The 138,802-nt window shown below is 49.1% G+C and overlaps 2 protein-coding genes and 1 non-coding gene across 10 annotated transcripts; 1 reads left to right on the top strand and 2 right to left on the bottom strand.

Moving 5' to 3' along the window:
* Nucleotides 1–62,707: 62,707 nt before the first annotated feature.
* ETV4 (ETS variant transcription factor 4) lies at nucleotides 62,708–77,382 on the top strand. Of its 7 annotated transcripts, none has more exons than XM_032320563.1 (14): nucleotides 62,708–62,866; nucleotides 63,395–63,505; nucleotides 63,674–63,767; nucleotides 64,000–64,047; nucleotides 71,117–71,170; nucleotides 72,397–72,523; nucleotides 72,939–73,100; nucleotides 73,254–73,522; nucleotides 75,530–75,604; nucleotides 75,759–75,827; nucleotides 76,003–76,175; nucleotides 76,444–76,545; nucleotides 76,858–76,968; nucleotides 77,162–77,382. In XM_032320563.1, exons 2-14 carry the CDS (start codon nucleotides 63,446–63,448, stop codon nucleotides 77,279–77,281), a joined length of 1,464 nt encoding a protein of 487 aa, XP_032176454.1. In that variant the 5' UTR covers nucleotides 62,708–62,866; nucleotides 63,395–63,445; the 3' UTR covers nucleotides 77,282–77,382. The 7 variants fall into 7 exon arrangements, with proteins under 7 accessions (XP_032176454.1, XP_032176458.1, XP_032176457.1 ...); XM_032320567.1 differs by having other exon boundaries at nucleotides 62,708–63,263; nucleotides 72,957–73,100; XM_032320566.1 differs by having other exon boundaries at nucleotides 62,708–63,263; nucleotides 75,530–75,589.
* Nucleotides 77,383–80,653: 3,271 nt separating this feature from the next.
* DHX8 (DEAH-box helicase 8) lies at nucleotides 80,654–113,092 on the bottom strand. Of its 2 annotated transcripts, XM_032320560.1 has the most exons (23): nucleotides 112,873–113,020; nucleotides 107,377–107,462; nucleotides 106,354–106,426; nucleotides 105,835–105,920; nucleotides 104,869–104,978; nucleotides 104,115–104,480; nucleotides 103,491–103,635; nucleotides 103,191–103,394; nucleotides 102,468–102,555; nucleotides 99,976–100,073; nucleotides 98,957–99,104; nucleotides 97,609–97,790; nucleotides 95,217–95,411; nucleotides 94,719–94,904; nucleotides 94,389–94,599; nucleotides 93,551–93,732; nucleotides 90,684–90,824; nucleotides 86,923–87,078; nucleotides 84,089–84,226; nucleotides 83,078–83,206; nucleotides 82,702–82,898; nucleotides 82,078–82,257; nucleotides 80,654–81,355 (listed from the first exon to the last, which is right to left on the bottom strand). In XM_032320560.1, exons 1-23 carry the CDS (start codon nucleotides 113,018–113,020, stop codon nucleotides 81,136–81,138), a joined length of 3,669 nt encoding a protein of 1,222 aa, XP_032176451.1. In that variant the 3' UTR covers nucleotides 80,654–81,135. The 2 variants fall into 2 exon arrangements, with proteins under 2 accessions (XP_032176451.1, XP_032176452.1); XM_032320561.1 differs by lacking the exon at nucleotides 86,923–87,078 and having other exon boundaries at nucleotides 112,873–113,092.
* A 4,122-nt stretch (nucleotides 113,093–117,214) lies between these two features.
* Nucleotides 117,215–117,287, bottom strand: TRNAK-UUU. Its single transcript has one exon. It is a non-coding gene; the product is annotated as a tRNA-Lys (tRNA).
* Between the last annotated feature and the right edge of the window lie 21,515 nt (nucleotides 117,288–138,802).

The raw sequence follows: 138,802 nt of genomic DNA, 5'->3' as shown, positions 1-138,802 counted from the left end.
GTGGCCTGGGGAGATGACCTGCTCCCATCAGTTGGAGGTCAGGAGAGGGAGAGCTGGACCGGAGACGGCAGCCAAAGCTCTGGGCTCCCCCTGCTTCAGTCCAGGACCCAATGTCCTCTCGACAGGTCAGATCTGCCAGCAGAAGCCAGCTGGCCAGCCCTGGAGGTCCCTATCTGTCTAGACTGCTTGTTGGCCCATCCCACCAAGAAACTCCACTCAAGGGGGCCGGGACGGGCAAGATGGCCTCGGAGGTCCCCGACAGCTCCGGAAGTCTGCACAGAGAGTCTCTGGAAGACTGAGAGGTGTTGTCTCTGCAGAAAAGCCGTCGGACATTTCCATGTGACGGTGACACAAACCATTCCTTCCTCCATAATCACCCTTCCTGCAGCGCTGGCCCAGGGCAGACAGCCTGCCGTGCATGGGCTTTATTTTCAAATCCCTCTTGCTCTTTCTTTTCTCTTTTTTCTTTCTTTCTTTTTTTTAATATCCCTGCAAATGCCTGAACGCCCAGGCAGAGGAAAGCACTCAGATCTGTCCTTGAGTGTGCTGGCGGTGATGTGATGGCTCAGATGGGACCCTCCGAGCTCTGTGGCAGAAACAAACTCCCTGCTGATGTCATTTAAAAGAATAACCCCCCAATTTTCTCATCTCCCTTCGCTGGATACACCTTATCAAATGACAGAAGAAGCCAATGTTTGGTTAAATGGTTCAGAGGTTAATACTCAACAGATGGGAGATTTTTTTTTTTCCTTCCTTCCCTGCCCCACCCCCCTCCAGGAGATCTTGTCTGCTGTCCTTGCTGGATATATGAGGTTAGGGGAACCAAGGGCAATCTTCCCATCATGCCCTTCGAGGGAGCCCAAGTCCCCTCCAGCTGCCACTGGCCCTCACGGATGTCTCAGGCTGTGTCCACAGCCTCCATGGGATCTCACTGCCAGCCAGGCAGGACTGTCTACAAGGCAAGCTACCTTCGTGGGGCACAGGCAGCAAACAAACACTGTTCTCCTGGTTTAGAAAATATTTTGTCCGGTGTAGGTGCAAGCAGGAAGAGAGAACACTTACCTTCTGCACGTGGTTGGGCCACAAGCCTGCTAGGGGACAGTCAGCAACTCTCAGGCCCTCTGTGCACCCCAGCACTCCTTCTAAAGAAAAAGAGACTTTTCTTCCCGGCCTCCCTGAAGCAGCGGGAGGATAAAAGAGCCTCCACACCCCCTGTTTGGGGCCACATCCTTGCAGAAGCAGTCCCTGGAACAAGTCTTCAAGGGCACGTGGTTTATTGAGGGGAGGAAATGGCCAGGAAACGCCAGTAGGGACGTGGGGACTGGGGCAGGGAAGGAAAAGAGGTCAGTGAAGGGGTTGTCATAGCTAGTTACCTGCACTGGGTAATCAGGACATAGGGAGCTAGGAGAGACACAACGCGGTCCAGTCTGGTCCCATTGGCCACGTGGTGACTCCTGGGTGTTTGAACCGTGCCTAAGTCTGCATCAGGATGCACTCACTGTGTGTTGGGGGCCTAGGGGGCTCAGTTGGTTAAGCATCTGCCTTCAGCTTGGGTCATGGTCCCAGGGTCCTGGGATCGAGGCTCCCTGTTTGGCAAGAAGCCTGTTTCTCCCTCTCCCACTCCCCCTGCTTGTGTTCCTTCTCTTCGCTGTGTCTCTCTCTGTCAAATAAATAAATAAAATCTAAAAAAAAAAAGAAAAAGAAAGAAAGAAAAGCTGTGTGAAATACACACTTACTCAAAGATTTAATATGAAAACAGGAACAAGGATTTAATATGAAAACAAGGAAAAAAGATTTAATATGAAAACAATACCTAATCACTGAGTCTGTTTTACTGTTTACACATCAAAACGATAATATTTTAGATATATTGGGTTCAATAAAATAAATTATGAAAGTTAATTTTACCAGTTCAGCTTTGCCTTTTTTTAACATGACTATTAGACGGTTTAGAATTATGCATGGCTCTACTTCTAGTGCTCAGAGCTGGTACAGACCATGCCACAAGGCTATCCCCCATGAACTCCCATTCAGAGCTGTTTCTAAAAATAGTAATAAATCTAATAAGAAGAATGTCAAAACGCATATGATAACTGTAGTTAACACTATTGTATGGTGTATTTGAAAGGTGCTAAGAGAGTAGGTCCTAGAAGTTCTCGTCACAAGGAAAAAAAGTTTTTTTAAAAGATTTCTTGGGGCACCTGGGTGGCTCAGTGGGTTAAAGCCTCTGCCTTCGGCTCAGGTCATGATCCCAGGGTCCTGGGATGGAGGCCCATATCGGGCTCTCTGCTCAGCGGGGAGTCTGCTTCCTCCTCTCTCTCTGCCTGCCTCTCTGCCTATTTGTGATCTCTGTCTGTCAAATACATTAAAAAATAATAATAATAGGGGCGCCTGGGTGGCTCAGCTCAGGTCATGAACTCAGAGTCCTGGGATCGAGCCCCACATCGGGCTCTCTGCTCAGCAGGGAGCCTGCTTCCTCCTCTCTCTCTGCCTGACTCTCTGCCTGCCTGTGATCTCTCTCAATAAATCTCTCTCAAATAAATAAATAAAATCTTTTAAAATAATAATAATAATAATAAATAAAATCTTAAAGATTTCTTTATAAGAGAGAGACAGAGAGTGAGCAGGGGGAGAGGCAGAGGGAGAGGGACAAGCAGACTCCCTGCTGAGCACAAAGCCCCATGCAGGGCTCGATCCCAGGACGCTGAGTTCATGACCTGAGCCAACACCAATAGTTGATGCTTAACCAACTGAGCCACCCAGACATCCCCAAAATATTTTTTCTTTCTTTTTTTTTTTATATACAAGATGCTGGGCATTAACTAAATTTATTGTGGGGATCATTTCGCAATATATGTAAGTCGAGCTATTATGTTGTACACATTAAACAGTGCTGGGGGTCAATTATATCTCAATAAAACAGAAAGATTAAAAAAAAGAACATCAACATTCATCAAATGCTCCCTCTGGATCAGGTGCTGTGCCTCGTTTCACTTAATTGTCACAGTAACACCACGAAAAAGATGTAACCATAATCCCCATTTTGCAGATCAGTATACCGAGGCACAGGGTGACAAGGGATGGACACGCGGCACCCAAGGGGTGGGGTGGGCATCAAAGCCAGCTGTATGAGACCCCAGCTCGGGACAGCTGTACTAGGCCACCCTAACACACAAGGACCCTAGCCCCAGAGTGACTGGGGCCACGAGGCTCTTCCCTTTCATGAAACAAAGTGCTGGGGTATGTTTAAGAACCCAGGATTCTGAAAGCATCACATCTGTGTTCTACCGCCGGAGATTTTCTGTGGCCAGACCGGAAGATGTGAGGTCTGAAAGAAAAGAGGCGGGTGTTCCTAGAAAGCAGTATGTAGGCAACAAAAATGCTCAGAGAAATGCAACATCCTTCCCTTCACCTGCCTTCCCTTAGCTGAGGCTGGAGGCCGGTTTCCTGGGGTGACTATGTGGTCATCAGTGGACACTCCCATTGCCATCCTGGGGTTAATCTTACTGCCACCGAATTCCAGAAATAGAGTCGGAGCCCAGTGGAACTGTGAGGTGTTGCTGATTGATCCCTGACCTGCAAGTCACTAGATCTTCTTTGAAGCTGGCTGGCCAACTTGAGCTCCGTGATCTTGGGTCCAGTAACCTCGCCTTTCTGGTTCTCTCTGACTTCTCTATAAAATCAGGTCCCTTCCCCCTGCTCCATGAGTCTGCAAGGATGACCCCCCCACAGTCCTTACCCATTTCCTTCCTCTCCTCCTCTTCCCCCTCTTCCTCCTTGGGGTAATACCCCTCAATCCAGGACTGCAAAGGGAAGTGAGAAGGCTGTTCCTAAGCCCCTCACCTCAACTCCACAAGCCCCACAGAGCACCCACAGATTTAAGGTGTTGGAGACAAAAGCCCTGAGATATCACTTCTGGGGAACAGAGACCCAAACATGAGCAGAGGCCACACATAGCACAGCGGCCAAGCAGAGACCAACCCATCCTTCCCACCTTGGCTCCCAAGTCAGCTGTTGTAATCTCCCTACAGAACATTAGTGGATCAGTAACCAAGGGGCCACCATGTTGCCTGAAGACCAAAACTCATCAAGAGCCCCCTCCCCGCCCAGTCCCTTTTGGACCAAATCAATACACTTTTATAAAACATCTGCCGTGTGCCAGACTTTAGCCTCTGAAGCTGAACACAGCCCAGACCCTGCCCTTGGAGGCTTCCCAGCTACGGTGGAAGAAGACACAGGGCAGAGATCTCTAACACAAGTGACAGCAGGTGCCGGAGAACAGCTGTGCTTTGGGAGTCGAAACACCTGGCTTCCAGTCCCAATTCCACCCTCTACCTTTGCAGGAGGCATAAGTGTCAGACCACAAACTTCAGAAGCGTAGAACGAAAGCTGTGTTTTCTAGAACTCAACTGTCTCTCTTCAGACTTGATCCTGATGGGCTGCAGAGAATGGTAACTTCAGTGTTTCTGTTTTCTTCCCCATGTGCCCAGGGTTTGTGCCACAGAGTCAGTTTCTTACCCAGAGATATGGGGGGGGGGGGGCGGGGAGTGTATGTGGATTTCAAGTGCTCGGTCTTCCCGGGGACTTAATGGGAGGCCCATTCTCTAGTCCCCGCTGTGCCCATGGCAGTCTGGGGCCCTGGGATCTCTCATCTCTGTGTCCATGGGCTTCCCAGTCTACCTACAACAGCCAGCCTTCTGCCTGGGGCTCAACCTTTTGCACCTGCCACACTGTCAAGAAGTTTTTGTTTTAAAAAACGGGCATTAGAGGGGCACCTAAGTGGCACAGTCGGGATCCAAGTCTTGATTTTGACTCAGGTCACGATCTCTGAGTCGTGGAATAGAGCCCTGTTTCAGACTCCTTGCTCAGTAGGGAGTCTGCCTCTCCTACTCCTCCTCTCTGCTCGTGATCTCTCTTATGCTCTCTCTCAAATAAATAAATAAGTAAAATATTTAAATAAAAATAAAAAGTGAAATAAAAAATTTAAAAAAACACCTAATAATATAAAAACTATTCTTAACAGACACAGAAAGTAGACTAGTAACGGTTTAAGACTGGGGGACTAAGGAAGTAGGGAGATGTCTGATAAAAGGTACAGAGTTTCTTTTTGGAGTGATGAAAATATCCTAAAATTGATTGTGGTGATGGTTGCACATATCTGTGTAAATATTAACAACCATTGAAATGTACACTTTAATTATATGGTGTATGAATGGTATCTCAATAAAGCTGTTTAAAATTTTTTTTAAATTTTTTTGAAGATTTTATTTATTTACTTGACAGACAGAGAGCACAAGTAGGCAGAGAGGCAGGCAGAAAGAGAGGAGGAAGCGGCTCCCTGCAGAGCAGAGAGCCCTATGTGGGGCTCAATCCCAGGACCCTGAGATCATGACCTGAACTGAAGGCAGAGACTTTACCCCACTGAGCCACCCAGGCGCCCCAATAAAACTGTTTTAGAAGAAACTATTCTGGGGTGCCTGGGTGGCTCAGTGGGTTAAGCATCTGCCTTTGGCTTAGGTCATGATCCCAGGGTCCTGGGCTCACTCTGCATCAGGCTCCCTGCTCTGCGGAGAGACTGCTTCTCCCTCTGTCCCTCCCCACTCAGTCATTTTCTCTCTCTGTCTCTAATAAATAAATAAACTCTTTTTAAAAAGAAACTATTCTTAGCCCACCGAACAGACAGTAACTTACTGACACCCCCCCCACCACACACACACACACACACACACACACCCACACACACACCCCCCCCCCCCGCCCCCCCCCCCGCCCCCCCGCCCCCCCCCCGCCCCGGCCTAGAGAGGAAACATTTTGCCTAACCGGATTTAAATGCTTCCCATAATAAAGAAATGATGTGGGGTGGGGGAGGGGTAGATGGAGAAAAGATGCGAAGAAAGGCCAGAAGAGGACGATTTGATGACAGCCCAGCTTGAGAGCTAGTGAGGGAGGCAGGGAATGGCTGATGAATGTCTCAGCCAGAGCTCGCAACCCATGGTCCACAGGCCAAACCCACCTGCCACCTGTTTTCGTAAGGCCTGTGTTAAAAATGGGTTTTACAGGTGATCATTTGCAATTAGTTTGATAGGAAACACTGAATTTGAGCACTGATTAAACAAAATGTTTTACTACCCCCCCCAAAGAAGATTCCATTCCTCTCATTAGTAGACCTGTATTACAAAGAAATCACTATGCTTTGCATTTCATTAATTAAAATTTTGTGGAAAATACGCTCTCTCTATTGGTATATAAGGGCACACCTAATATGCTTGCTTTTGCCTCTTGGTCCGCAAAGCCGGACATGTTCACTATTTGGGCCTTTATAGAAAAAGTGTGCTGACCCTGGTGTAGCAATGGGTGATTTTCAATCTCGAGTGGCTTTCTGTCTGAAAACCTCATATTAGCTCAAGCCTTGAGTGAAAGATTGTAAGAGCCTCCAGCTCTGTTAATGGAGCTCAGGAGACCCAGCAGCTGGGGGAGGAGGCCCCAGACTAAACTGGGCAGGTTCTGAAAGGGGGAGCCAGGGAGGAGGGGAGGCACACAGAGGGTTATGATCTGGGAACCCACAGAGGCAACATGCCTCCGAATATTCTAGAAGGTGGTTCTCGGGAGGGGAAGGGAAAAGGCTGGATCTTTCTGTTATCTGGATGGGTCCCTATGGGAGCACAGAATGACTTCCCCACCAGGAAGTCAGCCCCCTGAGGGTGGAAACAATGTCTTATTTATCGTTGTTTCCACAGCATGCCCAACCTGGCATTTAATAACTTGATGGAGGAAGGAAGGAAGGAAGGTAGGAAGGGGAAAAGGAAGGAATGAATTACTGGACATAGCTGACCTGAGTCTTGAGGTTTCTCAAATGGTGACTTGGACTAACCTCTGACAGGTGTCCCCACCCCTTCCCAGCCATGAGCTAATTTTTACAACATTGCCCGAGCTGTGTCCCTCAAGACATTAAAAGGTGGAAAACAAAATATTTCAAGGATCAGAATGTTTATAATATGCTACCTAGTGAATCCCCTTTCAGGACAGTCTCAACATACACTGCATGGCAGCTTATTAAAGGCCCTGAGAAGTCCTGCGCCACCAGTTGTTCAGAGTGTGGCAGGAATCTGACACGGTTTCTCAGATGGCCAACCAATCTCTTTTAGTTGAGCACACACTCATATTCCGCAGAGCTTCCGGGGGGTTCTCAGTGTCACGGTTCCCCGCGCTAAAATCCAGGCAGTGAAAATCAGATTGGTTCTCAGCTTTCCCTGTGGCTGATGTAAGACTGAGTTTTCTTCTGCTGCTGTGGCTTGTTTCCTCTCCTGATCTCTTGGTCTCTTTGTTCTTGTGGGCTCATGCCTTTTAAAAAATTGTTATTGTTGTTGTTGTTGTTTTAGTGTGATTTTGGTTTGGGAGGGAGCAAAAGTTGATGGGTACACATTCATCTGCCTTCTTTTATTATTATTTTTTTAATGTAATCTCTATATCCAACATAAGGTTCGAACTTAAAACCACCCAATCAAGAGTCGCATGCTCCACCAACTGAACCAGCCAGGACCCCCTCATCTGCCCTCTTTCAAAGGGAGAAAAGAAGGGCTTTAGGGTGGTGTTGTGTCAGGCAGCAGGAGAGACTGGTTGGAGGTAAATGAGAGGCAGCGGAGGGTTAGGGAGCTGGTCACTTGCCTGGTTTCCCTGAAGCACGAGTGGGGGTGGGGGTGGGGTGCGGGCTGATTGACCAAGAGCTCTGCTAAGGGCTGGGAAAGACAAATATGTACAAACCTGGAGAAGATCCTCCCCTCAAGGTGCTTAGTGGGTGAGAGATAATTGCACGAGTTTTTGTTTAGTGGTTAGTGTACATGATAGAGACAAGCACAGGGTTACAGGAGCCCCTGTAAATAGGTCGGTGCAGCCAGAGTGAGTGAGTGAGTGAGTGTGTGTGTCTATGCATGCATGTGGGGGGGGGGGGCATCCTGGAGGAGGAAAAGCAGCAGGAGCCACATTTCAGAGGGGAGGGACAGCACCATAAGGGTTGCAGGGTTGCTGACTAGCCCAGAGCCAAGAGGATGCTGGGATAGCTGCGGTTGGGGAGCAGGCGAGGAGAGGACAGGAGGACCGGGAGCGCCACACAGGGAGCTTGGACTTTATCCCACGGTTGAGCGGTGGCCTGGTGGCTCATTTGGGCAGCTGGGTGGAGGAGGGGCCCAAGGCAGACAACACTGGAGTCTGGGAGACCACTTAGGCAGCTGTTGCAAAATCCGGTGAGAAATGATGACGCCTGCACTCAGGCAGCAAGCGTATTCGTGATGGATCATTGGGGACAGAGTCAAGGAGGTGAAATCAGCGGTGTGTGAATTGGGGCAGAGGGACGGGGAGGGTGGCCCAAGGAAGCCTCCTAGGTTTCCAGCTCCCATTTGGCTGTTGGAGGCGAGGTAGATTATCCCCTCCTGCTCCCCAAACCCCCACCCCGCAGGTCTGGGAGAACACCCCCAGACCATGAAAAGAGTGCTGGCTACCCTCCCTGCCCCACCTTCCCTCCCCTGACTGTTTGCCGGGACTCCCCTGGGAAGACAGAGAAGGAGATGAAATCATGGAACAGAGAGGATTAGAGCCGCATTTCTTCCCTTCTCTACAATGGAAAACTCTAAGTTGGGAGAGGGGGGCCTTGAGGGCGGCCGATCGGGGGGGAATCTGATGAGGTTATGGTTTTGAAATAGTTGCTGTCAGGAACTGCCAATCTGAAGGACGACGAGGCTCCGTTTTTCTGTCTTCGAAGTAGGCGCTCTTCTTGGTTGACCGCAGGTTAGAGCCTCCCCTGCCGCGGGGGCGTCTGTCCTGTGAGATGGCCATGCAGCCTGCGGGTGCCCCCTTCCGCCCGGCTGACCACAGGGCCTGCGCACCCACAGAGGAGCGTGACTCCGGTCCCCATGCGGGAAGGGGGTCCAGGGAGGAGGAAGAGCCAGATGTAGAGCTGGAGGGGCCGCTGCCCAGCCTTGGGGGTGCTCTCAAATGTCCCAGACCTCCGTGCCTCCAGAGTCTTCACTCAGAAGTGAAGATGATCGGACCCAGCTCATGGGTTTGCTGTGGTGACGAAACAGGTGGGAAGAGGCATGAGAGAGGCTCTGGAAACCAGGGCCACCCCAGCACTGCAGGGCCTGGAGCCAGAGTACAGAGGGAGGCTCACTTGCATGGGTCTGAATCCTGGGGAGCTCAACACTAATGGGCTCTTAGATGAAATACCTCGTAGCCTCCAACTTTGATAAATATTCTATCGTAAGGGACACCTGGGTGGCTCAGTGGGTTAAGCCTTTGCCTTCTGGTCATGGTCTCAGGGTCCTAGGATAGAGCCCCGTATCTGGTTCTCTGCTCAGCAGGGAGCGGGCTTCACCCCCCCCCCCACTCTCTGCCTGCCTCTCTGCCTACTTGTGATCTCTCTCTTTGTCAAATAAATAAATAAAATTTTAAAAATATATATTCTGTCGTAAGAACCTGGAAGGCCCAGTCTGGCTTTGGGGCTCCTAGACTCTTTGGAGCTCAACAGGAAACACCATGGCATGGGAAAGGCGGCCTCCTGCCCCTCTTGGCCCACCACCCAGAGCCCCCTCCTCTTCCACTGCCATGTAAGGGCTTCATGCAGACCCATGAACATAGCCCAGCTGTCAGATCTAACCCATGCACACGCACACACACCCAAATGACTGTAGAGCTAGAAGTATACACACGAGGGCATATCTGGCAACAATGGATTCTGGGAAGAACCTCATGCAGATCCTGGAAGAGGCTCCCAGGCCCCAGGGACATCCAGTGTGGCGGAGGAAAGGGCTGTTGGCTCGAGGCGGACACCTTCGCTTGACCCTGCCCACTGCTCACCCCATGGATCCAGGTGTGGTTGGAGGAATCTGTGTTCACGTCAAGGGCCCCTTTCTCCAATGAAGGCAGAAGGTACTGCTCCAAAGTGATAGTAAGGAGGATGGATCCCTCTTCTCTTCCCAAGATTTTGAGATTTCTCGCCTCACTTTCTCGCTCTCATTCTCTGCTCCTTTCTCTTCTATTTTCCTCGGGACTAATTTGGGGATAATTCACACACGACCCAGTCAGAGAAGTGGGAGATCAGACGTCCTTGGGGATGTATGAACCAGAAGGCCAGGAACTCTTGGGTGAGGTCTAAGGCCTCCTCAGTCCTCAGAGCTGCTAACATCTCCCTTCCCACATCTCTGAAAGGCTTTAAGGTTTCTAATGGATTGTCTGAAAACAGAGAATCTTTAGAGCCTTAGATAAGAGCAGAGCAAAACCTGGAGGGAGAGAGTTACTCCAAGCACTCTCAGAGCACAGTGGAAAATGCAGTGCTGGACAAGGACACTTGGGGACATGGTTGACACATGTCCTCCCCCACCCCAGAGAGGAGATCCAGGCCCAAGGCTGGGCATGAAACCTTCCTGTCCCACGCCCCTCCATTAGGTGAGATAAGAAGAGGTCACAGGGGCAATGCAGAGAGGACCACAGTCTGCATCAAGACTCAAGAACCACGTGCCTGGGTCTGGCTAAAGGGCTGGTGAGCCTTCTGGGGAAGAGGAACACGGACTCCGGGCACCTGGGTGGCTCCGTCAGTTAGGCAGCAGGCTCTTGGTTTCGGCTCAGGTCATGGTCTCAGGGTTGTGAAATTGAACCCCATGTTGGGCTCTGTGCTCAGGGGGAGTCTGTCTGCTCAAGGATTCTTTCTCTCTCCCCCTCTGCCCCTTCCCCTGCTTGCACGCTCTCTCTCTCTCTCAACTAAATTTTTTTTTTTTAATTTTTTAAAGAAGAAGAGGAAGAACATGGGCTCTGAGGCCCCAGACCTACACCCAGCTCTCCTAATCCCAGCTACCAGCTGTTCAAACTCAGGCAAAGTCCTATCCCTCTCTGAGCCTCAATTTCTTCATCTATAAAATGAGATAGTGATGAATTCCGCACAGAATGCTGGTGCGGATTTAATCAGGTAAAGCCCAAGATGTGCTTAGCCCTGTGCCTGGAATGGAGCAAAGGATCAATAAAGGTTAACCACGTGCTTGTTACCATGATCACCAGGCCTGGGAAATGTCCGTCACATGGTGGTTGACCTTGTATGACTTTCAGCAGGTCATGTCCCGTTGATACGCCTTGGTTTCCTCACCTGAATTTATTTTATTCTCTAAAAGCAGGGATGGCTGGGTGGCTCAGTCGGCTGAGCGTCTGCCTTTGGCTCAAGTCATGATCCCAAGGTCTTGGGATGGAGGCTCGAGATGGACTCCCTGCTCAGTGGGGAGCTTGCTTATCCCTTTCCCTCTGCCTGCCGTGCTGCCTACTTGTGACCTCAATCCATCTCTCTGTCAGATAAATAAATAATACCTTTTAAAAAGGGGGGGGCGCCTGGGTGGCTCAGTGGGTTGAAGCCTCTGCCTTCGGCTCGGGTCATGATCTCAGGGTCCTGGGTTGGAGCCCCGCATCGGGCTCTCTGCTCAGCGCTTCCTCCTGTCTTTCTCTCTGCCTGTCTCTCTGCCTACTTGTGATCTCTGTCCAGTAAATAAATAAAATCTTAAAAAATAAAAAAAAAGATACGTCTCACTATTAATGTCCAGAATTCCCCTGACACAAGTCATCGCTAATGTTTGCAGAGCACCTGCTGGAGGCCCAGCGCCCTCTGAAACACTTCAGCCACCACTCGACATCGTCCCATCCTCTCCTTCGGGGGCCTTTGAGGGCCCTTTGATTATTCTTCATTCGGCAGATGAGGAACCCGGGACCTAGGAGGGTTAGGGACTTTGCCCTGTGCCACCCAGCAAGACCCAGGCAGCCTGGCTCCGCAGTCCATCCTTCCAATGTCTCATCTACTGTCTTTCCCTGTCCAGATGTGGGCCAGGCGCCCGCCGGAGCCACAGGGCAGCACGATCTGACAGAACCTCTGGTCAATCCAGCCGGCTCATTGGTTTGGCTCTTCTTCCCCACGCCGAGCTAGTCACAGAGCCAAATTAGTCATTTTGGCCCCTGAGTCAAAGATCCTGCCTCGATGTGTTTAGACTTTCTGACAATGACACATCCCTCCACCTCTGGGTTTGAAAGAATCAGTGGTAGGAAATACTGCTTTTGAATTAAAATGGGAAAATGGGGGCACCTGGGTGGCTCAGTGGGTTAAGCCTCTGCCTTCAGCTCAGGTCATGATCCTGGGGTCCTGGGACCGAGCCCCACATCAGGATCTCTGCTCAGCAGGGAGCCTGCTTCCCTTTCTCCCTCTCTGCCTGCCTCTCTGCCTACTTGTGATCTCTCTCTCTGTCAAATAGATAAATAAAAATCTTTATTTAAAAAAAATAAAATAAAATGGGAAAATGGCCAGGATCATTTACCTCTTGACTCAGGACTTTGACCCACTTTTTCTCAGGAGGCACTCACCATTGCTAAGTGAGGTACACAGGTGGGGGACTGTTCCCCCATTTCACAGGGGGAAGTGGAGGGGGACAGTCCCCTGCCTGGGATCTCGCAGCCGGCTGGCGGTGGGGACAGAGACGACATTTGAACCCAGGTCTCCCGATGCACCTGCTCCTTACCGGCCGCTCGGCCCATCCTGCTGGTAACAGGCTCTCAGGGGCTCGGAGCCCCCCAGCCACTGGGGTATCCCTGCAAAGGATAGGAAGGGTTGTAGACCATTTGGCTGGGCCCCTCCCATTTGCTCTGCCTTTTGGCGGTGGTGCCCCAGGCTACATTAAGCAGTTCTTTTCTGAGTTGTTTGTGGGCAGAAGCAGCCTGGAAATTGCAAGGAATGGAGGCACCTGGATCCCTGGGGACAATTTCGAGTCCATCTCCTCACCTTGTTTATTAGTAAAATGGGAACGCAGACACAACTGGTGTATGTTTTACATTAAACCGACTAGGAGCTTGTGGCATTTCTGTCTGCACTTGAGACATGTTTATACTGCCGGGCCCATTATGAATCTGTTTAATATCCTCCAAATTCTGCGAGTCCTTCCATCCCTGAAGCCAGGAAGTGGATAATGTGCACATAGGGAAGAAATTTCCAGGCGTTCAGACCTTTAGGTAAATGAGGACTTTTTTTTTTTTTTTAAGAGGGAAAAAAGCCTGTTGCAGAAAAATTAAATTCTTCCTGTTCAAAATGGTTTTTCCAATGATCCTTTCCTTGTAGGAAATTGCTTAGATCCTAAAGAGATGCCGAAGAAACCACCAGCTACTGGAGCCTGAGGCCCACGCTCATGAGAGCCATGTCCCTTGGCCCTGGAGAACCTGGCCCAGAGTCACAGAGGTGAGTGATCCTCGAGGGCTAAGGAAGGTGGCAGGGATGGGTCACCAGGAGCTCAGGAGGCCCGAGGGCTGCCTCGCCTGCTGAGGGCCCCTGGGAAGCCAGCAGCGGAATAAGCCCGCAGGACTGGGAATGGGCTTCCCACAGGACTGCTGGCAGGAGCGGCTCCCGGCTTGCTGGCAGAACAGAGAAGTATTATTTTAGGGAGAAAAATGAGATTCCTGTTATTGCGTTATCCCTCCTGCAGAAATGTTGGTGTGTCCGCGCCGGGGCCAGGAAGAGAGGCGGGTCGGTGCCAGCAGCAGGGTGAGCTCATCGCATGTGGAGAGGAGGAGTTTCCAGCAAGGCAAGCGTGGATAAAGCCTTCATGCTTTGAATCCTAAGTCCCTTGTCAAAGCAGAACCCTTTGACCCTCCCATCACCTCGCTCCCCCATTTGTCTGTCACCTTCCTTCTCCATCATCTCGGTCCTCCATTATCTGGCTCCCCAGGTCCCATTTGATCCCTCTAGCTTCTTGCATCTCTGGCCAAACACTCCCCCTCCGCACCCCTGAGGGTCTGGGCACATTCTTGTTTGGGGATTGCACAGAAGAAGAGCCCACACTCTGGAGTCTGAGAGACCTCAGTTCAAATCCCAGCCCTTCCAGTTACTGGTTGGGTGGTGTTGGCCAAGTGCCTTCAACTCTCTGGGCTTCTGCTGTCTCCGTATTATCTGGCAGCTAGAGGAGAAAGCAAATCGGGAAATGCCTAGGGCAGAGTAGATGCTCATTCGGTATTTCCTTTCTCCCTTCCTTCTTGTGGAAGCAAATGCTATTATGTGCTGAAGGAATTGTGAGATCCTGGGATTTCCAAATGTCAAATTTGCACAGGACTCTGGGTCACCGCTTACCCCCTGTCTTCGTCATCAAAGTCTTGACATGGCCCAGGGCTGACAAAAGTCACTGTGAACTGAAGCCTGAATTTAGAAGAGGAGTTCAGCGGGGCGTCTGGGTGGCTCAGTGGGTTAAGCCTCTGCCTTCAGCTCAGGTCATGATCTCAGGGTCCTGGGATCGAGTCCCGTATCAGGCTCTCTGCTCAGCAGGGAGCCTGCTTCCCCCCCCCCCCGCCTGCCTCTCTGCCTACTTGTGATCTCTACTTCTCTGTCAAATAAATAAATAAAATCTTTAAAAAATTAGAAGAAGAAGAAGAAGGGCTCAGGGGGCTAGAAGGAACCTCCCCAGTCTTGGCCAAGAAAGAAAGAGGAGTGTGGCCAGGACCCCAGGCCTGAGAGGGCAGGAAGCAAGATGGTGCTGCTTGGCTAGAAGCAGGCTGACAGCGGGGAGCAAGAAATTCCACAAAGTGGCCACTGAGCTGTACCAGTTGGAAAGTCTGAAAGGTGAGGGTGAAAAGATGCGGGGCGCATGGAGTGAGTCACCTATGGTAGGACAGAGCTCCAACTGGCACTGCCACGGGCAAAGGCTTGGAATACTCGCCAGCTGATGTTGATTTTCCATCTGTGATTCACCAAGGCATGGGGGAGAGAAGAGGGGAGGACAGGCAGCCTCCTCACACCAGTGGCGACAGAAGGTGCCTGCAGCTTCTCCGCTCACCCATTGGCCACACCTTTACGTGGCCACATTTAGCTGCAAAGAAGGCTGGGAAGCATGGCCTCCAGTGGGCACCGTGTGCTCAACTACATAAAATCTGGGTGTTCTATCACTAAAAACAAGAAAGGGGCGATGGATGATGGGGACAATTGTCACTTTCTGCCATTAACCTGAAGAGAAATGGGGCGGGTGGGGGGCGCATTACATGGAACTCAAGTGGAACTCTAGTATTAGCAAGCACGCTTCTGGATTCTCGTTGAAGGCATAAAGAAGGTTCTGGGTTTGGTTTGAAGGGAGGGTGCAGTAGACTGTTCTCAGCTCTGCTCTCACCCTCCTTGTGACCTGCAGGCAGAATATATTTCTCCAGGGCGCCTGGGTGGCTCAGTGGGTTAAGCCTCTGCCTTCGGCTCAGGTCATGATCCCAGGGTCCTGGGATGGAGCCCTGCGTCCGGCTCTCTGCTCAGCGGGGAGTCTGCTTCCTTTCCTCTCTCTCTGCCTGCCTCTCTGCCTACTTGTGATTTCTGTCTGTCAAATAAATAAATAAAGTCTTTAAAAATATATGTATGTATATTTCTCCACCGTGGTAATAATGTTGGGTTTGGACGTACGACCAGTCTGGGCCAGTGGAATATGAGCAGAAGTGACAAGGGGCCACTGCCAAGCAACTGCCTCCAGGCGCAACTTCTCCTCCTGCTGTTCGCTACAAAAAGGGCATGTCCCAAATAGCAGCTTGCCCAAGAAGATGACCCTCAGCCTGGATTGAGTACAGCTGTGAGCCGGGAAATATGCGAACGCTGGCTGTGTGGGATTGGCTTATTCTGGGGTGTTATTGCAGCAAAACCAACCAGCCCAGAGGCTCTGGTTCCCTCTCATCCGTGATCCTGTCCCCATCCTTCCTCTTATCCACACTTCCTCCGATTAACTCATTTATTTAATCAATAGTCATTTACTAGCCACCTGTCATGTGCCAGGCGCTGCTCCAAGTGCTGGGCTCCAGAAACCTCGAGGCACTTCCAGTCTAAGGAGGGGGACAAATACATAAATAAATGATGACACTATGACATGGTATGATACTGTGATTTCTAAGAAGAAACATACAGGGTCTCTGTCCCCTTCCTGACTCAGAGCTTCTAAAACCTTTAGAATTTCTTAAGCTCCCAGGGTGATCAGCGTGTTTTTTGTGATGTTAACGAGCTGCTTTGAGGAAACACTTGGGCCACCTGAGGACTGGGGACTGTCACCAGTCACCAGAGGAACCAACCACGGGATTAGAGGGGAAGTTTAGGTCCCTCCTCTCTTGACATCTGGGGAGGATTTGAGAGGGGGGCGGGAGATTGAATTTAGTCACCAAAAGCCAATGATTGAAGCATTCAGGGAAACTGGCTCACTCAGAAGGCAGGGGAGGTCTACAGTCCCTCCCCCATACTGAGCCCTATGCACCTCTCCCAGCTGGCTGTTCCTACATGATATATCCTTTTATAATAAACCAGTAATCTAGTAAGTAAAACGTTTCCCTGAGTTCCAGGAGCCGTTCTAGCAGATTAATTGAACCCAAGGAGGGAGTGACGGGAACCTCTGATCTATTAAGTCAGAAGCGCAGGAGGACTTGCTGTTGGGGTCTGACATGGGGGTGGGTGTGGGAGCCACCGCCTCACGGGACTGGGCCCTTACCCTTTGGGATCTGATGCTATCTCCAGATGCACAGTGTCAGAACTGAGGCTTATCCGTGGGACGCCCGCTCTGTGCCCATGGAGAACTGAGTTGTTGAGAGGTATGGCAATGTAACGGAATGGTAACTGTTGGGTCCGTAATCAAAGGAGCGAGACTGATTCAAAGCGAAGGTCAACCAAAGCTTTATTTCATACCAAGCATCAAGAATCAAACCAACCGGCCGGGGCTGCTCCTTACAAAGAGGGAACCTCTCCCTGCCTTACAGACTAACTTTTATAGAGCAAAGGCCACGTGGATGGGCCTGGCCACACACAGGTGGCCAATGAGGTTGTAACACACAGAGAAAGCTGCACAGTCATCTAGGTCACACATAAGTGACCAATTAATTGAATTACAAACTAGCCTATCACCTTGGTCAGAGGTGGCACCCAAAAGGCGCCCAAAGGGCGGGGCCCATACTCCTAGGGAGACAGTATGTACCCCCCTGATTGGATACCTCCACCTGGCCTGACCCGCCCTTGTATTTGGGTTACCTGAGACTGGTTTTCGGGACTTCTTTTTAAGTAAGTCCCCTGGTGGGGAGGGGCGCAGGGACAGTTTAAGTTTTACTGTATAAACACCAAAATCACTGTTTAACCAGATGGAATCGCTCTGGCTAAATTGGCCCCTACAGTAAGCATTACATCGTAGTCAGTCTATGCCGGCGGCTGTAGCTGGGCGAGGGGCAGCTCAGCACAGGGCTCTGCAGACCAGGAGAACCAGATCAGCTTTCCCCGTTTCCTTGTGCTTTCAGCCTCTACCACAGCCCTCCAAGACAACCAGAAACTTGAGGCCTGGCTCAGAGTGAGTGCTAGATTCCGGAAAGTGCCTCAGAGACAGCTATGCTGCTGGGCAAATGACTTACCCACTCTGAGCCTGTTTCATCATCTTTAAAATAACATCCACCCCACAAGGTCTGGAGAAGATGTGATGGGAGCACATAATGCAGTGTGTCTGGTACAGTGTCTAGCACCAAGTAAAACACGATCTATCAAAGGCATTCTTGGGATGCTTGGGTGGCTCAGTCGGTTAAGTGTCTGCCTTTGACTCAGGTCATGATCCCAGGGTCCTGGGATGGAGAGCCCTGCCTCAGACTCCTTGCTCAGCCAGGAGCCTGCTTCTCCCTCTTGTACAGCCTCTCTCTCTCTTTCTGAGAAATAAATAAATAAAATCTTTTAAAAATTAAAAAAAATAAAACTTTTTTAAATCAAAGACATTCTTAGCTCACCTGAACTGTGCAAGGCAAGTGATAAAACTAGACAGAGGGAATCTAATTGGAGCAGGTGATGTAGGAAAGATGGTGAGGTTCAGAGCTGACGACCAAGGAAGAATTCTTGAGAGGTCTTTGGTGGGAAAAGGTGGGTTTATGAAAGTTTGGGGACAGAATCTGTGGGCAGAAAGAGCTGGAAAGGCCCATTATTGGGAGGGGGTTAGGGAGAACATAAGTCTCTAAGGAAATTTGGGATCAAGCTTTCCAGGACCTTGAGGGGGATAGCTATTGTTAGGAAAAGGTCATTTATTAGTGTCCAATAAAACCGTAGTCATGAGACCCTTCTGATGTATATCGGTGGGTCATATGCTTGGAGGATGATCATATGCTTGGAGGATGATTGCCAACATGTATCTTATGGGAGGTAGAGATAAAGGGAGTTTCCAAAGGAATTTTTACATGTTAAAGTAGACTTACAGGATCCTGGGGGATGGGCTAAGATTGCCTTTTGCCCTGAGTTCCCAAGGGAAGACCAGTCTGTCTGTCTCAAGGACCTGTTGATGGGCTGTGAATAGTACAGAAATTTAATTTTTCTTTTGTCTTTGATTCCCACATCACAGGTAGCTGAAAGAGCTCAGGCTTAAAGTCTAGCTCTGCTTCTCACTCACTGTAGAAGCCTGGGCCGAGTGCCTACCTAGCACGTGACGTAACTGGGAGGGCAGGTGGAGAAACGTGACCGGCAGGGCAAAATTCTGCTCCCCTCGTTACTGGACCTTCAGCACGCCACTCGTCAATGTCACTACCATACCAGTGGACCCCTTCTTGCCTGTGTCTTTTGAATTATTTCCTTGTGACAAACGCAAAGTCTTGTCTCTAATCTTTTGGGACCAGTTGTCTGGTAGCAGTAAACCCCGAGGTCCCAGACTACGTTGTGGCAGCTCTCCTGCCTGGTGCTGCCTGTCACAGGTCACCCGTATCTGCTCATTCCAGCTGGCGCCTCGGGGGTCCCGAGAAGACATCATTGGGAAGGACAGGTTCACAGCCGTGGGGGCGGGAGGAATGGGATAGCGGGATGTTTTTAATCTCCTGGGACTAGTACCTCATCCTGAGCCCCAGGAAATCTGGTACAAATGCAGCCAGGTGGGCTTGCTGAGTCATCGTCCTTTGAGAACTGCCCAGAAAATTCTCGTGGGAGTATCGGTATCACAACTCAGTGCGGAGTTAGAGGCAACCAAGTGAGGTTGGGGCTATAGACTCGGATCTGCTGCTTGAGAAAAAGCTCATGGATGGGGCACCTGCGTAGCTCAGCGGGTCGAGCATCCGACTCCTGGTTTCCGCTCAGGTCATGCTCTGAGTCTGGCCCAGATGTCAGAAGGGGTGTCTGCTTGAAGCTTCTCTCCCCCTGCCCTTCCTTCCACTGGTGCTTGGAGGAACATGCTCCCTCTTATTGATCAAATAGATAAATAAATCTTTTTTTTTTTTTAAGTGAGTGAATGAGCATGAAGAAAAAAGATAATAGCCAGAAGGAAGCAGGGTCCAAGATGGGGGCTCACCACTGGATGGGTTTCAAGGCATCCCGAGTCCCCAGGACTGTAGGCAATATTTAGTGTGTGTGATCCCGGTGTCTCCAGCTAAAACCCCCAGCCCCTTGAGTCTGACTAAAGTCAGGATCTGCCCCTCCCACATGCACTCCTCCCAGCCCCACCAGGGACACTGGGATGTTGCCTATGACTTTCCCAAGGATCTTCCCTCTTCCAAATTAGTTCGGTTTGTGGATCATCTCATCACCCTGCTGGAACTGGACTCACCCAGAGGTTGAAATCAGCCTCCTTCCATGACTTCAGTACACATACGGAATCATTCATACACAGCGTGGTTGGGTTTTTTTAAGATTTTATTTATTAGGGAGAGAGAGAGCCCAAGCAGCAGGAAGCGGCAGGAGAGGGAGAGGCAGGCTCCCTGCTGAACAAGGAGCCCAATTCGGGACTCGATCCCAGGACCCTGGGATCATGACGTGAGCCGAAGGCAGATGGTTAACCAACTGAGCCACCCAGGTGCTCCCATATGAAGAATGTTATATGGGTAAAGTTTCAAGGACCAGAAAGGTAGATGAGACATTTGTTTTGTTTTGATGTTGTTGTATGTGTGTATGTGTGTATTTGTGTGTGTGAGTGTGTGTGTGTGTGTGTGTGTGAGTGTGTGTGTGTGTGTCTGTTTTATCTGCCCAGTGTCCCTTCCACCACCCAGAAAAACAAGAAACTCCTGGGACGCCTGGCTGGCCCAGCCAGTGGAGCATGCAACTCTTAATCTCAGAGTTGTGGGTTCGAGCCCCACGTGGGGTGCAGAGATTACATACAAAAATAGAATCCTGGGGCGCCTGGGTGGCTCAGTGGGTTAAAGCCTCTGCCTTCAGCTCAGGTCATGATCTCAGGTTCCTGGGATGGAGCCCCACATCAGGCTCTCTGCTCAGCAGGGAGCCTGCTTCCTCCTCTCTCTCTCTCTCTCTCTCTGCCTGCCTCTCTGCCTACTTGTGATCTCTATCTGTCAAATACATAAATAAAATCTAAAAAAAAATCCAAAACAAACAAACAAACAAAAAACCCCCAGAGAACTACTTTTCCCTAATTCCATGTTTCTGGAAATGTTGCTTAGTATAGTGTCCCAGCCATCAGCCAGGGGTAAGCCCCTGACCCAGGCCCAGCCCAATCCAATTAAGGCACCCATCCCCAGATACTGAGGCACCTTAGCTGGCGTGAGGTAGGCCTGGGAATACCGGGACCATCTTCCCAACTGTATGGAAGAGGCCTTTTTCCAGGAAAGAGAATGAAGCCAATTCCAAGAGAAGCCAAGCCAAGAGAGATCAGGAGATGAGAAGCTATGTGTCCTGGATCCCCTTGAGCCAATGTGAGAACAGCCACGGGGTTAATGGTGTTCCCTGGAGTTTTGTAACTCAGTGGGACATGGGTTCCACTGCCAACTTCCCAGTCAAGTGAGCCAATATATTTCATTTCTCCTGGGTTTGGGGGTTTTTTCCCCAAAGAAATTTGAGTTGATGTTTCATCACTTGCTACCAAAAGGCTGAGTACAGAAAGGGTTTCCGTCTACTCTACTTTGCTGGTCCTCAAACTTTTAGCCAAGTCTGCAACACATTTTTTGGTACTGAGGTCATGGGGAAGGGCTGATTCCATGTCTAGGCCAACCAGAGCAGAAAGAGGGAGGTACCTGCCGGATGGTGAGAGGTTCACAGACTGAGTCATTCTCTCATGCAAGATAGTTGATTCTTTGCTCTGCTCCCACCTTTCATACCCTGACCTGGGGCCTACAACCCCATCTGCTAATCTTGAATGAAGGTGTTTTCTTTCTCTAAAGGAATCTGAGGATGCCTGCGTGGCTCAGTCCATCGGGCGTCTGAAATCCCAGGTCTGAAATCCCAGGGTCCTGCGATCAAGACCCACATCGGGCTCCTTGCTCAGCAGGGAGCCTGCTTCTCCCTCTGCCTGCGCCTGGGTGGCTCAGTGGATTAAAGCCTCTGCCTTCAGCTCAGATCATGGTCCCAGGGTCCTGGGATCGAGCCCCGCATCAGGCTTTCTGCTCGGCAGGGAGCCTGCTTCCTCCTCTCTCCTCTCTCTCTGCCTGCCTCTCTGCCTACTTGTGGTCTCTGTCTGTCAAATAAATGAATAAAATCTCTAAAAAGAAAATTAAAAAAAGAAAAAAAAGGAGCCTGGATGTAAAATAGTTATATTTTCATAGCACATATATATTTTTTCTATGTGTATTTTTCTGGAGGGGAGCATTGGTAGTTTCCATTCAATTCTCAAAGAATCCCATAACTCAGAAAACAAGATGGGGGGAGAAAAAAGGAGATGGGAGTGGGAAGCGGGAGATCGGGGGGCCTCACGCACAGGCACAGGAGGGAGGAGCACACTGCCAGGCAAAGAAAGCTGGGCCCAGGCCCTAATGGGCACATCACAGGCAGTTCCAATCAGAAGAGCCCTGAGACAGACATGTTTCAACATTTTCAGGCTCAGCACTCTTTGTTCAAACTAAATCTGAACAAGAAAACCTAATCCGTGGGGCACTGGGTGGCTCAGTCAGTTAAGCTTCCAACTCTCCATTTCAGCTCAGGTTATGATCTCAGAGTCGTGAGATCGAGCCCCGTGTGGGCTCTGCACTCTGCAGGGAGTCTGCTTGAGATTCTCTCTCTCCCTCTGCCCCCCTTCTCACACACGCGCCTTCTCTCCTTCTAAAATAAATAAATGAAAATCTAAGAAAGAAAGAAAGAAAGAAAGAAAGAATGAAAGAAAGAAAGAAAGAAAGAAAGAAAGAAAGAAAGAAAGAAAGAAAGAGGGATGCCTGGGTGGCTCAGTAGGTTAAGTGTCTGTCTTCAGGTCAGGTCATGATCCCAGGGTCCTGGGATCAAGTCCCGCATTGGGCTCCCTGCTCAGTGGGGAGCCTGCTTCCGCCTCTGCCAGCTGCTCTGCCTTCTTGTGCTCTCCATCTCTCTGTCATAAATAAATAAAACCTTTAAAAGATATTAATAAAAAAGAAAAGAAGGGAGGGAGGGAGAGAGAAAGAGAGAAATAAAAACCCAGTTTGTGAAACAGACAAAAGTGGGCAGGGAAGCCATCGAGGGAAATCCTCCAAGACCCCAGAGAGGTTTTGTGAAATCCTGAAGACTTCTCAGTCTGCACTTTGGAAAATCCCTGGTCTAGCCTAATCAATTCATTTTACAGATGGGGAAACTGAGGCCCACAAAGAAGTGAGTTGCTCAAGTGGTCCACCGAGTTAGGACATCACTGGGACTAGAATGTATGACACCTGGGCTCCAGGGGCTGGATCTGTGCTCTTCTGTCTGCCTGGGAAAATATGAAAAACATACTTTCTGCCCCAAAAGGTCAGGGTGGTCAGTCCCTCCCACAGCCCACACACAGTGGACTGCCTTCAGTCCCGAAAAATGGCCCCCACTGCAGCACCCACCCCCCAGCCTCTCTGGCAGTGAGATCTCCTTCACCTGGGAGACAGTGGGGGAGGTGGGACCGGAAGCTCCTCCAGCTCCTCTGGCTGTGGGAGGCCAGGCTGCTGGCCTCTTGGTCTCTCAGCCTCTCCTCCTCGCAGGGGTCGAGGAGGAGCCAGTGTGAACCTGGGGCCCGGGGAGCAAGATCTGCTGGGGCAGAGTCCCAAGACATCTCACTTTACAAGGATGGAATTTCACGACTTGTGTATTTTAATTAAATTTTTATTTTTATGCAATTTTCGCTAAAGTTCCCCTCCTCCTACAGCTCACCCATTGTTATTAAAAACCATGACAAGATGAGAAAAAAAAAAAAAAAAGAAAGAAAAAGAAAAATGCTGTCCGAGCAACGAAAATGAGGCTGCTTTTTAGAAGAGGTCTGACCGCGCACGTTGCATGCTTGAAACCCACTCCCAGCCTTCGGATGCTGATTCCGCCCCCGTGACTTCACAGATCAGATTTTAAGTCTGTGGCTTATTGCTTTCTGAGCCTCCTGGGGCTTATAGGATTATTTGGGATTTAATCCTTTAATAATTTTTCCTCCCTCCTGTCTGAGGGCTGGTTTTCCAGCTGAAATCAGCTGGGTGAAACCGCTTGCTCCCAGCCCTTCTCAGACTGCTGTCCTCTATTACCACATGAAAATGAAGGAAGGGCTCTGAGGAAAGCTGCCCCCTTCTGGGACGTACCAAGAGAAAGCTTAGGGACCCTATCCTCAAGAAGGGGAAAGGCACCCATGCCAAGACCTATGCCTGAAGCCTGGCGTACGTTATCCTCTTTATTCCTTGCCACAGCCTTGGAAGTGAGGGTCGTTGTCCCCATTTTACAGAAGGAGAAACTGAGGCTCAACAACAAGCAACATGTTCAAGTTGACAGAGGTGGTAAGAAGCAGAACCAAACTTCCAACCCTCTCCCACTGGACTCGGCACGCCTGCTCTCTGAGCCACACCGCTGCGGGACCCTAGCTCCCCCTCCATCCCAACCTGCTATCCCTTTCAGCTGAGCATGTGTCTAGACAGGGATGCTGTGGAATGGAATGGAGACGCCTTGGTCAGCCAAGCGGCCCTGGCAGTAAAAGCGTGAGTGATGCCCCAAGCTGATCCCCCTGTACCCCCTCATCTTCTCCAAGATGAGCAGATGCGATCTGATTCAATGTGCCCTGAGCACCCGCTGGAACCCCAGGCGGGAGGACAGAGGCAGAGGCACCGGCAAGACTCCCCACGTGGGGCTGGAACCAAACCCATCTGAACTAGCACAAGAGGCAGCAGGTTGCTGCCGTGTGCAAGCCCAGGGGAGACAGTGAGCTTCTGACCTGCACACAGGTGGCCACGTTTGGACTTAGCCTTGACTGCATTGGATGTCCCCTAGCAAAGAAGAAACAAAGGGAGCACTGAGCGGGGTGACAGCATGAACAAAGGTGTGGGCATCGGAAAGAAAGGGTACATTCAAGGTACACCTGGGTGGCTGTCGGTTAAGTGTCTGACTTCGGCTCAGGTCCTGATCCAGGGGTCCTGAGATCGAGTTCCGTATTGGGCTCTCCGGGCTCTGCTCAGCCGGAAGTCTGCTTCTCCCTCCTCCCTCTGACCCTTCCTCCTGCCCATGCTCTCGCTGGCTCTCTCTTTCTCTCTCTCTCAAATGGATAAATAAATAAGTGGATAAATAAATAGTGCGTTAAAGAAATTGCGCAGAAGGGGAAGGGATAGCTACAAAAATGACTGAGACATAGGATGTGTCCTCAGAGTCTGGGGGAAAGGGTGAGATCTCAGCCCACTGTGTGGCTGGAACATAAAGTAACAGGAAAGACTGCTGGGATTCTGACCCAGCTCAAGGGAAGGGACATAGTCCCCGGCATCCTTCTGCATTTGGGAATGCCCAGAGGGAGAAAGTGAAATGGATCGTCCTGACTCCCCATCCCTCCTTCTGGCATCTCTGGCTCGAAGCTAAATCAGTGGCTCGCCTGTTTCCCGCTCTCTGTGTGAAGGGGGTTGCACTTGTTCACCTTGACTGGTGATTCCCACTCATGAGCCCGAGAGCCCCAGTAACCGGCCCTCTTGCCCAGCAATGTCCCACTGGAAGACAGGAACCGAGTCCTTGAAAGGGAAGGCTCTGTCTGCTGCCCTCCTCCCATCCGCTGAGCTCTGCAGCCCAGCAAGTCGTTCTTACGCACAAACGTCTGCACGGTTCATTCAATTAACAAACCTCTTATGGGCAACTTCACTGTGGCACAGGGGCTGTGCCGAGCATCGGGATGGAGAGGCGAAAAAGACAGCCCCAGCCCTCCTTGGGGAAGGAAAGGACAAACAGGTCATTGCAACCCAGCGGTTCTGGGTTCTGTCGGTAGAGGTGGTCACGGTGGGGAGAGGGGTTGGACAGCAGCTCGGCTATCTCCAGGGATCTCTTTGGAAATGCCAATTTGCAGGTCCTGCTCCAAATCTATTGATTCAGAAACTGGGGGTGAGCCTAGCGATCTGTGGTTTAACAAGCCCTCTGGGTGATTCCGATGTGGGCTACAGTGTTCGAGAATCAAGGAGCTATGGGAATACGGAAGAGAGAGTGGTAGTTTGCCCTGAATGGGGTGACGGGGAGGCTTCCTGAAAGAAGAAATTCCTTCAGTGGAACCTTCCAGAACAGGGTGCCAGGTGAAGGGGTTAAAAAGCTATCCCAGGGGTGCCTGGGTAGCTCAATAGGTTAAGCCTCTGCCTTCGGCTCAGGTCATGATCTCAGGGTCCTGGGATCGAGCCCCACATCCTGCTCTCTGATCAGCAGGGAGCCTGCTTCCTCCATTCTCTCTGCCTACTTGTGATCTCTGTCAAATAAATAAATTTTAAAAAAATAAAAATTAAAAATTTAAAAAAAAAGCTGTCCCAGGTAGAAGAAGCTGTGCATGCATAATTCACAGAAGGGTAGGGGGTTCTGGGGGTCTTTGAAGAATTTACGGGAGTTTTGGGTGAACAGCCAAGAGGCTGCTGATGAAACTGGAGGAACTGAGAATAAAGAAAGAGTAAAAGATTTCAGGGCTTCTGATGGAAGGAAGGTGAGAAAGGGAACTGAGATGGGCAGGTGGACCCCCTTCAGTAAACACTCCAGCCTGAGCCACGCAGGACACATACCCCCTGGGACCATGGATGCTTCCCCCGCCCGTCTCCCCAAAACTTAACGAATACGGCATGACCTCATGTGTTATGGCTGCAAAGGCGTAGGGGAAGCCAAGTCCGGTGTTTGTATTGAAATTAATTGGGGGCTCCACGGATGATGAAGGCTTTGAGGAATGCACAGCTCCCCTTGTGATCCCACGAACAATGGTGTCGCTTAAGACCACCGAGGCCCCCGGAGGTTCCCATCCGCACGTCCACAGCCCTTCTTGAGGAAACAGTAATCACAGGCAGACACGAACATTTCCAATCCAAAGCAGATACCTACAGGACCTTGGGATGAAGAGGGCTTTGGGCAAGCACCCCAGAGCTATTTTTAGCCTAGGTAAGGGAGCCCCCATTTTACCCCGGGGCAGCCACTTGTCAATCAGGAAAATCCCTCTGCTCACCCCTAGCCCTGATTTATGGTGATTCAGAGGGGAGATGCTGCCAGGAACAGGGCTGGGGCCAGGAAAATTTCATCTGTCTGGAATCCGACAGGAAAAAAGAGGCCTGGAAATTTCAGAGGAAGCTGGGATCTGCGCCCGTTCCAGCGCCTCTGTTTGCGCTCGCTCAGCTGGCTCCTGTTAGCGAGTTAAGGGTCCGCTGAGGAAAAGCGTCAGGCCAGGTTTTTCCATCACTCCAGAACCTTGAGCTTGATCCCCAGGCAGCGGCTGCTCCTGCAACCTCCGACCCCAAACAACAGGAGCCTTCACCAGGTTCCCCTGGCCCCCAGCCCTGGGCCATATCTTAAATCAACATCTTTGTTGTTATTGGGTTTTGTTTTTTTTTTCCTTTTCTCTTACCAAAAAAAAAAAAAAAGATAGCAAAGTTAGCAAAGTGATTCTATCTTTTTTGTTGTTTGTTTAATCAGATGTAGCACACTCAAGAAGTAGGGTTCAATACGAACACTAATTAATTCAATTTAGTTTTAATTTCCTCCCCTGAAATGGCCCAGCTGCCCAAAGCAGGATCTTCATTGGTCCTCCCTGGTGCTGGGGCCCTAAATCTGGTGCTATGAGCCCTAGAAGAAAGGCAGGGATTAGGACTCTGCTCGAAGTCTTGCTGTGTGGCAAGTCTTAAAGGGCCGAACAAAATTACGTCCTTTGCCCACGTGCATTCCTTCATTCCCTGAGAGTCTATCTTGTGCCAGGCCCTGGGCATGAGGTGTGGTACGGGGCAGGGGGGATGCAAAATGGGCATGACCTGCCCTGGAGGCGCTCACAGTTGAGGGGAGGGGCATAGCCCGATAGATAAAGCCGATGGGAGCACCCAAGTAAACAGGAGAGTCACAAAGCACAGAGGAGAAGCCCCTCGGGTTGGCTCTGAAAGTAGATGCAAGGGGACAAGATGAAGGGGACGAGCAGATCGAAGGGGAAGGAACCACGTGTGCAAAGACAGAGATGCAGGAAAGAAAGGGGACAGACCCACGCCCACATCCCGAGGAGTCTGGTGTGCCTGGGACAGAGATAGGATCTGAGAGCCAGGCTGGCTCAGGAAGGGGGTTTGTTCAGGCTGCTGGGACTTACGCCAAAGGGGCTGGAGAGTTTAGCTGGGGAACACTGAGGTCAGATGGGCGCTTTGTCCAGGTGACCTTGGGGGCACTGTGGAAGCTGGGGCCGTAAAGGGGCCAGGCTGGAGGTAGAGGGCCTGGGGCCTGATAAGACAGCAAAGATGGGGGAGGGGCTGGGTTTAGAGGACATTTGCAATCCCATTTAGAATATTCATGGTGTCTGGCAGATGGGAGTTCGGCAGACGTGGGTGGGCAAGGGGAGACCTAACTTCCTAGAGGATCCAGAGCAAAACTTCAGGCCATAGCGTCCAAAAGACAGAAAGCATCTAGGCCTGAGCCTGCTTCGTATAGGCAGCCAGGGACCCAGGGGAGGTGAATCTCAGTGGCCTGACCCTGACCTGTCTTGGAACCCAGGGTTTCCAGTAAGATACTCGTCTGGGGCAGGACATTTGTAAGGCTCAAAACTCAGAAATCAAGACAGACAATATTTGAATGCAGTATTTTTAAAACCAAAATTAATGCAGAAATTTATTATTAAAAAATATGAAAATTTTGGGGGTGCCTGGGTGGCTCAGTGGGTTAAGCCTCTGTCTTTGGCTCGGGTCATGGTCTCAGGGTCCTGGGATCGAGCCCCGTATCTGGCTCTCTGCTCAGTGGGGAGCCTGCTTCCCCCTCTCTCTGCCTGCCTCTGTTCCTACTTGTGATCTCTGTCTGTCAAATGAATAAGTAAAATCTTTAAAAAAAAAAAAAAGAAAAGAAAAGAAAAATTTAAATAAAGATCCGACCTCTTATCCAGTCTTCTGCCTCTTCCACCTCACCCTAATTCCAACTCTGGTTCCCAAAAAAACTAAATTTTAAAAAACAGGCAGCCAGAGGTGCCTGGCTGGCTCAGTCAATAGAGCTTCTGATGCTCGATCTTGGGGTTTGAGCCCCACCCTGGGTGTAGAGCTTACTTTAAAAAAATAAATCAGCAAGTATTTTTTAAAGGTAAAAAATTGGGGAGCCTGGGTGGCTCAGTGGGTTAAAGCCTCTGCCTCCAGCTCAGGTCATGATCCCAGGGTCCTGGTATTGAGCCCCACATCGGGCTCTCTGCTCAGTGGGGAGCCTGCTTCCTTCCTCTCTCTCTGCCTGCCTCTCTGCCTACTGTGATCTCTGTCTGTCAAATAAATAAATAAAATCTTTAAAAAAAAAATAAAAAAGTAAAAAATAAAAAACAGGATGCCGGCCTGGTTTTTTAAAATAATGTGTCACACTGAATTGCTCTGGATGACTGAAATTTTTTGGTGCCCCACTGCATTTTGAGCCTTGCTCCCCTCACCCTAGCCCTGGGGTGGCCAAAGAGAGCCCCTACTGAGAATACAAGCCCCAGTGAGAGGACCCTCCAGCCCACAGAGAACGATTTCCCACTTGAATTCTGCTTGAGAGCCGTCTGAGTTCATGTGCGCCAAGGGCTCTGTGCTGACCCACAACTCCAACAAGCAACTCCCACCAAAAGGTCTATCAGATCCGGGCACGCTGTCTTTTGGGAAATCCCATGCTACCATGCACCTGGAAAGAAGGCTTGTGCAAACTTTCTTTTCTTTTCTTTTAAGATTTTATTTTATTTATTTGGGAGAGAGCATGAGGTGGGGGGAAGGGCAGAGGGAGAGGAAGAAGCAGACCCCTCCCACTGAGCAGGGAGCCTGACTACAGGACTACACCAGGGCTTGATCCCAGGACCCTGAAATCATGACCTGAGCTGAAGGCAGACGCCTAACCAATTGAGCCACCCAGGCGCCCGCCACTTTAGTTTATATGCAGATTTGAAAGAGCTAGACCCAAACCGAGACCCAAATCATTCATTCATGTGTCCATTCATTCATTCATTCATTCAATAATAGGCAGGCACTGCAGAGTTGTTTATGCCAGCTGCTGTCAGGCATTGTTTGCCTCGGACACAATCCCTGGCCTCCAGATCCTTACAACCTAATGGTCCAGCAGACAGAAAAAGAACGGCAATACAGAATGAGGCGTGCTCTTTAGAAACAAAGGAATACGGGAATTTCCACGGTTGGGGGTGGGGGGCGGTGCGTTGCAGAGCAGGACCTTGAATTCTGTTCAAGTAGGATCGTGCCAGACGGACTAGCACTTTTCAGACAAGGACCTTGTCTTAGTCCATTCTGTCTGTTAGAACCAAAAGACCGGAGACAGAGGGACCAGAGATGCCCAGGGAGAAACAGAGCAAGCACAAGACAGGGGCCAAACAGTGCCACCTTCTCAAGGCTTTGCCATTTGCCTTCTGGTTCTAGAGCCCCCCTCCCCCACTATATGCGCATACTTGCCATAAGCTCCCCTTTCCTTGGTGTGACTGAAGCAGGCTATGTGCCTCGCAGATTCATGATCTGGATCAGAGCAGATCCATCCTGCCCACTCCTAGAAGACCAGTTTCTTCCTTCCAGCATCCTTAAAATGGGGAGATAGTCCAGATATGCCAGAGCTCTGAGCTGGAGCGAGGAACATCCTTCTGATGCATAACTGGTCCTGTGCTTCTGGGGGATTACAGGTGAAACAGCTCTGGGGGTCTGGTCAGGGAAACTCAGCGTTACACGGGGCAATGAGTGTTGACCAAAACAGCCCGTTTAATGAGGAGTTGGGGCCTGAGCTTAGTGCCCTGGGCAGCCCAATTGAGATCTCACTCCGCCCTCCACTGCCTCTCTCCTCTGGATCTGAAAGCCTTACTCTAGTCTCTCTCGTCGTAAGACACACTTTCTCACAGTCTCTGGGGGGGACCCTACCACTCCTGCATGCAGTTCTGCTTCCCCAGAACTTCTCGAAGGAGCCAGCCACACTCACCTCCTCCTCTTCCGCACCTCCCATGGAATTCTCAACCCTTTTCCCGCCATTCCATGGAAGCAGATGCGCTAGGCCATGGGTTTAATGGAGATGCGGCATTTGGCTGATTTTGAAATTTCTCTAGCTACAGTCACCAGTGACCGCTTTGTCTTTAAACGATGGCTCCTGTCTTCATGCCCTTAGCACTCAGCTGTGTGGAACCCTTTCTCCTTTAGTGACTCTACCCTGCTGGTCCCCCAGATATCACTCTTTCCAACCACCCCCTGGTCTCCCTGGTCCGTGTCTCTTCCGGCCTCTCATTTTCAGCTCTCTTCTCCCTCTATACCCTCTCTTGGTCCACATCCTCTGAGCCCAAACGCCCCTGGCTTGCACAGCAACATCTCCAGCCCAAACTCTTCTCTAAGCCTTGAGCCCATCCTGTCTCATCTGGTCATTTCATCTGAATATCTTTCATATGTTCGGATTCAACAAGTCCCAAATGAGACTATCCTCTGTTCCCTAACCTGCCCCTCCTCCCATATCTCCCTGTTTTGCTTGGCTGTGACCACGATGCACAATAGCCCAGCTCAAAAACCTGGAAATCAGTTCCAACTCCTTCTTCTTCTTCGTCTTCTGTTATCTACTACTGAGTTGCCCGGTTGTGTAGCCTCTTGTCAGAAATCTCTTTAACCCCAAGCCCCGATCTCCATCCCTCGACCCCTGTCTTGGTTCAGGCCTTTAACATTTTCCCCTTGGATTATAGCAAAATATCCCAACTGACTTTTCTACTTCCAGACATTTCCATCTTCCATCCCTCCTCTCCATGGCCACTAGCATTCTCCTTCTAAACACAGATCAAAAGGTGCCATTTTCTGCCTACAAGCTTCCCATGGCTCCCCAACGTCAATAGAATAAAATCCAGATTTTTATTTTAGCACACAGGGTCTTTCATGATCTCTGCTGAGCTGGCCTTACCACCCACCCACTCCCCCCCACACCACCATTCCTCCTGCCGGCTTTGATGATTGCGTGTTCCCCCCAGTCTCGAATCTCGATTCACACTGCTTCTTTCCCACTCTGCCATGGTACCTGCAGATCTGCTATCTTTCTGTCCCCCCAGAATTCAGGTTAAAATCCTAATTTCCAGGGCTGCTTAGCTGGCTCAGTTGGTGGAGCATGTGACTCTTGATTTCAGGGTTATAAGTTCAAGCCCCAGATTGGGTGTAGAGATGACTTAAAAATCAAATCGTAGAAAAAAAAAAAAAAAAATAGGGGCACCTGGGTGGCTTAGTCGGTCAAGAGATCCCAGGGTTCCGGAATCAAGCCTTGCATCAGGCTGGGCTTCCTGCTTAGCGAGGAGTTTGCTTCTCCCTCTCCCTCTGCCCCTTCCCCTGGCTCATGCTGTCTCTCTCTTTGTCTCTCTCTGTCAAATAAATAAATAAAATATTTAAACGTAGGGGTGGGGCCTTTGGGAGATGATTAGGTCATGAGGGCAGAGCTCTCATGAATGAGATCAGTGTCCTCATAAAATGAGACCCAAAGAGCTCCCTCCCCCCTCTGCCGTGTAAGGACCTGGTAAAAAAGACGGACGTTTATGAACCAGGAAGTCGCCTCTCACCAGACACCAACACTATTGGCTCCTTGATCTTGAACGTCCCACCGTCCAGAACAGTGAAATTAATTCTTGTTATTTATAAGCCGCCCAGCCCGTGGTATTTTTGTTCTAGTAGCCTGAATAGACTAAGACAAGGTCCTTGTCCCAAAAGGGCCCCTTGTTCCCCCGCCACACATTGTGGCTCCCGCCACCTAGAAAGGAGAGGAGTTGCCCCTTTAATGCACTCGTGTCTGTGGGCTCTGGGGATCCCTGTGCCCAGCCCTCTCCTGCCTGCTGCCTTGGCACTGCCCTTCTGGAGGCCGCTTCCTTCCAATAAGGGTCAGGCCCTGGGAGAGCTGGGGTGGAGGCCTGAGGGTGTGTCCTGGGCCGCTGGCCTTCAGCCCACCCAGCAGGGCGCCCTGTCCCCGGCAGGGTGGCAAGGTCACTGAAGTTTCTCTCCATCCTCAGCCTCCTCCTCCCTCCCCATCTCCCACCCCATCCAGCCCCTGACCAAACACACAGCCTGCAGGGGTCTCTCCACAGAGTCACTGGCTAGCCCTTCGAAAGGAGGAACAATCCCCAAAGCCAACTGCAAAGGCTTTACCTCCCCATCCTCCCACAGCCCCACCAGCCTGTCCCTGTTGGAGCAAAGACAGAAACCAGCAAGCACAGAAAATGACATCAGCGGATGTTGGTTAGAGACCTGCACACCGGAAGGGGAGCTGGTCTGTGGAGGGGGCCGAAGAGCAGGGACCTTAACTGACCCAGGGCCCTGCGTGCATTCCGGCTTTTTTCTCCTCAGCCCTTTGGGCCTCCAGAGCCTTAGCTGGACAGGAAGATCCTGTCTTCGTTCAAGCAGGTGGAATGTTCGCCTCTGCTATTAACAGAACATCCGGTAACATTTTAATTGAAAACTTAACTCTAATTATTCCACCTGCTGACCAGGAATGCAAGCAAAGCCAAGGCCAACTGCAAGGCAGCAAATAGATCCACATGTGAAAAGACAGGAGCGAGAGAGAGGCCAAGGCTGCGGATAGAGGAACCAGGGGAACCCTGGATATTTCTTCTACTCGAAGCACGGGCACTTTGTCTCTGCCTCCCAGGAGCCTCCACACTGAGACCCGGAGAGCCTACCTCCCTCCAGGCCTTCCCCAAACACACATACATCCTTTCCCTGCCACCCCATAGTTCTCCCCAGTCCGACAGGGGCCCGAGGGTCCCTGTTTCTTGCTCAAAGCAGACTCGCAGTCAGCAGATTTGAACGGTGTGATCCCAGAAGATGACGGAGACTGTCCTCTCTGCATGGCGCTCTGCTCCCCACAGGCATGCGGCAGGGTGTGGAATAGCCTGGGAAGCCGCAAGACACAAATGTGGCGACAGTCATTTACAGGAATATGTGACAGGGAGAACCTTTGTTCTCACATACGATCAACCCAGACAGAGGATGAGGAAGCAAGCAAGATTTGCATGAAGGTTTAAGTAAAACACCGTCCTCGAATTCATGTGGGCTAAATGTGGGATCCACAACTCGATCCAGAAAAAGGACAGGAGTGGAAACATTAGACAAATACAAATAAACACTGGGGTTTCACTGCTGGTAAGGCACCACGGTTAACTCCCCAGTTTTGACGAAAGCATCAAGGTCCTGTAGGGTGTTAACACGGGAACACTGTCCTATCATTGCAACTTTTCTATAAATCTAAAAGTATTCCAAAACAGAAAGTTTCTTTTTTTTTTTAAGATGTTATTTTTTTTTTTTTTTTCACAGAGAGAGACATAGCGAGAGAGGGAACACAAGCAGGGGGAGTGGGAGAGGGAGAAGAAGGCTTCCTGCTGAGCAGGGAGCCAGATGTGGGACTCCATCCCAGGAACCTGGGATCATGACCTGAGCCGAAGGCAGACACTTAATGACTGAGCCACCCAGGCGCCCCAAGAAAGTTCAGTTTAAGAAAAAAAAAAAAAAGGGCTGTTTCTGGCTCACCTCACCCCCGGTCGCCCCAGCAGCAGAGGTTCACTATTGGCTCGGAGAGCCTTGGGTAACAACCGCGAGGAGCCCCACAAGGATAAGCTGGGACCAGAGGCAGGATGTGTGGTCATGGGCAGGTCTGAGCCAGCTTGAGCACAGGGGAATCAATCTGCAAAATCACAGACAGACCCAAGCCCTGGAATTCCAGATCGTTCCAGATCTTCAGGTCATTTGTTCACTTAGTAAGTATTTATCCTAGCACGTGCCAAGGGCCGTACTCGGCTGCTCTGAGAAGGAGAACGTGGTGGGGAAGGGGCCCACGGGGACAAAGATGAGTAAGATCCAGAGAAATACAGTCTCCTCCCTTGAGGAAGCAGTGAGGGAAGCAGATGGTCTCCCCACACAGCGACAATACCTGGCAGGGACCGGAGTGTGGGGATGTGCCTGCTGGGGCAATCAAGGAAGGCTTCACAGAGGAGGCGGTATAAGCTCTAGCAACTATGCAGCCCGGTTGCTCCCCGTGTCCCAAAGATAACCACAGCCCTTCCTCTGGCTCAAGCCCGCAGGAAGGAGCTGAGAAACAGGAGGGCCTCTCTCTTTGCAAACACCAAGTGCTGTGGGCACCATAAACTCATCATTGTTGTCACCATCAGAATCTGCCGGCCCAGTGGGAGGCCCAGGGCCGCAAAGGGAGCCCCTGGTGGGGGGACAACAGGCGCAGAGGAGACCACAGCCCTAGGTCCGGGCTGTTTCCCATACCTGCAGCTGGCGGGGGCCTGTTGACACAGCTGGGGAAGAGAGGCTCCCTCTGCCTCATTAATCACTGGCGCAGGAGCCCGAGGGAGGGGCACCCCAGGGGGCAGGGGCTAGCTCTCACCCTGGGGGCGGGGGGAGCTGGCCTCTTGCCCAGAGCCCAGGGAAGGCCTGAAGAGGCCAGGATGGCACATACGGAAGCTGCCAGGCCTCAAGGACGCCCCAGGCCAGGGGATTTCCCAGCCAGGATGTTTGTCCCAAGAACAGCAGCCTTCCTGCCCGGAGCTTAGAAACCGCTTCCAGTCTGCGGCTGGTAACCCCCTGAAACATGCAGGTCCCAGGAGAAGCATATATATTTTTTTTCTTTCTCATTTGGCCGAGCCCGTGTCAGCTGCCTGCCATGCAGTTCCTGACCCTCCCTAAACCCTGTCCAGTGTGTGTGTGTATGTGTGTGTGCGTGTGTGGGCGCGCGCGCGCATGTATTATCTGAAACCATCAAGAGTCACCAGCCTTTGCTGAGGACGGAGCGAAGATCCATTCGAACCAGAAGACTCTTTGGAATTCGAGCCGGGAAGGATGGGGGAGCCACAGCGCAGTTTCTGTTCATGGTTCATTCCATAAACCCTTAGCGAGCATCTAACACTCGGGAGTTGGGGAGACAGCAGAGGGAGAGCGGACAAGCCTCTGTTTTCCTGCAACGCATCTTCTAGAGAGAGTGGCCGAGAATAGGAAAACAGGCTGTTCACCGGAATGGTCAGGAAGGCCAGCGTCCTGAGCCCAGACCCAGTTTCCAGAACGGCATCTCCTCCAGGCGTCCTCGTCCTCTGTCCCTCAGAAAGCCCCCCACCCACCCAAATCTGAACCTGGAGACCTGAGACCGGCCTAGCAGCTGGAGGGCATGAAGGCTGGGTCAGCTGGACTCTGCTGTGGCCACGATCTGCTCAGAGGGTGAAGGAAGGAAGGGCAGGCTTCTCCCTCCAGTTTATTTATTTATTTATTTATTTTTTTTTTTTTAAAGATTTTATTTATTTACTTGAGAGAGAGACAGTGAGAGAGAGCATGAGCGAGGAGAAGGTCAGAGAGAGAAGCAGACTCCCCATGGAGCTGGGAGCCCGATGCGGGACTCGATCCCGGGACTCCAGGATCATGACCCGAGCCGAAGGCAGTCGTCCAACCAACTGAGCCACCCAGGCGTCCCTCCCTCCAGTTTAATCCAGGGTCTGGACTAGCAGGGGGCCATGGGTCCAGGGCCTCTGCCCTCTCGCCCCCATCTGGGAGCAAAGGGTTTGTGCCCTCTGCCTCTCCACACTCCTTTCTCTTTCCCTCCTGTTCTTCCATTCTTTCTCCACCTTTCTTCCTTCTCCCCGATCCCGGGAGCTCTCTCTCCTCCCTCCTCCCCTTCTTCCTGTCTCACATTTTCCTGCCCAGGAATCAGACCCCAGACAGTACCTAGGAAGTCTGCGGCCTTGCCTAATAGAACAGTAATAGTCCTCGGGGAGGCGCGATAATGACATCCTCCTTAAATAAAAGGACTTAATGGAGATTTCCCAAATTTGAAAACCACATTTCCACTAGCAACCGATTCAGCAAGTGACTGCTCTGGAAAGGAGCTCCTGGGGAAGCAGCAGTGGGGAGGGGGCAAAGTGGAAGGAGGGAAGGAGTCTGCGCAAAGAACATTCTGCTCAGGGACTTGCCAGGGCAGGACCAAGCACCCAGCCCCAGGGACACAAATCATGAAGGTGGGCCATCTCGGTCCTCCCTTGCCCTCCTGAGCCAGCCCAGAAAGAGCCGGGGCTCAGAATCTGGAAATCCTGTGTTACCTGGGTGAGTCACTATCCCTTTCTGAGCCCCTGGGCCTCAGCTTCCCCAGCTGTGAGTTGCCTTGTCATCGTCATCTCTCAGGATCACCGGAGGAAGGCCAGACATTAGCACTGACCCAGCTCCTAACAGAGCAGAAGCCCAATGATCTGTAGGCCAAGCCTTAACACAGACAGCTAGACCGGCGTCTTTCTCATCCCATAAAAGAACAGGTAAACCAGGGCCGGGCCACCCATTCACTCTGGATTTCGGAAAATAGCAGACTATTGCACGGGGAGAAGGAGAAAAAATGGTTTTCTCACTGCTTCTCACTGAGATACTTATTATCAATAAGTGAGCTGCAGAATACGGAATTAAGATCTCGAGGACGCTGGGCACCTCTGAGCACAGGAAGCTAAGACTGAAACCAAGGGCTCTCAAGCCACATAAATCCCCCTGCCCCCCGGTCCTGTGATGGGAAAGTGCAGAGAGCAAAGGACTTTTCACTGAATGAATCAAGTCAGAAACCCTAGATCAGTGGGGAACCCAGCTCTGCCACTGACTTGCTCTGTGCTTTTGGGGAAATGTCTTCGCCTCTGTGAGCCTCTCTGAGCCTCCATTTCCCAAGACTCATGGGATTAGGTGCGCTCTAAGAGCATTCTCATTCTAATACCTTTTTTTTTTTTTTTTCTAAAAATAATTTAAATTGGAGGTAAAATTTGGATTTGGGCCTCACCAGTGCGCATGGGATGTGGTGTGTTTGCCAACACTGCCACCTTGTGGCAAGAACACACAACTCCCTCTTGAAGCCTCCACTCCTCACCCAGGTCAATGTTACCAAGGCCGGTGGGGTCCTCGCACCCCAGCACGCCTCCCCTATCCCAGAGCAGATACTCATCCTTATTTTTTTTTTTTTAAGATTTATTTTATTTTTTTTGACAGAGAGAGAGACAGCGGGAGAGAACACAGGCAGGGGGAGTGGGAGAGGGAGAAGCAGGCTTTCTGCCGAGCCCCTCTGGGATCATGACCTGAGCAGAACGAAGGCAGAAGCTTAAAGACTGAGCCACCCAGGTGCCCCGCAGATACTCATTCTTATCAAGTGGCTCTGTTTGGGGGCACCCGGCTGGCTCAGTCAGTAGATCATGAGACTTGACAATGGGCACAGAGTTCACTAAAAAAAAATGAAACAAAACAGTAGGTGTTTTGAAAAATCTGTCTCTTGGAGTTTGTAACATAGGATACTCTTTGTCGTAAATTTGTTCCTGTCTTAGAAGAGGAAAAGTTCCTACTATGTGCCAGTTACAATGGTGAATATGTTATACACATATTCTCTTGTTCGATCCTGAAAACAAAGCTGGGAGGAAGATACTTTTGGTCTTCGTCGTACAGATGAGACTAGGGCTCAGAGAGGTAAAGTGACTTATCCAAAGTCACACAGCTAGAAAAAGATGACCCTGAAACTCAGAGAGAAAGATCACCAGATTCCAAAGCTCAGGCCACCTCCCTAGGAATGCTCGCTGTTTTTTCCTCAGGTCCCTCAGAATCCACCTCCACAGGCCTTTTAAGCTGGAGAGTTGAGGGGGACAAAAGAACAAGGTCTCCAAGGAACACCCCTGCCCTGCTCTTGGAATGGAAATTGATGGAAACCCAAGGCTCTCAGCTCACCAGGCTGACTTGCAGCACATCGGAAGCTTTCAGAACATTTCCTGGCAATGCCAGAAAGAAACCTCCGCATCCTAAAGACATGAACCCATGACTCAGAGGAACCAGAAACTCAGCTTCTGTGTCCGCGGCTTGTTCATGAATTTATTCTGTCACCACTCGTGGAACCCACCCCCCATATCCCAAAGGCCTCGACCAACCTGAGGTGGAGAATGAAGACAGAGTCATGGGGTCCTCATAGTCTCAGGAAAAGCGATTCTCTTCCTGACCCATTTCCTGCAAACAAGACCAGCCCAACTCCAACATTCATATTTTCACAGTTGCTGATCGGTTACCTCCTCAAACATCTCAGAACGGCTTGCACAATCGCCACCAACGTCCCCCCCAACCCCCACGCGCCTAACAGGCGACACCCCCCAAACAATGTGAATGCAGTGAGTGCTGCAGTGATGACCTTTACCCCCCGGGCTTTAGATGTTTGTCTGTACTATCTCATCCCTTAATCTCCTCTCATTCTTCTGGGCGTTAGCACCCTCCCACGGGTCCTGGAAATGTCCCAAATGGACCGAAACGCCGCCAGTCTCCGCCACTAGGGCCCACCAACACCAGGATGCCATAAACGCTATGACTGCAGGACTCTACCCCTTCCGAAGGAGGTTCTAAGACTCAAAGATTAAACAATAGCAGTAAGAATAATGAGAACAGAAAGGATGCAGGCCGTCACTGGATGCAGAGCCAACCAGGAAAAGGCTCTGTCTGAAGACAGATGGGGAATGGAGTACAACCAAGGTCTCGTTCCCTGCGACCCTCTGGCCCTAAGCCGTCCCGGTCTAGTTCACCCCAGTTCCGCATAAACATTCCCCCCTTCTTTAAAGTTACTCTATCACTTTCACGTGTGTCCACAATACATCAGCATATCCAAATGTCCTTTATCTGAGATGTTGTCTTTGTCTGTTGAGCATGATACAACAGTGACATTCCTTGACAGCAGCTATCACTCCACGAGACATGCCCAGCGGCTGCACACGACACGGTCTATGCAGCTTAGCGCTAGTGGTGTGGATACACCAGGGACATGGGTAGGCTGTACAGCCTCCCCGGAACCAGCACACGCTGTTCTGAGAGCTTCCCCTCCTGCCTGTGTGCTCCCACCTCTTTCTGGGTTCAACACAGTTTAACCCCGAAACCCAGCCATCCCATGGCCGGCCGTGTCCCTCCTCTCCTGCCCTCCTTGATCACCGGCAGCTTGAAGAGCCACCAAGGGCTGTGCGCCAGCCAGGGGAAGGCTTGACCTTATCACCGATTGCTTTCTTGGGGACAGCTTTCTTTGCCTTGTAAACTCAAAGGAGCAAAGCCCCGCTGGTTGGTGGGGTGGCCTCAGCTGGCCCGAAGCTTTGATTAACAGGCAAGGGGGTGATGGTGTCAGGGTGAAGGGCTGCCCTCTGGCTTCCCATGCCCCGGTTGGAGCAGCTGTCATAATTCAGGGCGCAGAGAACCCCAGCTCCTTCCCCTGTAGGTCAGCAAGGTGTCACCTCGAAAAGCAGCCTGCCAGGCAGAGCCTTGGACCGCCCCTCCCGTTGACCACCTACCAGGGAACACAGGCCCCCAAAGGGCCAGCAGCACAAGGAACTCAGTGCAGTATGGGCTCCTCGACACCATTTGGGGAGACCCAGGGCCGGGCCGAGCCGCCCAAGCCCCAGGTTCTGCGGCTGCCTGAGCTGGGGCAGAGGCCACTCCAGCCTCCAGAGGGTTAAAAACCCACTCTCCTCCATGGCTCTGTTCCAAAGGGTCTCCGTTAACACCAGAGGTCTCCTGAGATCTCACTCACTTTAATAGATTTTTCCCATTGACGGCTCACTTTATTGACTATCACTTCCTTTTCTGCAGGGGAGCTATCTTCTGGGTCACTGATCCAACCAACTTAAAAAGGGTTGCATTGATTAGGTTTTATTGGTGGTGACTTGCACAGAGATGAGCCCGCTTGCTCCTACCTGCTAACAGCTCCTTTGTTTCCCCCTCCCAGCCCCCACTTTTTCTGTTGACTTACGGGGAGGGACAAAGTTGGAGCACCTGGGTGCTGGGCTTTAAGCAGGGGCAGGGAAGTTCTGACAGCACTGTCTCAAGCTCTCTATGGCATGAGGGTAAAGCCCATTCGCGTGTGCAGGCGCGCGTGCACACACACACACACACACAGGTCGCAAAACTTTTTTGGATTTATTATCTTACCTCCTATTCACAGATCTGAGCCATAAGTAGGATGATTACTATCCCTACTTCAGGCCAAAGAAACCTGCCCTAAATCACTGAATTTGCTAGTGGCCAAGTCAGAACTAAGCCTTTGTTGTCTGACTCCAGAGTCTTCATCCTTCTGTGCTAAGAGCCCTGAGGGGTGCCAAGGGGTATGAGGCAAAGTTAATATTTAATGTTTATTTATGTGTGTGCAGGCGTGCATCATTAGTAGACAAAGTAGGGGCTGAGGCAGAAAGGAGGAGGACTGGAAAGGCTCCAGAAGGCATCCTGTTCAGCCCCTTCAACTTACAGGTGAAGAAAAATAAGTCCCAAGGATAGAAGATCATGCCCAATTCATACAATGAAGAAAGACTTCCATTCATTTGTTCTTTCATTCATTCATTCATTCATTTTCCGTGCCAGGTGCTGGGATGTGTTCTCGCGAGAGCTTCTATGGTGAGCAAGTACTTGAGTGCAGAGAAGAGCCACTCGCCTGTGGGCACGTTCATTCATGTCGAGATGGCATCTGTCCAGGCAGCCTTTGATCCATCTCCTTTCTGGGTCACTGGCCTAACCTCTTTCCCTCCGTAGGTTTTTCATCCCAGCCTGTGACCACTTTCAGAGCAGCCCATCTCCAGCCAGGACCCCAAAGCACTGAGTCCCCTGACTTGGTCTCGGTTCCCATTAAAATGTCCCTCCAGTGCCATCTTTCACTCTTAGCTTGCTCTGTTCTAGAATCAAATAGACCTTGCCTGGAAAGACAGCCGCTGCTACCCAGAACCTTTCTGAAAACAAAGGGCCAAGATGTGTAGAGCAAGAATCGATGGGACCCAATTCCACAGCCGTGAGTTAGGTGGGGGGAGGTGGCCTGAGCCCTTGAGGGGCACAAGGGTGAGGGACCGTGAACGTGTCTGTGTGTCTGCGTCTGAGGCTTCTGGAGTTACTCCTGTGCGTTCCCCTACTTGCGTCCTCATTCAATCATTCAGGAAGCTATTCACCCAGCATCTTCTCTGTGGCGAGCGTTGCACTGGGATCTGTGATTCAGAGATGAACAAGCATGGTCTCTACCCAGGAAAAATGCATGGCAGAATGTGGGAGAAAAACACACGTACAAAGAATTACAGCTGCACATGGGGAGCCCGACGGTCAAGATAGTTGCAAGGGAGAGGAGACAGGAAAGCATCTGGTCAAACACAACGATGTCGGAGCAGATCTCAGGACAAATCAGCATTTGCAGAGTGGGCAGAGGGAAGGAGCAGGTTCCAGGTGGTAGAGAGAAACATGCAGGGGCATGGTGTGCTCTTGGAACTAGAACAGTCAAGTTCAAGGGAGGGAGAGAAGTAGGCAGGGGTGGATGGCGGCGGGCGGGGACTGCAACTGAGGCTGGGGCCAGGGAAGCCGGTTAGCAGGGGGACCAGGGGCGGGACATTGGACAGAAGGACAGGAATGTTCTTCTTCAAATCTGGCCAACAAGATGAGCTCTTTTTCACAGAAAGACCCCGAAGACAGGCCCTTATCCTTTCGTCCATGTGTGAAACTCCTTCCAATGGAGAGAAGTTCTCCTCCAGCTTTAGCTGGAATTACCGTGTTCCATCTTCTTTGTCCCGCTCTCTCCCTCTCTCTCTCCTTGAGTCCCCTGTGATGCAGAATCTGTGTTTTGCTCTCTGTGAATGAAAGGATTAAGTCAACTGAATTTCATAAATTAAATGAATTTCGGCTCCTGGGCAGGAAGCTTGGCACATCTCAGAAAAAATTCCAGCAAACCCTCCAGAAACAAATAGAGAGCCTGAGATCCGCCCAAATGAGCAGCGGCTGAAACGGTCAGCTGGTTACCAGAACCTGTTTTTGTCCGCATAGATCTGCAACAATCGAGGGACGTGCATCCCAAACCCACGCGAGGACCGTTCACCAGAGCAGCAGCTGCGGGGGTCTCCGGGGCTCCCGCCAGAGAGATGCGTTCCGGCACCTCCACGAATGACGCCGGGGACATGCGTGTGTCCCCACGGGCCCCTGCTACGTCCCACACCCGCACTCCAGAGAGGAAAACTTCCGGACCCTGTTTCCCGGTGGTGTTCACACATTCCCATACAGACATCTCACACACGGACACTTGAAACCATACTCACTTGCACATGTACACGCTTCTTGCACATCTATCATCCACGCATACCCCCAATCACACCCGTGCACGGGCACACACACTCACACACATCCCTCACACAAATGACACATACTCACACATACACACTTGCTCATACACAATCACATTTGTACATACACACATCTCACACCGTATGTGCGCTCACACACACAAATGTCTCACACACTCACACCTCCCACTTGTGCACTCAAAAACACAACGCCTTGCACATACACACACATCTCATACCACACAGACCCTCATATACATGCTCACAAGCACCATCACACCCACTCACACGTACACACAGCCATACACACTCACACATATGCACTCGCACACATACACTCACACATTGTCTGTGCTCAGGGAAGCAAGACTAGCATGTCACACGTCAGGAGGAAAGGTGTGTGTATGGGCTGGTGAACTTGCAGTCTCCCCAGTCGTGTCCTTTGCTGTCCCGCAGAACAATAGGGCTTGGGTGACATCAGCATTGCTTCCCTGTTCCCACAGCTAGACTCACCAAAAGCTCCATTGTTTGTCCCAAGATGCCTTTGGAGCTATTTTACCTACAGTACATTGGAGTAGAACAGCTACACAGAAATGTGCCCAGACCGTTAAGTGTAGGTTCAGTGTCTTTCCCCAAAGACCATTCTTGGATTAAGAGGCAGAACAGGGGCGCCTGGTGGCTCAGTCTCTTAAGTGTCTGCCTTCAGCTCAGGTCATGATCCCGGGGTTCTGGGATCGAGCCCTGCGTCAGGCTCGGTGTCAAGCTCCCTGCTCCGCGGGAGTCTGCTTCTCCCTCTACCTCTACCCCTCCCCACTTTGTGTGCGCCCTCTCTCTCTCTCTCAAATAAATAAATAAAACACTTTAAAAGAAAAAGAGAGACAGAACATTTCTTGATCCCAGAGGCCCCCATATGCCTCCTTCCCGACCCAACCCCTCTTCCAAATCCTAACAGCTTAGATTAACTTTGTCAGGTTTTAAACTTTTTCCTTCTGGTTTTGAACTTTATACAAATGCAATCAGTTCACTTTGATACCTCATAATGATATCCACATCAAGAGACTCAGGGGGCCCCAGGTCAGCAGGGAGCCTGCTTCTCCCTCTCCCTCTGCTGCTCCCCTGCTTGTGTCCCCTCTCTCGCTGTGTCTCTCTCTGTCAAATAGAACAATAAAATCTTAAAAAAAAAAAAAAAAGAAAGAAAATTTAAAAATTAAAAAAAAAAGAAATTCTTGGGGTGCCTGGGTGGCTCAGCAGGTTAAGCTTCTGCTTTTGGCTCAGGTAATGATCCCAGGGTCCTGGGATCGAGCCCCGCATCTAGCTCTCTGCTCAGCAAGAAGCCTGCTTCCCCCTCTCTCTCTGCCTGCCTCTCTGCCTACTTGTGATCTCTCTCTGTCAAATGAATGAATAAATAAATAAATAAAATCTTTAAAAAAAAAAAAAACAAAGAAATTCATAACACCGACACCGTAGGACAAACGAAGACCAGGAAACAGGTGTACAGAGCAGCATTTGTCAAGCCATTTAGACAAAGAATTAGGAAAGGCTTTGAAGAGTAAAAATGCAGTCCACTGATGCGAGGTGTTCTCTGATCCATCAGGCGAAACTAGTTGCCCAGAGTAAAGTCAGACTTGCTGTAAGGCACAGGCCCTAGAACAAAGGACGTGAGGTACAACCAGACCTATCCCTCCTTCAACATTTTTCAAAGTGGGTTGAAACCACCACACTGAATTCGGACCCAGAAGATCTGAGTCAGAGTCCCAGCTCTGCCCCTGACTCTCTGCTGACCTGGGTTACTTCGTCTCTCTGCACCTCTGCTTTCTCACCTGTACAGTAGGGGGTGAGAATAATCATAATTACACTTCCATCCATGAGCACTTGCCGTGTGCCAAGCACGGCTCCAACCTACTTCATTTTCTAGATCAGCAAACTGTGGCCCGTGGGCCAAATCTGGTCCCCCACCTATCACACGCTAAGAACCATCCTCACACTTTTAAGGGCTTTGAAAAAAATCAGAAGGATGATATTTCGTGACACATGAAAACTATGATATTCAAATTTCAGTGTCCATAAATAAAGTTTTATTGAAACACAGCCTTGCACATGTCTTTACATCTGTGACTGTTTCCAAGCAGCAGCAACAAAGACCTTATGGCCCACAGAGTTGAAAATATTTACAATCTGACTCTCTACACTCCACGTTTGCTGACCCCTACTCCAAACCCCCTCACCTTGGGCACTCTTTTTAATCATTCCTATGGAACAGATTAAAAAGCTGAGATCCAGAGAGGTTAAGACAACCGGGGGGTGGTGGGCAGCTGGTAGTGGGAGGTCTGAGCTAAGTGGGGACACCTGGCTCCAATCCACCCACTCCAGGGAGCTGCCCGCCCTATGTGAGGTCCTCTAAGGCAGTGGGCATGACGGCAGTGCTTGGCAAACAGCAGAGAAGTATAGAAACACGGGATAGATGCCTCCCTGACCGCGTGGCAGTCATCAGTGACTGATTCTAAACACAGCTCTCAGAAGGAAATGTCCCAACACCCTACACACACCGCATCCAGCCCAAAGACCTTCTGATTTATGTTAACCATACTCTGTTCATGGCCCGTTATCATAACTAGTCTTTGCAGGGCCATGCTCTCGGCTCCATCCATTCTTTCATTCATTCTCTTTCATCCGCGTAGCCCAAGTCCCTGTGATAGTGTCTATCGTTCTGTTTGCTGAGTTCTTACAGAATGGGTAGTGTTATTTTATATGCATGTGTTTTTTTTACTTATTTAAATGGAATTGTGTCATTTCTTTTTGTGTCCTCTTTTTCCCTTAGCAACATTTTTGCTCTCTACTCTCCTACCGAGGTGCAACAAATACACAGTAAAATGTGTTATGTGCACTGGTCTTAAGTATAAAACTCGATTTTTTAAAAATCTGTGAATATACCTGTCTCATCACCATCTACATCAAAAGAAGACATATTTCCAGCACCCTAAAAGGTTCCCGGGGACCCCCTCCCAGTCCATAAACTATTCTCTTCCCCCATCTGCTGCCGGAGATAACTGCTCCTCCCAACTTCTGTCCCCACCCATTAGTTTAGCTTGTTTTTGAACTTCATCCTTTTTTATAAATGATTTTATTTATTTATTTATCAAAGAGAGAGAGAGAGAGAGAGACCACACAAGCAGGGGGAACAGCAGAGGCAGAGAGAGAAGCAGACTCCCCGCTGAGCAAGGAGCCCACTGCTGGGCTTGATCCCAGGACCCTTGGACAATGACCTGAGCCGAAGGCAGGTGCTGAACAGACTGAGCCACCCAGGTGCCCCTTCTTGAACTTCACCTACACGAATCCTGCCGTGGGTCCTCTTTTATGTCCTCACCTTGTCTGGGAGATTCCCCTGTGCGGTGTGGGTAGCCGTAGATCACTGTTGGTTTTGTTTTTGTTTTTGTTTTTGTTTACGATTTTATTTATTTATATATTTGACAGACAGAGATCAGAGATCACAAGTAGTCAGAGAGGCAGGCAGAAGGGGGGAGGGAAGCAGGCTCCCCTCTGAGCAGAGAGCCCAGTGTGGGGCTCCATCCCAGGACCCTGAGATCATGACCTGAGCCGAAGGCAGAGGCTTTAACCCATTGAGCCTCCCAGGCGCTTCTAGGTCTCTGGTTTGAACGGCCCTGTGACACTAAGGTTTTCAGATCTAGCCGCGTCCAGTCTGTTGCTTCTCATCGCTGCTCCGTAACACATCCGACCCATTTTACCTTCACACTCTGCCAGCGAGGGACACGGGGGATGCCTCAACAACCGTGCTCACCCACCTCCCAGGACCAGGCTGCATGTACATTTCACCGGGAAGAAATGCTCAGAGCTGAATTGCTGAGGCGCGGGGTCTGGGCAGGCAGGTGGGTTCTACCAAAGCAGGAGCTGGGAGAAGGAAGAGCTGCTGTGCTGGTCTTCCCCTGACCCCGTCGTCCCCTCCCCCTTCCTTTCTAGAAAACCTTTCAGCTCCTCCTCTGTGTCCTCTTGCAGGGCCCAGTTAAACGCCCTGCTTCCTGACTGTCACTGCCTCTGTGGCAGCCTGCGCCATCCTCTTGCATTAGAACAAGACGATAATCAATGAACCTGCTAACTCTATTGCAATAAAGGAGCGAGCCCAACCTTATATAATTCTTTTTAATTGTTTTCTCACATTACAAGGGTTTCTTCTTCTTCTTCTTCTTTTTTTTTTTGCTAAACTTATTCCGCCATAAGTTATGTCGTTTAATTTCTCAAAGTGCTAATAATTTAATTGCTTCCTTCCTGCACACAAAGTGCCTCTGCTGTCCTCCCTCCCCAGCACTGAGATTATAAAACGGAGTTGGCAGGAATACCTAAGAGGGGAGTCTTTTTGGCGGCAGGATTTGATGGGAAGCAGCTTTCTCAGAAGTCAGTGTGTGGGACTGAGAACCTGGCTTGGGACTTCAAAGGGGCATGGGGCCCAGCCAAGCCTGCCTGCTAGCTAGCTCCAGGGGGTTTGTGATAATCACAGGGGAGGGAAGAGGGGAAGAGCTGAGATTAGAGGGGCGGGATGAGGTAAGGGAGCACTGCACACAGAACTTTCCAGGTTCTGAAGGGCTGTCGGGGAAGCTGGGATCCATCTCCAGCAGGAGGGATTTCCATCAGATCCGTCACATTCCTGACAGTCAGGACCCCAAGGAGAGGCGCTGACTGGACCAGGGCAGGGTGGGGAGGGGACAGCTGCTAAAAAGAACTAGCATTGGGGCACCTGGGTGGCTCAGTGGATTAAGCTGCTGCCTTCAGCTCAGGTCATGATCCCAGGGTCGTGGGATCGAGCCCCGCATCGGGCTCTCTGCTCTGTGGGGAGCCTGCTTCCTCCTCTCTCTCTGCCTGCCTCTCGAGGACTTGTGATCTCTGTCTGTCAAATAAATAAATAAAATAAATCTTTAAAAAAAAATAGCATTTATCTAAACCTTTCTGACAGCCTGACAACTCAGTTCCCCTAGGTCATCACATTTTGTCTTCACACCCAATGCTCTGAGGTCAGTACTATTATTAACCACTCTTTGACAGATGAGGAAACCGAGGCAAAGAGACGTTTGTTTGCTCACGTCCTCATAGCTCCTTGGTGACAGAGTAAGAGTCAACCTCCAAAGTCTAGCTTTCGCTCGACACGTGATGCCTCCACCCTCGGACCTGAGTGATGACATCACCATTTAGGGAGCAAGATGAGGGAGGAAGAGGACTCAGAGGACAGCATCAGGGATGAGCTACTCTTGAAGGTTCCGAGGCCAGTGCCGAGCCCCCGCTCTCCCTCCCTCCCTCTTGCCCAAGGTCTGATCCTCAGAATCACTTTAACAACCCCCACACCGCCACACACACCCCAGCCCCGTGACTCCACATTGTCTGTAGGCTATGAGGTGCTTAACAAGGTCTCCAGAACATTGGAAACCCCCAGCCCCATCGTTAATGCCCTCAGCTCCACTACACTGGGACCCATATTTCCTTGGGGACTGTTGAAACTTTGTAAATGATGTTTCTTTGACCCGGAACCATTTCCCCTCCCCTAAGGATGAAATTTCACAAGGTCCGGCTCAAATGTTGCCTCCCTGCTTCCAGGAACCTGCCAGGACACCGCGAGCATACCTCTCCCGGAAGAAAACCTGGTCGGCTGCACTGTTGGCATGAGCTTACTCAGTTCCCTCCCCAGCTACTTACTAGCTCTGTGACTTCAGGGAACTCATTTCTCTGAGTCCCACGTGTCTGGTTGGGGGTGAGCATGGGTGAGCATGGGGGGGTTTCGGGTGAGCCCCGAAAGAAAGCTTTGCTGTCGGGATCCATGCATTCCCATCTCCTGGCACACTAGCTGACATGAAAGAGCTGCTTCGTAGATAAATAAAACAGGTAAAATATCTAATTAATTCATTACCCTTCCAGCCCCAGAAACGTTGCTGTGTGTCCCAGTTTGGAACCCCAATGTAACATCTCTTCTCTGTTTCCATTAGCCTGGTATTTCCTCTGGAGGGCAGGACTTCCAGGGTTCCACACAAATGAATACCATGTCCCCCACTTCCCCTCCACTCCGTAAAGCAGGCAGCAGAGGGCATCCTGAACCAGGAGTCACAGATGGGAACCACTGTCCAGGATGTCCTGCCTCCAGATTTGGAAACTCTAGGGCTTTTCCACCAGCCATCCCTCTCCTGTTCACTTTCCTTTCTCTGGCTCTGGTTATGATTTCTATTATCTGAAACCAACGGAGTCCTTAATAGGGACTCTGCCTCCTCGCCCTGCTCCTCAGGGAAGGGCTGTGTATCTCCTATTCTCAGTCTGTTGAGTCCATTCACACAAGGGAAAGAGCACGAGACAGAATCAGAGAGCTTCAGGCTCCAACTATCATTCCTGGCTGTGTGACCTTGGGCAAGTCACTTACCCTCTCTGAATCCCCAGATTGCAGTGTTACGGTAGAGGGATGTGTGACATTCAGCATCATAAAGCCACACAGAGCTTATTCTGATGGCCCCCCTTCCCTGTGACAACTGCCTGCCCTGGGTGACTGGCTAGGGTGGGGTCAGAACTAAATGCCTTGGGGTCTCCAGAGTTTGAGATCCAGAGGGGACCAGGGAAGAGGTGTGGGATAGAGAGCCACCACCATTACCCTGGCCGTGGGACGGTGGGGGACTTGGAAGGCAAGGACAGACACCCTCCTACCAAAGGCACCTAAGTGACCAGGCACCATAAGTGTGTTTGCAGGAACTGGGTTTGCACAAACACACAACTTGCTTCCCCAGCACCGTCTGAGCAGAGAAAGCATGCTCTGCAACTCCCAGAGAAGGAACAGGGGAGACCCAAAGTCTCAAGGTCTCCTCCTTCCTCCCTAAAAGGACAGACACACAGATGGGTGTGGCTCTAAAGTTATTCCAATCTCAGCTAGAGCAGCAGAGACCAAATGAGGGCCTGACACCCCAACGTATGGGTGTGAGGGGCCCAGCATAGAAGGACCTCCAGGAGAAACCACTGTTGAGCAGAGTAGGGGGCTAGCTTTGGGGAAGCCCCCTCTGAGCATCGCTCCCCTCCCCCTTCATGTTGACATCCACTTGGCTGGGTTGCCCTTGGTGCCTCGAATTTGAGTTATGAAAAATGTTATTATTATAACATTACGTTGTTACTCCCCGCCCACCTCCCCGGCTAGACAGGAAGCCTCTGGCAGGTAGAGGCCTGTTTTACATCTCTGTGGACAAGCCCCTTCCCCCTGCCCCCACTCACTTCTTCCTTCGTTCACAAATATTTATTGGCCTCTGAAATCAGACAAGGCTGGGTTAATAGGTTGGCTCTGCCCCTTTCCAGCTGGGCGACCTCAGGCCCATTCCCTCTCCTCCCTGAGCCTGTGTGTTCCCCTCCATAATATGGGGATAACGACAACCCTCCTCCCCACCCCCTCCCCACCCACACATGAATTTTCGAGAGGATTATATTATTCTCTGCAGGCTTAGAATAATGTCTGGCACCTAGTAAGCTCTCGGGACATGTGAGCTATTTCTATTTTACTTCTAACAGTCCCCCCAAGAGCGGGGAATGTCAATCTTCCCGGCCAGAGGGTAAACTCAAGCCACAGAAGGAACTCGGTGAGTCCGTGTTGGGTGAGCAAATGAGGAAGGATGATTCTGGCACTATAAGGCGTGAACTTTCACAAGAGTCATTGCTGGTGCTGCTCAGGATGGGTCTCCTGGGGTTGACTCCCTCACTGACCAGTTCCCGGCTTGGTCCGGAGGAAGAACCACTCGGGCACAGGGTCTTCTGCTCATCTGTCTGGCTCTTGGCTGTTCTTTCAGGCAAGTTTCTCAAGTGTCTCCGGCTGCCTGGCCTCCCCCATGGGGGTGCAGGCGGGAAGAGGGGAGCACCAGCCCGAACCCCTTCTTTGTAGGTGGCGGAGGGCAGGCCAGAATGGACTCCGGTGACACGGTGGCTGAGCCCTGCTCTGGGGGAAGCTGTCACTTCTCATCCTATGGTCTCAGGATCCGGTTTGTGGTGACAGCCAGGGCTCTTCCCTGAGGATTCAAAAAAATTTGCGTCTCCATCTCATCCGTAAGTCAGGCTTCAGGAAGGTAAGAGCATGGTGTAACTTGGAGCCCTTTCTTCCCCTCCTTTGGGTTCCCCATTCCTCCATACTCCAGGGGGCTCTGGGAAGTCAGCCCACCACACCTGCTCAGCTCAGCCCTCCTGACCTGGGGAAGATACACCTGCAAAGGTCTTTCTTGGCCCCCTGGGCAGGGTTCCTGCTGGAACCAGATAGATCATGGGCTGCCTTTGCCCCTGACTTGCCCAGAGATACTTGGCCCTCTCCCTTGGACTGCCCAACTCCTACTCTCCAGTTTAGGTCCTCCATCTACACCTTAAAGGAAGGCTCGGTGAACTTTTCCTGTCAAGGGACAGAGAGTAAATAATGTGGCCTTTCAGAGTCACACATACTGTCTCTCCTCCACTCTTCTGTTGAAGCACAAAAGCAACCGGACAATATGGGAACCCGTAAACATGACTGCATCCTAATAAAGCTATTTATAGCCACTAGAAGTTGAATTTCTTATATTTCTCCTATGTCCTTAACGTTGTTTTTCTTTTGATATTCTCCAATCACTGAAAAAGGTAAGAACCCTTCGCAGCTTACAGGCCATACAAAAACGGGCACTGGGCCCTACTTGGGCCACAGGCCACAGTTTCCCAAGCCTTGCTTCAAAGACTCTAGTCCTTCCGCATCTGCCCCACGATCATTCCCTGGCCACAAACTCTCTTGCACAAACTCCTCTTCAATTCAGCTTCAGCAGGCCATTTGCAAAGCCCCGACTCTTCCAGGGGGCTGGACTGGGCACCACAAGGGGGTATAGAAAAGGAATGGGGCCCCCAGACTGCCCTCGAGGAGCTTTGACCCCAACAGGGGTGTCCAAGACAAGTCCACGGGGGAGACTAATACAAGGTGGAGGAAGGTCATTGTCATAAGAGAGACCTTACCTTGTCCAGTGAATAAGGTCTGACAATGTGCTTGGCAAAGTTTGAGGAGAGTAACCAGCTTGCTGGGGGAAGAAATGTACCAAGAAAGACTTCATGGAGGAAATGACATTGGAAATGAACTACGGGAACAGGAACTCTAGGAAAGAATTTTTCATCCTAATCTTCCTTCTTCCACACAAAGGGTGACCTCTGGCTTTTACACAAAAATATTGTGACCCATTAGCTATTCCCCTGGCTTCATACCCATAATGCTATCACCAGATGGTGGGCTCCTTGGGGCAGGGGTAGGGACCTAACTCATTTCTAAGCCTCCGGCCCCCAAGAACATGTTTCTGGCACAAAGTATATTTTGGTAAATGTTTGTTGAGGTTGAACTTAGGTTGGGGTTGAGAGAGAGGATGACAAAGTATTTTTTTAAGATTTTATTTATTTGATGGGTGCCTGGGTGGCTCAGTGGGTTAAAACTTCTGCCTTCGGCTCAGGTCATGATCCCAGGGCCCTAGGATCGAGTCCGGCATCGGGCTCTCGGCTCAGAAGGGAGCCTGCTTCCTCCTCTTTCTCTGTCTGCCTCTCTGCCAACTTGTGATCTGTCAAATAAATAAATAAAATCTTTAAAAAAAAAAAAAAGATTTTATTTATTTTAGGGGGCACCTAGGTGGCTCAGTTGGTTAAGCAACGGCCTTCAGCTTAGGTCATGATCTTGGAGACCCAGGATCAAGTCCCACATCAGGCTCCCTGCTCAGCAGGGAGTCTGCTTCTCCCTCTGAACTCTCCCCTCTCATACTCTCTCTCTCAAATAAATAAATAAATAAATAAAATATTTTTAAGAGAAGGATTTTATTTATTTGAGAGAGAGAGAGAGTGTGTGTGTGTGTGTGTGTGTGTTGGAGAGGGGCAGAGGGAGAGGGGGAGAGAATCCCAAGCAAACTTCAGAGGAACTGGACCTGGGGCTCGATCTCACAACCTAAAATCAAAAAAGTCGGATACTTAACCGACTCTGCCACCCAGATGCCCCAGATTTGTTTTTCCTAAGATTTATTTATTTGACAGAGAGAGAGAGAGCTCATCCTCACAAGTGGCGGGGGCCAGTCAGAGGGAGAAGGTGAGGAAGAGAATCCTCAAACAGACTCCCCGATGAACAGGGACCCCCAGGATCATGAGCCAAATCAAGAGTCAGACACAATCAACGGAGCCACCCAGGAGCCCCAAGGATGACAAAGATTTAATGGAAATTGAACCAACCAGGTTGTATTGTTCCCTCTATTTCCTCCAGCTCCCCAGGCCCCAGGAAGGCACTTTGAGGGAACACACCAGCTGTCCTGGGCACAACCTAAGAGTCTCAGAGGAGACTCCTTATTCTGGAAGAATTACTGCAGCCTTCTGTCTTCCTAAAAATGAACCCACAATCCTCCCATCTCTGACAGCCACTTCCTGCCTCTTTTTTTTTTTTTAAGAGTTTATTTATTTATTTCACAGACAGAGATCACAAGGATGCAGAGAAGCAGGCAGAGAGAGAGGAGGAAAAGGCTCCCTGCTGAGCAGAGAGCCTGATGCAGGGCCATCCCAGGACCCTGGGATCATGACCTGAGCCAAAGGCAGAGGCTTTAAACCACTGAGCCACCCAGGCGCCCCACTTCCTGCCTCTTAACTGGACCCCCCACTTCTCTGCCAAAAAAGGCGGTGTCCCTTAGACATCCCAATGGCCACAGCAGACTGGGCTCTGGGGGCCTCAAAGCCAACTCCCCTAGAATCCAAATGAACCTGACCACCAACACCCAGGGAATGAGATAGGTCCCTCCTTCGAAATTGGCAAACCAGAACCTTGGCTGAACAGCTACGGATGTGTGCCCAAACAACATGAGGAGAAGCAGGAGGAATAATCTGGATGGACTGAAAAGAGCCCCCCCCCCCCCAACACCTCTTGCTTTTTCCTTCTCACCCTGGCCATCAGGGCTGACTGACCTCTCTGAGAAGAGTTTTCTGGTGACTGAGACTCAGCTTTTCCCACCATGGGTGCCCTTGACCCTGAAGCTACCCCACCACTGCCCACAGGCCCTGCTGCCTATCCAAACGTCAGCCCACACACAGGGAGCCCGAGGTGGAGGAGTCAGTGAAGTGAAGTTGCACCAGGAAAAGGGAACAGCCACAGGGACCTTGCACCTGCCTGTATGTGCCCAGACATACAGAGAGAGACCAGAAAATGGCTTGCTCTTCTGAACTTGGCATCGACTACACATTATCTCTAGCCCTCTCACTCCTATGAGGTCATTGAAATCCAGAGCCAAGGGGGATCTTATTATCCCTATGGTACAGAGGAAGAAACTGATCTTCAGAGAGATTGCATGACTCACCCAGATCAGGAAGCCAGTCGGAGGCACAACCAGGATTTGGATCCGGGCCTATCTCAAAACTCATGCCAGTAACACCAGAGTCAGTCTAAGACTGTGCCTACGGCTCCAGCAAAGCAGAAGCACCACATTTTTTTTTTCTTTTAAATACTTAAGAGTATCCACGCACCTGGTGGCTCAATCGGTTGGGCGGCCGACTCTTGGTTTCAGCTGGGGTCAGGATCCCAGGGTCCCAGGATCCAGCCCGGGCACTCAGCTAGGAGTTGGCTTGAGGTTCTCTCTCACTCTCTCTCTCTCTTTCTGTCCCTTCCCCCACTGGCACTCACACACATGCACGCTCCCTCTCTCTCTCTCTTAAGTAAACCTTTAAAAAATAAATAAATAGGAGGCATCTGGTTGACTCAGTCAGTTAAGTGTCTGCCTTCGGCTCAGGTCATAATCTCAGGGTCCCGGGATCAAGCCCCACATTGGGCTCCCTGCTCAGCGGGGGAGTCTGCTTCTCCCTCTGCCTCTGACCTTCTGGCCCTCCCCACTCTCGTGCTCTGTCTCTCCTTCTCAAGTAAATAAAAAAATAACATCTTTACAAATAAATCAATACATACATACCTACCTACATACTGTGGCATTGGTAAGGTAAAAATCAAACCTTTCTGCACCTCCTCTAAGTTATTCTATGGTTTCTATTGTTTGTATTTTAATTGCACGGCAGGTGGGACAATAGGCACAGCTGTCGCAACAATACAGAGAACAGCCTCCAGAAGTTCTAGTCCAGCTGGAGGAATTGCTTCTTGAACTACCTGTTCTCTGGTTGTGCCAGCCTCTACTGGGATGAAATGTCTTTGGCTCGGGATGCAGTCAGGCCTCGGTGCTCACCGTTGCACGGTGTGTGTGTAAGTAAACAAAGGAGAGGAGATTCCTGTCGGTGTTGTGAGGTCTCTGTTTGTCGTATGGAGATACGCAGGGTCCGTGTCACCAAGAGCATACAAGAAAATGAAGGTCTGGGTTAGACAAATGGGTTGCCAGGGGAGAGATTACAACATCCCACTGGAGAATATTATAGGACTTCGGAATTTCGGACCATGTGAGTGCCTTACCTATTCGAATAAATCAGTAAGTGCTCTACAATGGTTACAACCTCAGTTTAAGTAAAAACAACATAAAATGTGCATTTTGGGGGTGCCTGGGTGGCTCCGTTGGTTGGGCGACTGCCTTAGGCTCAGGTCGTGATCTCTGGGTCCTGGGATCCAATACTCCCTCTTCCACTCTCCCTGCTTGTGCTCTCTCTCTGTTTCTCTGCCAAATAAGTAAATAAAATCTTAAAAAAAAAAAAAAAAAGAAAAAGAAAAAGAAAAGAAATGTGCATTCTGTGACTTGTTTTCAACGTGGCCAAAAAACAAAGGTCTGGTTACTGCCTTGGAGCAAAGCAGAGAGACAGCTATAGCGAACCAAATGAGATCTAAAATCTTAACAAATGGGATTCATGAGGAATAAGGAAGGAGCCCGGGAAGTCAGGAAAGCAAAAGGGAGGAAACTGGGCAGAGAAGGGATCTGGTACCAACTAGGAGGTGGGGAAAGAGGCCAAGGCTTTCCCAGCGTGAGTTTGCATTGAGGGTGGGGTGAGGGCAAGGAGGAGACCTTTATTTTATTATTATTTTTTTAAAGATTTTATTTATTTATTTGACAGAGAGAGATCACAAGTAGGCAGAGAGGCAGGCAGAGAGAGAAGAGGAAGCAGGCTCCCTGCCAAGCAGAGAGACCGATGCAGGACTCGATCCCAGGACCCCAAGATCATGACCTGAGCTAAAGGCAGAGGCTTAACCTACTGAGCCACCCAGGCGCCCAGGAGGAGACCTTTAAAGAGAGAGGAGCCCAGCCCGTGATTCGAGCCCTTGAGATACCCGGGAAGTCAAAATAGGGGAAGCCACGGAGAACCAGCCCCTCACACACCACTAGAACTTCGGGGACCCGTCACCCATCTGAGACTCGGTTTCCTTGTCTATAAAATGAAGGATTTGGCCCAGAAAGATCTCCAGGTGCCTCCCAGCTCTAATATTCTCTGATTTGACAGCTGCAGCCTTCGGCAAACGTGCATAAAATAGATTAGTTTTAAGCAGTAGTAAAAACGAAACTGAAAATCAGATTTATCATTTTAATTAAATATACTTTACACTCTCAATTTCTAGGGAGCCAAATGCTAGCCCCCCCCCATCAGTTTTCCCTTCGTGGGAGACATTCATGCCTGATGCGCAATTTCAGAAAATGCCGAACCGCCCCCTAAGAGGACCCACAATTAACAAGACCCTACCAGGTATTTCTTATCAGGAAAGTGGAAATTGTTGGGGAGAGGGGGAAGGACATAAAAAGGAAATGTCAGGGAGAGGAGGGTCAGGTGGGGTCAGGGTACTGAGAACAACTTGCTTTCGTCTCCTCTCTTCCCTCTAGAAGCCTAGGTAGCCCTGAAACTGGGTGAAGCTGGATGGGACCCAGGAGCTAGGAGCTGGGTCCCCACCCCCATGACATAAAGCAAATTGTTCCCTGAACTTTAGAGCAATCCACTATAAAATGGACCTAAAAACACCAGCTTCAAGGAGAGCTAGGCCAGTGTAAGAGAACGTATCTGAGAACATTTAGGAAGTGTAAAGCGTGTGTGCAAACGCTGTATTTTGGAAACTCGAACTGGGATCCAGAATGCCTGGTCCCCTCTGGTTAGGTACTATGTCATCTCAGCATGCTAGTCCTTCCCCTCTGCTAGTCCTTCCTCCCAGCCACACACTTTCTCCACTCAGGCACTCGGTCCCCACAGAGACAGAAGAAAGCAGATTCACCCCGAAGGATGTGTCATTTCCTGGGCTCTGGGCTCCATGTCCCCAGCCCGTAAATTAACAAATGTGGTTGTAAATTACCAGATGACTCTGGGCTGGGGTCACCAGTGGGATGGACCAGAATCAACAGGAGAGATAAATCTACAGCTGCGGGGGGCTCCCTGAGTCACAGGGGAGCCCCAACATGGCTCAGGGTCAGTCAGGGGCTGGGAGTGGTAACAGAGGACTTTCTGTTGTGAAAAACAAAAACACTTGGACACAAAACTGAGAATCCCCACGCCAACCACTCTTCCCCCCAAAACAGTCCAGAATGAGTCAAGTGCAAGGCGTCTGCCTGCTGTGGCGTTCTCTGCCACAGCCTTAGCGACGCGGGGCATCCCCTCAGTTGCCCACTTCTCATGATGAGAAGAGCAAATATAGATGCTTAGAAAACAAGGAGAGACTAAGCGACACGAACGGTGTTTCGTCTTTAAAGACAGAGAAATGGCCTTTGCTGAGTAGACACTCCCTCCCACCCCCGGCCCCAGCAGGAGCTGCGGCCCCTCATCATTCAAGTCTGCACTCAGTTAAAAAGGGGAGCGTTCTGGACTCTGCCCAACTGGCCCCAATTCCATTCTAATCCTTCAGGCCGCTGATGTTTGTCTGTTCGTCTCTCTTTGACAAAAAGTGGGGGAGGGGCGAATCAAAAGAGAAAAAGGATCTTCCATCCTGCAGCTTTCAGACAGATCTTGCTGAGCTGGGGCACTTGGTCTCTAAGTAGACGGCTGAAAGCCAAATTAATAGGGGAAGAGACAGAACAGGACAAGGAAGGTTTTGCATTTTAGGGGGAGTCCCGAATGGCGGCAGGCGGCCCCGTATGAAAAGCTGAAGTCACCAACACCTTCTAAAAATAAAAATGACTCTCCTCGGGGGCCAGTTGGTCTCTTTGGCCTTCCAGACTCTTGCCAGCATTAGGATCAACCATTCTCCCTGGGACAATATTCCAGATGAAAGGAGGACACGTGTATTCCGCCTGGTTTAAAAACACTGAAAGGCTAGGTAGGGGCTCCCAGCTGGCCCAGTCAGCAGAGCGTGTGACTCTTGTTCTCAGGGTCATGAGTTTGAGCCCCACATTGGGTGTAGAGTGCAGAGTTCATTTAAACATATATAAAAAACAAAACAGAATAAAATATATCTATTGGGGAGCCAGGCTGGTTCATTCAGTAGAGCACACAGTTCTTGATCTCAGGGTTTTGAGTTCGAGCCCCACACTGGGTGTAGAGATTACATTTAAAAAAAAAATTCTTTAAAAAAATATTTAAAGGCTCTTGACGGGGTTTCTGACAAGTTCTTATACAGCTCCCCTAAAAGATGTCTCCTCAGGAGGAATCCTAAAATCAGCTTCTCCCGGGGATTGGCTTGGCCCCACGGAGGTCACTGTGTCCGTCCCTCTCCTCCTAAGACTATCACAGCTGCCACACCGAGACGAGGGTCTCTCCCAGGAACTGGAGATTCTCTCCCCAGATTCCTGACTGCCAACTCCATCTGCTATGGGAGAGCCACCCTGTCCCCATACCCTGAGAGTCAGGGTGACACGATCACCTTCGATTTCTCCCAAGGTTCTTGAGTATAACCCACCACAATACCCAAGAGAAAGAGAAGCCCGGTCTCCAAGGATTCATCATTTTAAAAAATATTTTGTTTATTTATTATTTTAAAAGATTTTATTTATTTATTTGAGAGAGAGAGAGAGAGACAGAGTGAGAGAGGGAACACAAGCAGGGGGAGTGGGAGAGGGAGAAGCAGGCCCCCTGCTGAGCAAGAAGCCCGATGCTGGGCTCGATCCCAGGACCCTGGGACCATGACCGGAGCTGAAGGCAGACGCTGAAGGACTGAGCCAGCGAGGAGCCCCTATTTATTTACTTCAGAGACAGGTTAAGAGCAGGGAGAGGGGCAGAGGGAGCAAGAATCCCAAGCAGGCTCCACGCTGAGCACGGAGTTGGATAGCTGGATGCCTGGATGTGGGGCTCGATCTTACCACCCAGAGATCATGACCTAAGCTAAAACCAAGAGCCAGACACTCAACTGACTCACCCAGAGGCCCCTTCTAAGACCTCATCTTTAGGACTTTTCTCCTGAGACAGCTCTCCTCTACAGGGTGCCCTCTGGAATTGAACAAGACATCAGTTTTATCTGTACCTTTCCTCTTAAGCCTGACACGCTCCCAGCCAAGCTGGCTAGAAGGGCTCTCTTTTCTGTGGGGTGTCAAGGCTTCCACTCAGGCTAAGTGGAAGGTGGACATGGGCAAGGAAAGCTGTTACACACCACCCCCACTCAAGCACATCCTCCAGAAATGGTGCCTTTCCAACCACATTTTAAGGTCATATATATTGGCAAGATACATGTAAAGACATCTGTGATGAGCAGTGCATTGGGTGGCTCAGTCATTAGACGTCGGCCTTCGGCTCGGGTCATGATCCTGGCATCCTCGGATTGAGCCCCACATTGGGCTCCTTGCTCAGAGGGAAGCCTGCTTCTCCCTCTCCCACACCCCCTGCTTGTTTTCCCTCTCCAGCTGTCTCTCTCTTTCTCTGTCAAATAAATGAATACATTTTTTTAAAAAAGACATTTACAATGCCATTAGCCCAGTGGTTCTTAACCAGGAGGTGGAGGAGGTGGCAGGGGTTGGTCTCAGACCTGCCGGGTGATGACCCTGATGAAAGTCACAGCCCTTCCAGACAGCAGAGTGCACCAGTATGGCCATATGGCCGGAAGCCAGAGCAGCAAGCTGGCCTCAGTGGGCAGCACATCCATGAATCCAGGCTTCGACGCCCTACGCTTTGGAGCGAGCAATGTGAAAGTGGGACTGGGAGCCAAGGACCAAAGAAAGCCCACGAGTGGCACTTTGTTTTCGGTGGTCCTGACTCACCAGTCCACGGGGAAGAAGATTCCCATCATATCCCATCCCTACTGCCTGACCCTGTTCTCTCGTTCATTCCCCCTGGTGACAGATCTAGTCTGGGAGCCACCGAAGGGGCATAGGACACCACTTGACCCTGTTTATCTCATTCATCTGGCCTTATGGCGCTGTCTCCTTGGGTTACCTCCTGAATTCCACCCTTTATGCCACTGGGACTCTGAGCTCTTCCAGACACTGGGGAAGCCAGGCCTTTGAAGACATTTCTGTCCCCCCTCACAGGTAGACTGAACAGATCACTCACCCCCTGCCACTACACTCTCTGAAGGGGGCCTGGGAGAGCTGGCTTCTGACCTCCTTGGCTCTTGGTCTTCTGGTCTGACCCAGGTGCCTCTCCCTTCTCATTGTGTCATTGCTACTGCATTCTGCCCAGCCCTCTGAGCAAGCCCCAGGCTGCTTTTATACGAATATTTGCATATCTAAAACCCACATTGACACTTTATAACTTAGGCTCCTGGGAAACAGGTCAGAGTCCAGCCCCAATATACTACAAAGAAGCTTTTACCCAGGCGACCTCTTTCCAAGGTGTTTTGGGGGGTGGGTATACCAGGGTTATGTTGGGCTTCATCCATGAAGCCAGGTGTCCAAGAGGGGACTTCAAACATCCTTAATCTGGAGAAGTTCACATGTCCACGTCCTGGCTTGGGAGAGTCCCCCAGCCAACCTGTTGTGTGTTCCCTCAATGTATAGTCCCTGTGACAAAAAGTCAGCTTGGGGTGCTCTCAGCCTGTTGAGTGGACCCTTGGAATGGATGTGTGTTTGCAAGGCCTCAGTTTCCCCATTTGTAAAGTGGACAAGACCCCTTACAGGATCACCGGAAATTGAACACTGGACATGAGCAGAAAATGTTGCTTGACATGAAGTGATTTCCAACAGAAACCTCTATTCCTTCCTTTCCCCCAGCTATCCCAAGCCCTGAAAAAGGCTCGACTGTTCCCCCTGGAAATGTAGCTGTTCGGAGTCTGGGTGTTGAATCTGAGGCCAGGTGACAGTAGGGGCAATAGCAGCGAATGGCATTTTGCCTTACTCAGCCAGCCTGCTGAGCCAGAGCCGGAGGAAGAGCCAGAGGAGGGGGTGGCTCTCAGCTGGGACCCCGGACCCCTCTGGGACCCACTGGAATCTTCTTCATTGTCATGGAGACTACTACTTTGGAGCTGCTTTCCTAGAAGAATCCTCTGTCCTCCTCCCCCACTTCTTTTGGCCCTGAGACACAAGCTCCTCCCTGAACTGGTTCCATCCAGCCCAAAGCTGGGATTTGCTGGGGCTTGTCTCTCCTGCTTTGGGCAAGCTTCCTGCTAAGCTCGATTAGTTTGGTCTTTATTGCACATATTCACTGAACTAGTATTTCAAGGGACTCTCCTAAGCATGAAACAGCTAGGGGAAGATTTTAAGAGACAGAAGAGACCTCCTCAGGACCTGGAGAGCTCACCATATTTCGGGATGATCATGAGGCAGAATGGAAGACATTGACAACAGAGATACAGGCGAGAATGTTGTGTGGGGTCGTTAAGAAACTGACTCTGGTTACCTGGAAGGCTTCCTGGAGGAGAGAGCCAATAGACATGAGCCTCAAAGAATAGTTCCTCAGAGAAGAGAAAGAAGTTTATTTTCATGTGTCCACGATGATCTCCTGGAATGAACACTAAGTAAAATAGATAGCCCTAGATACTAGAGGTTTGGTGTTCAAGTCCCAGTTCTAACACTGAGCAGCCTAAAGAGCTTACCGGTATCATTTCCTTCTCTGAAATGCCACTGCCTCGTTGTAAAGTGGAGGTGTTAGATTGGACAAATTTTGTGGTTTATTACATAAACTCTCCAGCCCACATGGGGTCCAAATTCACAACCCCGAGATCAAGAGTCTCGAGCTCTAAAGACAGAGCCAGCCTGGTGCCCCAGGTTAGATGAATTTTGAAAGCAGCCCCAACTGGCCTGCAGTTCAGCTACTCTCTAGTGTGTATAGCAAGTAGGCAGGGGGCAAAATCGGGCTCTCCTCAAGGGAGTGTATGGACTGTAGACCAGAGATTGTCTCAGAAAGAGGGCCTGGGGGACTTCATGTCCTGTGTGCCCCCCAAGGCTACGGCCTAAACAGCCCAGCTCTTATTGAAGGGGTCTGTCTTGGTCACAGCTTTCTGCCTGGCACCCAGCACTGTGTCTGGCACACACACAAAAAATGTTTATCCAACGAATTGCTGAATGATTGAGCGACTAGAGACTATGACCAGCTTTTTGGCTACACTGAAACCAATCCTACCTCCCAGGTCATCAAATGCCTTAGGGCTTTTCTCCCTAAAACCCTGTGTTTGCTCTCAGGATTAAGAGGAAAGATGGCTGAGAGGGAACTGCACTTTCAGAGGTCCATGTGGGCGGGGGGGGGGGGGGGGGGGGGGGGGCGGCTCTGGTTTCTGCTGCAATCAACAGAAAGTGGGTCACAGAACAGCTCTGCTAAGCGGACCCTGGAAGAAAAGCCTGGATTCCGTGCTCACTTACATTTGTTGAGGGCCTACTGTGTACCAGTTGTTGTCACAAAGCCTTAATTCATTTAACTGTGGCCTCAAAGGGCTGCACAGGAGAAGGTGGGAGATTGGGGGCTGTAAACCCCAGCTGCCTGAGTAACGGCAGCCAAGTCACCACCCCTTACTAAGCTTTCATTCTCAATCTCTGTAAAATGGAAACAATAGAATCACTTCGCCAGGTTATGGGAATGAAATGAGCACGTGGAAGCGGAGCGCTTCATAAACGCTAGTTATTATTGTTCCTCTGGGCACAAGTCCGCTCGCCTCCCCGCAGGGCGCGCACAGAGACATGTTCACACTCCCACGTACACGCAGATGCAGAGACGTGTGCAGGCGCCAGTCGGGTCAGCCCGAGGAGCTCGCCGAGCCTCACACCCAGGGACACCGCGGAGCCCCGCCATGAAGCCGTCGGGTTCTCAGCTTCGCTCCTTTTCTCTCAGCTCTTTATGAATGAACTCCGGCCGCTGAGGAGTTTATTTTTTTATGAATGGGAGCCCGAGCCGTGAATGAAGCCGGGAGCCACCCCCTACGTTCTGATTGGCCCCCGCGTCTGGGAAACTCCGCCCCCCACGGCTCTGCCGGGCGAGTCTCCGGATTGGCGGGCGTGCCCGGCCCTGGGGTTTCATTCACAAAAGTCAATGAAACAAAGGGAAAGGGGTTGGGGCGGGGGGGTGGTAAGAGAGCCGAGGCTGAGGCGGAGGAAATGCACCAATCAACGGCTCCCCCGGGCTCACAACTGTCGGCGGCGCCCGGAAAACAAGCGGGTGCGCGGGGGACCCGGGGCCGGGGCCGCCTCGCTCCGACCTAGCCCCGCGGCCCTCGGTGCGGCCCCGGGGCAAGCTCGCGACCCCCGGCGGCTCCAGCTCCGACGCCCCGGCCTCAGGTGAGGCGCGGGAGGGGGAGGGAGGGAGAGCCTCTGCGACTCCTCGCCTCGCCTCCAACACACTCTGCACTCTCTAACCGCCGCCTCCGCAGATCCTAGGGCGGGGGGGGGGGGGGGTGGGAGGCGCTGGGAGTCCGGGTTGGAGGGGGCGCGGGAGTTGTGGGCGTGCGAACTGTGCGCGCCTCGCCCGCTCCTCCGCGCACGAGCGCACACACACACACACACACACACACACACACACACACACGTCTTATGTAACCGAGCTTGGGCAGAGCAGGGCGGCAGAAAGCAGCCGAAACGGCGAGCCCGGCTCCCAGGAGCAGGTGGGACCTCCTTTGGCGGGAGGGGAGTGGTGGCGGCGCTCAGCTCAGCAGGCGGAAACCTTCCCATCGCCAGAGTGAGTCGGAGAAGTTTTGTTGTCGGACCCAGAGCCTCGGGACTGCCCCTCCCTGCTGCCCTTCTTACCCACCCCCACCCCGCTGCCTTCCCTGGACGGTGTGCGAACGCAGCCCCCCCCCCCCCCACCAGGTCTCTGCCCCCGCGCGGGGCCCAGGCAGTGCGGCCAGAGGGAGCGGCCGGATGGAGCGGAGGATGAAAGGCGGATACTTGGACCAGCAAGTGCCCTACACCTTCTGCAGCGTGAGCGGCGCGCCGGCCTCCACGCTCGCCCCCGCCCTGCACCCCGCCCCACGGCCCCTTCCCCGCTGCCCCCACGGGGTCCAGCACAGCCCCGCCCCTGTGTCACCCCGGGACCCCAGACCCGGCGGCCTCAGGGTGACTCGGGGGCATTCCCTCCCTTCCTCTAAGAAATCGCCCGGAAATGGGAGCTTGCGCGAAGCGCTGATGGTCCCGCAGGGGAAGCTCATGGACCCGGGCTCCCTGCCGCCCCCCGACTCCGAAGGTAAAGAGCCGGAGAGTCAAACCGTGACCGTCCTCACCTCCCACACCCCGAGGGCCGATCCTGGAGCCACCTCCCTGTTCTCCAAAAGACTCCCCTCCAAGGGACTCTGATCATTCTTGAGCCCCTAACACCAAGGCGGTGGGGGGGGGGCGGTCACCACCCGGATCGTTAGGGCTCCCTCGGTCTTACCGTCGCCCCCACCTCACCTCCAATTCCATTATTCACTCCGCAGATCTCTTCCAGGATCTCAGCCACTTCCAAGAGACGTGGCTCGCTGAAGGTGAGTAGTTTTGTGACCTTTTCTATTATGGGGTGGGGGATGCTCTCTACTCCTGGTATTCCAACCCCACTTCTCCTCTCTCCCAGCCTCAAGGAACTCTCCAAAGACACCCCCCGCCCCCAGTCCCCTTACTCCTAGCTCTCCCCAGCGCCCAGTGTGGACACTTATATTGATATTTATTTTCTCTGCCCTGAGCCAGGCTTGTGTAACTAGGCCTGGGGATGAATCAGACCATTGTGTGGGGTATTTGCTTATTTGAATGGAACTTGGCCCCAGGCCCGTTTTCCTGGTAGAAATTTTCATTTGCAAAGTTTGTTTGGCAGCAACCTCCCGGCCGAGGTGTGTGTTGTGTTTGTGTGTTGAGGGGGGTGCAGAGTAAGGGACTGGAGGATGCGGGGAAAGAGCAATTAATTTGTAACCTGTCTTCAGGAGTTGCCAAAACATTGATTTTTTCACCCCTTTGGTTTCTCTTCTTCCCAACCCCCCAGTGCTAAACAATTTCCTTCTGAGCCAAAAACACAACAGAAGTTTAAATAATTATTTTTTGCAGCACTTTGGCAGAGAGGGCCCAGGGCTTCTCCCCCAAATTGCCCTGATTGTAATTCTGATGGCAATCGCCCCTCCCTCCCCCTTCTCTCCGGAATACTTCTGCCCCAGGCAAATTCCCCCTACTTTGGCTAGGGTGTTTGCTGGTGGGTTAACTTCCAGCCGGCTGGTGTGGGGTCAGGAGCTGGGCCTCCTCTGGGTTGGGAGCTGTGTTCTCAGGCTCTTCTGGTTGGATCTCTCAGTGCGTTTTGGTGGGGCCTCAGGTTGTCACTGGGAGGTGGTAGGTAGAAGGCTTATGGTGTTTAGACAGTCTGAGAGGGAAGGGTTAATACCCCCATCTTAAGGTCCCTTTATTTGAACACTCTGAAAATCAAGAAACCACACACTAGGAACCCCTTACTAAGGGCTTTTCTTCAGAATTTCCCCATCCCTTCACCCGGGTATCTTAGGTGATTTTTTTTTTTTTTAAGCCCATGCCCAGCTCCTCTGAACCATCTTTAAAAGCTTGAGGTAGAAGGGAAAAACCCCTGACTGAGATCCTTGGAGTGAAACTGTCTGCCTTGACTACCGTGGTATCCCCCCAAATATGTGTATTAGCAAAACGGCTATTTAGCATATAGCAAACACTCGAGACACTTTGTGGAATCCTGGAATCCGTGACCGAAGGGCTGTATGGGTGCTGGAGGGATCTGGGGTTCCTGGGGAGGGAACAATCACATCTGCCCAGACTCTGTAAGCCCTGTGTGCCCAGCTCTGAGTTCTGGGCAGAACATATGCCCAGTCTGCCCATCCTCCTCTCGAGGTTCCGGAGCTGGGCTGGAGCTGAAGAACGCAGGGGTGTCAGTTTCCACGGTCTCTCCAAGACTTCCTTTCCCAACGCCCGATTTCTGTCTGGCTCGCCAGCCTTTTCGCCTGTCAGCGGAGGGTCCCTCTGCTCCCCTCAGCAGGCAGCCCCCAGGGCTGTGTTATAGGGGGTAGGCTCAGAGGTTGGCATTTTGGCAGCAGCTGGTCCATTTGTGCCTGGGTCTGGAACGGGAAGGGGAGGAAAAAATGCTCTCTCAACCTTGGAAGCCCCACCCCTAGGCGGTGGGGGTCTGGAGACAGTACGGGTGTCTATCCGCATGTGTCAGTGTGAGGACGAGTGTGTGCTGGGAGTCCCTGTACATTTAAATCCAGTGGGTGGGGAGGTGGGGGTGGGGATCTCCTTGGTTCCCTCTCCTTCCTTCTGAGGGAGCAGCTCAGGTTCCCAGCTGGCGATGGATGGCCAGGCCTGAGAGGGGGATGCTGAGCCCACTCGCTCCTTCTCATTCTCTCTGCGGAGACAGATGCAGCTGCCGGGGCCCTGTCCCCCTGCACCATCCCAGCAGCACCCCAGCCTCCTCTCCTGCCTCTTCCCACCAGGTCAGTGACCCCAACAGCCCAGAGGGAGCTTTGGGGTGGTAGGGAGGGGACTAGCTTCTTTGGAAACTTGCCAGTGGTGGGGTAGGTACATCAGGAGGAATGGGGACTGGAACCCAACCTCCCCACCGCAAGTTTGATTTTTTTTTTTTAAAGGCCCAATTTGGAGAGAAGCAGTGGCTCCTTGTAGTGTAGGTGGGGCTGTGAAGAATTTGGGGGATGCCAGGTTAGGTCTGCAAGGATGGGGTTGTGGGTCAGTCTGATGTCTGGGCTTATTTATGGGTATAAGTGGGGCTCTGTAGAGACAGCTTAGACATCCTTGGATTTTAGGTTTTTCTAGATAGTGTGTGTGTCGCGGTGGGGGGTTGTCTGTTTCGGGTGCCTGGGATCTGTTGAGTTGCTACAGAAAGAATCAGTCTGCTGTAGGGAGACCCGGGCTTAGGCAGGCTGGGCTCGGGATGTGTCTGGTTAGGGTCAAAAATGTGCTGCTTCTGATCGAAGGTTTCTTTCTGGGCTTGTTGGGAGCCCTCGGGAGCTCTCAGGGACAATGATTTGGGTGTAATTGGTAGCAAGGAACATTGAGTCTGGGCCACGTATGTCCTTTGTATGAGGCTGGGGTCTATAATGGAGAGTCTGGATTCACAGAGCCTCTCGGTACGTTGCAGGGGTCCTTACGCCCTCCGATATCGTGTGCAAAATTGTTAGGGGTGCACCATGCACAAAGGAATGTGGATTTTTCTAGGAAGAGAAGGTCCATAGGTTTTACGGGATACTTAAAGGGGTGGGTCTGTGCTCCCCTTTTCAAAAGGTTTACTGCTCTCAAATACTTCTCTATGGTCTTCAGTCCCTTTGCCCTTTGGTTCCCCCGCTAACCATCACATTTGCAAGTCCAGAAAGAAAGCCAGTGTGTGAAGGTTGTGCATGGAGGATACGTTTTACCCGTGTGGCTGCCATGTAATAAAAAGGAAGTCGAGTGTGTGTGAATCCGTGTGTATGCATGCTGGTGCCTTGGTGTGTCTGTGGGACGAGATGGGGTTAATCCCCTCCCCCAGTTTCTCCTAGCTACAATGCCTCCTTCTACATCTTTCTGTCTCCTCCCCTTCCAGAAGGCTCTTGGGGACAAATGTCCCTCCATAGATAGAGAACTGGTTCCTTCCAGTACAAGAGGCTGCCGGGGTGGGGCAGGGTTAGGGTGAGAGACAAGGCTAGTGGTGACACAATGGAGCAGAAACTCCAGAGAATGTCTCCCCTGCCTCCACTGGAACTCCTCAAGAGGCCCCTTCACCCTGGGATCGGACCCCAGGAAGGGGAGAAGGTGATGGGGCACAGAGGGTGTAGGTAGATGGCCAACCTGGGGGGCGGGAGTTAACTGCTTGGCTGCTTTAACCTCCCAATTCTCTCGGAGCCCAACTTGGGAGGCTCCCAAGCCCCTTCTCTTCTACTGACCACCCCCTGTTGGAGGGACTTTCCCTAAAATTCCTCTCTGGCACGATGCTGGCGTGGCACTTTTCTCATCTTCTCCTTCATCACATACCATGTCCCTAGGCAGATAAACTCCACCTTCATGCCCGGATGGAGTTGGGGGGCAGCCCCTGGCACACAAGCTTGGCAGCCAAAGTCCACAAATAAGTGGAGTGGCGTGTTCTTAAGATGGAACATGGTAATTAGAAATTCTCCTGCTCTCCAGGAACTCGGGGCTCAGTGTCACTGTTCCTGTTTCTGTTCTTGTTGGCAGTCTCTGAGCCAGGCTCTATCCTGTCCCTTTGGTTTGAGAAGCCAGTATTCTGGGGAGGGGCCAAGCAGAGACTGGGATTCACACCACAGCCCGGTTTTGTCTTGACTGCCTTCTCCTGGGCCTGGGAAGAAGATGGCGCCTCTTATGGGGTATGGTCTGTGTGCCGGGGGTAGCCTCCCCTGGGACCACTGGAGATGTGGGGGTTCTGGTCAGACCTTCAGGTCTGAGGTAGGAGGAAAGGCAAGATGACCCCTAGGGCTCTGTAGCCTATGACTGGCCTGTGACGCCAGCAGGAGATGCCCCCAGCCCATTACCTCAGTGGAAACCGGCAGTTAATGAAGCCCCAAAGGGGGCCCGGAATGCGTCAGCCTCCCCCATGTTCTCCACCTCCCCTGCCCTCGGGACCCTCCTTGTCTAGGTCGCAGGGATAGAAATGTTGTTCATCCTGCCAGTTTTAGGGGTATTGCCTGTGGCTGGACCAGAGGGCACATCAGGGATGAGCTTGGCCCTTGTGCCCCGAGAGTGTCCCCCCTCCTTATCTAGTGTTTCCCAAACCTGCCTATTCTGAAGGGCCACTGGGGATACTTGTTAAGAATACCTCGGCCTGGAGCCCAACCCGTGCTTATGGACTGAGGCTCTGCAGGGGTGGGGACTGCGAAAGCCTGCGTTCTTTTTAAGTAACTTTGATGCTCGAACTCATCACCCCGAGATCAAGAGTCACATATGCTGTACCTATGGTCTGAGCCAGCCAGGCACCCCAGGAATGTGTATTTTTAACGGTATCTTGGGGATTCTGGATTTGGGTCCGTTTGGGGATGGGTTGCCTTTGTGCCTCAGCTGTGCTCCTGAACAGAAAACACGCTGCCTGTTTTTGCCCGGGGACTTCGTGTCCTGCTCATTCATTCCATCACTTTAGGATAGTTTTCTGCTGGTTTTTCTCGAGTTCTTCTTTAGCTGCTAGTGGCTTCTGATTCTTAAACCCCTCAGTCCCATCCCTCTGTCAAGAAATCTACTCTCTCTAAATGTGTATTTTATTTTATTTTTTAAAAGATTTTATTTATTTATTTGACAGACAGAGATCACAAGTAGGCAGAGAGCCAGGCAGAGAGAGAGGAAGGGAAGCAGGCTCCCTACTGAGCAGAGAGCCAGATGTGGGGCTTGATCCCAGGACCCTGGAATCATGACCTGAGCCGAAGGCAGAGGCTTAACCCACTGAACCACCCAGGTGCCCCTAAATGTGTATTTTAAAGCTCTTGGCCCTTCTGATAGTCAAAGCAAGTTGAGGAAGAGTTCCTGCCAAGCAACTGATCACAGCCCAATGTATCTATTGTGAGATGTGATTTCTCTGGAGGGAGGACCTGCCCCTACAATTACCGTGGGGGGGGGGGGGACAGGGAAGCCCCCAGGGAGAGGGAAGAGCTGGTTGGTTAGGATCCCTTCCACTCCTGCTCCCAGGTGTGCAGAGAGGACACCCACCTGCCTGAGGACGGGGTCATTGTGGTCATTGTAGGGGTCACTGTGGTCATTGTATGTTTATTCTCGTAGCCAACAAATAAAGCAGCTATTCTTAGCCAGACCTGTTTTCCCTGTGCTGGGAAGATAAAGCCCCTGCCCTCAGGGAGCTTAACTTTCATGCAGAGAAGGTAGACAAGAAACACATAAATGTAAGTAAATGAAGAAGATGCGTAGGTAGCAGTATATGCTCGGGCAAAAATAAACAAGAAGATGTGTAAATAGGGACGCCTGGGTGGCTCGGTCATTAAACCTCTGCCTTCAGCTCAGGTCATGATACCAGGGTCCTGGGACACCTGCTTCTCCCTCTCCTACTCCCCCTGCTTGTAGTCCTTCTCTTGCTGTCTCTCTGTCAAATAAATAAATAAATAAAATCATTTTTAAAAGAAAGAAAAAGATGCATAAATGAGTTAGGAAGAGGCATCCAGGTAGCGGTGCGGTACACGCTAGGGCAAAGATAGCAGCCGAGAGGGACCGCTTTGGTGTGGGGTGGCTAGAGTTGTCTGAGGAAGTGACAGAGTGAGCTAAGACTTCAGTGGCCACAAAACAAAAAAAAAACCAGGCAGACAAAGGTCTGCGGAGGAGGAATGAAGAGCTCTGGAGAAATGAAGATCTCTGGAGAGGCAAGTAGGAGATGGGACCTGGTCAGACAATGTGGGGGCCTCAGTGGCTGACCAAGAGGAAGAGGTTGGGGTTCGAGCAAGGAGAGAAGGGAGTAGACTCCTTGCAGAAAGCTGTGTGGAGAACCACCTGCTGAAGGAGGTGAGCAGGGAAGGAAGGAGTTCCAACAGAGGCTCTGGCTGAAATCCCAGGAAGAAACTGGAGCCTCTGCCGATGGGGGAAGCCGTAGAGGCTGGGGTGTGTTTGGGTAGAGCTAGGCATGGAGCTATTCCCCAGCCTTGTGTCCTCTGTCCTTCATCCTTACCGGCCTTTCTCAACTCTGGCTGTTTTAGCCATCAGTTTCTCCATCGCTGTCCGCTCTAAGAGTGTTCCCCTTGTCTTCCACCCCTCACCTTCAAGCCACTCTCTTCCTGGACTCTCAGGAAGTCCTTCTTGGTGTCTACCCTTCCCCTTCCTACTTTGATCTATTCTGGTGAGAGGGGCCAAAGATTCTGAGGTCAGGAGTGGGTACTCAGCTGTATGCCCACCTGAAGGAGTTGGAGAATCAGGGTAAGAACTAGAAATCAAAGTCCGAAGGTCCTATGGCTGCCTCACCCCCAAACCCAGCTCTGCCCACACTGGCACCCTGGGAATGTTTCTCAGACCTTGCCCTTTCTCCTAGCTAAACGCTGAAGACATGAGGCATGGTGATCTGCCCATGTCCCCAGCCACTTTCCTCTCCCACTGTCCTATTCACCTCTCCTGAGCCACCCCCTTTTCTCCATCCCTTCTTCTTTCCCAAGTTCTCCACTTCCAGAGTTCACCCAGGAGGTTGTATAAAACGCCGGTTCCCGGGCCCAGCCCCATTCAGAATCTCCAGCAGGTTATTCTAGGTTTCGTAGGAGGTCCGTGTAATGCCTAGACATCCCAGATGTGACTCTGCTGAGAGCTGAGAGCTGAGAGCGGGAGCTTTGTGAACTCCGCGGGGCAGGGCTGCCTTCACTTCCAAAAAAATGGAGGGAATAAAGACAAAGCATCTAGGAAAAGACTCTGGAATCTGCTCAGACAGGTTCTGGGAACTTACAGCGTTGCCTCCAGGGTCTTAGTGGAGCCCAGACATGGAGGGCACTAGGACCTGGGGTGGGGCTGCTTTCAGTCCTAGGAAGGCTGTTTTCCCCTTGGGCCAGTGCTAATCTGCAAGGCTGCCTTAATGGTGTCTCTGGGGGGCTGCCGTGGGGGAGGGGCCCACCCAGACTCATCTCTGACCTCTCTCTGCAGCCCAGGTACCCGACAGTGATGAGCAGTTTGTTCCTGATTTCCATTCAGAAAACTGTGAGTGGAGGGCCCTGGATTGAGGGACTAGGGAGTGGGGGAGGGCAGGAAATGAGTCACAGGGATAGAGAATCACAAAAGATCAACTTGTTCTCTCCTAAAGAAAAGGGGAAGAACAGGGCTCCCCATTCTTGGATTTGGATGCCAAGACCTAGGCAGTAACTGGGAACTGGAGACCTTGGTTCAAATCAGGGTTTGCACCATCCTTGCTGTGTGCCCTGCGCGTGGACATTTCCTCCCCTTGCTCCCCCATTTCCTGATTTCTGAAATGAGGGGTTTGGACCAGTTGAGCAGGGCCCAGTTCTACCCTTTTAAGTCACTTTTGTGCAACTTGGGGGTGCGGGAGCAATCTTGCCCCGCAGGAGACCGTGTGGCAACGTCTGTAGACATTTTTGGTGGTTGCAACTGAGGGCGGGGTGCTACAGGCTTTTAGGGGGTAGAGACGAGAGATGCTGCAAACACCCTATAATGCTCAGGACAGCCCCCCCCCCAAGAAAAATTATCTGTCCCAAAGGTTCTCAGTGCACTGTTGAGAAACCCCACTTTAATGTCACATGCCCCGTTCTCAAGCGTCTTCGTCGTTGAAATGAACTAGGGCACAAATAATGGGAAACAGCCCATAACCAAACAGTCCATCACTGGCATTGGACTCAGCGCAGTAGGACAGGACCTCATGCTCGCTCGGAACCAGCTCCGCCGCTCAGTCCGGTGGCTGGAGTTTACGGACCCAGCAAGGGGCCACAGGAAAGACCAATGTTCTTCACAGATAATTAGGAGCATGTGCTTAATGGTAGTCAGCTGACATGCAAGCGGGCGCATATCCAACCCGCGCCAGAGAAAGAAAGATACTTTATAGCACCAAAGAAGAAAACATGTCTCTCCCTTGGAATTTTCCAGGGCATGCAGGAAAACCACAGGCCCTAGGTTGGAGGTGCTCACGCCTCCAAAGGTGTTTTTGGGGGTTTGGGGTTGCATTAAGTGTTGAATTTTAGACGGTCTCTCGGTTAGGATTGGACATTAGCCCGACGTATAAAACCAGACATAGTGTAAATAGCCAAACTGCCCTTAAAAGTGTCTGACCGAGAGTCTCTGAAAATGGAGCCCCAGGGAATCACCCGCTGGTCCGCAAAGAGCAGAAGGTGTCAAAAAGCAGAAGGTGTCAGGAGCTCCCCTTGCCTCCTCTGTGACCCACTCTGGCCTCGCTCTGCCTGCTCCCCCTCCTGCAGTAGCTTTCCACAGCCCCACCACCAGGATCAAGAAGGAACCCCAGAGTCCCCGCACAGAGCCGACCCTGTCCTGCGGCAGGAAGCTGCCACTCCCCTACCACCATGGCGAGCAGTGCCTTTATTCCAGGTGAGCCCCAGACCGGCCCAGGGAAGGGGGGAGGGGAGAGGAGGGAGCAGTTGGGCAACAGTGGGATGTAAGTTAGACAAGACAACAAAAGGATTTCTGAGCTCCTATAAGGGAGCCGCACAGGCTCAGGATTTCCTCTGAGTGGTTGGGAGGGGGACGGCAGGGCATCTTTCCACTGGAGGGCAAAGCCTTTCCACTCGAGGAAGCCATCTGCTCGCGCAGCCCACTTGCTCTGGCTACAGAGAGGCATTCTCAAGATTACACCCATTTTCAGGATTTAGGAGAAGGGAGAAAAAGTTCACTCAGGCCATTCCTTTCCCAGCACCCTCTGCTCCTCGTCCTCTGGGGATAAAGCGTTCAAAGATGTTTGCCCAGCTTCTCTGCCCCCTCACCCCTGTCTCCCCCTCAACTCCAGTGCCTATGACCCCCCTAGACAAATCGCTATCAAGTCCCCTGCCCCCGGTGCGCCCGGACAGTCGCCCCTGCAGCCCTTCCCCCGGGGAGAACCACGGAATTTCCTGAGATCCTCTGGCGCCTCCCAGCCCCACCCTGGCCACGGGTACCTCGGGGAGCAGAGGTAAGGAGACCCGCAGATCTGTGGGCCGGTTCTTCCTCAGTCCCTGAGTGTTCTCCAGCGGCCCCTAAGAGACCTGGCGTGGGGCTGGGGGGAGTGGGGGGGGACACAGGGACAGCTTAAATTAATCTTCTTTCTCCTTCCAACCACATCCAGCTCTGTCTTCCAGCAGCCCTTGGATATTTGCCACTCCTTCACCTCCTCCCAGGGAGGGGGCCGGGAACCCCTCCAGGCCCCCTACCCACACCAGCTGTCGGAGCCCTGCCCGCCCTATCCCCCCCAGAGCTTCAAGCAGGAATACCTCGACCCCCTGTATGAACAGGCGGGCCAGCCCTCGGTGGGCCAGGGTGGAGTCAATGGGCACAGGTACCCAGGGGCGGGGGTGGTGATCAAACAGGAGCAGACGGACTTCGCCTACGACTCAGGTAAGAGATGCTCCTGGGGAAGGGGGCTGGAGGAGTTTTGCTGGGATTGCTGGGGAAGGTGGCATAGATTCCATTAAACCCAGGAGGTCTCCCTACAAGTTTTTTACCTTCCCACCCGGATACCGCTTCCTACATCCAGCCCACCCAGACGCTCCCTTTTTGTCATAGATTCCAAAGAATTGTCATTTTTTAGTCAGCAAACTTCTACTCAGAGGAAAGATAAGGGTGTGCAGCTCCTTGCCCTGGCGTGGCTTGTGGTTAAATAGGAAAGTTGAGGCATTGCGTCTTTTTTCTCTCGGCAAGTGGTTATAGGGGTTACCTGCTGAGACCCAAGTGCTGGGCGGGACCATGAGTTGTGTGGAGCTGCAGGACACAAAGATGAGTAGGATGGGTCACTGGGCCCAGTCCCCACAGAAACTCACACATATTAATGAATTTGGGCGCACCTGGGTGGCTCAGTTGGTTAAGCATCTGCCTTCAGTTCAGGTCATGATCCCAGAGTCCTGGCATCCAGCCCCGCATTGGGCTCCCCCTGCTTGTGTTCTCTCATTCTCTGACAAATAAAATCTTAATCTATGTGTAAACGGATTTGAATGAAGAAAAACGCGTTCCCAGCGGGAACGCAGGATTACTGAGTGGTTTCCACCCTCTGTCCCAGCCTCCAGGCTGGTGGAGCTGGGTACGAAGTAGGGCTGCTTCAAACTCTAGTTCCACCTGACCGTTAACAAGAGTGAGGCGCACTCAGCCAGATTCCTGGCCAGCAAGAATGTAAAGCCTCTGTTGCCGAGGGACGGCCATTCGCATTTAGGAGAGACCCGGAAAACCTTGGCTTCTGTTACATTGTCACCATCCCCAAATTTGAGTTTATCTGCAAGCTTGTGTGAGAAAAAGAAATACTGAGGTTAGAGTAGGCTCAGGACAGGCTAGAGCTTTCGGATTTCCCATTTCCTAATGTGCCATCTTGTAGGGGCAGGAGGATGAACCACAAACCCCCAGGCTGCCCAAGTGAGAACCACAAGGGTGTGCCTGTCCTCCAACGTGGGGCAGATGCTGAGCAGCGCCTGGCAGTGAGGTGGAGGAGGGAGGAGGGAAACGCTCTTGCTGCTGACCTTCAAAGGATGTAGACCGGAGGAGATCTTGTTACATGCCCTTGAACTCCTGCCCCTCCCCCTTCGGCTTCCTCTCATTGGAGTCAGGAATTCCATTCACAAAATGGAGGCATGAATGAGCCCACCCTCCCGCCTCCTCCCGGAGGTGTCGGGTTTCACCATCTCATTCATAGGTGGGAGTGGAGGGGGTAGGGCGAGAAGGGGCTGGAGCTTGAATGGGTGGCTTCACACAACCCGCCTCCTCCAGGTGGAGTAGGGCTATTTCAATCCTAAGGAATGGAAGGGAAAGGGAGCAAATGGGCTTTGCTGTCAGACCTGAAAAAACACGGCCCAGTGCCCACCGCCTCTTCCCCAGACACGGATACGTTCTAGTGTGCTCTCGCACTCCCTCCTACCTCTCTCCCTACGGGTCTTCCCGCAGCCCCCATCCTCCTCCGTTTCCTCCCTTTCTACACACACACACACTCACTGTTACACTTCTCTCTCCCCCTCTCCCTCTCGGGGCTAGGAACCTGACCTGCTGACCGGAGGTTAGCCCATTCCAAGGGAGTCTTAGGCATGGACACTGAACCCTTTCCCCGGAGGTTCATCCCTCCCCTCCCTCCTCCTCCTGAACTCACAGGAAACAGCTGTTGCCTGGAATCCTGGGCCTTGTGCAACAGCTTTGCCGGGCCCAGCTGCTGCCGCCCATGCCCTCTGGCCCAGACTTCAAGCTGAGAGGTTCAAGCCTTGCGCTCCCTCTGGGTGAACTTGCCTTGGGATTTGGTGGTTGGCAGGCAGCCGGGGAAAGAACCGGAATGCAGGCTGGCAGGAAGACGTTCTTGGATGTGGGCAGGATTGCCACCCCTCTCCCCCTGCAGCCACCTGTAACATCCCCCTTCCTTTCTTCCCCTCCCAGATGTCCCGGGGTGTGCGTCCATGTACCTTCACACAGAGGGTTTTTCTGGGCACTCTCCAGGTGATGGGACCATGGGTAAGGCAGCCCCCTCCTCTCTGCCAAGCTCCCCACATTGGAGGGGGGGAGTCCTGAGGTCAGGTAGGGTCCTCTGGCCAGGAGTCCCTCCGGGTGCTGGGGGCTTAGCGGTGAATCCCCTCTAGATCTGAATGACCCCCAATTCCTCCCCAAGGTTATGGCTATGAGAAACCTCTGCGACCATTCCCAGATGATGTCTGCGTTGTCCCTGAGAAATTTGAAGGTCAGAGAAGTGACTGTTCGTGAGAGGGTCAGGGTCCTCGCTGTGCCCTCTGTGTCCCCACCTCTCTCTACCCACCCCCAACCCAGGAATCCCATTACCCCTGGGGAGAGGAGAAGGGGTTGCTTGGGGGACCAGAAGGCACAAACCTAACGGGCCCTGCTTCCGGTGTCCCCAGGAGACATCAAGCAGGAAGGGGTGGGCGTGTTCCGAGAGGGACCACCCTACCAGCGCCGGGGGGCCTTGCAGCTGTGGCAGTTCCTGGTGGCCCTGCTGGATGACCCGACGAACGCCCACTTCATTGCCTGGACCGGCCGGGGGATGGAATTCAAACTCATAGAGCCTGAGGAGGTGGGCCTATCAGAGTCTGTGCCTCTCCTCCCTGTGTCTTTGGGGCCTGGAGATACTGGGACGTGGGAACATAGCAGATGCCTCCCCCATCAGTTAGTTTACCTGAGCTGAATTCTCGTCAGACCCGGGTCTGCAGACTGCTGCATAGCCTGTAGGACCAGCTTACCATTTTGTACGGAGAATCTTGGGTGCTCTTTCTGACCTGCCCCCCACCATTTTTTGTGTGCTGAGCTAGCACCCCCATTCCAGAACTCTGTCCTTTGTTCAGGTTGCCAGGCTCTGGGGCATCCAGAAGAACCGGCCGGCCATGAATTACGACAAACTGAGCCGCTCGCTCCGCTACTACTACGAGAAAGGCATCATGCAGAAGGTGGGGGACCAAGGGCCCTGGAATGGGAGGGGAAGGGGTAGCAGCTGCGGGAAGATGGTGGGGGCAGGGGAGCACTTCTCAACAGGTGTATGAGAGCAGATAATGAAACAGAGGAAAGGAGAAATTGCAGACAATTTTCCCTCTCCCAGAAAAGTGCCATATAGAAACTGAAAAGCCTGAAGTTTGGAGAACAGGAAGTGTGTGGGGAGCTGGCCTGCGGAAGGGACCAGCACGGGAGAGAAACACGCTGGGCTGTGTCTCTAACCCTCCTGGAGGGAGCGCTAGGTCCACCCAGCCCCTCTCTTCCCCCAGGTGGCCGGCGAGCGCTACGTGTACAAGTTTGTGTGTGAGCCTGAGGCCCTCTTCTCTCTGGCCTTCCCGGACAATCAGCGTCCAGCCCTCAAGGCCGAGTTTGACCGGCCGGTCAGTGAGGAGGACACAGTCCCTTTGTCCCACTTGGACGAAAGCCCTGCCTACCTCCCAGAGCTAGCTGGCCCTACCCAGCCCTTTGGCCCCAAGGGTGGCTACTCTTACTAGCCCTGCCGCCGGTGGGGGCTTCCCTGTGTACATATAGATGAATTTGGTGTTGGGGAAACCCTCACTCTGAAACCCACAGATGTCTTTGGAGCAGATCCCCACTGGTCCATCGGTCGCCCCTGCCCAGACTCTGAGCTGCTCACCAGAGTTGATGGGAAGGAAAAATGGAGAACACTGCAAGTGTCAAGGTGGGCTCTAGAAACTCCTCCGGGGGTGTCACCTTCAGCCTCTTTCCAGGTCCTGCTTAGAGGCCCAAGCCACACTACTCTCCCTCCACACGGGGAACAAAAGTTTGGTCTGTTCTGGGGACAGAGAAGGAGCGTTCTCACTTTGTCCTGGTGGAGAGGGGTGCATTGAGCTCCCCAGATCTCCCCCTGTGGGCAGAAGAGGAAGACAGAATCCTGGATCCTGCATCCCACTCCAAGCTGTGGCCCTGGAGGGTCCTGCTTGTCCATTCTTGGTGCTCTGTGTTCCCAGAGGCAGGGGGAGGCTGGAGTAAGGAACCTGGGGTGGGGGAGGGGCTGCAGAGTGGAGGCAGGGAGGGCTGGGTTCCTGCTCCTAGGGCCCTTTGCCTCTTCTCTGCCTTTTCCTAGGCCCAGGCCTGGGATTCCACCTCTACCTCCAACCTCCATCACATCTGCCAGACCCCAATAAAGGCCCCTGCTTCTCCTGTTAGTTGTCCCATGTCTACTTTGCTGCCGTGGGAGAAGGAAGGACCTGGGGTTGGAAAGAGCCTTGGCCTTGGGGTGATGACCAGAGTCTGGGGCCTGGCCTTGATGCTTACTTCCCAGATGGATTTGGAAAAAGACAGTTGATCTCTGACTTTTCCTCTGAAAAATGGACTCAGTGATACCTGTTCTTTCCCCTGTTCTATCCCCACTCCAGGATTATTGTGTCAGGATCCGGAAATAATGTTTGATGGGTACTTTATAATCTGGCCTGGTGCCCCCAGGCCACTGGCTGTTCCAGCCAGGCAGGGGCCAGACAGGGCTGGCTTGGAGGCCCTCCTAGGGCTTCCTCAGGCAGAGTTTGGCCTACGGTTTCCATGATGCTCTTCCCATGACCACACTGTGTCTATTCCCCAGCTGTGTGTCCACCCTCCTGCTGTGGCTCCAGGTTTGTTTTTGCTAAAGCTGGGGACAAGAGTTTATATGGAGAGGATCTGGAAAATGGGGAGAGAAAAAAGGCCCCCGGGGCAAGAGGGTGCAGGAAGAGCTCTGTTCTCATCAGTGAAGATGAAGGACACTGGGTCTTCTGGGTCTAAAGGGAGAGGGGAATAGAAAACACTGGCTCCTTCCCCAGATTTAGGGGAGACCAGAATGCTGGGGCTGTTCTCTATGGGTATATGGGAAAGGCAAAGCTGAGAAAGTGGTAACACCTAGGGAGGGAAGAGACCTGACAAGGGGTAGCAGTGCAGGTGGGAGGGGCAGAATGGAAGGTTCTAGATTCAGGCTCTGGTGAACATGCACTCTCCAGTTAAACCAGAATTGCTGCTGTCGGAGCCTGCACAGGCTCAGCCCTTATTAAGACTGGAGCAGCTTGGGTCCCCAGCCCAAGCCCTCAAAGGAACGGATGCTTGTCAACCACTACCCACAGATGAAAAGCAACGTTATTGTTTTCCTAGAAACTGAAAACATCAAGTTAACTTTTATAATTGAGAGCAAGGAACAGGACATTTTAAAATATAATTTTTAAAGAATACACGTTTTCTTAAAAATACATAATTTAACTCCACATTAAAGCCTGACCATCTGGGTGGGAAACTAGACGTCGGTGGAAATCCTGAGGTCCTGGGTGTGCGTAAAGGAGTGACCAAGATTTGGGTGAGGAGTGATATCCACCCCCACACCCCCACCCCCAGACCTGTGACCTCTACCCTCCAGGATTGTTTATTAACACTCCTCGCAGCTCTTTGTTCAAATCCCTCAACTTGGAGGGCCACTCCTCTGAGGAGGCAGGCAAGCTCTGGATGAAGGTGAACTCTGGACCGAGGAGTCGAGTCGAGTTTACGCGAGCAGCACTGGGATCGTCCGCCACATAAACAAGCACACACATGGCACGTGCACCGGGACAGGGAACCCCTGAGTCAGGCTCCTGCAGGGGTGGGGTGAATGGCCTAGAAGATTCCAGCTCCCTGTAGGAGACCCACAACCTCTCCTGGCCTGTCACTCAATCTTGGGGAAATATTGTTTCAAAGAAGAGGAACAAGGGCCCCATTGTGTGGGAGCAGCCGTCAAGTCCTCCTTCCCAATCTGGCCCCTTTCTCCCTCTGAGCAGGCCCAACAATGCTGCTTCCATGTTGTTTTCTGACGGACAGTCTGAAGGTCAGACCCCTAGCCATACAGACAGAGCAGAGAAATAACTGTAGCTCTCGGAGTAGATGTTCAAAGAACACCCACAGAGCTAGGGTCCTTTTTGCTCACCTAACCCACAGATGACTAGCCCGCTGTCTCTCACCTTGGCCTTTTAAACATGTCCTTCTCAACCTCAGCTTAAATCCCAAACCTCCCCACACGCCCCCCAGGGTCTTAAGGATCTCCTAGGTGCCAATGCCTCCGGGGCTGGTCACTCAGTGGGGACTAGGGAGCTGGGTGCCCAGCCCCTGCTTCACATGTGGCTTCCTCTGCAGGCGCCTCCCTGTCTCTCCCCACAAGGCCTTAAAGGTAAACACACATACTCCACCCCTGCCTCGCCCATGACTGGCCCGGGGCTTCCTGAGGAGCACTCAGGACGGGGCAGGGACCTCCGCCGGCAGATGCCCTGGCCTGCTGGATTCTCTCTGAACTGTCTTCAGGGTGGTCAGTTTGTTGCCCAAAGCCTACATTCTTTCACATCCTAGAATGTCTTAGAGTCTCAGCACCTGGTATACAACTCAGCAGTTCTAGTATTCACATAATTTCAGAACTTACTAGAATAGGGATGAGAGGCAGTGCAGGCCCAGTCCCCCAGGGGCTTTTCTACCAGCTCCACACCTAGACCCGCTTTCCAGAAGCTCCACCACCCAGCCTGGCAGCATCTTTCTGATGTTCTTCCCAGCTGAGAGCTTCCTCAGGCACCATGAGGAGGGCACTGGGAAGTGGTTATTCCCCAACTAAATGCTACGAGAAACCCACTCAGCAACAGCGGCACAAACTGGCTCTGAGAGGGGTTCTGTGGGTTTTGTTTGTGGTGGGGGACGAGAGGTTTTGACCAGAAAAACCCTTTGTTAAAGCCCATCGAGGACCCCAGGGAAAAAAAATTAAAACAAAATCAAATCAAATCTGTGACGTCGCCTGCATGTTTCCGAAGGAGAAAGGACACATTCCATACCCAGCGCACTGCGGCTGTGACCACCCGGGCACCCAGACCAGGGCAAGGGGATGTGGTTAATCCTGGGGCCAGGCGGCAGAGCCAGGCTCACTCGGGTGTCGACTGCAGGCCTGGGCGATGCGTCACCTCCTAGCCCAAAGCGGCCCAGAGCTCTGGTTACAGGGGACTCTCCACCATGGACACCAAAGTTGCCCATCTCCCCACTCTGACCCTGGGCCAGTATCCTAACCTTCTAGCCAGAAGAAACACCCACGGAAAACCGTTTGTTTTCTTAAGAAAATAAATATTTCTAGGAGATTAAGCCAAAGTACAAGGGCTGGACAGAGGCAGGAAGACAAGGCAACATGGACAGTGAGCTGCGTGGCTCCCTCCTCCAGAGTCCCAGCTAGGGCATCAGGCCCTCACCGTGTCTGGGGGTCAGGTGCTCACGACTCCCTTTCCCATCCTGGAGTGAGAGGAGTTGCCCACTTCGTGGAGATGATGCCCTGTGCTCCCACGCCAGCAGTGAGCCCCCGCTGGCCACAGTGCCTCAACGTGGCAGGGGCTGGAAGCTCTGGTCAAAGCCGGCGGAAATCCCTGTTCATATTTTACCACCAGGGAAGAAGTAAGAGTCAAGTTTAGAAAAGGCCCAGGGAAGATATTCAGTCACCGGACGGCTGTATCCTCAGGACCAGCCCTTCCTCCGTAACGTGTCCAAGCCCTGGGCCACTGCTGCAGGCCAGACAGACGAACCAGTCTCGCCTCTCAGCGCCGGCGGAAGGCCCGGGATATTCTCCACGCGTTGGGCTCCTCATAGCGGTTGTACAAGGGCTCAAGACGCTGCTGCTTCTTCTGCTTGCTCAGCTTGGTCGGGTCGGAGACCTTGAAAAAGGCTGGAGCAAACTCCACAAGCCACCTGGGGTCGATAGTGGTGACCTCACGCATGTACTCCTTTGTGGTCAGCACCAGCTCGTGGTACACCACCCTGAGTGGGCACAGAGAGAAGGCTGCAGCCTCCCACGCAGGCCCCGCTCCACAGTCCCCGTGGTCCCCGGCGGGCCTCAGCTGAGCTTACCTTTCACCCCCTTACCTCCCCTGAGGGGCCCCTCGGGAGGATGACAGCCACGCTCCAATACCGAGGAGCTGCACGCCTCTCACTGTAAGAAAGCTGTGCTGTCGGGAGGTGTTCTAGTCCTGGCTCTAACTAGGTAAGTGACATGAAGCCAAGCACACCCCTTCTCTGGACCTGGGTTTCCTGCTCTATGGGATGGTAGGGTGGTTTTTCTGGCTGTCTCCACAGAATTCTGGGGCCTCGAGGCAGCGTCCCGGGGACTGCTGCAGGGCCAGGGAAGGCCGAGCAGCAAGGCTCTGCATCTCTAACCCCTCCTAGCACGACAATCCGTGGTTTTATCGTAGTTTGGTATTAGGGTGTGTAAGAGTCCAATTTTTAAGTGCTACTTTAAAAAACTTGCTTAAACTGCCCCACTAGACAATCTCTAAGGTCCTCTTTGGTTCTCACTCCGATGACTTTATTTCTCAAATGTGCCGGACACTGTGCCCACCTCTGGCTTCCGCCGCTTTAGAAATGGAAGCGATGCTAGAGGAGGTAGTGCTGGGCTGGGTAAAGAGCCAAATGCACAGTGCTAGGAGAACTGCAGGTCCTTTCTGCCCGCGACTGCCCCCCAGACCCGGGTCCCGCCCACCTACCATTCAGGCTGTCTGTTGAAGAGAGCGCTGGAAGGGTGGATGTAGACCACCTGCTGGTCGATCAGTGTCCGGTAGCCCTCCTGTGGGTCTTTCTTGGCAGCATTCCGGAAGAATCCACTGCAAATGGCCTTCTGCACTCGCACCGTGGACTTGCCACAGGAGACCACATCCAGCTTGTGTCTAGCAGGAGAAGAGATCAAGAGAGGATAAAGACGCATAACTACTCTGCGGTCAGAGGTTCTATATTCTAGTGAAGGGGTCAAACACCCCCCCACCCACCGTGGGTCCCCAGAGTCGGCGGCTCCTCTCTTTCAGCCCTAAGTGCACCAAAGGGGCAGCTCTACAGTGGGCAAGATGGATGCAGGAAGAGCCAGAGATTCTACTTGATTCAATCTACAATGTTCCACATGCTTATAAACAAAGCATTTTTCAATTACTGAGAAGTAAACTTCTTAGGAACTTTCTGAAGTGATTCTCAGCTGCACCTGCCTGGGGAGGGGTACAACAAAGATGGAAAAGCTGGAGGAAAAGGCATATGTGAGAAGCCTGTAACCTCTCAGGTGCACGGAGACACGAACAGATAGGTTAGTCCACACAGACACGGGGCAAGTCCCCAGACGTCACCTGTCCATTATGCCTAACATCTGCTTGCGAATATCCTGGGCCCGGCGCAGAGAGCGAGCCTGGATGAAGTTCTCATAGCACCACGGGTTGGAGAACTTGTTGTTCTTCCAGGAGTTGTACACAGCCAGCAGGGTAAGGTGGTCTCCTTCAGTCTGGTGGAACTTGGCTTTCTTCTGGTCGGCAAGGGCTTGTTTATCCTGCCAAGAAGTGGGACAGAGGATCAGTTTCCATCCAACAGCTACTAAGTGAGCACTCAGCAATTGCAGAGCCCTACCCGGCCCCATCAAGTGTCCATATCAAGCACTACGGTGGCAACAGGCCGATGTAACCCAACATCACCACACCCTGTACCTGAACGTGAGTCTGAACTCCCTACCTTGGGCCTGTAGAAGACGTTCTGCACCGACAGCATGGACACGATGGTCAGCATCTCCTCACTGCAGCCCAGATGCACGGACATGATCAGCATTTTGCACAGCATTGGCTCCAGAGGGAATTCTGCCATCTAGAGGGAGAAGTGGAGACTACAGCTGCTGCTAAGCAGAAGACCCATCTATCTGTACTGGCCAGTGGCAGATCCTGAGAGAGCCCACTGGGCAACAGACCACAGGACCTTTACCTGGGCATGACGTTAGCTGGGCATGTTGTTTTCAAATTTCCCAAATAAACCTCAACGAAATGCATGTGACCGAGAACATAACTCTTGTTGGGGTAGATGGAAACTTTGCAGACATCTTTCAAAATTAAGTCTAGACTTAATCATGTATCCCGAAGTAAAACTGACTATGGACGGAATTCCTTTTGCGGTAAAGAAATAATTTATTAGGGGCATTTGGGTGGCTCAGCAGGTTAAGCCTCTGCCTTCGGCTCAGGTCATGATCCCAGGATCCTGGGATCAGGCCCCGCATCGGGCTCTCTGCTCAGCAGGAAGCCTGCTTCCCTCTCTCTCTCTGCCTGCCTCTCTGCCTACCTGTGATCTGTCAAATAAATAAAATCTTAAAAAAAAAAAAAAAAGATTTTTTTTTCTTTTTTTCTTTTTTTTTTATTTTATTTATTTATCAGAGAGAGAGAGGGAGAGAGAGAGAGGCAGCAGAGGCAGAGGGAGAAGCAGGCTCCCCGCTGAGCAAGGAGCCCGATGTGGGACTCGATCCCAGGACGCTGGGATCATGACCCGAGCCGAAGGCAGCTGCTTAACCAACTGAGCCACCCAGGCGTCCCAAGAAAAAGAATTTTTAAGTGATAGGGGGAAATCCAGTTTAAAAACAGGCATCTAAAATTCTACTCAAAGTTGACCCAGGGCCTCAGAGTTTGATTTTGCACAGAACATAGCGTCTAGAAGGCTGGCTGCTCTCCCCAAAAGCACCGTTAAGTTCAGTCTGGCTCCTACCCTGCGGCCCAGGCGAGTGAGCAGGCCCTCGTCGTCCAAGGCCCCCAGCGTATACAGCTGCTCCATGGCTGTGATCAAGGTTTCCATTGGAGGCGCATCCATGAAGTCAAAGGACAGCAGGTCATTGATGCCCATGGCCTAGAAGAGAAAGGAAGAAAGTGTGTGACAAAAGGGTCAGTCCCACCAGCGTTAATGGGGAGGGACAGTCCTTGTCCACTTCTTTCCTATTTCTTCTGCTGCAGGTACAAAGTCTTCAGTAAACTTAGCAGTCATCTCCAAGGCTGGGCCACACAAAACACTCAGACTAGTAGGAAGCATCTACTTTCTCTGGAAACTTGAAAAACTGCTGTTTGTTGTAAATGTAAATACAACTCAACACCAAAAAGATGACAATTTAAATATGGGCAAAAGGAGGTGCCTGGCAGGCTCAGTCAGAAGAGCTTGCAACTCTTGATCTCACGGTGGTGAGTTCAAGCCCCACGCTGGGTGTGGAGATTACTTAAATAAACAAATAAATATATTAAAAAAATAAATAAATACAAATAAAAATGGGCAGAGGACACGAAGAGACATTTCTCCAAAGAATATGTTATAAAGATGGCAAAAAAGCTCATGAAAATATGCTCAGCAGATCTGGTAATTAGGGAAATGCACATCAAAAGCACAAGAAGGGCAACTGGGTGGCTCAGTCGTTGAGCATCTGCCTTCAGCTCAGGTCAGGATCCCAGGGTACTGGGATCGAGCCCCGCGTCAGGCTCCCTGCTCAGCGGGCTTCCTGCTTCTCTCTCTCCCCCTCCCCCTGCTTGTATTTCCTCTCTTGCTATGTCTCTGTCAAATAATATATAAAATCTTTAAAATAAAAAAGCACAAGAAGATGCCACTTCACACCTGCTACGACAGCCACACTAAGGAGGGTTGGCAAAGATGTGGAGAAACAGGGACGCTTGTGTTGCCAGTGGCAATGTAAACAGGTGATTTCTCAGTGAGTTAAACATACAATCACACTATGATCCAGCAATTCCACTTCTAGATATGCCCAAAAGAACCAAGAGGAGAACACAAGCAGATACCTTTGCACTCATTTTCATAGCAGCATTATTCACACTAGCCAAAAGACAGAAACCACCCGATTATCCACCAACAGATGAAGGGACAAACAAAACACAGTGTATGTACGCCAGGAGTATTACTGACCCTTAAAAAGGAAATTCTAACACAGGCTATAACACAATGAACCATGAAAACATGATGCAGAGCAAAAGAAGCCAGACACAAAAGGACAAATGCTGCATGATTCCATTTACATGGAAATTAAGTTCACAGAGACCAGAAAGTGGACTAATGGTCCTTTTAGAAATGCTCCTGATGGTCACCATGGGCTGGAGGAGAGGAAAAAAAGAGATGGTTCGTTGTAAAGGGGACAGAGTTGATGTTTGGAATGATGACAAAGTTCCAGAAAAGGACGGTGGTGATGGCTGCATACTTGGGAAAGTTAATGCCACTTAATGCCACTGAACTGTACATCTTAAAAAGGTTGTAAGAGTAGTATATTGCATATTTTACCAAAATTTTTAAAAAAGGATAACACACCAGCTTGTCCTGTCTCTTGCATACATAATTTCTGCTATGCATCAAGGAAGCGCCTTGTGGCAGGTGGCAGGGCTGTGCAGATGACTAAGATATGGTCATGGCCCTCACAGAGTTCACAATGGTGAGACTCATGGATACAAAACCGCAGTAACACAGCACAATCCGCGTGCTGTGCAGAGCAGGCTTTGATGTGTCTGTTAGCTAATCTGATTAATCAAAGAAACAGAAGAGTGATGCACTATCCAAGTATGTATAAGGGAGATGTGGTGGGACCTAAGCCTTCTGTTTCTTTCCCCTAAAGTGACTGTGACCATAAACACAGCAGGTGTCCAATAAATGCTTATTGTATGAATAACTACAAGAAATTATGTTAGCAATCAGCAAGCACTGTGGCAAGGGCCTTTACCTGTATTATCTCATTTATTTTCACAACAGATACTATTAATAGCCCACTTCTGGAAAGGAGAATATAGAACAGAGGGCTGAACAAATAAATTTGCCAAGGACAGAAAGCTCAGAGCTGAAGTTTGAGCCACAGATGCCTCTCTGTTCTCACTCCAGGGACTGGGGCAGGGTTTTTTTTTTTTTTTGTCTGAAGCTCTGCTTTAGCCCCTCTTACAGCAGATGAATAATAAATTACAACAGAGCACTCCACACCAGCAGAATGCCAGCGCCCCAGGGCAGCATCCGTGTCAGGGGTGGGGATGCCATCAGCTGGGAAATTATTCATGCAGCTCTCCCTGCCAAAAGAGAATGAGGGTCCTCACTGGGGACTGACAAAGGAAGAGCAGTGATTCAGAATGAAAACCCAGCCCCCAGAGGGTCAGGGTGAAACCTGTACTGATAGTTCCCTTACAAAGTTTTTAGACTGGGAGTTTCACTTCCATTCTAAAAGAAGAGAATTGGATCAGGGTTGAAGGAAGTGTGTCTGTCCATGGTTTGGCACCAATTAGATTTTTCTAATATCCTTTTAGAAAATGCTCCTAAACTAAAATCTCTTATAACCAAATATCCTGCTGGTTATTACGGTAAGATAAAAACACACCCTCATAGCCATCATGCCAACTTAGCCTCAGAAGGCAGTGCAGCGGCTGTTATCACAGCCATTTGCATTCCATTCAAAGGGACTGGTTCCCCGAAATTACTGAAGTATTTAACAAGGTTGGTGAAACCGACATTCATTTACGATGGACACAGGACTGGACTGTTCCACCAGCCCATTCTAACAGGACAGTGATTTCTACCTTGAGTGAGAGCACTGTGCTTGCTAGGTTGGTCCTCTGGATTTCCGGCACATTGGTGGTCAGCATTTCATCCCTGTAGGCACGTTCGGTGTACAGCCTGTAACATTTCCCTGGGCCTGTTCTCCCAGCTCTGCCAGCTCGCTGCTTTGCCTGAGCCTAGAGGGGCGGGCATATAAAAGTAACATATCTGTTAAACGTTGCTCAACAGTTTTACCCAGGAAATCTGCTAAAAGGGGGGCACTGAGCAGCTGGCAAAACCTGAAATGGGGTTTATTTCACTTCCTTTAGGACCATTTCCAAGACTATCAACGCTCTTCTCATCCCCTCTCTAAAACTCGGCATGCCAGGAAAGTTTGTTCAAATGAGGCAAATATTAGCAACATGAATGGAAGAAATATCATAATTGTAGATTATGTTTGTAGAAATGTACGTTCCAAATAGTGTGCCACAACAGAAAAGAAAAGGCATAACACAATCTGAAAAATACCATCCCCACAGTCGTGACCAAAAATGTAAGTGAACTAAAGAAACGTTACATTAATCATACCAGTGATGACTCTGCAACGCGTGCGTGTGTGTCTGTGTGTGTGTGCGTGCGCGCACGTGCACACGCTCAGGCATATGTGTAGGCTCCGCTTGCAAAAGAATTCTGAGCTCCACTTCATGGCCCAGCATGGAGCCTAACGCAGGGATTGAACTCATGACCCTGAGACCAAGACCTGATCAGAGACCAAGAGTTGGACGCTTAACCCACTAAGCCAGCCAGGAGTCCCTCCCAAATCAGGTTTGAGACTCTCAATAACAGAAGGAAATGTTCATGCACACACATGAAAAAGCAAGTTATAGAACAATACTAATTTTGTAAACAAAACAAAAATACTACCAGAAGGAAAAATTAGGACAAAATGCCCTAAAACTGTGGATAACTCTGATGGTAGGCTTGCAGACCAGTTCTACTGATTTTTATCAAAGATCTGATTTGAACATTATTATACATTAATAATCAAGAAAATAAATATTTAAACAAAAAATACACAAAACCATACACTTAGTAGACGACTAGACTTGCAAACAAGAAACAAAAAATGATGGGCAGGAAAAGCATCAAAATGATGACAGCTCTGGTACGAGGATTATGAGCAATTTAAAATTTTTTCTCCTCTTTCTCCAAAATAATGTAATACTTCTCTGCACTACTTAAGGGAGAGGGGCATTAATTTTTAAAGTATTTTTTTGGGGGGGCACCTGGGTGGCTCAGTGGGTTAAGCCTCTGCCTTCAGCTCAGGTCATGATCTCAGGGTCCTGGGATCGAACCCCACATCGGGCTCTCTGCTCAGCGGGGAGCCTGCTCCCCCCTCTCTCCCCCTACTGCCTCTCTGTAGTCTGCCTCTGCCTACTTGTGATCTGTCAAATAAACAAATAAGATCTTTTTTTAAAAAAGCGGTTTTGGGGGGTGCCAGGGTAGCTCAGTTGTTAACGTCTGCCTTTGGCTTGGGTCATGATCCCAGCGTCCTGGGATTGAGCCCTATATCGGGCTCCCTGCTCAGTGGGGAGCCTGCTCCTCTCTCTCCAGCTCTCCCATGCTTGTGTTCCCTCTCGCACTCTCTCTCTGTCATAAATAAAATCTTAAAAAAATTAAATAAAAATTTAAAAAAATAATAACTAATCAATAATAAAGCATGTATGTGTTTTTCTAAGTAATCGCTACACTCAGTGTCGGGCTCGAACTCATGGCCTTGAGAGCACGAGTCACATCCAACTGGGCCAGCCAGGTGCCCTGAGGGGCACTAATTTTTTTTTTTTTTTTTTTTTTTTTTTTAAATTTTATTTATTTGACAGACAGAGATCACAAATAGATAGAGAGGCAGGCAGAGAGAGAGGAGGAAGCAGGCTCCCTGCCGAGCAGAGAGCCCGACGTGGGACTCGATCCCAGGACCCTGAGATCATGACCCGAGCTGAAGGCAGAGGCTTAACCCACTGAGCCACCCAGGCGCCCCGGGGCACTAATTTTTAAGTTAAAAAAATATACGTGGTTTAGCCATAGGTTGCTAGGCAACAGTGACTGGCAATCTGAAGAGGGCCATTTGGTGACAAAACCATCTGTCTTACAAATGGCACCAGGATTTTACAAATTCCTATTCTAGCCCCAAACCAAAGGATAGAGTATGAAAAGTCAGAAGCACTGAAAGACAGGAAGAAATCGCGTATTGTACAGCATTCTACAGAGAGGACATATGTAGCTAACTTCTCAACCACTGCAGGCTGCACGCACCACCCCGAGACACGGCACAGAGCATACGTGCAGGGGGCAGAACACCCCCGTTCAAATCCTGGCTCCACCCGCTGTATGACCTTAGGCAAGTCACTTAACCCCTCTGTGCCTCCTTCTCATCTGTGCAATGACAGTACAAACAACATCTATCACTAAGGACGGATGCGACGATGCAGTGAGCTCGAGTACGTGCAAGTACCTCGTGCCTGGCACTTAGTAAGCACTCTGCAGACGGTAGCTAGCATTCCTTAAGGGTCAAAATGACAACAGCCTTTGGATTTCTATGCGTGACGAAAGTCACACATCCCTCTTATAGAACATCAAGATAATATGTAAAAGCATAAGGAGGAAAAATGCAATTCAAACCCAACACAGGAACCAGCAGCTCCACCGACAAATAAGCCCAACGCTACTACACCCCATACACAAGCGCACACCATTTATTTTTAAACAAAAGTTGGAGTCTACATGCTATGTTTCAGCTCACTTTTTTCAAATAATATATCATAATTATATGCTGATGTCATTAAACATAGATGCGCACCACCACATTAACACCACAAGACATTTTACGACAGGGATATGCCATATTTTATTAAATAGCTTCCCTTTTGGAGTTCATTTAGAATTTTCCCAGGTTTCCTTTCATATAAATAATGCTTCGGTGAACATCCTTTTTCCCTTACCTTCAGATGTGTGCTTACTATAAACTTTCAGATGTATTCCTGCAAGTGGAACCATTACAGTCAAAAGATGACCTTTTATTTACTTTTTTTTTTTTAAGATTTTTTTTATTTATTTGACAGACAGAGATCACAAGTAGGCAGAGAGGCAGGCAGAGAGAGAGGAAGGGAAGCAGGCTCCCTGCTGAGCACAGAGCCCAATGTGGGGCTCAATCCCAGGACCCTAGGATCATGACCTGAGCCGAAGGCAGAGGCTTTAACCCACTGAGCAACCCAGGCACCCCAAAAAATGACCTTTTAAATGTTTGATGCCTTGTAGCCAAAAATAGCTGATCAGGTTTTTCATTTTTAAATATAATTTGGACAGGAAATTATTCCACAATTACCAAAGAAACACAATAACATCTCATGAATTATTACTATCTCAGATGTCTGTGGCTAAGTACAGTATTTTTAAAAATATGTCCTTATGGGTGCCTGGGTGGCACAGCAGGTTAAACGTCTGCCTTCAGCTCAGGTCACGATCCCAGAGTCTTGGGATCAGACCCCTGTCGGGCTCTCTGCTCAGCAGGGAGTCTGCTTCTGCTTCTGCTTCTCCCTCTCCCTCCATCCCTTCCCCTTCCTCCTGCTTGTGTGTACACAGGTGCGTGCACTCTCTCTAAAATAAATAAAATCTTAAAAAAAAAAAAAGAGTATCTCTTTAAAAAAAAAAAAAAAAAAGGAAAGAAAAACTATATAAAGTTCAAAATATAAAACCAAGCCCTAGTGAGGATTTTCAGGACTGTTGTGGGTAGAAGCTGCTATACCTGAGAAATCGGAGTGACCACGAGCTGGTCGATGCCGGTCTTGGAATTGTAAACTTTCTGCTTCACAAATCCAGGGTCCACCACGTAGTAGATGCCGTCAATAGTCAGTGAGGTCTCTGCAATGTTGGTGGCAATCACGACCTGCAGATAAGAGGGACACCGCTGGATTAGGCTGCCCAGGCACAGCCCTGAGATGTGAATCAGGACATCGGACCTCAGACACTTTCCTGAAGGAATATGCCACTCTCTCCCTCTCTATGTGATTGCACAGCACTTAATCTGTTTGGCCTCAAATGGGTGGAAGGGGAGGTGCCTTCGTCTTAAAGGTCAAGTTGGGGACGGGGTGGTACCTGAAAGGAGAAGTGGAACACGAAAAAGCAAAGGCCAATCAAAGCCAATTTCATTTGATGCAAATGGCTACATATCTCATTTTCTAGATCCAATGTTGATTACTACAATTTTAATTTTCTCACACCCTGGGAAAGCAGAGATTTCCTGGCATCACATGTGCCAGTGCAAAATGAGATTTTTCTTCCCCCATGGGGACATCTGGACTACAAAATGGGCTGTTTGTTTATGTGGAACAAGAGAGAGATTTTTTTTTTCTTCTGATCATAAAATGAACGAGGCGGCAGAGGAATTTCATGGTTTGTGTGTGTGCAGCCGTATGTGTGATCTGGAAGATTATCGGTCTCGGCTTGGCACTGCCACTGTTCTTCCACCCAGAGGTTCAGCTAATAAAACACAATTGCTTGGAAAAATCATTGCGAGGAAGCACCACAACATCCCACATTGTGCCAGGATCTCACTGGCCCTGAAAGGCTTCCACCTGCCACTGAGCTGCAGAGCCCTCCTAAAAAGAAGTCCATGGGGCGCCCAGGTGGCTCAGTTGGTTGAGTGTCTGCCTTCGGCTCAGGTCATGATCTCTGGTGGTCCTGGGATCAAGCCCCACATCAGGCTCTCTGCTCAGCAAGGAGTCTGCTTCTCCCTCCCACTCTCCCTCCGTGCACTCTTCTCTTTCTCTCAAACGTATCTTTAAAAATTATTTTAAAAAGGGGCACCTGAGTGGCTCAGTGGGTTAAGCCTCTGCCTTCCACTCAATTCATGATCTCAGGGTCCTGGGATCAAGCCCTGAGTCAGGCTCTCTGCTCAGCAGGGAGCATGCTTCCCTCTCTCTCTGCCTGCCTCTCTGCCTACTGTGGTCTCTGACTTGTGGTCAAATAAATAAATAAAAATCTTAAAAAAAAAATTTTTTTTTATAAGAGTAAATCTAATCATCAGGAACAGAACAGAGGAGGAATCACTACCTTTCCCCTCCCCAGGCACCTTCTTCCATCTAGCTGTCCAAGCCAGAAAGCTGGGACTCAGTCATTCCTGACTTCTCTCTGCCCTTCCTCCCCACACCTCCATGCACCCTAATGGTGCATCCATTCTAATGTTTCAGTGTGATTCGAATCCGTCTGTCTTCCATTCCTAGATATGTACTCAAGAGAAATGAAAACATATGTCCGCACAGAAACTTGTAAACAAATGCTCACGGCAGCATTATTCATAATAGCTAAAATGGGGAGACAACCTGAATATCCAAAAACTGGTGAATGGAAAAATAAAAATGCGGTACATCCACATTCTGGATGTAGACTATCACTCTACGACAGGATATTGTGCAGCAATTAAAAAAAATGAGTACTGGACACATACTACAAATGTGGATGAAACTTGGAAACATACTAAGTGAAAGAAACCCAGTGACCAGAAACCTCTTATTATATGACCCCATTCTATGAACTGTACAGAATAATCAAATCCGGAAATACAGAAAGCAGATTAGTGGTTTCCAGGGGCTAAGCAAAGGGGTGAAGAGGGGGTGATTGTTAAGGGGTACCGGGTTTCATTTAGAGTCATGAAATTATTCTAAAATTAACTCTAGTGATCAACAGTTATGATTAATTACCATCAGTAATGGCAATTAACGATCAAACGATTCTATGAATATACTAAAAGCCACTAAATTGTATGTTTTAAAAGCTTGAATTGTATGGTATGTAAATTATATCTCAGGAAGGCTGTTATTTTAAAAAACCCATCTGTCTCCTCTCTCACTGTCTCCTATGCACACCCACACAGTGAGTTCTAGCTGCTAGAAGGACGCAGCCCCCTGAGATGGCCACACTTTCTTGTCCCAAGGCTATCACAGACTGTCCTTTCAGAATGCTTGTCCTCCTACCCTTCCCGGCTAGAGGAACAGCCATGCGCTCTTCAGGATGAGCCTAGGTCCTTACTTCCTCTAAGAATTCTGGGCGAGGGCCTCCCCCTCGGGGTATCCACAGCCCCAGCAGCTCTTTCACACCATACGTTCAAGGCCTGTCTACCGCTGAGTGCCCCACAGCAGAGAGGCCTGGCCTCACACCTCAGCCCTGAGGCACACCCTAAAGCCTGGCAGACACTCAAAAAATATCTGTCGAGGGCACCTGGGTGGCTCAGTGGGTTGAGCCGCTGCCTTCGGCTCAGGTCATGATCTCAGGTTCCTGGGATCGAGTCCCGCATCGGGCTCTCTGCTCAGCAGGGAGCCTGCTTCCCTCTCTCTCTCTCTGCCTGCCTCTCCATCTACTTGTGATTTCTCTCTGTCAAATAAATAAATAAATAAAATCTTAAAAAAAAAAAAAAAATATCTGTCGAATACAGCAGAAGATGAGGAGCTTAAGGTCACATACAAGATCCTTATTCCTTAACAAACTGGTCTGACTGTTTTCTAAGACATAAAAAAACCAAAGCTTGCGTGCACCTTAGGCAATCCCCATTAGGGCCAGGTGCATAGGCCACGTGGTTCCAGGGCACACAGGAGCTTCACCTCTGCCCACTGTTACCTTTCTGCTGCCAGGTGGAGCCGGGTCAAAGATTCGGGTCTGCATCTCACTGGGAAGAGCAGAGTACACTGGCAGGATGATCAGCTCTGGAACATCCGGTCCCAGGGACTTCATTCTTTCATAGAGGATCTCACATGCGGTGTCAATCTCCTCCTGACCAGTCAGGAAGACCAGGATATCACCTAAGAAGAAACCATGGACTTCCTGTGTGTGTGCTCCACAGAAAAGACAGACATGAAAAGAACACCAAATGATAGAAGATACACTCCTATTCTGACCTCTAACAAACCAAGAGGTTTTCATCTGTCCATGTTGATTCTGGTTTTTCATTTTTAGTGTGTTCTTGTTTTTAATATTTAATTTTTTAAAAATTTTGTGTCTACATTTATTTGTGTGTGTGTGTGTGTGTGTATGTCTATGTTTAAACAGATGCATTTAAACCCTGCGGGCCGGGCGCCTGGGTGGCTCAGAGGGTTAAGCCTCTGCCTTCAGCTCGGGTCATGATCTCAGGGTCCTGGGATCGAGTTCCTCATCGGGCTCTCTGCTCAGTGGAGAGCTTGCTTCCCCCTCTCTCTGCCTGCCTCTCTGCCTACTTGTGATTTCTCTCTCTGTGTGTCAAGTAAATAAATAAAATCTTTAAAAAAAAATTAAAATTAAAAAACAAATAAATAAATAAACCCTGAGGGCCATTATTTATACCTCTACCGCCCCTTCAAACATATAAGTCATTGGCTTAGAGAGAGACTGATATTTAAAAGGCACTGTTTTATAAGATGAGAGAAAATCGACCTACGTCGGGACTTCTGGCCTAAGAGGGGAAAATTCTCTTTCCTCCCACCTGGTGGTTCTGTTAAGTGGATCTGCATGACGGTGATCAAGCTGGCGTCCAGATAATCTGTCTCCGGTTCCTTCGTGTACAGTATCTCCACTGGGTATGTTCGACCAGGGATGGTGAAGATGGGCGCTTCGTAGAAGTACTGAGAAAACTTCACTGCATCCAGCGTGGCTGAGGTGACAATCAGCTTCATGTCCTGCCGTTTCTGAACCGTCTAAAGGGAAACACGACGTGGCTAAGAAGGACTAAAGCAAAAAGGCACAGGGACTCAAACCCGATTCCCAGAACTGAGTTCCTGACAGGTGGAAGGGTCACCAAAGAGCACCTAGCTACCTTCTTCAACAACCCGAAGAGCACGTCCGTGTGAATGGTTCTCTCGTGCGCCTCATCCAACATGATGATCGCGTACTGTGTGAGGTCAGGGTCAATCAGGCACTCTCGGAGCAACATCCCGTCTGTCATGTACTTGATCACTGTCTCTGGGCTGGTGCAGTCCTCAAATCGAATGGTGTAGCCCACCTAAAGCAGAAACAAAGCTGAAAACCTGAGACACAAACCTCTCCTTTCTGCAATCACCAGGCAAGACTTCAGCCCGGTGAGAATGTTCCCTGCAATCTTAATAGGTAAGAATTCAACCAAGACATGCAGTGACTTCCTCACAGTAAAATCTGCCTTGGATTTGACCCTGAACAGATCAATGATGACCATGAGAACCCTCTTCCCCACAAGAGAAAGATGAAGGAAGACAGTACCATTCCCATTTCAGAGAGAGAGATCTGGGCCTATACACTCTCTTCAGGCATTTCCAGAACAACTTCACTACCCACTTACCTCTTGGCCCAAGCAACAACCAAACTCCTCTGACACTCTTTTGGCCACTGACATGGCCGCTACTCTTCTGGGTTGGGTACATCCAATCTTGCCCCGGGACGTGTAGCCTGCCTCCGCCAGGTACTGGGTGATCTGTGTTGTCTTCCCTGATCCTGTCTCTCCAATAACTATCAGGATTTGATTGTCATGGACAGCCTGAAAGCAACAGAATATAAATACAGTCATTAAAATTTCCCACACATTACTCTGGAGGAAAATAATCAATGTTTACATTCTAACACTAAAGAAGAAAAAGGGGATATGATAATAGACATATGATAGGATTATAATCAGAGTCTAAAGTTATGCATAGAAAAAAAATCAATGGTGATTTTCTATGGGTAATGCTCTTTCTTACTTGAACTACATGTATAACTTAAAAACTTGAAACTTTATGGGTATTCTTTTTGTAACTGACTCAACTCTACTTTTTTTTTTTTTTTTAAAGATTTTATTTATTTATTTGACAGAAAGAGATCGCAAGTAGGCAGAGAGGCAGGCAAAGAGAGACAGAGGAGGAAGCAGGCTCCCCGCTGAGCAGAGAGCCCGATGCGGGACTCGATCCCAGGACCCTGAGATCACGACCTGAGCCGAAGGCAGTGGCTTAACCCACTGAGCCACCCAGGTGCCCTCAACTCTACTTTTTAAAATTTTATTGGTTTTCTTAAATTCGTAAGAACATAACAGTTGAGGCTAAAACCATAAACTACCACCCAGATAGCCCTGATTTTACATATTTATTTTTTAAGTATTACACACACACTGTTGAAGAATTCAACAGGAAATAAAAAAGGTATATAAAGCGTTCCTGGGGCACCTGGGTGGCTTAGTGGGTTAAGCATCTGCCTTCCACTCAGGTCATGATCCTGGGGTTCTGGGAACGAGCCCCAAAACGGGCTCCCCACTCACTGCCACTGCCAAAACTCCAATACCTTAGCCCAGAAGTCTTATTTCTACACCATTTATAACAGTAAAGGATGGCCATCAACCTATATGTCTATTAATACAGGATGAGTTGGGGCACCTGAGTGGCTCAGTGTCTGCCTTCGGCTCAGGTCATGATCCCAGCGTCCTGGGATGGAGCCCTGCATCAGGCTCCCTCATCAGCGGGAAGCCTGCTTTTCCCTCTCCCATTCCCCCTGCTTATGTTCCCTATCTCACTGTGTCTCTGTCAAATAAACAAATAAAATCTTAAAAAAAAAAAAAAATACAGGACAAGTTAAATAAGCCAGAGCACATCCACAAAAAAAAGCACCAAAAAAAAAAAGAAAATTTTTCTGAGCTTATCATGATTATCATGAAGGGGAAAAAGCAAGATGCAGAACATATGCACCATATGCTGCCACCTAGAAACAGAGCGCAGACATAAAACATAGAGCATTCATGCATGTACTTATGTATTTGTACTTGTTTGTGTATGTGTGAGATAACACTGAAAGGATTCACTAGGAACCAGTAAACTTGGCTGCCTAGGGAGTTTGCTGGTCTTCAAATTCAACCTCCAAAAAAATGGAAAAAAGTTCCCCTAGCAAAGTCTTGCCCGAATGGGATCCCTGGCTATGCATCCCCATCTCTCTTACTGGCCGGAGACGCTGCTCTGTGCCACACAACACTCAGAACCATTCCAGAGGCCCCTCGTTCAAACAGGTTTATTTCCTCATTGTGAAAAAGAAAAATGCAGGGGCGCCTGGCTGGCTCACTCAGCAGAACATGCAACTCTTGATCTCGGGGTTGTGAGTTCAAGCCCCATACCGGTGTAGAGATTACATAAATAAACCTAAAAAAATGTACAGACTAATAAATATATATATATATATATATATATATATATATATTACATATGTGTATATATATGTAATATATATAATATGTATGTGTATATATGTATATAACACATATGTGTATATATACATGTGTATATAAGAACGTATATAATATATATAATAAATATTTTATATGTACGTGTGTGTGTGTAGTTTTTTAGAGTACTTGGGTGTGTTCTGTTTTTTCCTATCCTCTTTAGAAAAGCCACCTCAAAGGTACACATATCTGTCCAACTAATTTCTTTTTTTTTTTTTTAAGATTTTATTTATTTATTTGACAGAGAGATCACAAATAGGCAGAGAGACACACAGAGAGAGAGATGAGGAGAAGCAGGCTCCCTGCTGAGCAGAGAGCCCAATGCGGGACTCGATCCCAGGCCCCTGGGATCACGACCCAAGCCGAAGGCAGAGGCCCAACCCACTGAGCCACCCAGGCGCCCCTGTCCAACTAATTTCAATTCAAACACGTCATCCTTCTTTTAGAAAACCTTGCTACTCCCGCACCGACACATCATAAAGGGGCTTCTCACCTGGACCAGCTGCTCCTTCAGTTTGTAGATGGGCAAGCTCTCTCTCTGCTCAATGATTGACATCTGGGTTTTCTTCCCATAAGAAGCTTTGTTGCCCCCAAAGGCGTGCTTCTTCCACTCGGGAATGTCATTGGGCATCATCCCAATACCCCTCATATTGGCGGCAATCTGCCTGCCTTCCGCTGCAAGGGAAGGCACACAACTTAGTATCATCCTCAAGCTACCTCGGTGCCCCCGCTCCCAACATTCAACAAATCCCATTTCTCCAGTGGATCCCTCCTGTCTGCTACCTCTGTGTTCAAGCCACCATCCTCTCCCGTTAGAAAAGCCTACTAGATCACCTCAGGTGTCTACACTCACCCCATCTGATCCATTCTGCCGGGCAGACTCAACAATCCCTTGGCAATGCAACTCTGATTATACCCTTCCCCTGTTTAGACCCCAGCAGCACCTGCTAGTGAACTCTAGAATTGAGCCCCAATTCCTAAGTCCTGGCCGCCCCACCTCACAGAAGTAGCCCCAGCCCAGGCTACTCTTCTGCCTGGGACACATGCCCCAAGCCCACCTCATCCCCTCTGATGGACACAGTCCTATTTATACTCAGGTCTCAACTTTCTCAGGGAAGTGACTCACATCACCTGTACTTCAGACGGCACCGGTCGTGATATGGTTAGTTACCTGGCAACTGTGATTAATCTCCATTTTCCCCACTAAACTGTAAGCCTTGTGAGAGAAGCGATCATGTCTACTTACTTCACAGCGTACCTCAAGCTCCCCAGTTGCCTCACATCAGTAAGACTCTATCTGGCAGTTATTTAACATTGACTACACAAACAATTATGTGAAAAAAGAAGCTTCAAAGCTGTATTATCTTTAGCACAGAAAATTCCTGGGGCACCTGGCTGGCTCAGTTGGTAAAGTGTGCGACTCTTGATTTTAAGTTTGTGAGTTCAAACCCCACATTGGGTGTGGAGACTACTTAGAAATAAAATACTTGGGGCACTTGGGTGGCTCAGTCGTTAAGCATCTGTCTTCAGCCCAGGTCATGATCCCAGGGTCCTGGGACCAAGCCCCTGCATTGGGCTCCCTGCTCAGCAGGAAGCCTGCTTCTCCCTCTCCCACTCCCCCTGCTTGTGTTCCCTCTCTTGCTGTGTCTGTCAAAAACAATTAACAAAATCTTAAAAAAAAAAAATCATAAAATCACAAAATAAAATACTTAAAAAAAAAAGTTTTGTTTTGTTTTTTCAGTAAGCTCCACACTCAATGGGGGCTGAGATCAAGAGTTGGATGCTTAACCCACTGAAGGATCGGATTATTTTTGAACAGTCCACATGCCCCAGGGTCTTACCATCAGGCAGAGGATCAACCCAGTGCTTGTTGAGCCCCATGGGAATAGAATCCATCTCCGCTTCCCTCTGGGCCTGCTTGAGTTCCCGCCTTTCTTTGGCTAAGGCACTTTGCATCATTGCTGCTTGGGAGAGGGAACCATCCGGGTTCTAATGTACCAGAGAACAAACAGCGTCACAGTAAGATCTCAGCATGCAGTAAATATCCGGGAAATAAAATGTAGAGTTTAAGCCCCCTGAACCTAAGAAGGACATTCATCTCAATGTACCAGACTACAATGGGGCTGTTGGCTTGAAGATAAGAACCCCAAGAGAGATGAGACACACAGGAGGGGGGTAACACTTCTTCTGTATTTACAGAATGTGGAACTAAAATGAGGACTAACATGGCTGTCTTGGTAAGAGACATTTCAGCTTCTAAAGAACAGCTAATGATCAGATCCCTCTGAAGAAGGGAGTGGGTCTCCTTAAGGGCTGGCAAACTCCCTGTCACCAAAATGTCAAGCAGACAGAAAACCACAGGGTAGAAATTGCTGCAAAGGCTATGTGAGTGAATTACTGGGCTGAGCTGAAAGACCTTTAAAATATCCTTTTCCAAACCTAAAAACATATCATAACTTTCCATGAGTTCTTCTCTTCACAGCCCTGCCACCCACAGCACTCAGCACTATAGCTTTCTACTGAGGGCCAGCCCCAACTGGTCACATGGGCCCTTCGAAACTGCCTTGGAATCTGCAAGGGCAAAGGCAGTAATAGTAGATCAACCACTCTTATTTCCTCCTTTGTTCCCAAAACAGAGCAGAATGAGAGCAAAAGAAGCAAAAAGGCAAAAGTAACAAAGCCAAATCAATCCCCCTTTAAAACAAAAACATTCTAGACCCTGACCAACAGTCAATATTACCTTCAGCTTAACTTCTGCTTTTGCATATGTAATAGACTGCTCTGAGAAACTAACTGAACAGTTATATCAAGAAAAGAAATTCCCTCGGCACACCCAGGTTAGAGGCCCAGCATTTCTTACCTTAACGATTTTAATAGGGCTCATGTCCATGCTTTGCTTGGTGTGCCCTCTCAAGAATGGAGGCTCTTCCTCAACCAGTTCGATCTCAAGATCTTCATCTAAAAATCCCCCCAAAAGAAAAATTAAGAAAAAAAAAAAGGAGGGAGAAAGAGAGAGAGAAATAATCAATCATTGTTACCAAAACAAATGATTTCCATGGGCACCAGTGATCTTTAACAAAGACAGCTAACAAGGTCAAAAAGACAGCAATTCAAGTGAAACTCTAACAGAAAGGGCTGTTTCCCCTGCCCCCAGGTACTTCTGACATTTATACTCTGACAGAAGAACTGATCAGAGAAGCTACTGTCAAAAGAAGTTAAGGGGCCCTTGGGTGGCTCAGTGGGTTAAAGCCTCTGCCTTCAGCTCAGGTCATGATATCAGGGTCCTGGGATCAAGCCCCGCATTGGGCTCTCTGCTCAGCAGGAAGCCTGCTTCCCCCTCTCTTTCTGCCTGTCTCTCTGCCTACTTGTGATCTCTGTCAAATAAAATCTTTAAAAAAAAAAGAAAAGTTAAGCCTATGGAAAAATGTGGTATAACATTCTAAATGGTCCTAAGGTATTTGCCACCCAACTTCATTATGGAGTAACTTAACCCATAAAAGATTAGCAAAAAAAAATAAGTTGAATTACTCAGGGTCATGAAATTGAGTCCCGTGTCAGGCTCCATGCTCAGCATGGCGTCTGCTTGAGATTCTCCCTCTCCCTCTGCCCATCTCCACACTCACATTCTCTCTCTCAAAATAAATAAATCTGTAAGTTCATTTTTTTTAAGATCCTATTTGAGACAGAGAGCTGAGCAGGAGTGGGCGGGGGAGGGCAGAGGGAGAAGCAGACCTGGAGCAGGGAGCCTAATATGGGACACGAACCCAGGATCCTGGGATCATGACCTGAGACGAAGGTAGATGCTTAACCTATTTAGCTACCCAGGAGCCCTCAAAATAAATAAAATCATTAAAAATAAAAAGCAAAAACACCGAAACATGTCCATCAGAAACATATACCCATCGAAAGTGAAATGGATAAATTATGGTAAATTTACATACAGAAAACACTACAGAAATGAAAATGAAATACAACTATAAAAATCAGGGGCTCAGTGGGTTAAAGCCTCTGCCTTCAGCTCAGGTCATGATCCCAGGGTCCTGGGATTGAGTCCCACATCGGGCTCTCTGCCCCGCGTGGAGCCTGCCTCCTCCTCTCTCTCTCTGCCTGCCTCTCTGCCTACTTGTGATCTCTGTCAAATAAATAAATATATTTTTTTAAAAATCATCATAGAGGGCGCCTGGGTGGCTCAGTGGGTTAAGCCGCTGCCTTCGGCTCAGGTCATGATCTCAGGGTCCTGGGATCGAGTCCCGCATCGGGCTCTCTGCTCAGCGGAGAGCCTGCTTCCCTTCCTCTCTCTCTGCCTGCCTCTCTGCCTACTTGTGATCTCTCTCTGTCAAATAAATAAATAAAATCTTTAAAAAATAATAATAATAAAAATAAAAAAAATAAAAATAAAAATCATCATAGATAAATATCAAAATAATAATCAAAAGAAAGGAAGTTCAAACCGACTAAGTAAGGCAGTGGTTAGGGACAGATATATAGATAGAAAAATGCTTAAAAAACAAAAAAAAAGGCAGGGAAATAATTAACACAAAATTTAGGATGGTGGTTATGCAGCAGAGCAAAGAAGAGCATCTAATCAGTGGGGGACATGTAAGGATTTCAAAGGTGCAGGTAAAATTCTATGTAACCTGGGTAGTTAAGTACATAGTGTTCACTTATTACCGTTACATAAATTTATGTCCCCCTGATGGATTTCACAATTTTAAAAAAACTGTTAATAAGCTGAGTTGAAAGTTATTTCCATGGCAACTCAGAGGTAGTCTAATTGGACCCACAATTTTCAGAACAATTACGAAGACTATCAGATGAAATTTACTACCCAAAATACAATACAACTTTTTATAGCCTGAACACGTGTCACAGGGGTGCTGGGTAGCTCAATTGGTTGTGTCTAACTCTTGGTTTTGGTCCAAGTCATGATTTCAGGTCATGAGATTGAGCCCCGAGTTGGTCTCAATCTCTGTGCTCAGCAGATCTGCCTTAGATCCTCTCTCTCCCTCTCCCTCTGCCCCTCCCCCAACTTGCTTGGTACGGATCCGCTCTTCACTCCCTCTCTAAAATAAATAAAATCTTTTTTTAAAAAAGTATCATCACCAAAAAGTACAATATATAAATGTCTATCAGAAAAATGCATTTTCTGCTTCCATCCTGGGGGGGATGCAGGGATGAGAACCACTCTGGTTCTCAGAGATAAGGAGTGGTAAGACCTAAGGAAAATACGAGCTAAGTCACTCCTTAGACGTAGATGAAGGTTAAACGACATCTAAGCCCCGCATCCAACGGCTCAACTTGCCCACTGTCTTCCCAGATCCGTGGTCCTGCTCAATCCAAGCGGCCGGTTACCTTCTTCATCATCCACTTTAGGAAGAATGCCAGTCTCTTCATCGAAGTCCGGAAACTCTTCTTTGGAAAGCACATTGGCAGCAATCATCTAATGCAAGGACAGAAGGCAACGTCTGGAACCCACTAGGATCACAACTCTTCCTTCGTAGGAGTTAACACAGAAGTTCCCATAGGAAGCCTGGGTTTTTTTGTCCCTTCTGACCCAGGACTGTGGGGCCTCAAACACCATCTATCACACCCCTGGGCAGTGCCTAAGGAGGGCTCAAGAGTCTCACCCCCAGGAAGTGTAACCTGCTCCCTCCCTGCTTTTCCCAGCACAGCCCTGTGCACATTCCCCGTTACATAACATCCAGCTGTGACAATGATGTTTCCATCTGGACTTTGAGTTCCTCAAGGGTAAGGAACCATGATACATCCATCTCTGTAGCCCTAGCATCTACTCAGGGCCTGGCATCCCATGGCGCTGACATACACTGACGAATGGTGAAAACAAGAACCTAAGCGCTCCACTTCTACAGACTCATTTAACCCCCACAACGCCACCACTACCCTGTTTCACAGATGAGGGCACTGAGGCACAAAGAAGTCAAGTAGCTTGGCTCAAAACTGCACAGTTAGTAAGTGCCCAGAAGTCACCCTGGGCCACTGGGCTCCAGGGTCCGTCCTCCTAACTACCGTAACATGCAGAATAACTCTGTGGCCATAAAGGCAAATGGCCCCAACCTGTTTGATCTCCCACTTCTCCGGGTCAGAGATGCGGGTAAGGCGTTTGCGCTCCAGTGAATCATCCTCTACTTCAGGGGCACTGACGAGGGAGAGGTGAGTTGGTCTGTCTGGATTCCTCATTGAGGTCTCCTCATTGGTCTCCCCAACGAGATTCCGTCGTCGATTGGGGTTTAGATCTTCTCCAGTCTCTTGATCCACATCCTAAAACACATACAAAAAAAGGGAACTCACTCATTCTCTGTCCTCTTATGTTTCCCTGGCCATGAGATGTAGAAACTGACTGGGTATCTCACCTACCTTCATGCTCAGACTGGTCTTGGTCCCAGTGAAGGACAGTACTTTGACCTTCACCCTCTGGCCTTTGCTCACCACATCAGCCACATTGGCCACACGGCCTTCTCGCCGGAGCTCAGAGATGTGCACCAGGCCTTCCCACCGCTTCCTAAGGGAGAGTCACACACATCTGGAGAATGCCTAAAATACCTTTACCCCAACAGATTTATTGTTGAAACTCAACAAAAGGAAATGGTCTTAAACTCCAAAACTTGAAAATACCAAGAAGGTGGTCAAAAAATAAAATAGTGGGGCACCTGGGTGGCTCAGTCAGTTTAAGTGTCTGACCTCTTCAATTCCACTAAGGGTTGTGATCTTATGGTTGTGAGATCAAGCCCCACATCAGGCTCAACACTTAGCATGGAGTCTGTTTGTCCCTCTCCCTCTGCTATCCCTGCCAGCCCCATGCACTCTCTCTCAAATAAACAAATAAAATCTTAAAAAAAAAAAAAAAGTCAAATTCTAACAACCTAATATAGTTGACTTCATTAAAGCAACATTAATCATAACTTTTTAGAATGTGAAAATCCCCAGTGATAAGAGAAATTCTGCACATCACAGGTGTGAAAGAAGAGTACCGGCCATTACCTTAATCCCTCCAGCTGCACAAAACATCCAAACTGCATGATGCTGGTAACTTTGCCATTGTAAATGTCTCCGATGGCAGGCTCTTCTGGGGGAGGACGGTCCACATGCTTATCCCGCCATCTGTCCAGATTCCTCTCCCCATACTTGTCCCGGTCCTTCCTATCTTTGGGGGGACTCTGACTTCTGCTCCTAGACCGATACCTAGACTTCCCTTTATTCCTTTCCCGGGTCCTGGAATGTGACCGGGAGCGGGACCGGTGTCTCCTTTTGTGGTCTCTATCACGGTCTCTGTCTCGCTCCCGATCTCGGTCCCGTTCTCGGTCCCGGTCGCGGCTCCGGCTCCGCTTCTTCTTCTTCGTCTTGTCCCTAACAAATCAACAAACACCTGTTTGAAAAAAGAAACCAGCCCAATTTCATGTCTCTGCATCCCAAAGCACCCAGCACAGTGCTGCATACATCACGTGCCTACTGAGTGCTGAACTGAATTAGAGTTTCTCTGTGACACCCCTGCAGGCCAATAAAAGAGGAGGTCACAAACATATTCAGCCTCCTTCAACCCAGACTTCTACCTTATGAACGACTTAGCATTCGCTGTGTAAATACTCTTTGCAGGGAGCAATGAAGGAGATCTAACAACGTGGGACATGGCCGGTCTAGATTCTGTAAACTTGCCCAAAATTCTGCTTAGCAGATCCACGAAATTCAACTATCACGATATCCTAAACCTCCAAAGGCTAAGACACTAAGGACGAACCGGTGCTCGGCATCTCGCTGCTTGTCCGGGCCCGCAGCACTGGGCATTAAGGCCTCTAGTTCCTTCAGCACATCCACAGCGACTTTCACGTCATCCTCATCCAGCATGGTCTGTAACAGCCGCAGCCGGAGAAGTTAGGAGGAGAGGGGGAGAAAATCGTGAGCATCCGCACTCCAGATCCCTCTACATCACTCCAGCCCCTACATCACTGACCACTTTATGCAAAGGAAGCAGAGGAGAGGCAGGTGATGATTTCCAGCAGAAGGAATGAGCAGAGGCTCTTGGAAATCACTGCTACGTTTGGCAAATTCCCTTTCTCTTTCATACAAGCCTAGCCTACAGAAGGCAATTAGCTACCACCCCTCCTGCAAAAGCATCCAAGGTATTACTATAAATAGAAAATAGATGTTAAGGGGGTTCCTGGGTGGCTCAGTCAGTTAACTCTCTGCTTCTCAGCTCAGGTCACAATCTCAGGGTCCTGGGATCAAGCCCCAAATCGAATCAGGCTCCCTGCTCAGTAGAGAGTCTGCTTCTCCTCTCCTTCTGCCCCTCCCCCTGCTTGTGCACTCTTGCACGCTCTCTCTCAATCTCTTTCAAAGAAATAAACAAAATCTTCAAAAAAATAAATAAAAACAAAAACACTTCTAACATGTAATAGAGCAAAAAAAATCTAATTTCACATATCAGTATATGTTCTAGAACCTTAAGCTATTCCATACTTATTTCATATCCCTAATCACTGCTCCCCACAACTGTCAATCCCATTTCCCTCAAACATCATTCTCTGAACTGGAACACTATTCTAGGCATAGTGCGCATTCAGGGAGTTGACCAACACTTTCAATTTGAAAAATATATTACAATGAACACAAACTTAAAACTAGGAACTAATGAGACAAAAAGCAAAGGGACAGGGATGGAGGAAACACCACAGTTTAGCAGACATTCTCAAAATAGTATCAGTACCCGGACAGAAGGGTTGTCTGGTTGGCAAAGGACTGGGAAGAGTTCCTTCAGCTTTTCTTTTCCGGTTTTGGGTTTAACAACTGGATCTTGTTTCATCAAAGAGCATCGAGGAGTTAAAAGTATAGAAAAAGAAAAAGAGAAAGACAGATTTAATATTTTTAACAAAGAACCTCAATATCAGATTTGCATCAAACTAAAAACCGAACATGGCATTTTTCTTTCTACATGTAACTCATGTACATTAATATAAACATAATCTGATTTCCTAAAAATAACACTGATGACAAAAACCTCAACAAACTATCTGGGCATGTGGTAGGGTGTGAGGGTGGGGAAAGAGATACATAAGAATTCATTTGATTAGTTATGTCTAACGAGTTTAATTTTACATCATCTGGGAAATGTTACTAGACTGTGAACTTGGCTCAAGAGCTGCCACAAGGGAAAAGAACACAATTTACAGGATGCTCACGCTCTACAGCGTTCTGGAAGCTAAGCACAGTCAGACACTCTACTCACCTTTGCTAGTAGAAGGCTTTGTTGGAGGCCGCATGGTTTGTATGAGGCGCAGCAAGTTACTAATAAGAGAATCCTTTGAAAAGACACAGAACAAAAATTATCAGCCCCTGAATTAGTGCTTAAAACCACTAGTTTTAGGGGCACTTAGGTGGCAACTGTCAGTTGAGTGTCTGACTCCTGGTTTCAGCGTAGGTCATGGTCTCAAGGTCATGAGATTGAGCTCCATGTCTGACTCCATGCTCAGTTTGAGCTTAAGATTTTCTCTCCTTCTGCCACTCCGCCCCCACACACATGCACTCTCTCTCACCCTCTCTAAAAAAAAACACATCTTGGGGCGCCTGGGTGGCTCAGTGGGTTAAGCCGCTGCCTTCAGCTCAGGTCGTGATCTTGGGGTCCTGGGATGGAGTCCCGCATTGGCCTCTCCGCTCAGCGGGGAGCCTGCTTCCCTCTCTCTCTCTGCCTACTTGTGATCTTTCTCTGTCAAATTAATAAATAAAATCTTTAAAAAAAAATTAAAATTAAAAAATTAAAAAACACATCTTAAAAAAAAAAAAGAAAGAAAAACTGGTTGTACACCTGAATGGAGCTAGCTGGAACAAACAAAGCACAGAGTATCTATATGATGGGCATGAACCTAGCAAAGTGGCTTCAGAGAAAGCTGATATTTAGGACTCTTTGGGGGGAAAAGTAATTCAGTTCCATTCAACCATTTTTATTTTCCACTGTTCAGAATTACTTCCAAAATCTAGACTCTTTTGCTTTTGACTTCGGATTTATAGATCAAGACTATAAACACTCAGAAAGACTTAATGATGGAAATCCTGCCCCACTTTCCTAGAAAGGCATCACAGGAAATCCGGTTATATCACCGCTGCCGCGCGGTATGAAAACATTGCACATTTACGGCTTTCTTTGATTGGTATGTACAAATTATCTCCTTTCTCCACCGAAATCCTATGTGAAATCCTATCAAAATTTCAGTAGTGACATTAAAATAAAACAAGGGTCCCTAGATACACATACCGTGAATTCAGCGCCATTTTTGACCAGGGAAGCCTTAAAAGTATCAAAGGTGGTATTCTTCTCAGCGAGACTGATCACAAATTCAGCTGCAAAGGAGAAAAGGGATTAAAACTGGAATGGAGACCAGTAAAAAATCACTTTCAAGTACATTAAAAGCCAAACCAATTAGCCTATCCAAGAGTCATAAAAACCAGAGAGCGCCATCCAGTAAGAGTAAAGAGAATTTAGAGTACCAAGATTATCCAGGTATGTTCCAGTTCATTTTCAGAAATGCAAAGATATTACTACAGAATGGCTCGCCAGGCCCTTCACGCACCAAAGCGAGAAAATTTCTCCCTCCCCCAGATCATCACACTCTTCTCACAAGACTAGTAGCTGACCACATTGCCACAGAGACTCCAGAGGTGACTGTACCCAAAAGCAAGAGCCCTCCTTCCCCCCTCCCATCTCCCCCCATGGAAGCACACAGTAGGAAGCTTTCTACAGTTTCAGGAAGGTCAGACCCAATCTATCTACGCCAGCCAGGCGGCTGCTGGGTGATACAATCTCCAAGTTGATCAAAGACTCACTTGCCCCCCAGATTTTTCTCTACAAACCTGCCCAGTGTTGGAAATTTCTAATATTAGAGATAGTTATTAAGTAAGAGACTTTCGGGAGCAAAGTGCATTTTTTGAGGGACTGATAGTAACATTCACGCTGTGAACCCCACAGGAAAGCGGTAATGGTTTCATCTGGATTTTAAAGCTAAAATGTAACAATAATAGCATGGGAGATCTGGATAACTAACATAAACTAGTGCTCTCATACCATCTCCGAGCTGGCATTTCTATGCCTTTACCTTTTTGATGCCATTAAGTAAAAGCCAAATGCCATCAGAGTACAGGGACAGAGCTTACACATAACAATGTCAATGGTCAAGGCTTTGTGACCGCCCTGTTGTGCCCAGCAAGCACTATGCTAAGTGCTTCACCAGAGTTATCCCCATGTCTCACAACAGCCCCCATCGGCAGATGCCATTATTGTCCCCCCCCCCCGCCTTTTTTTTCAGATGAGGCGGCTAAGGGTTTGAGATGCTGACCTACCCTACAATAACTGGTGGAGCCAGAGTGGAACCGAGGCAACCTGACTTCTGGGTCCACATTCCCCGGAGAAATGTGGAGAGAGAAGTCAGTCACGTGGTGCTGGGCATGCAGTGCTCGAGAAGACTACTCCGAAGCAATCAGCAGCACATTCACACTGTGGCTGTCATTAATCAGGGGCTTTTTCTTAATTTTCAAAATTATATGGGGATATCATTAAATTAAGTCAACAATCAAAGATGAACTAGTGAGTCAGAATTTTTTAAGATATATTGATTTTTTTTTAAATTTTTATTTATTTGACAGAGAGAGAGAGATGATAGGTAGGCAGAGAGACAGGCAGAGAGAGAGGAGGAAGCAGGCTCCCCGCTGAGCAGAAAGCCCGATGTGGGGCTCAATCCCAGGACCCTGAGATCATGACCTGAGCTGAAGGCAGAGGCTTAACCCACTGAGCCACCCAGGTGCCCCAAGATATATTGATTTTTGAAAGAGAGAGAGAGTGATCAGAAGCAGGGGGAGGGGGAGAGGGAGAAGCAGGCTTCCCTCGGGGCTGGATCCCAGGACTCTGGGATCACGACCTGAGCTGAAGGCTGACACTTAAGGACTGAACCACCCAGGCACCCAGAATTTTTTTTTTTTTTTTAAATGAGTTCTACACCCAATGTGGGGCTCAAATTCACGACCTGGAGATCGAGTCACATGCTCTACCAACTGACTTGGCCTCAAAGATGAATTAGTGATTAAAAACAAGTCGTTGCTGGAGCGCCTGGGGGGGCTCAGTCATTAAGCATCTGCCTTCAGCTCAGGTCATGATCCCGGGGTCCTGGAATCAAGCTCCGCGTGGAGCTCCCTGCTCTGCAGGAAGCCTGTTTCTCCCTCTCCCACTCCCCCTACTTGTGCTCCTCTCTGGCTGTCTCTCTGTCAAATAAATAAAAATCTTAAAAAAAAAAAAAAAAAGTTAAGTGGTGAAAACAGGAAAAATAATGAAACTGATTTAAGTAATAGTACTTAGGGTACTCAGGGTGTTTGGGTGGCTCATTCGGTTAACCATCTGACTCTTAACTTTCAGCTCAGGTCATGCTATCAAGGTGGTAAGATCGAGCCCTGCATCAGGCTCCCAGTTGAACATGGAGGCCGATTAAGATTCTCTCTCTCCTGGGGCACCTGGGTGGCTCAGTGGATTAAAGCCTCTGCCTTCGGCTCAGGTCATGATCCCAGGGTCCTGGGGATAGAGCCCACATCGGGCTCTCTGCTCAGCAGGGAGCCTGCTTCCTCCTCTCTCTCTCTTTCTGCCTGCCTCTCTGCCTACTTCTCTCCCTCTTCCACTGTCCCTCCCCCACCATCTCCCTTAAAAAGAAAAAACACATTAAAGCCAAAATCAAAAGAATCAAGTCAATAAATAAATATAAGAGTAGCAAATAGGGTGGCTCAGTGAGTTAAAGCCTCTGCTTTCCCCTTAGGTCATGATCCCAGGGTCCTGGGATCAAGCCCCCTCGGGCTCTCTGCTCAGTGGGGAGCCTGCTTCCCTTCCTCTCTCTCTGCCTGCCTCTCTGCCTATTTGTCATCTCTCTCTGTCAAATAAATAAAAATTTAAAAAAAAATTTTTAAATGTAAGAGTAGCAAATATAGGGGCGCCTGGGTGGCTCAGCTGGTTAAACAACGGCCTTCAGCTCAGGTCATGATCCTGGAGTCCCGGGATCAAGTCCTACATCGGGCTCCCTGCTCAGCAGGGAATCTGCTTCTCCCACTGACCTCTCTCCTCTTACGCTCTCTCTCTAATACATAAATAAAAATCTTTAAAAAGAAAAAAAACGAGCAGCAAATATACACCTTTTAGATATTAAACCCACTCTGGCAATTTAGTTTCAAATGAACAATACTATCTCATTTTTCCAACTTTAGTAACTTTAATGTTACTGGTTTTATAATTCTGTGTACAACACTGTGATATTGAGATTTATAACAAGAAATGTATGTTTGGTCTCCATCATCTTTCCCAGCACAGCAGCACTCCTAAAAGCCCTTGGAATTTCAGAGGTGTGGAGAATGAAACAAGTCTTTTGTTACATTAAGGAGATGACTTTAGGAAAGCTCCTCAAAAAGGGAGAGGCTGGGGGCTGGCTGCCTGGGAAACCAACCGTTTGTTTACCGGCTAGAACTTGCAGTCCCACCCCTGTCCTCTGGAGACGGGAAAGAGGCTGGAGATTGAGTTCGTTTTCCAATGGCCAACAATTTAATCAATTATGCCTTTTTTTTTTCAATTATGCCTATTATAATAAATCCTCCACAAACACCCAAAAGGACTGGGTTTGGAGAGCTTATGGCGACGGGAACACATGGAGATTTGAGGACAGTGGGTACTTAGAGAGCATGGACACTGGTCAACCTTTCCCATATACATGCCCTACACATCTCTTTTATCTGGTTATCCCTGAGTTATATCCTTTTATAATAAACCGGTAATCTAGTAAGTAAAATGTTTCTCTGAGTTCTAGGAGTCGCCCTAGCAAATTAATCAAACCCAAGGAGGGGGGTCATTGGAACCTCTGATCTATATATAGTGACTTGGTGGGCACAGGTTGACAACCTGACCTTGCAAATGGTATTTGAAGTTTGGGGTGGGGCAGTCTTGTAGGTCTGAGTCCATAACCTGTGGGATCTGATGCTATCTACAGGCAGACAGCATCAAAACTCAGTTCAATGTAGGTTTACCACCCAGTGTCACAGAACTGCTTAGCAGTCCTGGAAAAAACACACATTACAAATGGCGTCAGGGGGCCCTCGCTGGCTCATTTGGAAGAGGGTGCAACCCCTGATCTCAAGTTCGTGAGTCCAAGCCCCATGCTGGCCACAGAGATTACTTAAATATTTTTAATAAATAAAAAGATGGTGTCAGAATTACAAACAGAAAAAAAAATTTGTGGTCTACCTGCAGATTAAATGGAGTCTTCAGTCATATATAGGCTAGAAAATTATGGCGTTTATACCTCATTCTATTTTTGTACATAATGAGGTTAACATCAAAACGATTTAACACTGGCTCATTAAATGTTTGCTGAAGGAACAGACAACCCAGAGAGCAAACTACAAGAGTGTCACTCATCACCATCTAAAAGAGAGGGAGAATGAAGACAAATGATACAGGACAAGCTTATCTTGACTGGGAAGCAAGAAAAAGGTGAACTAAAACAAACTGGCGGCAACGCATCTTCCTAGGTGTCACATGATAACCCCGGAAAAAACACCTTATCGTCCCCATTTCACAGATGAGGAAAACAGCTTCAGAGACATTAGGTATCTTAATCAAGATCACACATCTAACCTCCCTGACCCCTTTTGTCACATGCCCTTTCCCCTCCATCTCTTCAGTTGATGGCTTCATCTTCATTTAGAAAAGAGAAAAACTAAACGGAAGTCTCCCTCATCTTCCTACCACCAGTCCCTAAACCTATCTGCATCTACAACCACATTCTCTGTCCTCCTTCCTATTAAAATGGATCAAGCATCCCTGTACCTATCAAAGGTGAACACCTCCACTGACGCTTTTGATCCCTTCCTCCCTTTGCTTTCATAAGGACTCCACCTGCCTGTGGCCTTAGCTCTAGGCCCCCGGCCTTTTTCAGTTCCACCTTCTGGTACATTCTATCCGTAAACGCCTAATAAGTGGTTGAGAACAATTAAAGGCAGACTTCGAAAGACTTGGGATTCCAGATTAGGCTCACCTTTGATATGTAACTTTGAGGGGGATCACTTAATTACTCGACCCTTAGGTTTTTGGGGTTTCTTTTACGTTTGTATTTATTTACTTGACAGAGAGAGCAAGAGAGCGCACAAGCAGGGGGAGCTGCAAGTAGTGGGAGGGGGAGACGCAGGTGAGCACGGAGCACCACACAGGGCTTGATCCCAGGTCCCTGGGAACATGACCTGAGCCAAAGGCAGACGCTTAACCGACTGAATCATCCGGGAGCCCAAGACCCTTGTTTTCTTAATGGAAAAACAAATACTATCTGACACGGTCGTGTGAAGACCAAGTAAGATAATGTAAGTAAAGCCCTGTGCATAATATCTGCCCTGTCAATAAAGGTCGGCCATCATTATCATCATTACGAAGCGGCTGCTGCTGCTGCTGTTGTTAACGCTGCTGAATTAACTAAGGCTGGGGCTGGGGAGGGAGCAGGGAGCAGGAGCGATAGCCGCTCGGGGTTTCACTGATAGCTCTGGGCAATGGTCTCTTTAACACCTCAGCCTGGAGGGTTCTCAAGCGGGGGATAAGGCCGCTGCTTCCCTGGGCCCAAGCAGCTGCGACAGAGAGGGAAAGAGATTCACAGAAACACAGGTACTCAGCCCATCAACCCCATTTCTCCTTCCGCTTCCCTCGACCCAAGCCCAGAGGCCGCGGGGGCCTCCTCCGACTTACCCAAATCCTTGTCGTTAATCCCCAGGTGATTGTCCAGCTCGGTGCAAACTTTGGACACTAAAGACAGATACTCGAGTTTGGCGAGTTCTTCCGCGGGGCCTAGTTCTGTGGTGGTTACGGCTCCCGCCAGGGCCACAGCCACCGCCATGGCTAAGGCCGCCGCCGCCCAGCTTTACAGCCGGCCTTCAGAGCTACTCCCGGCCTGCTCCAGTATTCACTTCCGGGTCGGCGCACGTCCTTTTTGTTTACAGTAAATTGAAAACGAACGGAATTTCCCGTGGCGCAGCCTACGAATCATAGAGATCACACAGGAAGTGCTTAAGGAAGGGACGGCCAAGTGGGTTACTCTGTACGCCGGCAGCGCCCTCTACAGGCCAGCGAGCTTCTCAGGGGGCTCTCAGGCCCAGAAACGCTCGCTCTCAAGCGCTCTCCCACTTGACGTCGGCAGAGGGCGACCGTAGCCTGCGCAAAGGGCGCCGGGAAGTTACGACCCTCACGCCTCCTGCGCGCCTGCGCCTGCGCTTTGGAAAAGGAACCCGAATTCAAGCCTAGAAAAGGCAAAATTTGCTTTATAGCGGTTCCTTCTATCCCCGGAGCTTTACCTCTTCATGGCTCGTGACTACTATCTTGAGCGATTCTGTAACAAACCACTAGGCGATAGTCTAATTCTGTTATTAATTCATTTTACAGATAAGGAAACTGACACTTCCGCTAATCTAAGTGACACTGGGCAAATTAATGTTTGGGGATTGCGTTTTCTTATCTATAAAATGGGATAATGTCGCTGTAAATGGGCTCAGGTGATAACTAAGACAATTGGGCAAGGAGTCTGACACATAGTAAACACACTACGAATGCCAGTTACTCTAAGCCTGAGGGTGAGATAATGGTCAGTGTCAAATTCATCTGTCAGGTACAGGTCCCCTCAGTCTGAGACCCCAGAGAGCCACCCGGCTGTCTTGTGAAAACCACTTATCAACTCCGAATTTTCCCCTGCCAGTACCCTCAGAATTTGTGCCCCCCAGATAGCAGCCGTGCTGTGAACCTAAGGTCATAAGCTCGGGTCTCCCAACTTGTATTTCTGGTCTCCGTTTTCCTTTGCAACAATCCTAAGGTGAAGTAAGGATTCTCCCACACCGCACTGCTCTGTGTAACGCATAACGAAATGAAGGCACCCTGGCGTGAGTGACCCTCCAATCAAGCAAAAGGGAGGATGTCAGACCCTTTTGGTTTTAGCTTCAGGCTACATTACAGTGCTGCACCTTTGGACTATGTCCCTCCAGCATCTCACCACGGACTGAAAAAATGACAGAGAAAAACCAGGAGCAATAGCTCTCACTGACTCCAAAAGCTCCGTGTTTCCAGGTTCCTAAGGAATCAGTACTGCTCGGATTCTTTTTCCTGGTGAATGGAAAGGAAGATCCTGCTCTCCAGTCAATGTGCTCAACTTGCCAGCTTAGGGACTTAACCCATTTGACTTCCTTTCTCTGCCTTTAGAAATTTTAAATTTATATTCTGCTTTATTTACCTGGAAGGAGGGGGGAACATGGAGTTTGTTTTGTCTTCAAAGCGCTGTGGGGAAAAGGGATATAGAACCACAGTGGGTAGTAGTCGGTGGTAGTAGCAGTAGTAGTAGCAGTAAATACTGTAAGATCTCTTAGAGATGGGGAGCCTGGGTGGCTCAGTTGGTTAAGTGCCTGCCTTCACCTTGGGTCTTGATCCCAGTGTCCTGGGATCAAGCCTCTAGTTGGGGGGGGGGGGTTCCTGCTAGGTGGGAGGCCTACTGCTCCCCCTACCCCTGTTCGTGCTCTCTCCCTCTCTCTCTCAAATACATAAATAAATAATGCATAAATAAAATAATTTTTTAAAAAGATTCTCTCTCTCTCTCCCTCTGCCTGCACCCCCACATGCTCTCTCTCTCAAAAAAATTTTAAAAATAAAGTTTAACTTTAAGCACTCTTAGGATTATTTGGAAATTATTGAACATGCATCTCAGTAGTAAATATTAACAGCAAAACTTACCAAATTTTATTTACATATACATGTTTTCAAGAGTGCAAGTTTGTTACACAATACACATATTTCCTGTAACACCAAGGAATTTTTTTAAGCCAAAGGAAAAGAAAGAAAAGCAAAGATAATGGATAACTTGACAGCCCAAATGCAGATGCCCATGAAATCCTCTTCTCCCCTAAGAGACACTGAATCAAATGCAGTCCAAAAATGAATATATTCCTATTGCCCTTTGGTTAATATATATATAATATTATGTTAGTAATATTATAATAATATTATAATACTTTATTAAACATATCAGATACTTCTAATTGCCCATTATAACTATATTGCTTTCCTTGGACCGCTTCCATGTGGCCCTTACAACACAGCCATTGACAGTTTGCAGTAAATAATTTACCTTCACCAAAAAATACATTAAAACAAATACCCTAGGCCTCATCACCACCCACACTACCACCCATTATGGGTAAGAAATGATTTCCCACCATCCTCTTTGTAGTAACAAGGACTTCGCTTTGATGCCTATTCCTAGACTGATATATGTGTTCGGCCCTAACCACAATCCCCCCATTATTTCTATTCTGTCTCAGAGACTAGTCACAGCTGCTGGCATTCTGGTAAGAAGTTGGGGAAGGTAGGAAGCAGAGAAGAAACTACTGAAGCTCTTTGCAACCCTAGATTGGATGGGGTATGGCAGAAATCACCCAAGTGTGTGTAGCCAAAAGGTGGCATCCTCAGAGAAGTTGGTGAGAAAAATCACAAGACTTCCTGCCACCAAAACAAGAAGGAATTGCTGCAGCCAAGACAGGCCTAGCTTTTTCTGTTGGGGGGAATCTCAGCTCTTGGGGGAAACACCTCTGCCCTGGAAGGTAAAAATCAGAATGATTTGCTTCTAAGTATATAACTGCCACTTGGCTATGATTGTTATTAATGACAGGGAACTTTAGAAAAAATGGGACCTCCTTCACTGCTCCACTGGAGCCCTGACCCAACCTAGAGACGTTGACAAAGATGCCCTAAATCCTTTCATCTGAGATCCTCCCTGATAGGGGCAGGGCCCCAGAGAAAATGAAGCAGTAAAAATACCTCTTTGACTTTTCCCCCCAATTCTTCTCCAAATCTGAATGAATTCATCAAACTCATATGGAACATCTACTTTGGACCCGGGCACTTTGATAAGTTCTGAAAAGGACACTTAGGGATCTGAGAGGTGGTGGGAAGCTGTCAGGGAAGAATTAGAAAACTATAAATACTGCACTGGTGGCTGGAGGCAGAGCTGTGTTTATTAATTCTGCTCTCTCTGCTGCCTAAACATGAGGGCAGGTGATTGGAAGACAAAAAACAAAGCAGGGCTGCCCCCTGTCATCTGGGGGCAGCTGGAGGAGGGGAGGGGACAGACCGGGGCCAGGGCCATCTCACAGGACAGTTTCTCCAGTTGCAATCCATTATTTGTCAGCCTTATCTTTTTAAACCCAGGCACAGCCTCGATTTTGCTCTAAATGTCCCTGACATAAAATTTCCTCTCATGTTAGGCCAACAACCTACCATCAGTAATAATGGATGTTTGGGCTGCAAATTCTCCAAAGCTTTATAGTATTAGGCAAAAAAACATTCCTCCCATGGGGCGCCTAGGTGGCTCGGTTAGTTAGGCGACTGCCTTTGGCTCAGGTCATGATCCTGGAGTCCCGGGATCGAGGCCTGCATTGGGTTCCCTGCTTGGCAGGGAATCTGCTTCTCCCTCTGACCTCTTCCCTCTCATGCTCTCTTTCTCTCTCAAATAAATAAATAAAATAAAATGTTTAAAAATAATTTAAAAAACACATTCCTCCTCAACAGGGCCTCTTTTTGGGGTCACAATCAAGTTTCCTCCTTCCTCACTTTCAGGGCCATCTTTAAAATATTAGGAAAAAAAGAAAAAAAAATCAGACACCCAGACATGCTTTCAAGATGAACTTTGTTAAAAAAAAAAAAATAGGGGCGCCTGGGTGGCTCAGTGGGTTGAGCCTCTGCCTTCAGCTCTGGTCATGATCTCAGCGTCCTAGGATTAAACCCCATGTCAGGCTCTCTGCTCACCAGGGAGCCTGCTTCCCCCTTTCTGCCTACTTGTGATCTCTGTCTCTCTGTCAAACAAATAAATAAAATCTTTAAAAAAAAAAAATTATTCTCCCATCTCCACTTTCCACTTCCTCATCTTCTGTGAGAATAGTAAGGAATTTTCACATATTTATTTATGAGTTAATCATCCTTTAAATGACCCTGCTTCTTAAACTTGATTTAAGTTTATCTTTTTTAAGTGTATTTATTTATTTTTTAGTAATCTCTACGTCCAGCATGGGGTTTGAACTCATGACCTGGAGATTAAAAGTCACATGCTCTTCCGACTGAGCCAGCCAGGCGCCCCTAGGTTGGTTTTCTTTAAAAAACAAATTTTTTAGAAGTCAATATTGCAAGCATGGGCAACAAAGTGACAAGATACATTCGACTTCTTTTTCCTCTAGTGATTTGTGTAGCCTCTGGTTTCTATTTGAGGTAATTCTTTGGGAACTTTTAAGGCTTTCCTCAGGAGAGATTCAAAAAATAAGCCCAACCAAGAAGTGTGTTGATGGGAAGAGACCAGAAATAAAAGAGGGACGATGTTCCATTTGCAAACCAAGCATGTCAACAGCCGTCCAGTTAGTCGCGGACCAAAGATCTGGGGTCATCTTCTTGCCACTAAGTCAAAAGGGACTGGTCCTCTGGAAACTCCACTTCTTCCCCCAACAGAAGGAAGACGAGTTTTCAGGATGGCCTCCATCCAAAATCTGGAGTACCCCGCAGAGCCACACAAGACGTCTTCTCCAGCTCTCCAGGCCCTGAGCCGCAAGGAACAGAGCTCTGGTGGTAACAGGAGCTGCTGCTCCTGCCCCCCCCCCCCGCCCCCCATGCCAGAAAAGCTGCCCCTCCATTTTGGGTTTACAACAATTATGGTGATTTATGCCTCCAGAGTGAAAATTAGCAATCTGGTGAGGTAACTAAAAATGAATGCGTCCCTTCCTGGAGTTCACTCCACCCAGCTGAGCCACCCAATAAAACCAGCATATGTGGCAATTAGAGAGCCCAGCTCCTGCTTTCAGGGCTCAGCAGAAGGAGGCAAAGTTCAGGGGCCCCTGCCTGGTCCAATAATGATCACAGGTTCTAACAAGCATCCCTTCTGTGCCTCTTTAGTGCCCCTGGTCCTCTTGTAAACACAAGCCTGGGGGTCCACCTTTCCAAGTTCTTTGTTCCCGGATGGCTATTTTACCCTCTTTTGTTGCAAACTGGGCTGAGAGAGGGAAGGGGGGAAGTAAGGATAAACCTCTATCACGTGGGTATGTGTGGGGCAAAGACATTTTTTTCTCCCTAGTTATATACTTGCCTTTACATGACCCAGGAAGACTGATCTTCCCTAATTTCCACAGCCCACACTCAAAGATTGGTGTGAGTGGGGCACCTGGGTGGCTCAGTCAGTTGGGCATCTGACTGTTGTTGTTGTTTTTTAAATTTTATTTATTAATTTGACAGAGAAAGAGATCACAAGTAGGCAGAGCAGCAGAGAGAGAGCGGGGTGGGGAGGAAGCAGGCTCCCCACTGACAGAGAGCCCGATGCAGGTCTCGATCCCAAGACCCTGAGACCATGACCTGAGCGGAAGGCAGAGGCTGAAACCACTGAGCCACCCAGGCACGCCTGGGTGTCTGACTCTTGATCACGGTTCAGGTGTTGGTCTCAGGGTCATGAGTTCAAGCACTGTGTTGGGCTTCATGCTGGGTCTGGAGCATACTTAAGGAAAAAAAAAAAAAGTCCAGGGGTGCCTGGGTGGCTCAGATGGTTAAGCATCTGCCTTCAGCTCAGGTCATGAGCCCAGCATCGTGAGATCAAGCCCTGTGTTGGGCTCCCTGCTCAGTGCAGAGCCAGCTTCTCCCTCTCCCTCTGCCATTCCCTCCACTTGTGCTCTCTGGCTCTGTCTAGCTCTCTGTCAAATAAATAAATAAAATCATAAATGCAGTATTCAGGGGCACCTGGGTGGCTCAGTCAGCTAATCTGCCTTCGGTTCAGCTCAGGGCACAATCCCAGAGTCCAGGGACTGAGCCCCACATCGGTCTCCCTGCTCGTCAGAGACTCTGCTTCTCCTTCTGCCTCTCACCTCACTCGTGCTCTCTCTCTCCCTCTCTCAAAAAAGATAAAATCATTTTTTAAGAATTTTTTAAAATTTTATTTATTTATTTTAGAAAGAGAGGGCAAGTGAGAGAGCAGGAGCAAGAAAACAGAGAGAGAGAGAAGCAGACTCAACATAGGGCTGGATCCCAGGACCCTGGGGTCACGACCTGAGTTGAAGCCAGATGCTTAACCGACTGAGCCACCCACGCCAATAAATAATTTAAAAAAAAAAAAAAAAGCAGTATTCAATCATTTGTATTACTCGTGAAATGTTCGAGTTGGAAGGGATTTAAGAAATAATGTAATCAAACTCACTCTGAGATACTGAGTTAATTGGTCTGAGTGTGACAGGAGCATCAGGACTTGGAAAAGCTCCCAGACGAGTCTACTTTGCAGCAAAGTTTGGGAACCACTCCCCTAATCCCCCAATGCAAGGTTTCTCAATCTCAGCCTACTGACATGTAGGGTCAGATCACCTGTTGTTAGGGGTTTTCCTCTGCATTGTAGGGTGGTTGGCAGCACCCCTGGCCTCTGACTAGTAGATGCCAATAGCATCCCCCTCCCCCAGCAGTCACAAATGTCAAAAATGTCTCCAAAGGAGCAGGAGGGCGGCTCAGCGGTTAAGATTCTGCCTTCAGATCAGATCACGATCCTGGGGTCCTGAGTTTGAACCCCGCATTGGGCTCCCTGCTCAGTGGAGAGCCTGCTTCTCCCTCTCCCCCTGCTTGTACACACTCTCTCTCTCTTTCTTGCTGTCAAATAAATAAATACAATCTTAAAAAAAAAAAAAAAAGTCTCCAAAAATTGCCAAATATCCCCTGGGGAGCAAAATCAGTCTGGTTAAGAGCCACTGCCCTAAAGTCCTCAGTTCCCATCCTCCTTGACCTGTGGGCAGCATTGTAAAAACCTTCCTTAAGGAGACCCTCCTTGACGTGGCCTTCTCAGCACTGCCCTGTGACTCAGTAGGGAAGGACATATTCATATTCAAAACATGTTTACAGAGTGGACCTAGAAGCTGCTCACAAGTCTTTTGCTCACCTCCCCTTAACCAATTACCTTCAAGGAAGACAAGAAATGTGACCTTCCTTGTGGTAGCCATGTCTCGCTAAAGACTGGGGCTCTGGTCCTACAGTACTTTTGGCTCCTGTCTGCTTCCCACTTTCCCCCCTTCCCACTGACTGGATGTGCAGATGTGGTGGTATTGAGTGAGTCATCTTGGACCATATGAACAAGGTCATGACTCTGGGGTCATTGAAGCAAAATGACCGAAGGACCTTAAGTCTTTGACCTCCCAGAGACACTATACCAGCCCAAGACTGCTTACTCCTGAACTGTTATGTAACGGAGAAAGAAATATACTTCCAGGGAGACCGGCTGGCCACTCTTGAGTATACAACTCTTGATCTCAGTGTTGTGAGTTGGAACACTATGGTGGGCATAGAGATTACTTGAAAATAAAATCTTGCAAAAAAAACAAAAAATGAAATACACTTCTGTCTGGTTTAAGGTACCATTATGTGGGTGTCACTATTAAATCAGCTGAACCTACAACCTCATTAATAAAGAGTCAGTCTTGGGGCGCCTGGGTGGGCGCCCAGTGGGTTAAGCCGCTGCCTTCAGCTCAGGTCATGATCTCAGGGTCCTGGGATCGAGTCCCGCATCGGGCTCTCTGCTCGGCAGGGAGCCTGCTTCCCTCTCTCTCTCTCTCTCTCTGCCTGCCTATCCATCTACTTGTGATTTCTCTCTGTCAAATAAATAAATAAAATCTTTAAAAGAAAAAAATAAAGAGTCAGTCAAGTTCAACTATCACTTCCAGAAATTCTCAGCTCTGTCTCCAGCCGCAGCAACTCTCCCAAGCTCTGAGCCCACATTTTAGTTACCTATTGGGAGCAGCAGCTGGGGACCCAACTACGATCTTTAACTTTGTATGTCTAAGCTCCCCACTAACCATCCTGCTATTTTCCCTGGTGCTGCTTAAAAGGCATCCCTATTCTCCAAGTTACTCAGGTTCCAAATCTTAAGGGCACGTCTGAGTCATCCCACAGAAATCCATCTCGAAGCCTTCCCTGTGGTAGGCACAAAAATGTTCCTCAAGTTGAAGGGCTCAAGCAGCTTTGCCCAAAGCCACACGTCTAGTTAGAAGTGTTTTGCTAGATGATGGAGACTGCACATTCAGATGACAGACAACTTCCTGTTGTTGTTTTTTTTTTAATGGGGCTGACAACGTCATGAGGACACGGGCTTCTTAGGAAAGGGTAGTGGTTTGAGAAATTCTAAACTACAATTTAAATAAGTGTTCTGCCATTTTGAGCCTTTGGCATACCGTGTACTGTAATTATACCCATGTCTCTATCTAATACAAGATACAATATGAGCATTTTATGTATTTTCATGGAGTAGATGTGACTCTTCCCCCCAACATGCTTAAGCCTGCCTAATTCATTGTGGGCCAGGAAGTATTTAGAATACTGAGATATTTTTGAAATTAAGAATCATCATGGGGTCCTCTCGGCCACTTTTAAGCAAATCAGAAGATACCATAGTCACTATTTGAGCTATATGGCCTAGTTTTACAATTGAATGTCTGTAGCCCATCTTGTTTGTGTGCCCATAATTTTTTTTTTTTTTTTTTTAGATTTTTGAGCTATAGAAAAAGAATCAATATCCATTGAGTATCTATGTAAGCATGTGGCTAAATGCTCTAGTGGTTATCATCACAGCCCGAGGAGGTAAGTAGGGACTGCAAGATATGGGAAACAGGACCATTTGGCCAGGCCTCAGATGATGGGGCTTCCAATTTTCTCTGCTTTTCAGAAGCAGATCTGAGCATGGCTGGTTTAAGCCTTGAACTATATCCTCCAACTCTTTCTAAAAGCCATTTTCCCCCATTGCCTTGGGCTGGACTAGTCATTCACAGCTATGTGTAAATTCCATCTGAGTTTGTGATCAAGAAACTCTTCCCCTGGCCACTTAGGAGACAGGGCTCATGTTACTATCACTCCGGCAATTTCTTCCTCCAGAGCACAAGGGAAGATCCTCTTTGGGTCTCACCTAGCTATTTCTGTGAATATAATAGAAAGGTCGATTAATGACACATACTCTTGTAAATTATAAAATTTGAATATAATAATCCGTATTAGCAATATACTTGTTTATTATAATTTAAAATTGCTGATTCATAAAAAAGCTATTCCTTATCATTTTCTATGTTTTGCCCTTCCCTTTATTAATTTTAAACCTGGTTTACATAAAACAGAAAGACTTCACATTCAGTTATGTTCTTTGAAGTCTACTACACCATGCTTTTTGTCTTTTCGCCCATTCTGTAATAATACGTTTCAGATCAGTTTGCATTTTTTTTCAAAGATTTTATTTATTTATTTGTCAGAGAGATAGAGTACAGGCAGGCAGAATGGCAGGCAAGGCAGAGGAAGAAGCAGGCTTCCCATGGAGCAAGGAGCCCAATTTAGGACTTGATCCCAGGATCATGGAATCATGGGATCATGACATAAGCCGAAGGCAGCGGCTTAACCAACTGAGCCACCCAAGCATCCAAGTTTGCATTTTTTAATACACAATTTCATTCACCATTTTAAAAGGTATTATTTAATTAAATACTGAATTCCAGAATTTAGGTCTTGCCTGGGAAATAATTTTTTTTTTTAAAGTAACTGCTTTGCATACTTTTGGTATGTGAAAGTAAATACTGCGTGTCACCAAATTTCTTTGTATTAATACATTAAAGATTTCCTGGTTTGTCTCATTATTTTCCAGCCCCCAGTACTAGCTAGATCTAGGGGCAGGATGGAAGTGTCCAAATGTCACCATGGCACTAAGTGGTGTGATCAGTTTCATTTTACATACAATCAAAGTGAGTCTCAGAGATGAAGTAACTGTATCATTGGGTTATCAGCCAAGCTCATCGTGAATCTCCCCGATCTCTGGGAATAGTTTTGTCTCTGCTGCCTGACACCCTCCCTCCCTAACTCTGCCACATTTTATTGGTCTAGAGCCACACCAGACCCATGCCAGGCCAATCAGACTTCTTTTCTAGGATATTTGGTATTGGAATAGAGGAAAGAGACCAGGCCTTCTCTAATAGTAAAGTTATGATCCATGAGACCCAAGAGCTACCAGAAGGCATGATCCCCTCTCTGGAGAGAAAGGCAAACTAAAAGAATAAAGCCAAACACAACAGAGAGGGGGGAAAATAAATCCACTGCAAGAGAGTGTCCTGGAGGCATTTAAGTCCCTGACTCCAGTTATCTCTGATTCTAGATGCTCTGGGATCCTTCCACTAAATTCCCCTTTTCGTCTAAGCTGAGTCAAGTGATCTTTATGCAACTGGTAACTGGAGAAAAAAGGCCCAGACTGGAGGAGGTGACTCCTGAGCCTGAGTTCCTTTGGCCCCAGTAGATCAAGATCACAGGATGGCTCAGATCTTGTTCCTGACAACGTGAGAAGAACAGCACAAAGGCACCAAACCCAGCCCTTCAGCCTCGTGTGATTCGCACACATATTCAGCTTCAGTTTCCCACGGTGTGTAGGAAGCCGATGTTCCCACTGATGTATATTTAAAAGTGACACGCGCACCTTAGGGCATGGGCTCGGAAGGAAATGCTACACTCCTAGCTATGTGTCTGCACTGGACTTGGGTTGGCTGGTGCATAGTCAGCCCTCTGAAACCACACCCAGATAAACTCATGCAGGCTTGGAAGGATGGGAAGGGGAAATACAACAAGTAGAAAATGTGAGCTAAAGGCAAAGATAACAGGCCTCTCCATGGTTATATGCTTTGCTGCTCCCGAAGTCCCTTCCCACGCATCATCTTATTTTGGGTCCCATGGCAACCCAAGAGGGATAGAGAGCAGGTGCTGTATTAACCTATATTTTACAGAGAAGACTGAGAAAAGATATATACCCCAGTGCCAGAGTTTAATGAACATAGTAGGTGCTCATTAAATTCATCCCTTCGCTTCCCGCGTTACCGATATTCAGATGTTTGGTGACCATTGGATGAATGAAAAATGTGGGGCAAAGGCATGAAGTGACTTGTCCCATGTGACATGACTGATTAAGGGCAGAAGAGGCACTGAAACTTGGGTTGCCTTGCTCTGCACCCAACTACGAGCTGCTGTGAGCATTTTCTAACCCCTCCATGAATTCATGGAGGACAAGTTCAGAGACCTTAATTCTCCACCACATGAGAGAGGAAGTACCCTTTGCCACTTCCCAGGCTTGCCAGACACAAGTCCTTCAAATAAATGCTTGCCGGCTGTAGACAGTATTAAACCATTTAGCCCTGAAAAGTCTTGCTTCCCAAGCAAGCTGTTTCAGAAACCGAGGACTCCGGCACAAAAACGCTCAAGAAAAAAAAAAAAAAAGAATTATTCCTATAAGGAGCTAGTGAGTGATTTATGGATCGGACGTGCAGTCCCAATTCCCTTTTTACCACTCTCCGTGGCATGCGGAGCTAATTCGAAGAGGCAGGACATTCCACTGCCCAAGTTGTGTAAAAGGAAAGTGGAAAACCTGCCCTTCTATCAGGCAATCCCAGTGGCAGAAAACGTGATTTCTCCCACTGAGCGCGTGAAGATGATTGAGACCTGTCATTGTTTTATTCCCTCGTCACCAGAAGAGTATCAGTTCAGAAATTACATGCAGAAATTAGATCAAAATTTAAATGGGGATGAAGGCGTTACTGTCACTTGGGGAATCTCCCCCAGCTGAAGTTGCAGAAGCTCTTCCTGTACCCCCTGGGAGCCATCTGTCACTGACTCCCCCAGCACCCGACAGATGCTTCTGTTCCCTGGGCAGGCAGACTCAGCTGGGTGTGAATCTCCAACTCAGATCTCTCTTGGACAATCCGAGCTCCTGGCTAGATTCCAGCCAGACCTGATCCTGAGGAAATGAATAGAGTAAGTCCCAAGGGAAGATGGTTTGTTTCTTAGGGCAGCCTCTTTGGGGTCAGTCAGCCACAGTCAACTCAGCATCCTGTTGAGCTCCAGAGAAAATGAGCGCTCGGACTTATCCCAGGTCCCAGGATGGCTCCAGGAACTTGGTAATTCAAGCCAGCAATGCAGCAGAGCGCGTGAGTGGGGCAGGATCCGTGCTTAGTGTTTCAGCTAAGTTAATGAGCAGTATTCAGAGAATTTATTAATACCAAAGTAGGGCGGGACACCTGGGGAACTCAGTGGGTTAAGCGTCTACCTTCAGCTCAGGTCATGATCCCGGGGTCCTGGGGTGGAGCTCCATCCATATCAGGCTCCCTGCTCAGAGAGGAGTCTGCCTCTCCCTCTCCCTCTGTCCCTCCCCACCCCACCCCACCCTACCCCACAGCTCCTGTTCTCTCTCTCTCTCTCTCTCTCTCTCAAATAAATAAATAAAATATTTTTAAAAGATTGGGTGGCTCAGTCCTTAAGCAACTGCCTTTGGCTCAGGTCATGATCTCAGGGTCCTGGGATGGAGCCCTGCATGGGGCTCCCTGCAGGGAAGCCTGCTTCTCCCTCTCCCACTCCCCCTGCCTGTGTTCCCTTTCTCACTGTGTCTCTCTCTATCAAATAAATAAATAAAATCTTTTTAAAAAATATACTCACCAAAGTCACCAAGAGACTGACTTCATCAGGCCACATTGACCTTTGACAATGAGCACACGCCTTCCCAGTGCTAAGATTCTCTCTGAAATCATGCAGGTGCCTGGACCACACAGCCCTTCTGTCAGTTGGAAGGTCCTAACGAACTTACTGGAGGAGGATCTCTCAGGTTTAGAGAGTCATGAAGCCCTGAGTAAGGCTTCTCAAGAGATCAGCCGCTGTCCTAAAAATTTTATGTTTCAGTATTTGGCAGGATCATGACCTGAGCGGAAGGCAGACGCTTAACCGACTGAGCCACCCAGGCACCCCAACATCCATCTGATTTTTAAATCTTGTTTCGAGGAATGTATGCTACAGACATGTGCACAGAAACGCGCAAGACTACGTGTCCAGGAGCACAAAGATGTTCATTGTTCCTCTGCGTATAATAGCAAAGATCACCCTAACCCGTCACCAGGGAAATGGTTAAATGAATTTCAGGACAGCCATAGGGTGAGTGGCCGTGAACGGGCACAGTGCCTTGATACTGTTATTTTCTTCTTTCTTAAAGCATAGATGATACAGATGGATATAAACACACTTAGAAACATGTTTTTATACATATCTAATCTGGAAAGAAGCACAAGAGACAGAAGAGAGAACTAAGAAAGGACGATTCATTTTCTCTACATCCTTATATTCAGTTTAAATATTTACAGTGGAGTGTTATCTTTAAATTTTTTAAATTTCATTTCAATTAGCCAACATACCGTACATCATTAGTTTCAGATGGGGAGTTCCATTATTCCCCAGCTGCTCAGCACATCACACACTCTCAATGCCCCTGTCATCCAGTTACCCCATCCCATTATCTTTAATCTTTTTGAACTCTCTCTGTGTCTTTAATTCTATTCCTCAATCTTTTTTCAGAATGATGTCAGCCCAGCACCTGTCCCACCTGACCATTGTCTGGACCATTAATTACCCAGTGAGCTTGCCATTGAACTTGATAGGGCTTCTGTGAATTATGACTGCAAGGTCCCTCCCCTGCCTACATGAGTAAGGGGAAAAGAGTCAATCATTTGACCTCATGAGAGGTGGGTGATTTGTGTGGTTGTACAAGCATTTTGTCCCAGAAACAGTGACAAATAGAGACCTGAATCAGTTAAGAGGGACGGATCTGTATTGTGAAGCCTCTTTCCGACCATCTTAAAACATACTATCAAAAGAAAGAGTGAGGGTGGGTGCCTGGGTGGCTCCGTCAGTGAAGCATCTGACCGTTGATTTCTGCTCAGGTCATGATGTTGAGGTCATGATCTCAAGGTTGTGAGATCAAGCCCCAGGTCAGTCTCCAGCCTAGCGGGGAGTTTGCTTCTCTCCCTCTCCCCCGCCTCCCCCTGCTCTCTCTCTGAAACAAATAAATCTTAAAAAAGGAAAAAGAAAAAGAAAGGTTGGGGGCAGGATGGGGAGTAACTGTTTAAAAGGTAGAGAGTTTCAGTTCTGCAACTGAACTGAATGGTGATGCTGGTTACACAATGAGGAACGAACGTACTTACTGCCGCTGAACCGTATACTTCAGAATGGTTAAGTTGGTCGATTTCATGTGTGTTGTACCACAGGTTACTAAATTACACCTCATACAACCATTAGATCACGGTTTATTTTTTACAGGGTAACAAGAAAATAAAAGCAAATGCCCCCCTTTGAATGCATTCTATCTGAAAACAGAGTCAATGCCAGCCATTGGAATTTTGGCAAATCAGACCCACTCTCTCCTCAAAACAGAACAAAAATGTCATCATCTATCACTTCAGCTCCAAAGAGATCCATTCTCTCTATGACAGAGCACTATTTTAAAAACGAAAGATTTTTGCGGGACACCAGGAAGGGAGCCATTCGTAACCCTCTTGTAAAGCACCGGGGCAGATGAAAATTAATTGGGAGCCCTTGAAGGTGACAGGAGAATAATGAATGGACCAAGGGGCCTGAAATGAAACCATGGCCCTAACAGAGGGGCTGAAGCAGAGACATGCCCACAGCTCCTGCTGCAGGTAATTGTTTCCCCGTGTGCCCAACTGTCACTGTTAACATCCAATGGCCTGGCCTCAGCACATAGGAGATGCCTGACTCCAGCCAACTTGGGAAAACCGGAGACATATGGCAAGTTCTGCATTTGAGAGAAGCTTACTAAGGGCAGGCTAGTAATCTGTTGGGTGAATGAAAGGGGAAGGCTGGCTCTCAGTCTTGATCCTGATTTCCAATTTGAATCTGAACAGACTAAAGGTCTAGAAAAAATGCTTTGTCCTCAGAGATTCCAGAAGAATTATAAATAGGAAATATTTTGAAAAATCTTTTGAGCCAAGAAAAGGCATAGGTCTACATCCCCATTCCCACCCAGAGGCCAGCTGCTTCCTTTGCTGTTGCAACTGTTCTCCTCCTAACTTCTTTGAGCCTCAACTTTGTCATCTGTGAAGTGGGATCATGTTGAGGTCATGATCTCAAGGTTGTGAGATCAAGCCCCAGGTCAGTCTCAACAAACAAGCAAACAGATAAGTAAGTAAAGAGGATGATGTTTGGTAGAAATAAGGACTAGGGGAAATATAAAACAAGGATAAATTCCTTCAGTGTTCAATTCGAACAAGATGTAGGAGCATCTGGGATGGATGGGCATTCCCAGGTGCTGGAGATATGTCCATGAGCAGAACCGGATGGAGATCTCTGCCCACTGGACCTTCTGTTCCAGCTCATAGAGGATAGAGTGGGAGATAAAAGGAGGGATCCTATGTTAGAAGCACTGGTCAGGAGAAGCCTCTTTAAGGAAGAGACTTTTGATTTGAAGAGGAAGTCTCTCCAAGAACCTTGCAGAAGAACAGCAGGTGCAAAGGCCCTGAGGCAGGAAGGCAGCTTCCAGGAACAGAAAAGAGGTAAGGGGAGCTGAAGCAAAGCAGGAGGGAACTGACACTGGATGGAAAAGTCCACAAGTTTCCAAACTCAGAACTATAGGTGCGCAGGGGAGTCCTGAGAATGGGTTTGGAGGATGGGAAGGTTTTCACTTTGTTCTTTCCACTTGCACATCTTCCTGTACCTGGAACAGAATCCTGAAAGCGACTCATCCAGCTTTCTAATCTGAACTCCCAAGGAAGTAAGAGTTCCGGTGAGGAAATATTGCTGGGCCAACACCCGCTGGGCAGGAGCCAGTCACCCTCTCCATGAGGCTCCTCCCTCTGCCAGATGCATACCTCCCTTGCTGGAGGGAGTGGAGGCACCCCAACAAGTGCTGTAATGATTATACTAGATTTGTCCAGCATGCAAGCACCAACCACCTCTCACCTCTCTGCTTTGTTAGATTTCAGAATCTATTTCTGCCCCCAGGTGCTGCATGTGAGATAAGAGGCACTTTGGTCTGCTCTGGTTAGGTCTGTTTTCTCTAGGGAAAAGCCCCCCACCCCCACCCCCACCCCCAAGCAGCCTGGAGGAACCCACTTTCATTCTTGTGGATTTCGCACCTGGGTGCGAGGCTGTCAGGCCCAACAACTGGCAAAGAAAGGCATTTCTATAAGGGCAGCCTCAAAGGTGTAACATGGTGCTTTGGGGGGATAATTTACACCGGGAGGAGACATTGGAAATCGGTCTGAATTTGCAGGTCACTGGTATGTGATAGATAGATGTCATAGTTCACACTATGACAAAAGTCACTGGTCCTCATGGTAAGGGGCCAGATCAGTAATGCCTTTTGCATCTCTCTCTCTCTCTCTCTCTCTCTCTCTCACACACACACACACACACACACACACACAGTGTGATTTGCCACCTTTTCCTCCGAAGGGAAAAAAGGGAGTCCAAGACACAAACCCAGAGCTGGTAGGCAGAGAAGGGTGGGTCAGGATGTCACTCCTTGTGGGTTAGAATGAAGCACCGTCCCTTGCCCCAGGGCTCAGTACTTCCTCAGCCACTTCTCGGAAGGCTCTCGAAACCCCAGAGTGCTGACAAATTGGCTTCTTTTTTGCAGGGCAAGAGCTCCCGCCAGGAAATGCAAGGTGCCAAGGTGAGAACCTGGAAGAAGCTCCATCTTAAATTAGGTTGGACAGTTGCCTCTTTGGAAATGGCGGGTTTCTAGAGTATGGCAGAGTCAGTGTTGTCTGTCCTGATGAGCAAATGTGAGAGCGTCTTCTACATAGAGAAACAGAAACCCAAAGGGCAGACACCCCAGTTCCCAGTCCCGGGAGGTGACAGTGCAGTCACCAAAGGGTGGCTGAGAGAGGCTTTACCCATTCCCTGTTAGGGGCCTGCCCTGCTCCCAAGCCTTGATGGGGACCTTGATATTGACTGTTTCCCCATCATTTCTAAAGGGCAAGACTCCACTCCCACGTTCCATGTGGGGGCTCTTTAAGCCCTCTTGGAGAGAAATTTTGAAGCCCACTCTGACCCTATGCCATGCACAGTGCCAAACACATATTTATAGAATGCATCATAATTTTCACTCCCCGTTCCCCATAAATTATTGATTTGAATTTCATGACGAGCCCTTCAGGTAACAGGCAGGGGTTATTGGCCCCTTTTTTCCTGAAGAGGAAACTAATGCTCAGAGGGGTTTAGTCACTCAGCCAAGGTAACCCAGCTAACACAGGAAGCAGTGAAATAGGACCCCAGATAGGACCCCAGATCCAAGCACCAGGATTCCTAGCTCCAAAATCTTAGCATCATGTCCCCTCTGCTCCTCTGTTCCGTGTAACCTTGGATTCACCCAGATTTCTGTGGATGGCAAAGAGAGACCACATGTGCTGAGGTTGGCCATGGCAGGAAGATATGGAACCGGCTTCCACACCAGAGGTGCTCAGTGACAGCCTCGTTACAATGATTAAATCGTCCTGGGTTGGTGACAGATTGGAAGACTGGGAGGCAGGTGGACTATGAACCCAAGAGCGCCTCTGGGACAGCCCAACCAGTGAGAGCCATCTATCACTGGGAGCTGGCAGGGCCTGATGGTCTCCTCCAAAGTCTCTGGGGACAAGACAACAGGGGACCCTGATGAGCCAGATGTTATCTACCGCCATTTGCATCTAAAATTTCTCATTTCTTGGCATGAATTGATGAAGGGAGCATAAAGGGGTGGTGTCATGAGGCTGGTACTTTCAGCTCCTTCCTGACCTCCATTTAGGGCAACCTCCAGGGGGAAGTCCTTCTAAGGTTAAATGGCTTTTGGTGATGAGCAGGAAGGCGATTAGACAAATCAGCCAAGAATGGTCAGAGGCCTGGGGAGGGCAATTTGGCAGAATCGACCACACTTTAAACGAACTGAATTTTTCCTACAAATATATTCTTTCATGGGTCGAAGGAAATGTTCACAAAGACATTCAGCGCAGCATATGTATTGCTACAAGTATCAGTGGGGCGCCTGGGTGGCTCCGTCGGGTTAAGCATCTGCCTTCGGCTCGTCATGGTCCCAGGATCCTGGGATCAGGCCCCAAAGTGGGCACCCTGCTCAACAGGGAGTCTGCTTCTCCCTCTCCCTCTGCTCCTTCCCCCTGCTTGTGCTCTCTCTCTTTCTCAAATGAATAAATAAAAAAATCTAAAAAATCAAAATAAAAAATGGCACACAACTAGGACCAGATACATTCTTAGGGCCCTGTATGAAATGTTGACTCCTTATTATTATTGAAATATATATATAGGGCGCCTGGGTGGCTCAGTGGGTTAAGCCGCTGCCTTCGGCTCAGGTCATGATCTCAGGGTCCTGGGATCGAGTCCCATATCGGGCTCTCTGCTCAGCGGGGAGCCTGCTTCCTCCTCTCTCTCTCTCTCTGCCTGCTTCTCTGCCTACCTGTGATCTCTCTCTGTCAAATAAATAAATAAAATCTTTAAAAAAAAAAAAAAAAAGAAATATATATATATAAATTATTAAGAATTTCAAAAGAGTAGCAGGAGAACATGACATCAGGCATGGGGTCCCTACAACTGAAGGGCCCTGGTCCACTGCCCAGGTCGCCTGTCCTGGGGAGCTGGCCCTGCAGGCACCCAGTGGCCAGTTATGCAGAAGAGGGCGTTTTTCCCACAAGACAAAGCGCCCTGCAAAGCAGGAAAACCACATGGCAGCTGGTAGGTCTCCTCGAACAAGGACACCTGGGAACCTATTTCCTCAAGGGGTCACTCTCCATGCTCATGGCTGCTCTGGTCCTGGGCTCAGAAGAGAAAGCAAAGCAATAAAATCAGCATAAATCAAAAGCAACCACGTTCGTAAAATGGATCCGCAGGCCCAGTGTGGAGGGAAGGACAGGAGGGTTCAGACAGCTTTAGTATCTTTCTGGAAAAATTACGCAAATTGCTGTCAGAGGTATCTCAAAGTTCACACAAAATAGGTCTCCTGGCTCATTTAACTCCCATTTCCCCAGCAGTAAATTATTAACGGAACAAGCTTGAGCGGGCACAGCTGTCGTTCCGACGGAGGCCGAACATCCACACGGAAAGCTGCTCGGCAGAGCGCCGGCACCTGGCTGCAGGGGACGACTGGTCCAACAATCGATGACCTCATAAGGCCAAGGGCCCCAGAGAGGCCCACAGAGGGTTGCCAGTGGGGGACCAGGAGGGGGAAGAGGGGAGGCGATCGACTGAGGATGAGAAATACAAGCTTTGGGACAAAATACATGGTTCGAAAGTGCAGCTTCCTCCTTTCACCATCCCCATCTCCGTTTCTGGAAGTCCTTCCCGTCTTTGAGGCTCCATTTAGGGGAGACTTCCTCCAGGAAGCTTTCCCTGCTTGCCACGGAATGATGTTGCTGCAGAAAGAAGTAATAGCAGGACACCCAGGTGGCTCAGGCGGTTAAAGGTCTGACTCTCGATTTTGGATCAGGTTACGATTCTAGGGTTGTGAGATCGAGCCCCATGTTGGGCTCTGCGCTGGGTTTGTAGCCTGCTTCAGGCTTCAGATTCTCTCTCCCTCTCCCTCTGCTCCTTCCTTCCTTCTCTCTCTCTCTCTCCGTCTCTAAAAAAAAAAAGAAGAAGAAGAAGAAGAAAAAGAGGAAGAAATACTAGTTAGCATTGGTGGACAGTTTCCCACATGCCACCTGCATCATCTCGTTCGGTCCCCTCAGCCCTTCCAGGTGGGTGTGATCACTGCCTGGTTTTGCAAATGAAGAAACTGAGGCACAGGAAGTTGAGTAACCTGCCCAAGGTCACACGGGGGGCAAGTGTGCCTGAACCATTGGGCTCTCCCATGTCCTTCTTCTGCCTCACTGTGAGCCCTCAAGCGGCTCAGACATTTCTGCTTGTGGTATGAACGGTGGTGTCCCCACGTCACCTCTCCACCCCCATGCCCGAGAAAGCTCCCTTGAACCCGGGACTCTGCTTTACTCACACCCCCATTCTTCCAGCAACCCAATACAAGGTCTAGTACATTGTAGGTGCTCAATAAATGTCAGTCCCATTCCTTTCTCTCCTCAGACACAGGTACAAAGACGATTGTGTCTAGCTACAGACTAAGGGAAAATATTTACAGATCACATACCCAAGACAGGATTTGTATCTAGAATATATAATGAACTCTCATAACTGAACAAAGAGGAAAATGGACAACTCAATTAAAATATTAGCGGAAGATAGGGGCATGTGGGTGGCTCAGTTGGTTAAGCAGCCAGCTCCTGATTTCAGCTCAGGTCATGATCTCAGGGTGGGGGATAGAGCCCCTTGTCAGGCTCCACGCTCAGTGGGGAACCTGCTGGAGGATTCTTTCTCTCCCTCACTCCCCCTCTGTCCCTCCTCCTACTCACACACATTCCCTCTCTAAAAGAAGTAAATAAATCTTTTTTTTTTAATGAGCAAAAGACATGAATTCTTTATCAAAGAGGATATTTCAGGGATGGCAAATAAGCACATGAAAATATGTTCAAAATCATTAGTCATTAGGGAAATGCAAATTAAAACCATGATGAGATATCACTATACAACTATTAGAATGACTAAAATAAAAACTACAGGTAATACCAAGTTCGGGCAATAATACAGAGCTCTCCTCCATTGCTAGTGAGAATGCAAAATGGAAAATTGTTTGGCAGTTCCTTATAAAGTTAAACATACATATATTTACCCTGCAACCCAATGTTCCCACTCCTGGGCATTTATCCTAGAGAAATGAATATTTATGTCCACATAAAAACCTATAAACATATATTTATAGCATTTATATGTATAATCGGCAAAAACTGGTATTAGCTCAAATGTCTCTTCATGGTTGAATGGATTTAAAAAATACCAAAAAACGTCAGTATGATGGAGTCCTACTCAGTAATAAAAAGGAACAAACTTTCAGCACACACAACTTGGATGAATCTCAAAGGCATTTATGCTGAGGGAAAGAATCAAGCCTCAAAAGGTTACATGCTGTATGATGCCATTCACACACCATTCTCAAAGACAGAATTAGAGGGATCCAGAAAAGATCCGTGGCTGCCAAGGGATGGGGTGGGGTAGGGGCAGCAATAAAGGGATACCAGCTTGTCTGGGTAATAGAACAACCCTGTATCCTGATTATGGTGGTGGTTATATAAACCTATATATGTGTCAAAACTTACAGACCTACCCACTGGGGGTGGGGGGTGTACCAGCCTGGCTCAGTCAGAAGAGCATTCAACTCTTGATCTCAGGGTTGTGAGTTTGAGCCCCACGTTGGATATAGAGCTTACTTAAATAAATAAAATTTTAGGGGCGCCTGGGTGGCTCAGTTGGTTAAGCCACTGCCTTCGGCTCAGGACATGATCCTAGAGTCTGGGGATCGAGTCCCACATCGGGCTCCCTGCTTGGCAGGGAGTCTGCGTCTCCCACTGACCTCTCTCTCCTCTCATGCTCTCTCTCTCTCTCTCTCAAATAAATAAATAAATAAAATCTTTTTAAAAAATAAAACTTAAAAAGAGAGAGAGAGAGAGAACTACCCATTAGAATGGCTATAACCAGGGACACTGGGTGGTCAGTGGGTTAAGCGTCTGCCTTCTGCTCAGGTCATGATCGCTGGGTCCTGGGATTGAGCCCTGCATCACACAAATGTTCACAGCGGTATTATTTACAATAGCCAAAAAGTGGAAACCACCCAAGCATCCATCAACCAATGAATGGATACACAAAATGTGGTACACCCATACAACAAAATATTATTGCCAATAAGAAGGGATGAAATACTGATATATGCTACAGCATGGGCGAATCCTGAACAAACACATGCCTGGTGAAATAAACCCAACAAAAAAGGCCACAGATTGCGCAATTCCATTCATATGAAATGTCGAGAACAGGCAAATCCACAGAGAGGGAGAGTAGACTCGTGTTTGCCAGGGATAAATGGGAAGTAACTATTACAGGGTACAAAGTTTCTTTGGGGAATGATGAAAATGTTCTGGAATTAGTGGCAATGGTTGCACAACTTTGGGAATATACTAAAAGTTACTGAATTTTGTACCTTTTTAAAAAAGATTTTATTTATTTATTTGGCAGAGAGAGAGATCACAAGCAGGCGGAGAAGCAGGCAGAGGGGGAAGGGAAACAGGCTCCCTGCTGAGCAGAGAGCCCCATGAGGGGCCAATCCCAGGACCTTGAGATCAAGACCTGAGCCAAAGGCAGAGGCTTAACCCACTGAGCCACCCAAGTGCCCCTTAATTATGTGCTTTAAAAAAGGTAAATTGAGGCTTCTGGCTGGCTCAGTCAGTGGAGCACAGGACTCTTGATCATAAAGTTGTGAGTTCAAGCCCCACTCTGAATGGAGAGATTACTTAAAAATAATCTTTTTTTGTTTTTTTTTTAAGGGTGAGGGGCACCTGGAGGGGAGCTCAGTTGGTTAAGTGTCTGACTGTTGATTTCAGCTCAGGTCATGATCTCAGGGTTATAAGATCAAGCCCCAAATCAGGCTCCTGCATTGGGTGTGGATCCTGCTTGAGATTCTCTCTCTCTCTCTCTCTCTCTCCCTGTGCCCCTCCAAAAAAAGAATGAGTTTTACAGTACGGGAATTATATGGACAAAAATATTCATAGAACTGTATGCCAGGGGCGCCTGGGTGGCTCAGTGGGTTAAAGCCTCTGCCTTTGGCCCAGGTCGTGATCTCAGGGTCCTGGGATCAAGCCCTGCATCCGGCTCTCTGCTCAGAGGGGAGCCTGCTTCCCACCCCCCCTGCCTGCCTCCCTGCCTACTTGTGATCTCTCCCTATCAAATGAATAAATAAAATCTGTAAAAAAAACAAAAACAAAACAAAACAAAAAAAACTGTATGCCAACAGAAAAAAATGTTTCATTAAACATTGTATCTGGAGGGCAGGAATCAAGTTCTCACCTGTTTTGTGTCTCACACACTAAATGCTTAGGACAAGTGGTTCCCAAATGGCTACACGCTGGAACCACCTGGAGATCTTCATAGACTTCTGATGTCTGGCAACTACCCCCAGACATTGTGATTAAATTGATCTAGGTTGCAAGCTGGGAACTGAGCCTTTGAATGCTTCCAGGGTGATTCTAACATGCAGCGCAATTTGAGAACCACCAGCTTAGCAAATGGTCGAGGAACACCCATTCCCCAGAACCAAAAGGCGGCCCCTCCCCCACTTCACTTCAGCGAAATCAGATCGGATTTGTCCTTGGCCAAAAGAACAAATGCAGTCATTCCTGCTGTTCACCAAGCTGGACAGAAACAAATTAGAACATTCCTTCCAGGTCCTTAAGGGCCACTGCTCTCTCCACAAACATGTGGTTGATGAGACCGTCAGCAGCTCAAGGACACTATATTCTGCGGGTCCTGGCCCACTCCGTCCTTCTCAGGCTCTCTGGCTGCCCCCACTGGTTGCTGGGGATGGGAACATGGAGGAGGAGGGAAGGAGCCACTTAAACACATTTTCTGTAGGATGTTGCAAGCTTACTTGATGACCCTTCTGAGGGACACTCACGTTTTCAAAGACCAAAGGCATCAGTGGCTAAGGATAAAATTTCAGATTCTAGCAGGACTGGTTTTGGAGGAGAGGGTCTCTTCAACCTGAGTCGAAGGCAGAGGCTTAACCGACTAAGCCCCCCAGATGTCCCCGGATCCTGTTTTCTTAGAACAGAGAATGAGATCGTAGCTAGCAGCCTTCCAATCGCACAATGACTGTGGTTTGAATTGAAATTTCATGCAGTTATGATTAGATATTGTCTGTGGCACTTAATGGACTTTATTGGGAAAGCAATCTCACACTTAATTGAAGGTGCTTTTGTATTTTCCACTGCTGTTTGATGCAGGTCAGTCTTCTCTCCCTGTCTTAATTACTAAGACTTTTGGTTGCAGATTAGGTTTAAGCAACAAGGGAGTTTGCAATAAGATTATAGCTGAGACGAGGAAAAGAACCTTGAAGAGAGCAGGAATCCAGGAATATAAGGTCAAGATCAAGGAGTAGAAATTGGGGCTCCACCCTAGTGGATAGGGAAGTTAGAGCTCAGAGAATAATAATCACCTAACATTAATTGGATATTTACCATGTGCCAGGCACTGTTCTAAATCCTTCATGTTAATCCAATGAGGTTATTCTTACATCATCATCATCTTTATTATGAGGTACATTACTATTACTATTGCCATTTCATAAATGAGGAAACTAAGATACACTGAAGATAAAGCAACATGCCCAAGGTCTTCCAACCTTTGAGACTTCCTGCATTTGAACTCCGGCAGTTCGGTTTCAGAATCCACATATTTAACTACCATGTGAATGATGCATTTAAGAATTGTGCAGTAGGGGCGCCTGGGTGGTTCAGTGGGTTAAAGCCTCTGCCTTCAGCTCAGGTCATGATCCCAGGGTCCTGGGATCAAGCCCCACACTGGGCTCTCTGCTCAGCAGGGAGCCAGCTTCCTCCTCTCTCTCTCTGCCTGCTTCTCTGACTACTTGTGATCTCTGTCAAATAAATAAATAAAGTCTTTAAAAAAAAAAAAGAATTGTGCAGTAGGCAACCTGTATACCCATACTGAGCAGCCCTGATTATGGAATAAGGACTAGCTCAATGTTTCTCAACAGGGGCACAGCGGGGGTTGAGGGCCAGATAACTTGCTGTGCAGGGCTATCTCAGTCCTATTTACTAAATGCCAGTACTAGGGCGCCTGGGTGCCTCAGTGGGTTAAAGCCGCTGCCTTCGGCTCAGGTAATGATCCTGGGTTCCTGGGATGGAGCCTCACATCGGGCTCTCTGCTCAGCGGGGAGCCTGCATCCTCCTCTCTCTCTCTGCCTGCCTCTCTGCCTACTTGTGATCTCTGCCTGTCAAATAAATAAATAAAATCTTTCAAAATAAATAAATAAATGCCAGTACTAATCATTCCAATCATTGTGACAATCAAAATGCTCCCAGGGGAGAGTACCAGCCTCAGGAGAGAACAACTGGGATAAACAGACACCCCCAAAAGGTGTCTACCTGTCTATTTTGTGAGCCCCTTGAGACCTAAAATCCAGGTGTCTTCTTTTCCTCCTCCCCTAGCAACCAGCACAGGGATCTGCGCATGCACTCACTCCACAGCACAGAACATGCATTCTGCCTAGAGCCTGAAGCTGCCTAGTCCTCACCCCCAAGATATGGCTGAGTGCTGAATGAATGGATGTGTCCAATCTTCCCAACCTAAATTAATAGGGATGAAAATATGAGTCACACATGGTAGGTTCACCTCCGACGGGCCTTCACAAACACACCACAGTTTTCACAGTTTAGAAATGAGTCATTTCTATTATGAAAAAAGAATGCAGATTTTTTTTTTTTTTTAATTTTGGGAAAGAGAAAAGCACCTACACTCCTACTCCCTGCATAACTACTCTGTTTCGCATGTTACCTCCATTCCCTATCTACACTCGCTTTCAGTGTATGGGGTACAGTCAAAGAGCAACCATCTGGGCTTCTGCGGGTTTTGGTTAACATTTATAAATGGTTTCCACATTGCTACATGGTCTATTGCACAGTGTTCCATTACACTGTTCTACTTTTATTATTATTATTGGTCCTTAGAAACATCTTTATTACAAGCGTTTTTAAAGGATCTACTTTAATTTTAAGCAAACTTCCAAGCACTAAATGTTTTAGCTAATTTCCAGGTTTATTGGTTTTCAGTTTTTCACTTTATCAGTAATGCTGCAATATACATTTTTATGCACGTAACTCTGCTTCTGTTTTAATTATTCAGGTAGTTC

The sequence above is a fragment of the Mustela erminea genome, chromosome 18 (assembly GCF_009829155.1).
Source record: "Mustela erminea isolate mMusErm1 chromosome 18, mMusErm1.Pri, whole genome shotgun sequence".
Lineage (NCBI taxonomy): Eukaryota > Metazoa > Chordata > Mammalia > Carnivora > Mustelidae > Mustela > Mustela erminea.
This window is presented reverse-complemented; position numbering and strand designations above follow the sequence as displayed.

Bases quoted from the DNA above. Each gene is read 5' to 3' on its own strand.
- ETV4 (XM_032320563.1), top strand. From the start codon at position 63,446: ATGGAGCGGAGGATGAAAGGCGGATACTTGGACCAGCAAGTGCCCTAC. The intron at 71,171-72,396 runs GTGAGTGGAGGG...CCCCTCCTGCAG, and splicing joins TGATTTCCATTCAGAAAACT to TAGCTTTCCACAGCCCCACC. The intron at 76,176-76,443 runs GTGGGCCTATCA...TCCTTTGTTCAG, and splicing joins AACTCATAGAGCCTGAGGAG to GTTGCCAGGCTCTGGGGCAT.
- DHX8 (XM_032320560.1), bottom strand. From the start codon at position 113,020: ATGGCGGTGGCTGTGGCCCTGGCGGGAGCCGTAACCACCACAGAACTA. The intron at 104,481-104,868 runs GTTCGTCCTTAG...TTGATTTGTTAG, and splicing joins CAGCGAGATGCCGAGCACCG to GGACAAGACGAAGAAGAAGA. The intron at 84,227-86,922 runs GTAGAAATCACT...TTTCTCTTCTAG, and splicing joins GCACAGTGCTCTCACTCAAG to GCCATGGGCATCAATGACCT.